Consider the following 111,137-nt stretch of genomic DNA (forward strand, 5'->3'; position numbering starts at 1 on the left):
TATTGTTCTTGAGATGCTGGCTACTTAATACTTGTTTACACTTTCCATATCTGGATAATTTGTGATACATTGTTAGTGTATGAATATTCTTTCATAGTTTATAGTTTTTCTATTTTATGTATATAAGATGACAAATATTTGAAACAGCATCAATTATGTCAGTTCTGTCGATGAATAAAATAGCAAGTGTAAATAGCAATGAGATAAAGCATAGTGACCCTTGGATAAAAACTATGGAAGATTTGCTGTGTTCTCAATAAAATAAGAAAGAGAGATATTTGCTGTGATCAATTTTGTAAGCAAAATTCTTGGAAAAAGGAACATAGGGCATAGAAATAATGGAGTTGAGTAGTATAGAGATGCTTCTCTTCTTGATAATGGTGTCAACTATTAACTCAAAGAGAGTTCTTTATTGTCAGGAAAGTCATAGAAAATGAACTAGCAAATATTTTTGTTTGTTTGTCCATTTAGCTGTAAGAATTGCTTCACATAAAACATTGAAATATGTGGCTAAAATTAATTTATGTTTGATGTAGGTAAATATTTCAATGAAGAGATTAATAAAAAAACTTTCTTGATATTCATGTTGTTAGCAGAACTTCGGCGCATTTGGGAGGAAGTGTTCTCTATCAAGGACATAGCAGCACGACAGATTGAAGCCATAAATCGGCTCCGACTGAAATACTGTGGCGAGGAATCGTAGGATCAAATGTTTATCAAATGGATGGCCCAAAGAAATGTAGTTGTTCTATGTATTAGTTTTTTCGCCTCTTTTTTTTTTTTTTTCGGGGATTTGGGGTGGGGGGGAGAGGCAGACCTTTTTCGGTCTTTTAAGCCAATCCAGAATCTTATGTGGAAGAGAGGATTTGAGTTTTGTATATTCCTTACTATGCTGTATTCTAGTTCATATGGTAGTTTAAGGTTAGAAAGGTTCCTTTATTTGAAGGGGTGAGCTTCTTAACTTTGTTCTCATTACTATTCACCATAAAATTTTGAAATCTTTTAATTTTCTACCTGAGCATTCAATTAGCAGTTTGAACTTTTTATCAAGTCTTTACAAGCTTTGACTGGATCTCTAATTTTTTTGAATCTCTTTTGCAAAAGAAAAAAAAGGAAGAGAGAGAAGTGTCTGATGGCTTCCTGGTTGCTCCATGTCCTTTCTCTACAAAGCTCCCTGTCTGTGGTGTTGGCAGCAAGCACATCAGTATTTCGATTGCTTTGTCCTGAATATGAGTGTTGCTTACACTATCCTTGTGTTTGTCTGTTTATTCTCCCTATGTTTCTGGTAAGTAACTATCAAACAAGATAAACAGAATGTGCCATTTTGTATGCTGTTGTTATTATAACCATCTGTAACCTTAATTACTAATTTATTATATCTAATGAAGCCGCAGTATTCTTGACTTTGCCGAACTTTGCTTATTAATCATTTTGTCATCAAGATGTCATGCCAGGTATGTACGTGTAAATAGATGATTTTACAGGGATACTTTCGTATGTGAAAGCCGCTCTTTTTGTTACATGATTGACTTGCTTTATCTAGAATCAATCGATCAGGAGGCCCTTTTTAAGCTTTTGTGGGAAGCCATTAAGTAAACGACAATATAATACCTATTATATTAGTAAGAAACTATGTCTTATGTTGTTGATCTTGTCATGGATTCCCCAAGATTTTTGTCTTTGCTTTCCTTGTTTGATACCCTTCACATGTAACTTTTGTCACCAAAGATCCATCCTTTGGATCATTCATATCTCTTAACTCGGTATATACAGACCATTCTCGTACACACTTTAAACTGATGATCTTTGAATCAAGTTTGGTTCCAAGATGTTGAGTTCTATAATCTCAATCAATGGCATCGATTATCTTACTGATCAGGAAAAATATCACCTTCTTCAGGAACCCGAATTTGTCACAGCAGAAGATGTGGGTGGATTTGATGATCTCTGGTCCAGCTATGGGTTCTACAATGAGGGTTGCTTCGAAAAGGGAGCTCCTTTGGTGCTTAATGATCAGCAGCTGTTCTCGGACTTTGCGTTCATGGACGACATGCATTTTGATTCAATTTCTTCAGCGATTTCTGTTGCAGCGGAAACAGACCAGCCTGCGTCGAACTCTGAACTTCTGCAGTTGGACGAGAAGAGCACACCGCCTCTTCCCTCAAAAACGTCAGAGCTTTTGAGCAAATACCAATTTAAATTCAATGCGAGGAGTGGAGAAAAGCCTAATGAGTCGATCGAGAGGGGAGGAAGCAAACTGTCGACCGAAGATTTCATGCGGATTGCTGCTTCTTTCTTCATTCAACTGTCAACACACAAGGATTGCAATCCTTTTATGCTTAATAATCAATTCGGCTTATCGTTTTCAGGGCTTAGTTCTGCGGAGATTATGAATGTAGAGCTCGCGATTCTTCTTTTTTCCGCCGCTGAGAAGGTAAGCCAACAGCGATTCGATCACGGTACCAATTTAATCAAGGAATGTTACAAACTGTGCTCAAAAACAGGAAATTCGGTTCAAAGAGTAGTTTACTATTTCGCAGATGCACTACAAGAGAGGATCCACGGGGGAAAGGGTACTGTTGTAAAAGCACAAGAAGTAATGAAAGCATTATTAAGTAATCACCCGGTTCATCTAGCTACCTTTAGAAGCCTCCCCCTTGAGCAGATCATGCAGTTCACTTCAGTTCAAACCATTTTGGACAATTTGGGTTCAGCAAAGAAAATCCATCTAATCGATCTCTCGATCAAGCACGGACTGCAATGGACAATCCTGATGCAAGCCTTGTCGAACTCGAGTTCGGTCGATTATGTCAAGATCAGTGCTGTTGGGACTTCAGAGGAGGAGATCACTTCGACCGGTAAGCGCTTAACAAGTTTTGCTGAGATCCTAAAGTTACCATTTGTGTTCAAACCGGTAATAGTTTCGGACATCAAGGAACTCAAGGAAGATATGTTTAAGATAGAAGAGACAGAAACAATTGCCTTATACTCTTCAATGGACATGAACACCATGATCATAAAGCCTGATAGGCTCGAGAACGTAATGAAGGTGATAAGGAACCTGAGACCGCAAATTGTGACGGTTGTGGACGTGGAGGCGAAGCATAATTCGCGATCGTTCATTAACCGGTTCACCGAAGCATTGTTTTACTTCAGCGCGTTCTTCGACTGCTTAGAGAATTGTATGAGAGGGGACGAGAGAGTGAGGATGATAGTAGAAGAGGACTTCTTCTCGCCGGGAATTAGTAGTATTGTTGCAGCTGAGGGGAGTGAGAGAGTGATTAGGCAAGTAGGGATTGATGTGTGGAGGTTGTTCTTTGCTAGGTATGGGCTTGTGGAGGCTGAGCTTAATCAGTGGTCAGTGTATCAGGCTAGCTTGTTGGTAAAGCACTTTGCCTGTGGGGAGTCATACAGCTTTGAGGTGAATGGGAAAGCACTTCTTGTTGGGTGGAAGGGGACTCCATTGCATTTTATTTCTGCTTGGAAGTTCCAATAAGCTACTCCAATTTTACAGCCAGGATTTTCTTTCCCTTTCCTTTTCTTTTCTTTTTTTCTTCATCTTTGCTGGAATATGAAATTAATGTCTTGAAATAGAATTCTTGTGATGTTCTTTTATATACCTGAACTCTGCAACTCAAGTTTACCAGTTTCTCGAGATTTATTTGCAGTAATTGGACAATGAATCCACAGATGTTATGTTTTATTACTGTTGTTGTTGTTATTACTATTATTATTATTATTATTATTATTATTATTAAATGTGATTTCATCTAATTATATTACAATGGTTGCTCCTTACTCTCTATTGTGGCAAAAAGCTTCATTTGATTATAAAAATCTAGAGTGAGTATGTACATAGTTTTCATTGCATGCTTCTGGGATGAAAATTTTGGTAGTCATGTGCTTTTCAGAAAAGAAAAAAAATAATTCAGAGATGTGCATTTGTCGCATTTAGAATCGAAATCAGAATGACATTTTCGACGGTTAAAAGCAAAAGTCTCCATCTTTGAAACTGTTTTTAGCTTTTTATTATAGAAAGTCATAGGTCCCATAGAATTTTTTTTCCCCAATATTTAAAAGATTATTTATGGACCTAAAATAAGTTATTTGAGTTAATGAGTTATTTACTCATATAATTTATTTGTATTTTTTTTTCAAAAAAAAAAAAGCGATCCACAAAGCACATTTACCAGAAACTTTAGATGGGCCCGAAAGGCCCATATAGTTTGGGCCGAATGTATTAAATCTTGCCGGCCCAGCCCAGCGCACCCTCCGAGTACTACTCTGAAGACATCATCTCAGCCGTTGATTTATCTGCAATTTGCATCTCTAGCCGTTCATCACCTCTATCTAATCACAACACACCAAAACGGGAGACGCGTTTGGTTCGGCTATAAGTTAAAACTACTTATTTCAGAGATAAGTACAAATTCAGGTATAAATAGAAATTATATCAATTTTACGTTTGGATGAAAATTAGGTTATTTCTGAGAATAAGATAAATAGTATTTAGATTATTAGATTAGAACATTAGGAATAAGTGTTATAATTTTAAATTAAAATTATTTTATTTAATTAATTAACATCAAAATATTAAAATAATTTAATAAATTAATAAATTTATTAGCTATGATATTGTGTAAGATAATGAAAATATAAAAATAATTTAACTTTTTAATTAGTTAGTTAATTATTTTAATTAGATAACTAGTAAAAAAAAATAATTAGGTTAATAAAAATATTAATGGTTGATCAATATAAATATTAGTTTATAAATAAATATATTAAATTATTAATAATTAATTAGCTAATTAATTATAAATAATAAAATAATTAATTACTTTATTATTTAAGTAATAAATAATAATTTAAATATACTGTCTAAACGCCTAATACAAAAAGCCCCTCACGTGCAACTCACGTGCCGAACTCTCTCGAACCGATTTCCGTAATTTCCTGCACCACAGAGGTTTTCTTTTAATTTTTTTTTTTTTAAATTACAGTTTCCTCTGCTTTGTGCTTGCGCCCCGGGACAAATCGCGAAGGAGTAAAAAAAAAAAAGGAAAAGCGCTTCGCTTCCGAGCATCAGGTCGATTTTTCCATTTCCCGATCCATATTATTATATTTTTTCTCCTAATATTTATTTTTTAAATCCAATTTCCTCTATTCTTTTTCCACTGCTTCTATTTTTTGCAATTTTTTTAATAATTTTTTGTTGTTGTTCTATTCGGGTGATTCGGTGTGGCTAACTCTCTTAAATCTCGTACTGCATCTCCACTATTTTTGTTGTATTTTTTTTGTTCAAAATTTTATTTGCCTTTTTGATAATGTTGTAGTTCTTAGGATCGTAGATCTGAACGTGTTTAATCGATTGGGATTGAATTAATTGCGTTCGATCGATTGGGATATACGTGAGGCAAGGTATAGTAATCTTATTACTCGGAATATTGTTTTTGTATTTATGGATTTTTTGTTAAATGTAGAAGCACTAGTTATATGCAGAGATGCTACCTTTTCCTCGCAAACACACACAAAAGAGAGAGAGAGAAGAGTATTGAGACCCTCTTAAATAGGTCATTTAGAAATAGGCCCTTGAACTATATTTTCTTTGATCAGAGCTGCTAAGTTTTTATGTTTTGATTTATTATTCGAGTTATCTGAGTTCATTGGAATCACTGTATCCATTGAATTTCACGGCACTAACTACTTTTCAGATAAAGGAATTATGGATTGCGTTACTAAATAATAACCAATAGCTTGTGAAGCCATTAATTTTAATAAAATTTGTAAATAATTCGAACCAAAACAAGTGAAAATTGAGGGGACGAGTTCAGGGTTATATCGTATTTGGACATGTCGATAAGAGCTATGTTGTTTGGGTATGGAAATGGAGTCTTTTGTAGTCTGAGAAGAACATATCAGAGTTAAATGCAATGTTCATTTGGTGATTTTCTTGTTGTTGTTCATAAAAGAGGATATTCTTCTAAAGATCACAAAGTGCATTTCCTAACTTGTTATTTTTAAATGTCGTTAATGGTAAAATTTTATGCCCTTGTCATAGTTAGATGTTTGTGAGCGTTAACTCACTTTATGTAAAGTAGAATCATTCATTTCATTTAATCAACTGACATAACCAATAAAAATTATTTTTGATTCATAGAGTATTTATATGAAAGAGTTTTTTGTAGGAAAAAAGTTTTTTTTTTCTTTCTTGGAACTTATGTATTACATGGAAGGGGTGAGGAATAAAATTGATGTTGAGTGTTGCTTCGGTTAATATATTCAGTGTATACTCACAGAGTTCTTTTAGATGCAGCTATATGTTTTTCTTCTTTGTTTCCTTTTCTTTTTTATCAGTGCCTTATTGGCAGGGTCTGCGATAGATCAGAACTAGTTGCCTTGCTATCATGTATTGGAGATGATGAGGTGGTAAACTACTAACTTCATCCCCTTAACTTGGTGATTTGCGACTTGGTAATCAGCTTATGTAGACGGGAAAATTTTGTTGCCGACATCAGACAATCAAATATTTTGTCTGACATGCATGAAGGCAGTTATTACCAGAAATGCGTCATGCATGTAAGGATTACAGAAACTAAATGTGATACATTTTATGGTGCTATCTCTTCTTTCCTGTGTGCTGGACAAAGGGCCTTTCGGAGGCATTGGAATCTTGGCCCGAGCGAAGGTCTGCAGACGCTTGTTAAAACTGTGGATCTCAGTCCCATATGGAAGTGTTTGTGGAGCACTTCAAAGTTCAAACTGTTTAATTCGGTGTGTTTGCGTATAGTTTATTTATACATCAGATTGGGTATATACAAAGCAATCAACATGCCAATGGGCCTTGAAGCAGTAGGTATCAATTTTAGGCTTGTGAAACAGCTGTAAGGCTAGCTAAGATAGCACTTGCTTAGAAAATCATGCGGCTTAATATGTATCCACTTTCAGAATGAGAATCCAGGGGCTAAACATCTTGGTTAAACAATTCCGTTTGTAGGTTAGATGAGAGATGAATTCATTCAGAATATGCATAACTGGATATCCGTTGCCTGAATATTTAAGATATTAGTACTTTGTGGTTAGATAATTCGATTTTACTTAATTTCTGCTGTATGAACCATTTATGTGTCAGCGGGGTTTGATGAATGGTTGCTCGTATTACCTACTATAACCTAAACCCAAGCGATCCCTCATAATTTATTGCATATAAACCTGTTGATCTGACCCTCTACCTCTGATAAATTATCTATCTTGTTCATTATTTTTCGTTGTGTTTTGCCATATTTTAGGTGGAAAAGAAGGATCTAATGGCCGCACACAAGATTGCTCATGCCACCCTGAAGGGGCCCAGCGTCGTGAAGGAGATCTGCATCGGACTAACGCTAGGGCTTTTCGCAGGCAGCCTGTGGAAGATGCATCACTGGAACGAACAGAGGAAGACGAGGGCTTTCTATGATATGCTGGAAAAGGGCGAGATCAGTGTCGTTGTTGCCGAAGAATAAAATAATTCTTTCTTCTATGTGACATTCTCCCTGTTTAGAATCCATGCAAGGGTCAGTTGGAATTTCATCAGTTTGTAATAAGCTTAGACATTTTCACGTGCACAAATTGCTCATTTTTCATTGATGATTCGCTCGTTGTATGTAGTTCTATCAATGCATAATTTTTGGAATGTGGGCTTGTTTTGGTTTTAAACTTGTGAAGAAGAGAATCGGGTGAATCATTCAATTGTTATAGAGTTTCTACTTAAATTCATTTACGAAGTTTTTCATGTTAAAAAAATTTTGTGCATGGTTTCTGCTATCAACATCCAAAACATGTTGGTTATCTATGGACCTCATAATCCGAAAAAAATTACGTTGTAGTCGTGCTAGATCAAAGCTCGTTTTTAAGCTCAAATTAATGGTGTTTCCTTACAAAAGATGGCATGATTATTTATTTGCAATAAGACTAAAAAGATCCTTTTGTAGCCAAAAGCTCAAAAGAGTTAATGTCTCTTTTATGGAAAAGGCCATCAATTAAAAATTTATTTCGTGATCAAATAAATGATAAAGATCACCTGTGATATCTTACTTTGTGGCCTTAGCCTAGATTCGAGCCAATCACTTGTTGGACCCATTCATGCATTTCTCATATTTTTGTGAGCCTACCCAAAGCTTCCTTTTTAATTTCCTAGTGAAACAGAGATGCCCATGCAAAACACCTCTTTTGCATTTAAGGAAAAAGGTGAAACAAAAGCCAATTCTCATAATCTTATATAATAACTATGTTAATTTTTTATTAGAGTTAACCCTTTTTCGACATTTGGAATTAAGACCTGGGACTAAAATGCATCTTTAACTTTCTAGTCATGCATGGATTCCTTGTCTCTTTTTTGGGTAACAAAGCTTTGTTTCACCACTACTTATTCTCTAATTAATAAGCAATTTTTATGCACACCACCATTAATGGAGGTGGAAAAGGCTAAGCAAATCACTATGTCATTTAACATCTAGTTCAAATAATTAAAATCTATTATGTCGTATAATTAATTAACTTCCTCATATGAAAATAAAATGGCGAATAAAGTCATATATTTGAAGGAAAAGAACTTCAGTAAAAAACTTTCCAAAGGCGTCTAAAACTGAATGAACTATTATACTTAAAAAAGATCTAAGCACCTAGTTTAAGAGCTAATTTTACACTTAATCCAAATTCTAATTAAAAAGTTATTTTTGTAAGTACGAAGGGCGCACTATAAATATTAGTAGGTACTCTAATTGAAATTAGCAAATATTTGAGAGCATCAAAAAGTTTCATTTTACGATAAGGTAGCCTATAGTTTTCGGAACTTGTAGACCTAATACCTTTTTATATCTTACTTATTCTCTTATGATAACATAAAAAAAATTAAACAATGCATAAACTTCACTTTCGTATCTTCATCAACTCCTAATTTATTAATTTTTTTTTTTGCAATCACACTAAGCTTGCTTTAATTTAATAATAATGCATGCACTTTAAAGTTCCCAGAAGAGAGAGAGAGAGAGAGAGAGAGAGAGAGAGAGAGAGAGAGAGAGAGAGAGAGAGGGGGGGGAGAGACCAAATGATAAGTGTTGTGATTCAATGAAAACCAAAAGATTGGTATTGAACAAAAATAAATAAATAAATAAATAATAAAATGAGACACGTCAAAAAGAGAATCCGAGATATGTGTGTCGCCTATAAACAGTATAGTCAAGAGGGGAGGCACACGCACGTGTGAACAGTACTTAACCACATTGGTCTCGACCCGGCGCACGAATCTCGAGGCAAGCTGTGATCTTCACTCTTTTTATAGCTTAACTAGTGGAGTTACCCGTGCATTGCGACGGGCTAATATTATAGAAGATAAAAAATTGACAAAATTAAAATTTTAAAATTTTTTAACTTAGATATATACAAATGTGGCAAAAGTTATAACAACAAATAAATTATATATAACAATAATAAAAGTTACAACAGTAAATAGATATATATATTTTTTTAACGATTTGTTTAGATAAAAATAAATCATATAAATATATTAATTAGAAAGTGGGCGGATGGGAAGACGAAACATTAAATAGAGATGAGATGGGAAGGCGAAGCATCAAAGAGTGTGGAGAGGGGGTGAAGGAGGAATTGCCATGTGGCAATTTCCATGAGAAATAATGTATAGGAATAGATTACTTAATTGATGTATTTATTTATTTTCTTGTGTTTTTATTTTTATTCTTGTTATATTTTAATTTACGATTAATTTCATACAAATCTCTATAAATATAGTAAAATATAAATATATTTCTATAAAATTTAATTTTTATATATTATTTTTATAAAAATCATGTTTCTATCGTTACAATCCGTTAGAAAATTTTAGTTATCTATGAGTTAAATACTGAATTCTTATTAGTTTATAAAATAACTTGATATATTTGTCTCTCTTATATTATACTCTTTGAGTTTCGGAGAGACATATTTATAATGACAAAATTAATATTTCATGTAAAATATAAGCAGTTCAATAACAGTAATAAATCAGAAGAATATATTTAAAAATATTCATAATTTTTATAAAGATAATATATAAAAGTTGAAGTTTATAGTAATATATTTGTAATTTACTGTGTGTTTACTGAGACATGTATGTATTTAACCCTTCAATTTATGTAAGATTAGTGCATGTTCTCTGGTTGTACGGAGGGGGCAAGAGTCCACTGGAGTTGTTAGAAGCATGTTGCAGCACAACTTGGAGAGACAAAAAAAATACAAATATAAGACACAAATAGGAGCCTAATAAACAATTTTGGCACTATCATGTGAATTAATTTAACTCAACCCGAATATATCGGCTTGACCGCATGGGACCCAACAAAGACACTAATTAAAAAAAATTCTTAATAAATTATCTATAGAATGATTGTTTTAGTTATTTTTTTCTAAATTAAAAAAAATGATAAAGCAGCTGGTGCAAGCGATCTTTTGATTAAAATATATGAGCATAAGGTTGGTCTAACTATATTTCTTTGAAAATTCAAGTACAATATATAGTTCAAATCAAAATTTACAAGCTACATGAGCTGTATATAAAAAATAATCATTTTTTTAATGAGCCTAAAAATTGTTTTTTGTTTCTACCTCTATGATTTCGATCTTTTATGGTAAAAAAGCTTCTTTTTATATGAATATGCATAATTAAAATATAAAAAATGCTGAGCCTACAATCAAAAAAAGTTGTAATATTTACAATCACTAATTTAATAGTTTTAAAAGTTTAACCAATCTTTTTTTTTATTTTTAGTCAAAAAATAATAATAAAACTAGTATAGTATAATAAAATTATAAAATTATAATGTAAATTGGATCGTAAATCTAACATTATTATTAAAATACATACGAGTAACCAAGTCATTTTATCGAAAAAGTTTTATGTAGTGTACAAAAAGTCGGTTGAGTACCTGCATTGATTATGAACCCAAAAACCAAGTACATGAAGCACTGCATTAATGCCTCTCTCTCTCTCTCTCTCTCTCTCTCATCTCGTCTCATATAATATATTATATATATATATTATATATATATAAGTGAGGCTTACATGCTATCGAAGCACGGAGCCTCCGTGCTTCCAAGCTCGTTTTCGATGTTGCGACTTTCGATCGTCGATCGGACTCGTTAACTTGATCTATAGTATTTGGAGTACCTAGAAAATAAATTTTATTATTTTCGATATCATTTGCTAGTGATCGAATGGGCTCAAATCAACCAATTTATATATATATATATAGAGTGAGGCTACTAATGCTATCGGAAGCACGGAGTTTTCCGTGTCCAACTCGTTTTCGGAGTGTTGCGACTTTCGAATCGTCGATCGGCTCCGTTAAACTTGATCTATAGTATTTGGAGTACCTAGAAAATAAATTTTATTATTTTTCGATATCATTTCCCTAGTGATCGAATGGGCTCCAAATCAACGATTGACTCTGTTAGACTTGATCTATATTATTGAAAGTATTTGAAAATCAAATTTTATAATTTTTCGTCATCATTTACCTATCAAACGAGTGCTCTAAAAATAAATGGTGGAAAATAAAAATCTCATAAAAAATATTGATAAAAAATTTAAATTTAAAATCAGAGGTACTAATCTTATTCTAAATAATAAAAAAAAATTTGATAAAAAGTTTATTAAATTTGGATTGTTTTACACCGTTAATTCACAAACGTATCACATCGGCCATTAAAATTGTCATTTTTGAGACCTTTTGATCACTAGTCAAATAATATCGAAAAATTATAAAATTTAGTTTTCAAATATTTTCAATAGTATAGATTAAGTTTAACGGAGCCGATTATTGATTTGAAAGTCGTATCATAAAAAACAACTTGATAGCACGGAGGCCTCGTGCTACCGATAGTATACCAGCCTTGTTCTATATATAGAGAGAGAGAGTGAGTAGGTCTACTATGATCTTATGAGTATAGTCATTCGTACTCATAAATTATTTTCGATGATGAAACTTTCAAATCAATTATCAATTCCGTTAAATATGATCTAAAATATTTAAAACCTTTAAAAAATAAATTTCGTAATTTTTCGAAATCATAATAAAAATCTATCAAACGAGCATAAAATGAACGATAAAAAACGAACAATGTTCTAAAAATGAATGATTAGATATTTCAATTTCAAATCGAAATTATTAATCTTTATCTAAGTAGTGAATAGGATTTTCTATAAAAAATTCAACTCATTCTAATTCTTTTGCACCGTTAAACTAGCAAATATTTTATACCGGCCGTTAAAAATTGTCAATTGTGTAACATTTTGATTGTAAGGTAAATGGTATCGAAAAATTATGAAATTTGATTTTTATAAGTTTTAAATGGTCTAAATAATGTTTAACGGTATGAATCGTCGATTCACAAGCTCTATCATTAAAAATGACTTATGAGTACGAGAGCAATCGTACTTATAAGAGTATAATAGCAGGACTCTTTCTCTCTATATTCTCTCTCTCTATATAGAGAGAAAGAGTCCGGCTACTATACTATCAATAATATTGAATTCTTGATACTATCAAATTTTCTGCCGGTAGATCTACCATTTAATCATTTTTATCTGCTAGATTATACTATTCAACTAACCACCCACTCAATTCTAGAAAATCACTATCATTCTAACCACACATCCTTTCATTCAACGGTCGAAAATTCGATAACCCAAAGCGTTTGGTACTATCAATAGTGTAGTAGCATAATTCATATATATATATATATANAAATATTTACCATCTTACATTATATATATATATATATATATATATATATATATATATATAAAATTAGGTTGGAATACTATCAATAACATCAAGTTATTGGTGCTATTAGTTTTTAACCCTTGAATTGAGAAATGTGCGGTTATGATGATGTGGGCCCATTAGATTGAGCGGGTAGTTAGTTGAATAGTATAATCTAATGGGTAAAAAAAAAAAATAGTGGATTAAATCTAATTAATAGTGAAAAATTTGATAGCATCAAACTCGTAGTGCTATCGATAGTATCTCAGCCGGACTCTCTCTCTCTCTCTCCGACGCCCCTCGGACAGACCCCCCCTCTCACTACTCCCAAGAAGCACCCGTCCTCCCCTCTCCTCTCTCTCTCTCTAATATATATATATATAATATATATATATATATATATAGCAGGGCTGCTGTGCTCTCAGGAGCACGGAGGCTCCGTGCTCCTGAGCCGTTTTCGATGCTGGAATTTCGAATCGACGATCGGCTCTGTTAGACTAATTGATCTAGCGCATTTGAAGTTTCTAGAAAATAATTTTTGCGATTTTTTGATATCATTTACCTAGTGATCGAAAGGATACAAAATTCATAATTTAATGTAATAATCCACTATCAAGTTTAACGGTGTAGAAGTATTCAAATCAGATAAAATTTTAATACAAAATTCTTTATACTATCTATAACAAGATCAATATTTCTGATCGAAAATTTTAGTGCTATATCACCACTTTTTATAGGATTTTTATTTTTAGTCGTTAAAAATTCTTGATTTTGAATCATATATATATATATATATATATATAGAGAGAGAGAGAGAGAGAGAGAGAGAGAGAGAGATAGAGTGAGGCTACTATGCTTCTGGAAGCACGGAGCCTTCCGTGCTTTCAGGTCGTTTTCGATGTTGTGACTTTCGAATCATCGATCGGCTCCGTTAAAATTAATCTAGAGTATTTGAAGTATCTAAAAAATAAATTTTGCAATTTTTCGATATTATTTACCTAGTGAACTATGGGGCTCAAAATCAACGGCTGAAAATAAAAATCTTACAAAACGTGATAATATGATATTAAAATTTTAGATCAAAGATATTGATTTTGTTTTATGTAGTATAAAGAATTTTCTATCAAAATTTCACGTGATTGGGATATTTCTACACCGTTAAACTTGCAAACGGCTCACCACGGCCATTAAAATTATTGATTTTGAGTACCTTCGATCACTAGGCAAATGATATCGAAAAATCATAAAATTTATTTTCTAAGTACTTCAAATACTTTAGATCAAGTTTAACGGAGCCGATCGACGATTTGAAAGTCACAACATTGAAAATGATCTGGAAGCACGGAAGGCACTATACTTCCACAAGCATAGTAGCTTTACTCTCTCTCTCTCTCTCTCTTTATATATATATATATATATATATATATATATATCTCGGATCTGACTTGGATCCTCACACTCAGCGGCACATAGCAACATGATATAAAACACTATCAAAAAAGGATAAATAATGTTTTGAGATATAAAAAGTTATAGAACTCTCAATTTAAACTTTGATAGATTCTACGTAGGTAACAGTATCCCCAACAACGGAGCTAAAGTACTAGTACTAGCTAATTAATCCTAAATGACCTTCCCCGACAATGAGAGGACTAGGTACGTACAGCTAGCATAGAACCACACGTCAACACCTAGCTAGCTAGCTAGAACAATATTGTTTTTTTTTTTGAAAAAAAAAATTATTGTAGGAATGGAGTATACTGATGGTGCTCTTCGGTGTAAACGTGTATGCATGATACATGATGCGCATACAGTGATCACTGATAAAAGTGGAGAATCGATCGGTTCTAGCACAAATAATAATAAATTTGTTAATTAAATTTAAAATTTAATTATTTCATATTTATATCTATGTTAAACAAAATGAATAATATATATATATATATTAACAAAGTAAAAAAAAAATATATTTTTTCTTTAAAATAAGAACAGAATAGAAGAGAGAGAGAGAGAGAGGGCATCTGTGTTCATGTACATGCATGTAACATGGTCTCGTGTGGTCACCATCGTTGCCGGATACACAGGAGAGAGAGAGAGAGAGAGACAGAGAGAGACAGAGAGATAGAAAGATAGATCCCATGCGTCACACCACTCACTACCACCTGAGAAAAAAGCCAAATGCTTTTCCTCACGAGGAAATGTACTCGAAATGTTCTTTAGAGCTAGAAAAATGCTATTTGTATTCTCGGTATTGAGTGCACATTTTACATATTTAAAATTAAAAAAATTAAAAGTGTAGTAAAAATATTCTAATCATAAAAAATTGAGATTATATATATATATATATATATATATATATATATATATATATAGCAGAATTACTATGCTCTCAGGAGCACGAAAGTCTCCGTGCTCCCGAGTCATTTTCGATGATGGAATTTTCGAATCGACGATCGGATCTGTTAAACTTGATCTAGCGTATTTGAAGTTTCTAGAAAATATTTTTTGCGATTTTTCGATATCATTTACCTAGTGATCGAAAGGATTCAAAATCAATAATTTTTAATGATTGATATCTACCGTTTTCAAGTTTAACGGTATAGAAATATTCAAATCAGGTAAAATTTTGATACAAAATTTTTTATACTATCTAAAACAAGATCAATATTTTTGATCGATATCTGAGTCCTTTTTGGAAACTCGTAAGCCTCCGTGCTCCTGAGCCGAAGGCTTCCATGCTCCTGAGCACAGTAAGTCCTGCTCTATATATGCTCTCAGGAGCACGGAGGCTTTCGTGCTCCGGAGACGTTTTGATGATGGAATTTTCGAATCGACGATCGGCTCCGCTATGCTTGATCTAGCGTATTTGAAGCTTCTAGAAAATGATTTTTATGATTTTTCGATATCATTTAACTAGCAATCGAAAGGATTTAAAATCAATAATTTTTAACGGCTGAAAATAAAAATCCTATAAAAAGTGGTGATATAGCACTAAAATTTTCGATTAAAAATATTGATCTTGTTGTAGATAGTATAACAAATTTTGTATCAAAATTTTATATGATTTGAATACTTCTACACCGTTAAACTTGAAAACGGCAGATATCAATACTTAAAAATTATTGATTTTGAATTTTTTCGATCACTAGGTAAATGATATCAAAAAATCGCAAAAATTATTTTCTAGAAACTTCAAATACCCTAGATCAAGTCTCAAGGAACCGATCATCGATTCGAAAGTTTCATCATCGAAAACGGCTCAGGAGCACGGNCCACACCCCCCCCTCTCTCTCTCTCTCTCTCTCTCTCTCTCTCTCTCTCTCTCTCTCTCTATATATATATATATATATATATATATATATATAGTGTAGATGTATAAATAGTATTGCGGTAAAAATAATATGCTATTTGTATACTCGGTCTACCATAGTAAAATTTAAAGGCCTATTTATCTTAGGATTATTATTTTTGTCTTTGTTCTATCAATTTGGTTTTAGATTTTATAAATTTTATGATGAAAAAAAATATAAAGATTTATATTTATATGTAAGTATGCAAGTCTGTTTTCAACGAGAAATCACATAGATGTGATATTTTAGATTGTATATATAAAAAAATAAAAAAATATTTATATTACATATTGTAACATACCACAAGTATTTTATAAGATAATTATATACCAACATTTTTAGGGACTTGCTGCTGTGTTTTTCTTTTTCTCCTAATATGTAAGAAGAATATATGCTGTCAACATATTTCTTTTCTTTTTCTGCACGAGGCATTTGTGAATTCTTGTATACTAAATTCTCAAAGCAGTGTGGTTAGCAAGTTCTCCGAAGAGAAATGCTTGTTTTAAATTCTATAAAATATTATTTTATAGATTATAGTATATTAATTAACTTATATACCACTTTTAAGAAATAGCACGAATAAATTAAAAAAACTTTTATGTTATGAGTTATAATATATCAATAACATGAAGAATAACATGAGTTGAGCTTCTGTACTTTTAAAAACACGCATAAGAGCATTTTCGGTAGGCATTATTAGCGGTGTGCTCCGTCAAATTTTTTATTAGTATTGTACAAATATTGAGATGATTCGATAAATTAAAATATCACAAACATGTTGAGCTCCCATACTTTTAACAGTATAGTAGCTACGAAATAGTTTTTTTTAAGAAAAAACTGCATACTACCAGCTTCATTCATTAGCAGTATGAATTATACTATACAGGTAAGATAATATATCTCAATGGAAATAAAAAAATAAAATAAAATTAGAATTAAAATTAAAATTAAAAATAATAGCAAAACAAAAAAAAAGTGATGGCGATAGAGCTACTTTGCCACGAAATAGTATTTTTTAAATAATATTTGATTGATTGGCGGCACTTCTAATTTATAATACCTTTAAAAAAATGATAGTTACATTCTCATTTTCTCCCTCTTTTTACTGCTAGAGAGCATTTGGATCGACAAATGTGTGGTTAGAACGTTTTATTGAAAATGAAAATACCAGTTTTGTCAATCTTTGCGTAGACATTTTAAAAAAAATAAAATCTTATAACCAATCATAAAATTGAATTCTCAAAATTATTTTTATAAATAATTTAAATTTAAAATTATTTTGTATAAAAAGGTTAAAACTTAGTTTATAACCGAATAACAATTTTTTTATATTATATCAATTAATAATAAAAAGACTAATTTGCATAACAAATTCATAAGTATTGAGCTTTTGTAAAACCGGGCCACCATTTTTAATTTTGCAGATTCGGTCCGAATTTTCAACAAATTAACCATAATACTCTTATCCCTATTTTTTTTCCTTTTCGATCCTTCTCCACCCGCTGTCTCCATTGCCGCCGCTGGCGACAAAGAAGAAATACTTCTCGGGGCCCAGAAGCACACCGGCGAGGAAAGAGGAGAAAAGTAGTTACACTCCGGCGAGAACTATGGTTGCGATAAAGAGTAAGAGAGAGGTCGTGACAAAAAAAATATATAAAGAGAAAGAAAATAAGAATAATAAAAAATAAAAAAAAATTTCTACAAAAAAAACCAAAAATTATAGAAAAATGAAGAAATTGCACTGTTAAAATAAAGTTATATTGTTTAAAAAAAAATTTGCACTCTTTGAAATAAAAATTATATTTTTTAGGATGAGAGTTACACTCTTTAGTCGAAAATTATACTAGTTGGGTGAAATTTACACTATTTCTTATCCTCATCTTCTTCTTCTTACTTCTTCCCCTCCGTTTTCTCGTCCTCCTCCTCCTTCTTCCTCCTCTACCTTCTTTGGCGTCGTCGCCGTCAAGCACCCATCGCATCGCCGCCCCCTTCTTTGCTGGCGCCCATGCCCGACAAGGTCGAGAGCGAGATAAGCATCCTCTTCTCCCTCTGCGGGCCCCATCTCGTCAACCTCCTCTGCTTCTGCCGCGAGCCTTGCGAGGCAGCGCCGCGCGGTGAGGTCTGCGTCGGTGTCGGCGGTGTCAATGGTGTTCTTCGGCGGGAAACTTCTGGGAGGGGTGGAGAATGTGCCGTCATGCCACCTCAACGGCTCTCTCGTCCCCCTCCTCAAATAAGCAGGGGCTCCCGCGTGTGCGTTGGCGGAAAAGGGGGGCGACTACGCGAGGGGCGCTTGACAATAACGGTGACAGAGAAGGTGGAGGAGGAAGAAGAAGGAGTAGGATGAGAAAGCGAAGGGGAAGGTGGAGGAGGAAGAAGAAGAGAATGAGAAATTGTGTAAATTCATCCAAATAGTATAATTTTTGTCTAAAAAGTGTAACTTATATTCCAAATAGTATAATTTTTATCTTAAAGAGTGCAACTTTTATCTCAAATATTACAATTTTTTTTTTCTTTATTTTAACAGTGCAATTTCATCATTCTCTTACTTCTTCTATAATTTTTGATTTTTTTGTAAGAAATTTATTTATTATTTATTATTTATTATTTTTTTATTTTTTTCTCTATAATTTTTTTCTTCACGACCTCTCCCTTGCCATTTATTGTAGTCACCGCCATCACCGGAGTGTAACTATTTTTCTCTCCCTCCCTCGCTGTCGTGCTTTTCAGCCTTGAAAAGCACTTTCTTTTTGTTGCCAGCGGCGACGGCAGGGACGACGGGTGGAAGACGGTTGGAGAGGAAAAAAAAAAAGGTCGCGGCATGATCTCGGCGGGGTCGGAGGTGAGGAGGGTGGAGGGTGCGGAGGCGAGTGCGAGAGCGTTAGGGGCAGAGATGAGGGGGTCCGTTTCCGCCTCCGACTCCGTAGGCTTCTTCGGCGAGAAAAAATAAGAACGCGAGAAAAAAAAGAAGAGAAGAAAAAATATAAATATATTTTCGTTAGTTTACTGAAAATTTGGACTGACTCTGTAAAAAAATAAAAAAAAGGCCTAAGTTTGCAAAAAGTTAAAAACTTATAGATTTTTTTATACAAATTGACGTAATAAAAATAATATTTTTTATTAAATTTAATTTATTACTCAATTATAATTACGCGAATCCAAACGTACACTTCAATGTGCCACAGCCATATCCCTACAAGTCATAGGTTTAGAGCTACACTACCCCTATACCATTCAAACGTTGACCGCTTTGCTGATCACTCCACAACCTCATAGATGCAGATGCATCGAGAGAGAGCAAGAGTACTTTTAGTAAAGTTAAAAACAGTTGGAGCAGATCAAAGAGAAATGAATAAAACGAAATAAAAAAAATCACTATTACTTTAGTAATATTAAAAAATAATAAAACTAGTATATATATATATATATATATATATATATATATATATATATATATATATATATATATATATTATTTTCAATGATAAAGATTTCGAATTTACGTTTCATATTATTAAATATTATCTAAAATATTTAAAATTTTAAGAAATCAAATTTAACAAATTTTCGACATCATTTATTTATGATCGAAAGGTTACAAAATTGATAATTTTTAACGGTAGATATAGAATACTTGCTAGTTTAACAATATAAAAGAATTAGAATAGATTAAAGTTTTGATAAAAAAATTTATTTACTATATAAATATAGATCAATAATTCTGATCTTAAATTGAAGGATCCGATTATCTATCTTTAGGACGCCGTTCGATTTTGATTGTTCATTTTATGTCCAATTGATAGACTTTATTATGATTTTGTAAAATTACAAAATTTATTTTTTAGAAGTTTCAAATATTTTAGGTCATATATAACGAGTTGGATCGACGATACAGAAGCTCTATTATAAAAAATAACTTATGAATACAAATGACTCTATATTCGTAAAAGTACGACAATCATACTCTTTATCTCTATATTAGTTTTTTGACCAATAATAAAATATAAAACACTTACTTTTTGTGTATACAGTTGCTTTAGAGAGAGAGAGAGAGAGAGAGAGAGAGAGAGAGAGAGAGAGAGAGAGAGAGAGAGAGAGAGAAGGGAGAAGTCACCCTTATCCCCACACATGAAGCATATATGGTTCGGTTAATGGACGGTTATAGGAGACCGTTTGTGGTCCTCGGTCTCTACAGTGCCTTCTCTTTCGTATGCTCCGCACGAACACACACCACCCCTTAAAAAACTCTACCACGTAAAAAAATAAAAATAAAAATAATAATTAATTTATATTTTCCTTTATATATTTACTAATTTTGCTTTACGCCTCGCCTGGAACTGAGCTCCCACCAGTACCATTACTCCAGCTTATGCCTTATAGTTAGGCTTTGAATAACCCAGATGAACCTGTTTCCGCTGTACCTCGCGAACAACTTATTCCCCACACTTCAGAATCTGCAAAATAAATTGCTGTTTTTGCTTTAAAAAATATTAATTTTACCGGTGAGATCGAATTACTCTTTGAAAATTTGTCTTTAACGTTGTTCTATTAATTTTTTTTAGTCAATATATTATCAACTGACTCAAATTAAATAAATTAGAAAATTAAATAATAAAATTAAAATTTTAAAAAAATTAGGTAGCCGATTAAAAATAATTTATAATTTAAATAAATTTTAAAAATTTAAATAGCAAAAGTGTTGTACGGCGTAAAACAGAGGATTGCTCACACTTCACAGCCGACCAGGGTGAGATGTTAAGAAGGTGCAGCAGAAGAGTAGAGAGTGGTGGCGGTCGTGGTGGAGGTGGTCAAGGCGTCTCATTTTTCATACTTGGCATTGCCTGTCGTACGCTGCTGCCCGGGGCCGACGCGAGATCGGGGCCGTCCATCAAACCCCGCTCCTCCTCCTCCTGCGCTCCCGCCCATACGCCGTCCGACACGTGGCGGAATGTCATGTCGCTGTTAATGATGATGGGACGGCTATAAATTCGGGCGGCCCCCTCTCCTCTTTTTGTTCTCTCTCTCTCTCTCTCTCTCTCTTTTCTACTCCGCACTCTTATCCCTCCCCTTAATTTTCGCTCTTGGGAACTCACCACTACTACCTCTCTCTCTCTCTCTCCATAAAAAAAAAACCCAGCCACCATTTTCTTATTATTATTATTATTATTATTATTATTATTATATTATATTTATTTATGTAAAACAATAATATATTACTATTACTATTATTGTTGTGTTATACTACTTTCCCAAAAGGAGGAAAAAGGAAGAGAGGTAATGGTTGGTTTGTATGTTTTATAATTATTAATCATTTGTATTATTATTCTATTTATATTTATTTCTTGTTTTGGTGGTCTGCAGCCGCAGTGGAAATGGCTGCTGCTTCAGCTTCTGCTGCTGCTGCTGCTAATTCGTCTGCTGCTCTTTGAACTCGGGCGCGATTTTATTCAGCTTTTCCCCATCTCGATCAACTCGATCCCCTCCCCTCTCCCCCCTCTTATTTCGGTGAACGAAAGAAAAAGGAAAAAAAACTCTATAATTAGCATCATCATCATCATCATCGGTGAACCACTCCGCTCTTCCTTTTTGCATCATGAATCGATACATAGATAGATAGATAGATGTACGAATACTAGTATTGATATTTTTTTTTTTTTATTTTCCTGTTTGATTTCTAGGGCTTTGGTGAATGGAGGATCTGTACAGCATACACCCGGGGATCTCGCGCGGCGCCGGCGAGCTCGACGGGGACCACCACCACCACCGCCGCCGCCGCCGCGGCGTCGCCGGCGATGCGTCGGAGATCTCCGGTGGAAGCGGCGGCGCGTCGGATCTGAACGACATGATCAAGGCTCAGATCGCCAGCCACCCCCGCTACCCTTCCTTGGTCTCCGCCTACATCGACTGCCGCAAGGTTTTACATCTCGCTACAAATTAATATCCACGATCCAAAGATTATTAATTTTTTCTTTTTCATTTTTGTTAATTTTGATTTGATTTGATTTGAGCGTGTAAGGTGGGGGCGCCGCTGGAGGTGGCGACGCTGCTGGAGGAGATCGGGCGGGAGCGTAGTTCCAGCGCGGCGAGCTGCGACGGCGGCGAGATCGGGGCCGATCCCGAGCTCGACGAGTTCATGGTACATGAACTTTCGATTCTACAATNATTTTTTTTTTTTTTTTTTTTTTTGTATCGTATATTGCTTTAACTATTCGCAATTTGTTTTTTTTTTTTCTCAATTTATACTTTATTTATCGGATGAGCTTGTTCAGGATTCGTATTGCCGAGTCCTCGTTCGGTACAAGGAGGAGCTCTCGAAGCCCTTCGACGAGGCCGCTTCTTTCCTCAGCAGCATCGAGATGCAGCTTAGCAACCTCTGCACCACCACCACCACCACCACCACCACCATCTCCTCCGCCGCTCCATCCGGTAACACCTTCAATCCCCACCTCTCTCTCTCTCTCTCTCTCTCTCTCTCTCTCTCTATGTATATATATATTTATAGATATATGTATATGTATATATATGTACATACATATTCTACACTTTAAATTGAGTCAAATCTGAGCCGTTCATAGATGTTACTATACAGAGGGGGAGAGAGAGGGGGTGGTGGTGTGTGATGGGGGTGGGGTTTTGAGGAGTCAAATCGTGTCCATGCAAATGGGGTGCAGGTGTGTCAGAGTTGAGAGGAGAGAGCGTGCGTAGGGTTTTGTCCAACGCTGTAGGTTTCCTTCCTCCTTTTTTTCTACCCGAGTTCCCCCTCTCTCGGGTTTTGTCCAACGCTGTAGGTTTCCTTCTTTTTTTCTACCCGAGTTCCCCCCTCTCTCTCTCTCTCTCTCTCTCTCTCTCTCTCTCTCTCGTTTATGGCAAATGCTATTATAGTAAATTATTATTCATTTTTATGGTGGAAAATAAAGGTGAAAGTATGCCGGACATGAGTAGGCCGATTTGTTCTGGTTGTACTGATTCACGTGCGAGTGAATTATTATTGATTATCGAAAATATGTTCTCTTCCTTCTTTTTTTTTTATTGTAGCTGTTTTTTATATTTTTGGCTCGTTGGGCTCTCAACTATAGTTATCGAATTGTGTACTTTGCTGAAACCTCTAGCGCCTGTGGTGTTTGATCGTCTCACTCCGTCTCTTTTTCATTATTTAGTACTATTATTTAGTGTAATTGGGTACTTAAATTGTTCTTTAATTAAAGATGTTTGTTATTACTCTTTGCTTTTACTTGGGGGGTTATTTAGTGCACATGTGATGATCGTCTCTATATTTTGTACAAATTAAAGCACTATTTATCGCGAGGGCTGTTTTGGTTAAAGGTATTATACTTCTGCTTAGGAATCCTGGTGGTTTGTCCTTCTGTGGAACTCCAAACTTATATTTATGTAGTTATTAGTAAGCTCAATTATATTGTGATGTTGCTCTAGTCTTAGTCATTGGCTTCATTTACTAGACTACTGGTTTGTCTCAAATCAAGCTTTAACTTTTGTTCGGTTGTTTTGTGCTATGCAGTTGGAAATTCTGTTAGTCTGATCAGCCTCGACTTTTCATATTTTGTGGCATTGGTTTTCTATAATCCTTCACTGTGATATGATTGCTGGAGCTAAAACTAACTATACTAATCCATCAACCAATTAAAAAACTTTAATAGGGTTTTCTAATAAATTAATGCTAGTATTTCATGAAGATTTTTCAGTTGATCCACTGTCTAGCTTATATTAGAATTTCAGAAGATCTCGTGTGGGTAAGGTTTCACGTTCTCCTGCAATCATTGATAGATAATCATTTGAAAGTCACCGATATCTGTTATCCTATTTTGTTCATCTGCTGAATCATCAATTATATATAGTCACATATTTATACTTTAATTTAAAATTACTACTTGTAAATGTTTTCTTTCCCTAAAATATTATTTGATCAGAGATCTTACGAGTTTCCAAAAAGGACTCAGATATCTTTGAATATTGAACATGAAATTTTACATGATATTTTATGAAATTTTGCATGATATTTTCTTTCAACCTGAAAATACAAAAATTATCATGAATCTGCTTGCAATTGAAGATGACAGTTTAGTATGGAAGTTGTGGATAAAAGACTTCTTTTGCTTAATTAGTTGGGAATGTATATCCTGTTATTCTGACTGTTCATAAATATCTTGTTTTTTTTTTTTCTTTTTCAAAGTGTACAACAAGGATAACTAGCTTGCTGAGATACTGGATAAGAATGCCAAAAATTAAGGATCTGTTATGAACTTCTACTTCTATGATTGCCGTCCAATATTAAGCTGCTGCTAGTACATTTTGATTAAGCGACCCAGGTACATTAGCTTTCCCTTGATGAGTTTACCTTTCTCTATCGTTATTAACCGACTTTATTGAAATTCTCATAGAATCCATGCACTGTGGGAAACGTTTGTGTCTCTTCTCCCTTCTAGTTTTGCTTTCTGTCATTGTCCTTTGAATATTCCTGCAAGAGGGCTCTAGATAAGAATTTGGTGGAGGCAGAAGATGAAATGTGGAAAATAGATTTCATGCTGTGTTTTTTGAACTAGTTGCATGCAAGCAACTATAAGCATCTAATTGACAAATAATTTGATTTTATGCTTATGAACAAATTTAAATCTTAGTTAGCATAACGCATGATTGTTCTATACCTTTAGTTATGCTCAAATATCATATAATCTCTATTTAACAAGGAATGCTAATATGCAGCCTTATCAAACAAAAAAAAAGGATTGATATTCTTTTCGAAGTTTGCAATTCCAATTCTTTTTACTCACTTTGAACTATCATGTTGATGATTTAGGAAAATGTAAAGCATTTCAATTGTGCGTCTAACTGATACTGTATAGGCTTTTTATTCTTTAGAGTTTTGACTTATATTAATTTTACTAACTAAATTTGGGGGGGCAATTTTCACCCCACCTTTACCGACCTAATCTGTGTCAGTTGATACCCAACCCAAAGACTCTTCGCGAGGGCAAGTGTAAAATGTTACTACTGAAAATTTTTTTTGAGACGTGGTAGATGTAAATGAGCCTACATTTTCGGGCTTGGTTGTGAGATTGCGAGAGCAATAGTAGATGAACAAGTATTAAAGAGAAATTCCCGTCGAATTTGAGTAACTGCAATTACAAGTGCGCATGAATGACTCTTGTTGGATGTGTGAGAGAAGGAAAGAAAGATTTTTTTTTTTTTAATTCTACAATTGTTATTTTGCTGAATGATTATGAGTAAATTTTCAACATATAAAATTTATAAATGATAACAAAGTGCTATAGTAATGGTGGCTACGGACTAATTAGATAAATTTGATAAGTCAGGTTCAAATTATGTGGTGGGACAAAGATGTGTTTGGTTATTGATGGACATTGAACGTAGTTGTCAGTTATTCACGACGTTAAATACAAATTTGAATGTTTGAAAGTAATGTGTTATTGTTTTGTTCGGAGGCTTCCTTCGATATATTGTTTGTAATCGTTGCAGCATAATGCTTTATGCTTCTACTTCAGTGATGATACGAATACTTTTAGCAAGAGCAAATGCTTTATGAACTTGTGAAGGGAATTAATATGTTTGTCATGAGTTGAATATTAGAGTTAAAAGCACATAATTAGTAAGAGCAAATGCTATATAAATTTGTAAAGGAAATAATAGATTAATTTGTCACGAGTCGATTATTACAGAGTTAAAAATCACATGATTGGTGCTTCCCTTTATTGATATGACAATGTCATCCAACTAAACGATTTTCTTAGCTATCTACAAAGTACAAGAACTAAAAGAAGTGCTGGAAACCTGATAATTAAGCTGAACTAACTAGCTGATGATATGTTTTCAGAACTGCATTTCTGATCTTTAACTTGTAGGGGGTCTTAAATTGTGCTGCGTTCGATCGTGAGTTTTATCAAAGTATTTGCAATTTCCACCGAAATCTGTGATATTGAAGATATATTTTACCTATTTACACAGCTTGTGATCTAGTAAGAGTTTGATATCATTATTAAATTTTGATGCATTATCCTATCTAGTATAATTCATTTACAGCATAATAATAGTTTAGGGATTTTATCTGTTATAATAGTCCTGAAAGACAGCCTATTTTATCTATTATAATTGCCCTGAAAGGCATGGCTTATGTGGTGATTTTGGATTTGGATCGTTACCTTTATGCCTGATTTCCAATGCAGGGTTGTCACTGCAAAGATTCTAACCACATCATCTAAATTATTATTACTCTTTGAGAGTTGCTACCGAAGACAGTGAAGCTATTCTACTATAGATAAAATCTTCTTGAAATCTTTTATATCAATCATCCTGTGACTACTAAGGTTGTCTAAAAATGGAAAAAAAAAGAAATAAAAGGGTTGCCCATTGTGGCTTTGCTTTAGAAGCATCTCTTACTCCATGTTTTGTATTCTGGTTTGTTATAATTCAGATGTTCTTTTCCCTAGGATGTTAATGTTGTTGGGAAGTACAATCGTTTGTGGTTTGGGCAATATATTGGATCAGTATTTGGCATGTCATGCAGATTAAGAGGCGAGTATAGATATCTGATCTTTGTCATGATGATTAATTCTATTGTTTACTAGGTTACTTCGGGAATTTGAAGAAAATTTCCTGGGAAATTTTTATAGACACCACAATTTCTTCCCATGGTTTTGCAAAATTTTCTGTTTGACACTACAACAAAAACGGTCTATAGCGACACTTTTAAATGTTGGTACAGATAAAAAAAAGTGCTGCTAGCTAAATTACCAACACTTTTAAAAAGTGTTGCTATATGTGGGGTCGCTAGGTATATAGTGACAGTTAAAGAGTGTCGCTATAACCTAAAAGAGTGCTGCTAATTTACTAACACTTATTTAAGCATTTAGCAACCGCCGAAACTCTATCTCGTTGGTTGTGGTGACGAAGGAGGACGACAGGGAAGGGTTTTTCGTCTAGAATTTCAGTAGATTGGGTGAAGAGAGAAGAGGAGATAGTAATCGATTTTTCTTTTTTTTTTTTTCTTTTCTGTTTGTAATCGGCCCAAATGGGCTGGGTGGGATGAGTTGAGTAGAGTAATCTTTTATTTTTGGTTGGATTGGACTTTATATTTAGGCATTAGTAGATGTTTTTTTAAATTTTAGCATAAATGGGACACTTACATAAAAGTGTCCCAAACATGTGTCCCTATAATCTAATTCTGTTGTAGTGTGAGTATATCATTGAAGGGCATTTTGCCTTGGTCATAGTATTTTCCTCTCCACTGGAACACGATGGACCATTACTAGAAACTAGTGACAGGACTATTTTCGAGTCATACTCCAAGTGTCTCACAGGTATATGAAAAGTAAGAAGACACTGCACGGAAAATAATCAAGGGAGGTGAACCTAGCAGAGAACTAATTTAAAAAAAAAAAAAAAGTATAAAGGAATCAAATTTAACTGTCAAAAGGAGGAAAAAAAACCTTCATTCTTAATATTATTATATGAATCCGCAGGTTAGGTTGCCAAGAACTGTCAATGTATCATCAACTTATTATTTGGATCCACACATTTTTTAGCTAAGATTCTCTTGTAAGAAATATCAAAGGAGGTCTCATTTTGTTTGCATGGTTTATTGTTTAGAACATATATTACTTGTCGTCGTGGGCTTGAACTAGCTTTCAATGTGTTGATCAAGGTGATGTACTTTTCCTCGTCACATTTAAGGGATGCAATTTGCTTCTCTTCCATCAATCATGTCTGTCCATTGTTACTCAAACTTGCTGGAATAACTTTTGAACTCTATTACTTTCCGTGAGTGTCAGCTTAATTTCACTGTCTCGATAGAGATGCTACACAAAACACCAAGTGAGCATCTTATCAGTTGATACGATTCAAACAGAGCAATATTTACGAAGGTTCTAGTGATATCAAAGGTCTGTACTGAACCTCATATGCCTTAGACAACCAGAACTTGCAATGTGCGCGTCATTACTATTTGGGTAATCTGAAGTGTGATAACATTAGTTCATTCATTGATTTTGCTAAGTGATCTCTATGCATCCTTTTGGATTACTTTTAGTAATTATACGAGAAGTGCGCATAAATAATAGACATACTAGTGTGACACCATGATACATCAGACTTGATATACTATCTGTTGATCGACTTTAGAAGCATGTTTGCATTTAACTAGAACAAATCTTGTTTATTTATCTTCAGACGAAGTGGTGGGTTCCTCTGAGGAAGAGCTATGCTCTGCAGATGCTGAACCATCGGACGGCTACCACGAGTATGGCTCGAGTTCACGCTTGGCTGACCACGAGCTGAAGGAAATGCTTCTGAAGAAATACAGTGGATACTTGAGCAGCCTTAGGAAGGAGTTCCTGAAAAAGAGGAAGAAAGGGAAGCTCCCAAAGGATGCGCGAACTACATTGCTCGACTGGTGGAACACACATTACCGCTGGCCTTACCCCACGGTAGCCTTATAAGTGTTTTCTTTTCTCGCTTCAGCATTCGTACCTCATGTTTTCCTTGGATCGTCGTTAGCTTTTCAAGGAGTACTATTTTTTCGGTAAAATTTGCGGTTTGTGTTTACTCTCAGGAAGAGGATAAGGTGAAGCTGGCGGAGAAGACGGGGCTCGACCCGAAGCAGATAAACAATTGGTTCATAAACCAGAGGAAGAGGCACTGGAAACCTTCGGAGGACATGCGCTTTGCTCTCATGGAAGGTGTCGCAGGAGGGTCCAGCGGGACAATGATCTACTTCGACACTGGCACCGTCGGCCCATGATAATTAGTTTTGAGTAAAGCCTCTTTTACTTTATCTAACATACATAATATAAAGCTGTTTTCATTAACTACTACCATTTTGATGGTCGAACGATATTTGTATATGGCCATATGACATGCTACTGTGTCAATTGATGACTGAATGAGGTTCAACAGTTAGATCTTATTATGTTAATTTGTTGTAAAAGATTCTTCTTCTTGTTTTGTCAATATGTACTTTTCATATTTATTGCCCTGCATAGTTTTAAATGGGCCTAATAACACATTATTATTATTATTATTATTATTTTGAAGCATGCATGCCTTGTAAGCTAAAAGTGCTACAACTATTCAGCTATCATTATAAAGGTGGGAATGTGTATAAATGTTGCTATAGCCGCATCTGAACGGTATATGCCGGAGTTTAATTTACATATAATATATATGTGATAATACAGTACTGTGCACTGGGAAAACATTATCTCAATCCTGCTGGGTCCAAGCGAGGTGTTGAATGATCGGAACCTCTCTTGATTGGTGGAACAGTACTGTTTACTACTTAACAATACATGTTGGATTAATTCACGCCTCACAATTATCAACTTCTGATGAACAACATGATCGATTAGGTCAAATTATGTGAGTGGTGGAAGTTAACAAGTGCAGCCCAAGCCTGGGCCCCCTCCGCCACATGCAGTGTTTTCGTTAAATAGCCGTTGGAAGGTCGAAGTCGCTCTTTTGTGTAGAAAAAGTTTCTAAGAGCAAAACTCAGAATTTTCACTAATCGTTTTGGTTCTGACTAATTCATCTGATTCATTCTGGAAAGGAAAGAATCAAACCAGCTTCATTAATTCGAATTAATCAGATCACTCAGAACAGCAGTTGATCCAAATTGTTTCCCCATTTAGCACTTGGATGGGCATTAATCTTATTTTCTTCCCGTGATGTATCTGGTGCACGTTAATTTTATTTTCTTCCCTTGATGTATACACTTGGATGGACATTTATTTTTTTTGAGAGAAAGATAGCATGCTACCTGTTTCATTCAATAATTAGATGAATTCAACTACATAGAGTGAGCCAGCCAGAGTCTTAGAAAGATAAAGAAACAAAAAAAAAAAGAAAACTAAAAGAAAGCAGAATAGAAGCGACAACAAGTGTCGAAAGAAAGGATATTACAAACACGGATATCCTCTATCTTTACAAAAGACGGCCCACTTCTTCGCCAGCACTCCAATATGATGAGCAGCTGAGATAGTGTTAGAGAGTAGGTTTCGAAAAATAACATTTTTTCTTTCACGCTGAATTGTCCATCACATAGTTGTTACAAGTATCTGAGCCTTCAAAGTGTCCGGCTGTAACCCTCTCCCCAGCAGCTTCTCCGAGATGGTATAAACGTCATCAAAAGAGGAAGGGACATGGAGCTCATCAAGGAGTCAATTATAGAGAAATAGATAGGCAATACAATAAAATGTTAAACTATTGTAACTTCTTTTTACCTATGTGCTAATCTGAAAAAATTGTGATGACTACAATTCCAAAGTCACCGACTTCCTATTTACCAAACCACCATGGCAAAAAAAATTTCACGTAAATTTTAATTTAATTTAAAAAATTTTCAAACTGAAAATCAATTAAGAGCAAATAAACAGGCCCTTTATAGACCCTGAATTTTCGTATGAATCTACTATATTCAGTAGGCCACCTAGAAAAACACGTGACAAACATATATACTTGGTACAAAATTACCATAAATATAAAATATTATGAAAACCACTCCAGTAGTAACTAGTAAGTCAAATTTAACCACCACCCTTTGGTTTAAAATTACAGCGCTTTAATATCTTTTTTTAACTTCTAAGATCTATGCAAAAAACAAAAACAACAATTATAAACCCTGCGTTTTTTAATTAAACCAGAGAAAAATTTAAGTTGCAAATTATTCCCCACGTAGAGCCCCTTCTGTGGGTGCACGTAACGAAGCCTTTTTGGTGACAGGAACGGCAACTACAAAACCACACTTTCTCTCTAAAAAGGCGCGGGCTGCAGAAGCCGTATAAGCCTTTGCCCTTTATGTTGACATCCATACGTTACAACTTCTAACAGTTAGAAAGGAAACTCGGGGAGAGAGGAACTGGATCCTTTTGTTTAGAAACGGTTAAATATATTTCCAATTCTAGAACCCTAATAAATTTTCTTCACCTTATTCTCTTTAGATTATTCTATTATGTTAAATTTAAGTTATGTCTAATTTTATTAAAAATATTTCTAATCTCCATGAATTTGTATTTCTAGTTATATTAGTATTTAGTCACTATTATAAATACGTCTTTTATTTTATTAATTTCGTGCGGCAGAAGAAGAGAAGAATGGATGATTCTTGAGACTAGAATTTTATAAAAAAAAACATATTTTGTACGTCACTTTGATTATAATAAAATAAAAAAATTTTCTGCGTCTTCGCCCGCGGATATAAGCCAATGGCCGAACCACATAAATATTTGTGTATTTAATTTTTCTTCTCTCTTTTTTATTATCTCTTAGTATTTTCGCGCTCGACAAAGTAGATCTTTTGTCTTTATTATAATAAATTGATATCAAAGAAACTTTGGTATCAGTGTAAGCTCCGGATTTCTAGCATATAATACTTACACTTATGTGGATGGTAGTTATGAGATGAAGATTTAACTTATTATATAATACGAAAACTTAACTTGACAAATATTAAAAGTGATCGAAGATTGAACCCATACAAAACAAAGAGATTTAGAATTGACTTCGATTTCATTTATTCATCGATCTAGTAGACAATGTGTTTGGAAATATATATTAACATGTTAAATTAATTAAAACAACATTATTTTTTAAAAGCTTAAATCATTATAAAATAATATTTTAAATATTTATATTCAATAGTGCCTTTTACGTACATCTGGGTTTGAAGAATTTTGTCAATAGGTTTAATATATAAATTTAATTATTTTAATAAAATTCAATAACACTAGAAATTTGATGGGCTCAAAATAAGGACCTTATGTTTTAATACCAGCACATTTTATTATTCTTTCTTAAGAAACAAAATATTTTATTGACCGTCTATATATATATATATATAAATGCTCAGTTTAAATCGACGTGAAGCTGCCATGTTAACTTAAACTGGGCAGGGCCTAGGGGGTGGGGTGAATTTTTTATTTTTATTTTTTATTTTTCACTTTTAACCAAAATTTATTTTTCTCTCAATGTTGTTATTTTTTTTTTCCCAATGCAATTCTTTTCTCTCTCTCTCTCTCCCTCTCTTTTACTCTCCATCAATTTTTCTCTCATTTTTTTCTGTATAATTTATTTTCAAGTATTAGTATTATAAGATCAAATTTTATATTTATTATATATATTTTAAACCATATAAAAATACTATATGTAGAAAATTATATAATTTAAAATTCTATAATGAGATTTGAGAAATGTAGTGTACAACATTTATTTTTACAATTGATCCACAGAATTTTTTTTTCTTTTTTCTTCTATTTCCTTTGTTACTACTGTTGCTCCTACTAGTTCTTCTTTTTTAGTTTTTTTAATGTTTATTCTATTTTTACTGCTGCTATAAATATGTAGTTTATTATTCTCATAGTTTTTGTATTTTTTTTTATTTTTTCATACATTTAATCTTATACTTTTACTGCAGCCTGCTTCTTCTTCAGTTTTTTCTATTTTCATTTTTTTAATTCTTTGGCTTCTTCTTTTATTTTTTATACTTTTATTATTTCTTCTTTCTTCAATTTTTTTTATTTATTTGGTATAATCGATTCGCCGCAACGGATGCCGTCACTAGTTGTAATTGATTCCTTTGTTTTTTTCTCTACATGGTGAGTTGGATTTTCGTAGCGTAGCAATACTCATTTTTTCCCTTCACATTTCTTTGTCATATGAAATTGTGGAATGATGTAGATATTAGTTTTGACAATTTGGGGAAGAGGAGTTAGGAAGATTAATTGAAATGTCTCTTCCCTTGTCTTTCTTTCTAAATTAAAAAAAAATAATAGTGAAAACATACAAAACCTTTACCAAAGAAAAGAATTTTTTTTTTTCATTTTTTTGGTTGAATTTTAAGAGAAGCATCAGCGAACAAGTTGGAAATTAAGAGACATAGAAAATCCCGAGTAGCTAGGTCCCTTCGAGAATAAACTTGAGCCAAAAACGAAAGTATAAGGAAACTTCTTTTTTAAAAAAAAAAAATAATAAATTTTATGGTCTGGTTAAATTCACACAGGGAGTATTAACTGAATTAAATAAATTAATTGTTAACATCAAAATATGAAACAGTACTAGTAGCATCATCCAAAGAATAAACAGCACGCTAATTAACTAAAAACTTACGCTTCATATCTCCCCGCGTGGTCACGCCTCAGACGAGAAATTCCACAAATGATGAAATTTTGTGCAACCATAAATTAATATACAATGCCCAATATTGTAACACATGTAAAATGGTAGAAAAACACGATCAAATTCCCGTGTTCATTAGTTCACCAAACATTTTCTTAGTTGAAAAATTAAGACACGTTTACACTTGTTGGCTCAACATACGACATTTTCAATAACACTTGCCGTAATTAGCACCAACTCATTCAGATGAAACCTTAGAAGTCTCAAACATACATTAATTATAACACATCTCATTACATAAAAGAAAAGAAACTTGCCTCTATGGGCTATTATTGTGGAAACAAATGCCACTTATTTTCTTCACACTCCTTGGATCCATCCTAACACCACGAATTTTAGCACAGCCCACCAAAATCTGTTAGAGAGATCTAGAGAGAGAGAGATTGCATTAGGCATGGATATATTTATAAAGCAAAAAAAAAAAAAAAATCAAGTAAAGATATATAGGAAGTATTAGTTCAGGCAAAATACACACTAACAAATTATAGATAATTGAAGTCTCAATTTCAATTGCTCATAAGTTGTATATTTAATTCGTACTATATATGATCTATAAGTCTCTTACCATTCTTTTGGTTTACACAACAGGGAATTGATAATTAAGATTGAGTTTTTAATTTTATTTTGTTAGTGCACCTTTCATCTGAATTAGATTAAGTGAGACCTAATTTGAAGGAAGAATATTACTCACCAAATCATGTATCTTAGGAAGGGAGCTCCTCAAGAGCCACCTCCTCTATAGTCAAATGATTCATCGCTTGCATGTCACAGCACTTGCACGGCCTCACCACCGCGCCGTGGCTGTGGCCGAGGGGTTGCAGGGCGACACCTCCGCCGGCGGTTGCAGGAGGTTTCCTCGCAATGATCACGGAGTTTATCACCTCATCGTCGGGGTGGTGCACCGCCAACACCTCGAACCCCTCGAGGTCCTCCATCTCGACCACCGGGTAGAGGAATCCCCGCGCGCCCTGCGCGCTCCGCACCACGAGCGCCGCCCCAGGTGCCATGCTCGCTGCCAGGTGTGCCACCACCCTCACCTTCTCCTCCCGTCCGATCCCCACTAGCGCTGCCAGGAACACCACCTCGTACCTGCTCAGTACAAAATCATTAAAACACCGTTCTTTTACAGCTTAAAATACAGATGCCCTAATTTCAATTATCTCTTATTTCAATTTGGTATATACAGTACTTCTGTACGAGCGTCATAAGCTTTTAGAGAAAAATGATCGATAGTATTTAATTTACGGTACTTTGCGATCTCCTCACGGGTCGCATTCATGACGTCGACGGTGCGGAACGCCATGCGCGGGCCGACGTCGGCGTCGGCCCTCACCAGCCGGCGCGCCTGCGCGTTGGCCGTGGCGGAGAGGTCGTAGTTGTAGAACCTGGCGGCCCGCATGTGGCGGGAAGCGAGGACGATCGAGCTCAGCGGCAGCGGGCCGGATCCGACGAACGCCACCCGCGCGGCCGCCGGAGCCCCAGGGACGTGCCGGGCCAACAAGCTGTACTCCAGATGGCTCAGCTTGAGATAATTGGAGTAGTAAGGAAACAGCTCGAAATGCTCGAGTGGGTTCTCATAATTAGAGGCTAAGAGATCTGAGTAGTGGCTTTCCAAAAGCCCCTCGGCCTCGCCGCAGAGGCGGATGAGGTTGGATCTCATCTCCTGCTCGCCATTGTTGCTGAGTTTGGAGACGTCGATGGGGCTCGCGGGGATGCAGGCGAGGACGAGCTCCGTGAACAGGGCGTTCACTTCTTCGGAGGGGCTTAGGTCGGGGAGCTTAGAGATGCTCTCGTAGATCTCTGTGATCTTCTTCACCAACATCTCCTCTTGGTTTCCCATGGCCAAACCCTAGGAGAGAGAGAGAGAGAGAGAGAGAGAGAGAGAGAGAGAGAGAGAGGGGAGTGTTAAAGCCACAAGCCTAGGCTTTGGATTGACATGGATGGTTGAGTACATATGTGTGTATATATATAACTGGACAAGGGGAAAGTGGGGAAAGTGGGGAATATTGCCCCCACTTCTTATATTAATTGGATGGCTTACTTAGAATAATATATTTATAAATCGTTTTCAACTAGAAATGTAAACGTCATATATCAATTATTAAGCTCTTAGCCAACTAAGTTATATACGATCCATAATATATTTATAAATTGTTAATAGATCAACATACTTATTATAAAAATTTTCTTTTATTAGTTCAAGCACACACTTTAAGATTGTACATGAATATGCTAACATATCACAACTTGTAAAAAGCCCTTTGTGAGGGATCAGAATAATTATCCAAAAAAGAAAAATTAAGAAAAAAAAACTAAATATTAGGTACTTGGGATTAAAAATATAATTTAAAATCGAATTAATGGTTGTGTAATAGATGCAACTGGTGCAAGCAATGGCTGGTTATTTTGAGTGGTGGCCCTCCAAATTCTAGGGCCCTTTGTGTCCTCTTCTTTTGATTTTGCTGTGAGGTTGTGGTTGCGTATACCGATCGATTGAGGAAGAAGAATCGTGGACCGTTCATCTTGAGAATTGCTTAATCCGGTCCGTGAATGTCGACGCATGGTTCCTACCATGTACATATTGGGTTCCGTTAAGTAATCTAGTGTAATATAATATTAGACATAATGCAAAGCCAAAAGGAATAATTCGAGTCTTGATTGCTTTCACACTTGTATACGTGAGTATAACATTAAAATAAAATATATTTATAGAACGTTACAATAGATTACGTGTCTATAAGCTATCATCGTAGGTGTCTATTTAATATGATATATATAGGGGTTTTTTTTTGAGAGAGAGAAAACTATGATATTTATGGTTAATTTTGTTTATGGTTGACACTTTGTGATGGCACATTTCATGCACGGACTTGTCTCCCCGTATATCTAGCAAGCTAGCTAGTTCCGAAACTACGAAAATATTTAATTTAGTTACCAAAATCTAAGAAATAAATAGAATGGCCATCAAAGTTTTATATATCATACTTAAGAAAAAAGAGAAAAATAAAGAAAAAGTCTTACAATTATGTTTTATCATATGGAATGACTTTGACAATGACTATATAATATATGGTCAGTTTACGATAATCTACCAATATGTAAAAAGATTTAAGGAGCAGTAAAAAAAATTATCTTTTGCTTTATAAACTGCTTTTCTTGTTAGCTAGCTAGCTAGCACAAGGAACAAGAGCATTTTGATGTCGACTTACCCGATGCTTAAAATGAGATCAATAAACCTACTACCTAGGAAATATAATTTGCTACTTCTAAGCTCTGTGAAGCCATATTTGTCGGTATTCGTTAATCTTATACTCAAACATATGATTCAACATATCTTCTTTGTTTATCGAAAGGATTTGTGATAATTGACTATTGTATATATATATAGCTTATACATCTTCTAAATTATTTCTCTAAAATTATTATAAATTATCTTATACCTAGAATGTATTATAAAAAAAAAATAAAAAGTACTTGCAAAGGTCTTGGGGGACCTAGAATGTATATATAGCTTATACAACTTAAAATTGAACTTTTAAATTGCATTTATGCAAATATGAAAGAAAATTGACAAATTGCAAAAATTATCGACAAACAACTCGTTTCGACATTCAAACAGGCCATAAAATTTCTACAACCTATCAATAGTTAACTTCACTACTCGAGCAATATATATTTTTGCCAATTCAAATGTTCCTTTAGTCGATGAAGGCATTGTATGTGGATAGAGAAGTACAAGCAAGAAAGAACTAAAAAAAGGAAAAAAAAAGTGGAAAAATGATGATAATGTAGTGGATAATTCGATCGCGAAACTCTTAACTTTTTCTTTATCGTAGAGTGATATATAGAACAAAAAAGGTTGCGATAAAAGAATGGAAAGAGACACATGACATTGGGAAGTTGAAACTATTAATTGGTCAATTTGATGATTTCATTATTGATAGGTCCCATCCTGCTTTTCTTCTACTATGTAGGCATATCTCTTGCGTCAAGCATCTATATATGCAGGCCCATAAAATTTGTGTTCACACCGTATAGAACCCCATATGTGCAACTGAAAATATATAAATCTAAAAAGCCAACAGTTGAATTTCATTAACAACATAATCTTTATATAGATTCACATCACTAGAAAATAAAATAAGGATTCTTAGCATACATACTTTTAATAAAAATTAAACAAATTAAATAAGTATCTCTCTAATTAAACTTCATATTTATTTGTGCGCATGCCGCTGCTAAGATATTTATTACTATGCAAATTAATCAAACAATTTAGCAAAGACACCGACTTGTTTGTAGGAGAAACTTTATCATTGACAAATTTGCATAGTAATTTGTTTATAGTAAATAAAACAAACAAATTAGTCGCATCGATAAGAATAGATACCTTGCATGTCACTGTCTCAATGTAAGAAGGCTCAGTAAGAGCTTAAACATTTATCTCATTAAACCGATTGTCCCTAGAGCAAGTGGCAAAGTGCTTGGTGGTTGATATCCGAGACCCAAGTTCGAATCCTAGTTGATTCACATTTCCAGCTAAGTTTATTTCTAAATGAAATAAACAAAGCGGGTAACGTGCTATCTATCTCTCTCAAAAAAAAAACATTTATCTCATTAAACACGAGGATCATAATTAATCAACTGCTAACAATGTTGGACCTTAATTACGCGTCCATTTCCAACCTCAAAACCAAGAGAGATCTCTCACTGGTAGGACTCAGAGATGATCGAATGGGTCGTACCATAAATAGCCAAACTTCCTTACGAGTATTTAGAATGTGCTATACCTATATATACAAGTCACAAACGGGAAGTTAATGTCTTCACACATGTTGCATGATCGACATGATTTTATTAGAGTGTATTTGTTCAAGGATGGGACAAATTTACTGTACAACTAAATATTAATTTAGATATATCCATATGTAGGTGTTAAATATATTCTTGGGCCAACTTTAGAAAGAATAAAACTTACCATACTGTTGCCATCATATGATAAGACATTAAGAGACTCTAATAAATGTTTCGCACACTACTTGCCGATTAGTCCATTAGTGAAAGTATTTTGTTAGTTTTTATATACATGTGTTGTTCTATTATTCTGTATATTAGGATGTCATGAGTATAACTCTTCCCAATCCATTGAACCACTTTTATGCTTCTATTATGTTGGAATGAAATTGAAAAATATGATAAAAGAATGGTTCACTTTTCTAGCCAGGAAAAATGAGATAAAAAGATACATTGGAACTGGCAAATGCAACAGAGAGGGGATTAAAAAAAAAAAAAGGTACCAAGACACCATGACAATATTTTTAACAGAATGCCTCATGACATTCTGTTTATAAAATAGTAGTATCAGAGAAAACATATTTTTGCATGTCTAACTTATATGTTTATAAAATAAAATATTGAATGGCCCAGGAGCAACCATATCGTGTCTAACAAACACAACAACTGAGAATGCCTTTTTCCAACTTATGAGCACAGTGTCATTAATTGGTGATTGAGGTTTAAATAAAGCTGCTTAATTTACAAATGCTTTTAATTAAGGGACTGCGCACACTAAGTAATATATATATATATATATATATATATATATAACTAGGCTGAAATACTATCAATAGCACCAAGCTATCGGTGCTATTAATTTTTTAGCTCTTGGATTGAGAAATGTGTGATTAGGATAATGTGGGCCCCCTAGGGTTGAGTGGATGGTTGGTTGAATAGTATAATTTAATAGATAAAAATAATTAAATGATTAAATTTAATGGTAGAAAACTTGATAGTACTAAGCTCGTGATGCTATCGATAGTATCCCAATCGGACTATATATATATATATATATATATATACACACACACTAATAAAATCTCATCAGAGACAGTTCACGTGGCTCAACACTAGCGGGGAACAAAAGTAAATTTTAAGTCTTAGTTATCTTTCCATACTCATCAGATAATTGTTGCACATAATCTTAAGTAAATTAAAACAAAAGTACACTAGACAAGATGCTTATGTATTCAAACATCTTAAGTTGGGTCTATATATAGTTACTTTGATTGCAAGTTACTCAACAATTTGAGACATTGGTGCTTTGTTGCCACTTATTGGATCTATTACTATAGGCTAATTAATGATGGCCTAAAATGACCTAACTTTTTGCTTTTCCTTATCCCTAGCATTAATGTATACTACTAGTGGAAGTAAATTAAACTTCTTGAGCTGAAAAACTCATACAGTTGGTTGAAGTAGTGCACCAGCCCTGGATATGAGTACCTAAATCCACTGTGTCTAAGTACATTGTCTAAAGAAGAATTATCTATGCAAAATGACTAAGTAATCAAATATTTTCATTTCCCATAATTCCTACACACAAACGTTACAGGATGAAAAAAAAAGAAAAGAAAACCATAGGGTTCAAAGTATGTAGTTATGGTAAGTAGAGGACCTTAAACAAAATTTCAGCTATCTCAGTGTTCATGGATATTTAAGGAAAAAGAACCACAATTCTTTCACAATGAATTATTAGTTACATTAACTAATCCATGCATTTATAGCCCTACCATGAGAAGATACATTTGACTTATTTAATGATTAATTTAGTACTAGAATGATTATGATATAGACATAATGATATCTGATTCTCTGTGGACGCTCCTTTTCGCATGTCCGTAGGCGCCACCACGATGAAAATTGAAAAAACAAAAACAGAAAAAGGCAATGTCGACATATGATGTCACCAAACAATGGTTTGAATACAGCATCTCATGAGAATAATAAGCATACTTTTTATATCAATATACAATCACACAAAGCCATATCATATCACTCTCTTTATAGTAGTGCTTGGTCTCTCCTTTCCACTTCTTTTTGAACGCTTTTCCTTTTTTAATAGTGGTTTTTAGCACACAAAGGCAAGCTCCTGCATAGATTCTTTGTTTGAGGCACAAAGAGGAGAGATGTTCCACACATGTGGATGTTCAACTGCGTGGGGAATTACATTTGCACTGTATGCAGTAGTATGTTTAATTATGGCCTTCCATATTGCCGCTTTATTCTCACAAAAAGAAGCAAAGTGCGACTACTCGAAGCAGTAATAATATAGGCAACTTTATCATTGACTTACTTTTCTGCTGATATTGTTTTTATTAAATCATGCACTTATCCTTCCTCTCATTTGTTGTCGCCCGAATCATAACAAGCAATTGGTTAGGCTTTGTTGCTGGTACATATCTTTTTAGAGCACTTATGGTTCACCTCATCTACTCATCCACTCAATGAAAGCGAAAGGAAAAAAAAAAACAAAGAAAAAAAGAAGCCAAAAAGCAAGCTCATGTAATCTCACAAGGAAAAAAGGACGATCCAAAATAGCCTCATGTAGCGTGCAAGAAACTTAAAAATGACTAATGATCGACATGCGTTGATTATTACTTCATGTTTAAGTTGCTTCTAATCGTGTCTATTCTAGTGCGGTTACGCCGTTGTTTTGTCATCGTATTGATCACTTGAAATCCTTCATTCAGTTGGCCATAGTACTATGAAAGATTCGAAAGTTTTTTATTAAAATTTAGAAGTTGACGAAGTGATTTCGAAGAGCCAAAAGCAAAAATTCTAAGAGGTATCTATCCTTAATTATTCTTCCTCGATCGATTACATTGAGCTTTCTCAACTTTGAGCTTAATTCCTCGATTTCGAAGAGCCATAAGCACACATTCTATAGGTATCTAATGTACTGCATTTACAAAGAGCAATATGCCGTAGGAGACAAGATATAACATGATCTAATTACCTTTGCCATGCTATATATTCTGCTGAATAAATCACAAAGCGTTCATAATAGAACCTTACATAAATACCCGTAAAGTGCTTAATTTGGAGAGAATATATTGTGCGAGAACCATCGGAGAATCAATCGTTTGGCCAGAAAGAAATTAATTAAGCGAAGCAGAGTTATATTGTAAAGATTAATTTCAAGCCGTTTCATATCAAATTCATTTTTTTGGCCAAATAATATGGTATCGGAGACGGTCCCTGAGGTCATTGGTGCATTAAGTTACCTCAAATCCTCTACCAAATCATAATCACTTTGCTTTGCTCCAACACATTAATATTACGACAAAGGGATAAACAAATTGTAAAATTTGAAGCAATTTTATGGGATTCTTATATAGGAGACTTTGCACCAACAATTAAAGGTTAATCAATAAATTAACTTTTGCTTCTCTAATAAAAAAGCTTCACTAGTCACTACTCAGTTCCATTTAATTATTTCAAACTTTAGAGGAGCACATACAAATTAATTACCACGAAAACTAATCCATATGTAGCATCTAATTATTAATTAAGCCCCTTAACAACCAACCACTTAATTTAAAGCCCACAACACCCCCATACAAAACCCCGTAAATATGCGTGTATTCCAACTAAACAAGGACGATTTAATCCACGGGTAATTTTGCGAGTAAGCCCCTGTAAGTGTTTGGAATCTGAGAGGAGGGGGTCAGTCCTCGTAGGTGCGGCACTCGTCGGTCTCGGGGTTGTCCTTGCAATAGTTCTCGAGGGGGTCGTTCTCCTTGAGCTTGTCGCGCGCGTGGCTCGCCGCGGCGCTGAGCTCCTCCACCTCGTCCCACGCCGCCGCGCACTCGCCCTCCGTGTTCTCCCCCGCGCACGCCTCCTCCGCCTTCTTTATGCTCTCCGACACCTTCGCCGCGATATCCGGCGGCGTCGACGGCGCGCTCCGGGCCACCAGCGCCAGCGCGGAGCGGCGCCCCGGCCACGGCGCCGCGCCGCGCGGGAATAGGACGAGCCTCGCTGGGGGGAGGTGGGTCGTCTCAGGGTTTCGGCGCTCCGACGCGGCGCGCGCGGTGGAGAGGCTCGCGTTGGCGAGGGTGGACGCCATGGACGGTGCCGCTCGCTAGGTGTTTGATGAAATGTCTACAAGAAGAGGGTTTCGGTCGCTGCAAAACGGGGATAAAGGGTGGGGCTTTTTGATTGGAGTGGAGTTGGATTAGGGACGCTCGTTTCTTATCGCCTCTTGGCCAATGGTGTGGCGCCACGTAAGATGGATAGCAGAGATTTTTTTTTTGATTTATGAAGGAAAAGTATGGACGATTTTTGAAGTAAGAAATGTGTGGGTAGGAATCAAACACAACTTAGCAGGTTAAGGGTTGAAATATTATCGCTTGGGGTGAAGGCCCAAGTGTACTAATCTCGAAAAATTAGTTCGAAATAATTGGGTAAATTTAAACTATTTTTTTTCTTATTTTCTATGGAAAAGAGAGAGAGAGAGATAGATGAGAACGTGATATTATTCTTATTCATTCCTCGCATCGTATGGTCCATTTAATTTATAAATTTCTAAACTGTTGATAGTATAGTATAGCTCAGATTAGATGTTTGAGCATGGAGACTAATCCTCCTGGGCCGAGCCTGGCCCATCAAGGCCCATTTTGGCCCATTAACAGCTCCTCTCAGCAGACTCAAAAAGTAGACTTGTGTGCTGGAAGAAAACAAACTTTGATATTTTTATGATGCAGATGCTAAAATTAAGTCACATCAAAATTTGAGTTTAAGCTTTCGATAGAAGACTTGCCAGTGGACCAGAATCCGCCAAATGTAAAAAGAATGAAAGACCAAACTGAAGATCTTTCAGAAACAATATCTAAATATTTAAAAAATCAGAAAAAAAAAAAAGAAAAAAAACTAATGGTTTTCTGAAACTGCTTTACTGCACAATAAAAGCAGGTTGTCTCACCAATATCTTTAAACATATCACACTTTGATCAACAAATTTGGATGCTAAACTGCCAATTGATAAGCATCAATTAGAGGCTGCCACTGACAGATCCTGCCTTCTTCTCATTAATACTTTTACAAGCAAATATTTTTGTGTGAGATATTCTTAAATAAAAAAGTCAAGCATTTCACAAACTAGTCCAGAAGCAAATATGGCAATCTAGTTTCAGCAAAAAGCATATAAAGAAAACAATTCATTTATAGAGGATCATAGAAGTGAAATATACTTCTTAGCTGATCTATAATATCAGCACAATTACAAGCTGTAACAGTCACGACACAACCAAAAATGCATACATTGCAGAATCCATATGTGTTCATTTTTACATTCAAATTCTCGTATATTCAAATTTCAATGAATGATTATTCAAAGTAAATTTTAGAAAATCATAGTTCCTTGATATTGAGTTATGTTAAAAAAGAAAAGAAAAGAAAAAAAAAAAAACCAAGTTTTACTGAATTTCAGCTCTTTCACTTTCAATAACATCAACAAATTCAAACAGTTAGCCTTTCAGCAGCAAACTTGGACACATTACAAAAGGATCAAATATTTCAGCATCATCACATATAATGAATTAATATTTACTTTTTTTTTTTAACTTCAGATTAGCAATATGTCCTTCGTCGTACCTTAACAATCAAAGGTCTCATTACAGGGTTAGTGCGTTATATATTTGGCCCAAAAGAGGCTCCACTCTTTCCAAGGACAAAGCAATATGATGGTCCAAAAATAGATAATCAGAAAAATGGACCCTCAAATTGATGATATCAACTCTAATTAAGATCACCTTTGAAGAAACTGTTGCGAGGATAAAATCAAATTTCCATGAGAACAGCTCCAGTTTTAAGGGCTTACGCGAGGAGAAATCGAACCTCTTTTGATCTTAATTAACACAATAGCACAGAAAACATGTGACATTCCCTGCAGACTTTGGCATACAGATCGAGAGCTTCCATGAACAGTAGTTTTAGGGCATTTCTTTTGCATTACAACCAGAATCATATAATACAAATTACTATAGCATTCCCAATTTCCCATGGCGTCAATTATATGATAAAAACACACACTACCGATTAAATAGATTGTGACTAAGAATTAGATCTCACTCTAATTGGTTTCCCCACACCTTATAATACAATATCAGCTCAATCTAAGGAAAGTACCAACGGCAATCTTATAACAAACAGAAGTTCAGATATCAACTTATTCTCACTGATAAAAGAGTTATTCAAGCCAGCAAGAAGCGATCACAACAAGTGTACAACTGGCTAATGAATGCAAGTTGATTTTATAACCAATCTGAAACAATCAGCATTCTGCTGCATTTAAATTAAAGCTTCTAATACATCTAAACAGATGAATTTAAAAAGAGCACAAACAATATCTTAGCTATATTAATCAAGAACATAAATATCTAATACAATATGCAATGGAAGATATTGTCACATAAGAACACAAACCTTCATCAGATAATACCTAAACATAACTCAACTCCAACCAAGACATAAGACAAAACTCTATTTAGCAAACACCATGAACTACTATAACCCCATAAACTACTTGGAACTCTCACATAGGGCTTACCCTTTTTTCAGAACTGGAGAAACTCAGCATTGGCCATGATGGGCTGCGCAGGGAAAAGCGGCTGCCACGGCTTCAAGAGCGGGTCCGGAATTTCAGGGATAGTCTCCATGGGCACTCCGACGACATCCTCAACGATCTGAAGCAGCGAGTTCATCGACTTGAGCCTCTCATTCAGTTCAGTGACTTGAGCCCTTAATACGATGTTGTCCTTATCCAAGTTAAGGTACTGCTGAGTCAAAATATTGAGCTGGGCCTCGATCTGTTTGTTGTCATTCCTGAGCTTGACTTCTTGGTTTATCAGCTCATCCAAGTGCTGCTGCTTCCGCAAGCGGGACCTGCGCGCGGATTCCCTGTTGGAGATCATCCGCTTGCGCTTCTTCTCGTCGGTGATTTGGGGACATCCTTCAGGGCTCGAAGAGCGGCAAGCGGCCGGTATGGACGACATTTCTCTTTCCGGCGAAAAGAAGGGTTCTTCGATTGGAAGGAGGTTTGTGGAGAGTAAAATTCGATAACTTTTTGGTTAAATTGGGGATTTTTACGAGAGTGTGGTTAAATTAGGATGTGAAAGGAACGGGTGATGAGAGAATTAGTTCATGAGAATACGTAGAACCAGTAGAGGAATGCGACCGAGAACGAGTGGAGGAAGCAGAACCAGGGGTGGCAGAGTGTGGCGATTTTCATAACAGCTAGAAGAGGTGGGCTTTGGAGAACATGAACACTCAACTTCAAAAGCAGATCACAAGAGGCAAATTTTACAGGGGATTTGTACGGAATCGAACAAGAAAACCTCAAAAGGTCGGATTTTGGGAACTGGGGTTTCCTCAGATCGGGTAATAAACCACAAAAGAACGAATTTTGGGAAATGGATTTCGATTAAAAACGACAAAATAACCCCCCACCCCCAAAAAATTCCAATTTTGGGAGTTGGATCTTGTCCAAATGGAGAGATATAGGTTGAGGAACGAAGAGATGGACCAAATTGAACAAAACCACCTCCAAAATCTACGGATTCAACAGCTAATAATAACTACTAAAACTAATAGAAAAAAGAAGGAAAAAAAAAATCTAAAAAAAGGAAATTTTAAGAGAGAAAAAGAGAGGAATACTTAGCTGGAAAGAAGAGACGCGGAATCACTTGCGGAGGAATCGAACGAAGGAAAGAAGGTTTGGAGAGGTCATCGAGGGGCCTATTTATAGATGGTGAGAGGGGCATTATGGGAATGAAAATGGGGAAATTTTCATTTGCTCTTTTTTGGTCTCCAATAATATTATTTAATGTGGGGGAATATACCAAGGATAAGCTTTGAATGAGATGAAGAAAAAAAAAAAATAAAAACAGAGAAACCGCATAGATGTTTCCAACCCTTCCACAGCTGTTTCTCTTTTGAAGGGATGTTCTTTCCACAGCTGGTTTAGGGCTTTAAATCACCTAAAAAAAAAAAATCCAATTAATAGAATTAAAATACCGACCGTGCCTAGAGCAAATGATAAAGGGCTTGGTGATTGATATCCGAGACCAAGTTCGAATTCTAGTTAATTTATATTTCTAATTAAGTTTATTTCTAAATAAAATAAACGAAGTGGATAGCGTGCTACTTATCTCTCAAAAAAAAAAAGAAAATGAAGTTTTTGTTATTTTAGGGATAAATAGCCTAAATTGCTGATTACTACTCAAAACAAAGAAAAGATAAATAGTTTGGACTTAATTTTGAACTCTAATGTAAATAGGTATATTTCTAATTCTTTAATATGGATGACAAAGATATCACTCCTTAATTATGGTAGTTTGTCATTTCATTTCGGTTGTTGCTACATTTTCTATATCGCATCATTTTAAAGCATCGATTTTTTTCTAAAAAAAAATAATTTTACTAAGCTCGTACGAAATTAGGTTAAGAAAAAAATCAGTAGCATGGGAAGGTAAATACTCTTTTTTCGACTTAATTCACCTTTGAATTATAATAGTCACCAAATAAATTAGAGTTAAATGTTTTCTAATTATCTCTTTTGTTTTGTTGCATTAGAAGATTATTTTCATGCGAACATGTCTAGCATGACTTAAAAAAAGAAAAAATCATAGGCGTGATATATTACATCATTCATGACGTAAGCACAAAATAAAGGGCAAAATGATACGAAAAATAAAAATTAAAAAGGATGGTAACTAGTACATGGTTTATTTCTAAATTGGTTGGCCATGTTTGGGGATTTGGTCGAATGGTCCCAATTTTCAACGGTGTGCCCCAAGTGAAAAGCTCTTATTGGTTAGGACACGTGTATCACATGGCCGCCACGACTGCGATTAAGACACGTGTACGGCTTATTTGGCCCCACGCTCAAGCGAAAAATCCGCGTGCGCTGTATTTCGTATGATCCTGTATTGATTTCGATATTCGCGAGGGATTATGGTTCTAAACACGTTTTATATTTCTTTTATTGTTCTTTTATTTTTGGTTTAAGCTCTTTGTTTTCTTCTAATGATGAATACGGTCGCACAGCGTGGTGGAATCGAAAGGACATGGGCCACTGACCCTGCAACAAAATGTCAATTCTAATCATGGTTAATATTTAAAATAAAATAAACATCGTTTACTAAATCTGTAAGTAATTATATATGTCCCAGAGTAACAATACCAGAATGGTGCAACAGGTTTTAAGTGAATAGATACCCCAAACTTAGAAGATGAAACACATGATCAAATATACAATAACAAAAAAGAAATTTTCCTGCAACGACGTAGAAGCTTAATGGAAATCAGTATATTATGACAAATCAGTGAAAGAAAGGACTATTATCAGCAGTTAAGATCACATAAGAATGGAATTCTAAGAGGTGTTACGAGACAATTGGGAAGTTGAAAAATTATAAAAATTCTGCATGAAATGACTAATCTCACTATTCAAAACTGTGATAGGTATATGTTTGATACAGCTCAACAACCGGACAAGCTTTTAAAATTTCCATCAAACTTAGAATACATTCAGAAAATACCATATTAAATTCTAATGTTGAAATATACGGCGGATTAAGACAAATACGTTACAAGGACAATGAAATGAGAAAATAACTCCTAATGTATAATGCATAAACATTACAGTCACCGTAATATCTCTGCTCGAGTCCGAATCACTCATCCTCAAAATGGGGGGATAAAGGCCAGGTTTGATCAATGATAAATGTTTCTCCGATCCCACAATGCAAGCGCCAATAAACGCTCAAAAACAAAAAATTTAACAATGATTCAAAAAAGCTTTTCTCAGTTCTTCTCAAAGATAAATTAAATTAGATGTGCTTTCTTTAAGAACCTAATAGTTCTGCAATAGTACGGCCATATCGATTCAACATAGTCCAAATACTTCTCAACTGCCCACTCTTTGAGCTCTTCAAATTTTTGCTTAAGAAGAGCTTTATAATCTAACTTCTTGATGCATTCTACAGGCTCCCAGAACCGTACAACGTACTTTTTGAACTCCCCCTTGGCTATGAAATTATAGACTGCGAGAGAGTAAGTTGGGAGGTTCTTTATGAGATGAATTGCCTGCATGAATAAGTAGAAGTAGAGAGAGCAGAGCCCTTGAATGATCTTTATATAGACAGCTGTTATCACTGGCCCGATTACCCATAATGGCCTCAGCTCGGAAGTAACTTCGGCTCCATACATCAGTTTCACCGTCAAGTACCAAGGGATGCTGCAAAACGACAGTGATCAGCTTTGTGTCAGATAGCAAACAAACATTAGAGGGGCTAAAATGCAAAGAAAACCTAAAAATAGCGTCACTTGCACTTCGCCCCTCGAAAACATGAAAACCTGCATTTAACCCTTAGAATGTTTAGACTAATAGCAATTAAACCCCTTCCAATCGCTTTTGGCAATATTAGAAAATTCTTAAAACATGGGGTTATAGATACAACTACAACTATACATCATATATGACTACTACCTACAGGAAGGAGACAGAGAGCTGACGGTCCAAACACCGGGGGTCACATACAGGTTTCCATTTTTCAGGAGAGGCTTGCAAATGGTATTATTTTTAGCATGATTTTTCACGTCTAGCTTACAACTAATATTTTAATCAGCTTTCTTAATAAACCACTCATATTGAAAACCAACAACATTTATTATGATCCGAATTTAGTCTATAAATAAATAAGAAATCGTTTGATTTGGAGTCCTTTACTGGTGCATTGATCATATTGAGGAGAAAAAAACAGATTAGATGCATGTAACTATCCAATAGAAGACCTTGCCATATACTAGTGAAATTTGAATACTATATATATGGATTTTTAATATATACGGATTTTTAATAACAAAGATTGCATGAACATGGATCTTTAAATAGGAAATCTGATTAATATGTTATGCAGCATTAGTGCCTTATGTGCCACCATTTCTGTTCTTGTCTTAGGAAGGATTGAAGAGCTCTTAACATCATGATTTCCCATTTCTAGGCATTAGTTAAGAGAACAAAACCAACAGATGATTTTGCAGGTACATATATGCATGGAAAGCCCTAAATAAAGTGCTAATAGAGGAGGTTTATAGTGACAGTTCTTTGTACTTACAATACTAATAATGGAATAGTTATAGCTGCATCAAGACCAGCAAAGTACACCAATGCAGCCTTCAGCATTCTCCCAGCTTGAGTACTCATCTTCACATGTTGCGTTTCAGAGGTTGTTGTACTTTGAACTGGTTTTTCATCGACGTTCCCATTTATAGTAATGCTCGAAGTCTGGGTGCGCAACATGATCAGCCATTTCTTAAATAACTTCTGTATGGCGATAGATCCCATCTTGGTGTCACCTTCCCCTTGTGTTGGATAAGAAAGTGGATGCTTTTGTGAATCATGAGATTTTGATATAAGATCTTCTCTCTCGTCAGGTGAGGAGGAGAGCTGAACTTGTGATTTGCTAAATTTCAAGCCACTTTTTTTGGTCTCATGTTCGTCGTTCTGGGCATTGCTCTTAAAAGATGAGACTTTGAACACTTTCCTCTTTAATGAGACAATAGGTTCGTCTCTGAGACAGCCAAAATGATTGCAAATGAGACATCCTCTTTAAGAGTATGGTAGATGTTTAATGTATGCATCTACTATATATCATTGATGCAATACAAGAAAACTACGAAGAAAGATATGTATACTGGCCTAAAAAAATTTGTGCTCTGAAGCAGAAAAAGACCAAAACATTTCATGCAATACAACAAATGCATTAAAAAAGAGATCTACCAAAGTAAACAGAACAATTCCTGTTCTGAAGCAGAAAGCTCTACTCCAAAACATAGTCCTTAAATATTTAAACAGATTATAAATAGTTAAATGTGATGTGTTTCATAGACGATACTGAAAAAGGAATAACATATGGCTATGCTCATTTCCTCAATCAGTTGCATTAGCAGATTGAATAGATGTATACAGTGAAATAAACAATAAATAGTTATAGACAACTGAAGCAAGAGAATTTTACTTTGTAAATGTAAAATTACTGGACTTGCATACTCGATTATCTCCTTGTGGTTTTTAAAATCATATATGTCAACTCCTTCCCTGAGCAAAGTCTCAAAAAGACAGTAAGATCTCACCCATATAATAGGTCTACTCATTTCATTAGACTGTAGGGAAAAAATACAACAATATTTTGGAGCATAACATAAATTGCATTTTCCAAAAAACCTTCAATAAATGTAAACAATGCTGCTTAACTTATTTCACCTGGAAACAAAACGATGCTTCAATGGCATAAACTCATCATCTTTTCCACAGACAAATTGAAAAGCTACAAACGATCGACGGATCACTCCATTGGCAGCTGCTTTATACCTTAAGGAATTGGATGGCTGTGAAACCTAACAAAGATCAATAATAAATATAACAGTTAACCGTAATGAATGGCAACAATTGAAAATGCGATGGAAGTTGTCAAATTTCCAAATATCCTATTCTGCTTTCAACTTACATGAATGACACAAAATTCCATTCTAAGCAAACAATGTATTAGGGAACTTTAATAAACTTGCATAGAGAATGACCTCAGAAGGGTCAAGACCACTCAAGTATATGGACACATATCCTGCTTAAAGAAATATGGACCATTAATAGCACATACCGGTGTCTGGTGTGCAATCAGCGCCATGGTTCCAAACTCATAGCTTCATTTCTCAACAGCAGTCCAATAATGCTGGTACAGAGTGTCACAATCAGAAGCACATCCATAACTTACAGAGAAATAAGTTAACGAGAACACATTTCCAAATTTTCTAACACATAAGACAACAAACATGTAATACAACAAGATATGTCGATGTTACAAATCAAAATCAGTCAAAGAGAGACAGAGAGGAAAAAAAATTCATAAAACGTACCAACTACGATAGCAGCAACAAATCAAAAGAAATAAGACATTTCGCAAAGATGAGTAAAATCTGTGTAACATAATAATAGGGGGGAAATATAAGATGCAGTAAGCAATTTGCAACTACATAATTTATAAGTGAAGAAACTTCAAGGCTATCACTACATCCAGTAGTTAAATTAAGTTATCGGAGCTATAAGTTAATCTTACATATTTCCTTCTTATTTGGTCAATTATTCCATCAATACAAGATTTTAAATTGCGAAAACAGCTGTCAAGAAAACAATCAAAAGATAAACATAATCTACAGCAATAATCTCTTGCCTCAACCATGAATTAAGGGATTAAATTGAATTCTTACAACTAGAGGAGCCTTTCAGAAAGGGGAGCTGCAGTACTTGCAGCAACAAACTCCTCTTTGCTACAGGAGGGAAATGGATTCTTCAGTTCGCTCATTTTTTGTTGCTGATCTATTTTTCCTTTCTCCCAGGTGTCAGCAATATCATTCTATCTTGGCAAAGTTTGATAATGGAAAATGTAGTTTTACAGTTCTATCAGGCAAACTGATGAAAGCATTGCCCACCAAAAATTAACTCAGCTTGTTCTCGATCACATATAGATAGTGTTGTCATATGAATCCTACTAAAACATTATGGCAATCAATCGTACGAAACGCTACCACCGCTAATCCTACTTTAGTGCATTGCACTAAAAATCTTTCCTTATCTCCTCCCACCACATCATCTTGAATCGCTCTCAAAGACTTTGCACAATGACATGCGAGGATTGTAGCACTTCCTAAATAAACATATAAGAGATGTTATCTGGCATCTTACTTAAGAACAAGTATCATCTGACGAACGTAACTAACTCTTCTATGAATTTACTCAATCTAAAAGCCTCAAATTGCTTTAGCAGCAAAAAGATAAATAAACCATCCAAACGTTTGATAGGGCATTCCTCTCTATCTCCTGCCTCACCTTCATAACCAACATGAAACCTTAAGACTAGTAAATTATCTATCTACAAGTGTCACCGATCCTCCGCAAAGAAACACAAATCCCAGAACTAGGCCAATCAAATGGAGCAAATTCTCTTCTCCCCCACAAAACCTAGTCGAATGCCCGATCCGTACCACAGATAACACATACATCCGAAGCCACAACCCGCAAATAACACATAGAGAGCCCTAAAATTACCAAAAAATAACTACAAAAACCTTCTCACAAGATTAAAAACCCTAATCCGATCGCCCAGAAGTTGAAACAACCATTCGAACCAGATTAAAAAGAGAATCCCCCCGAATTCAACACGCAGAGCAAAGATTACGAAGCATAAAGCTAAAATTAGAAGCCATTGGAGGGGCGATCTGTACCTCGTCGCCTTCGGAAGCTTCTCCGTCGCCGAAGCTTCTTTCAAGCGTCGAAGCGGAGAGAAGGGGAGGAAGAGAGGAACAAGGGTAGAGAGAGAGAGAGAGAGAGAGAGAGAGAGAGAGAGAGCGTACGAATCCTTATCTATAAGCAGAGTTAAAATGCATTTACACGCTTTTATTAGGGCCGGTGTATATAAAGGGCTGGATCGCGTCACCGCCATGAAATGTGGGCCTGGACCCAAAAGAGAGGTTACTGGATCCGCCCATACTATTTACATTGGCCTCGGTTGTTGCTCTTAACATAAGTATTGAAGCCCAGCCCAATAAGGCCCATTGTGAAGCACAAGGCCCGCGCATGGATGAGGATATACAAAGGCTCAGTGTAGTAATTGGAGACCCATATTAAGTTGAGATGAATAAACTCAAACTCTTAAGCCCGTTTGTGGTCGTCTAATGCTATTGGACAAAATGAAGGTAGGCCGAAACCGTGGAAGCATAGCAGGTATAATATTTTCTCGGTGTAGTTTTTGCTGCACGAAATATACTCTACCCACGACTTCAAATGAGCCTTTTCTCTTAGTCAGAAAATTCAATGGCACCAAAGAATTTCTTCCAAAAAGATGATACAGGACTATTGTCACACACACACACACACACACACACACACACACACACACACAAGAAAAAAAAAATCTGTATTTAATTAATAAGGTGGTTAAACATTCTATTTGAAATTGCTGAAATAGTGTATGTATTATATATAGGTGAGAAAACGTAATAGAAAAGTAATCCATTTTGTTTTTATAAAATATATTATATTGTGTACAATGAAATAATTTGATTATAATATTGATTTCTATAATTTTATGAAAAAAAAAACTTATATTATTATTATTTTTTTAACTTTCTTTAGTCAAATATTTAAGTATTGCACTCTATTATATGTTTCTATTATATGTTTCCAATGTCTCCTCAACTCCACGTGAAGCCTCAGGCCAAAAATCAAGGTGGAGGCATTTATTGTAGTCTCTTGCTTAAGCAAAGGCAGAGATTAAGCAAAAGGCAAAAGCCCTGGGAAATGATCACACCAGTTTAACGGTCCTGATCTTGACGCGCGACTAACCACTATCTTGCGCGTTGCGATGCTTCACCTACTCTCTCTCTCTCTCTCTCTCTCTCACCCGCCTCCTCCTGTTTTTCCCGCTCCGCCACCACCCTCTCCTCTCGCTCCCTCTCCCTCTTCCTCTTCCTCCTCCTCCCCGCGCCGCTATTCTCCCCCTTAAACCCTAACCCTAAAAACCTCTTCTCTCGTCCCTCCTTCTCCCCTCTTCCCTCTACCCTTCCCCCTCCATTAATGGCCTTCTCATGACCCTCCTCCTTAGACGATCTCGCCCCCTTCTCCACCTCCACCCCCTCCCCAGCTCCGCCTCCGCTGCCGCAGTAGCGTCTCCCCATGGCCCCTTCGCCTCCTTCCCGCTCGATCCGAGCCTTCCAGATCCAATCCCACGGCCGCGAGAAGCGGGATCTGGAGGAGGAGGAGGAGGAGGAGGAGGAGAAAGGGCGATGCGCGTCCATGGTGGTCGTCCTCTGCCCCTGCCTCGTCCTTCTCATCATCCTTCTTATAGTCGCCTCCATCGTCCTCGCCATCAAGCTCCGCCTCTTCTGCCACGGCCCCTTCCGCGCCTCCCTCGCTCACCTCCTCTACAAGGACAAATGCCGCTCCTAAACCCTAAATCCCTCCTCTCCACCTCCGCCTGCCCCTCAGAATCCGACACCGATTCCGCCGAGGAGCACGACGAATCGAAGCAACCGTGGCCGCCGGCTTCGGAATCCCACGCGAAGGAGGTGGAGAGGGTCTGCAAGGTGATCGACGAACTCTTCGCCTCGGATCGCAACATGGAGGCGGTGCTCGACGAGTGCGGCGTCGATCTCACTCACTCACTCGTGATCGATGTCATAGAACGGTTCAAGCACGCCCACAAGCCGACTTTCCGGTTCTTCCGGTGGGCCGGGACCAGGCCGGGGTTCTCGCACGATGCGAGCACGTACAACAAGATGCTGAGCGTTCTTGGGAAGACGCGGCAGTTCGAAACCATGGTTGCGTTCCTCGAGGAGATGGGAAAGGAGAAATTATTATCAATGGAAGCCTTCAGAATCTCAATCAAGGCATTTGCAGCTGCTCGAGAGATGAAGAAGTCCCTGGGAATCTTTCAACTAATGAAAAGATATAATTTTGAAGCAGGATTGGACACTTTCAATTGCTTGATCGAAGCTCTGGCGAAGGCCAAGCTCGGGAAAGAAGCTCAGGCTTTGTTTGAGAAGATGAAGGATCAGTACCCACCGGATCTCCGTACATATACTGTTCTCCTTCTGGGGTGGTGCAAGCTCAAAAACTTAGTTGAAGCCGGTAGGGTATGGAATCTAATGCTGGAGGATGGTTTTAAGCCTGATGTGGTCGCCCACAATACGATGATCGACGGGCTGATCGGTGGGCAGAGGAGATCCGAGGCCATTAAACTTTTTGAGCTAATGAAGGCGAAAGGCCCAATCCCTAATGTGTGGACCTATACTATTTTAATCCGCGACTTGTGCAAAGGTGAGAAGATGGATTTGGCTGTTAAGTGCTTTGAGGAAATGCTAGAAGCTGGGTGCTCGCCAGATGCTGCCACCTACACTTGCTTGATTGTAGGGTTTGGAAATGCTCGGCAGATGGATAAGGTTTCAGGATTACTGAGGGAGATGACCGAGAAGGGGTGCCCGCCTGATAGCCGGACTTATAATGCTCTGATCAAGCTTATGACCAATCGGAACATGCCGGATGATGCTGCGAGGATTTATAAGAAGATGATCAAGAATGGTTTTGAGCCCACGATCCACACTTACAATATGATGATGAAGTCTTACTTTCACGGAAAGAATTATGAGATGGGATGTGCTATTTGGGAAGAGATGGCTCAGAAAGGAATTTGTCCTGATGTTAATTCCTATACAGTGTATATCGGCGGGCATATAAGGCATGGAAGGCCTGAAGAAGCGTATAAGTATATTGAGGAGATGGTGACCAAAGGGATGAAAGCTCCTCCGCAAATTGACTATAACAAATTTGCAGCAGATTTCTCGAGAGCAGGGAAGCCGGATGTGTTGTATGAGTTGGCCCAGAAGATGAACTTTTCAGGGAAATTTCAGGTTTCGAATGTATTCCATGGTTGGGCTGAGAGGATGAAGAAGAGGGTTAAGAAAAGAGTTCCTAATCAGACTGGGAGCCGTCTTTTCTGAGTATGGTCCATAAGAAAAAGCGTAATACATTGGAGATGCCGGTCCCTCTCTTGATTTGAGTATTTGACTGATGAGTTTCAGAATTACTTGATCTTTGTTGTATTGTATAGCTTCTCATGTAGATTATACATTTCGATCAGATTCTCCTTCTAAATCTGTTTTTCATAATACCTCGGGTATTAATTAGTGACCTATGCAGTTTTATATTGTTTTACTTCTGCATTATGCACATATCAGTCAAACTGTTAGGAAATAGCAAAAGAAAAAAAATCAAATAATTCACCTTAGCATTTTTTATTTACATCTCGTTCTTTGATTTACTTTGCTGGAGAAAGGTGCAGTAGAAAGGAAAATATTTTAGGGGCATTTTGAGAACTTTATATCAAAAAATTAACGTGTATCCTGGATGAATTTTTGCGTTGCAGTAGGTCAAGTATGTAAAGCAGAAAACTTCAAGTTTCCATAGGATAAAAATCTTCCATTTTATACACTTGATAATTATTCAATTGCTGGCAATTTTGATCAAATTCTGTGGTCTTATGTTGCCTCACATGCATTTTCTGATTGCCTTTTTTGAATGCTGGACAATTTTATCTGTCGAATGTTTAACCTATTATCTTAACATATCAGGACTGAATGATAAGATGAAAAGTAGATTCAGAGTGGCCTGTATAGAATTTTTCATATTCAAAAGATTGATTTGACTCGCTTATGGTGTCCAAATGTTTTGTCTCAATGCAGTGAACCAGAGAAGAATATGCATTTCTCTATCGTGACAAAGAATTTAATGCTTCGTGACAACCTTCTTTGTTCGTGTGGATCAGGCCCATCATACTAATTAAGGATAAATTCTTGATTACGTTGCTGATATCTGAAGTATTTGTAATTCATACTGCTTGATATAATGCAATTTCAGAGCTGTGGTGCCCAGCTAATGTTTGCAGTGGGTCAAATCTCAACTGTTAGAGTTTGTTCGAAGGTTTTGAAGTATTCAATGCTAGGTTAGGTCCCTTGTGATTATCTACTTGATAATGAGGGGCCTTGACATTATGATAGTATTCTCTATGTTTCTACACTATAGAAGATCTCTGTCTCTGCAAACCTTGGTGTCAAACTGTCAATAGGAATGGCTCGGTTCCATTAAAGATTTAATTCTCTCTGATCCTAGGATCATATATGCAATTAAGATGAATTTTACACTGCTATACATGTTTTTATGGTGTATGCGTCATCATCCCCTTTGCAAATTTTATGCAAACTTGTTTTTCTCTTCCTTCCTCGCTCTTCTCTATATGTGCTTTGTGGTAGGTGTCACTTATTGTGACAATAGACTATCACCATGTGCCATGGCGATACCAAATCAAGTATGAGAATATGAGAATAGATTCTCAAGTAATGAGGTTAAGGTGTTGTAAACTGTTAATGAGGTTAAGGGGTTGTAAACTGTTATTGAGGTCATGATTGCATCCGTGCCTTTGATATTTACTGAAGTTGCCCTCAATCTAAGTGCCTTCGATGTTTACTGGAAGTTGAGAAGGATTGCCGAGTATTCTACACTAGGACATTATTCGTGTTGAGAGCAAGGTGCCTTTTTGTTTCATGGGAAACAGGTAGACTAAACAATTACTGGCACCTCTGAACTTATTTGAATGTCTCAAGTTGGCGAACTTTTATGCAGCAAAGGTGGAAAGTGAGTATAGATAATGATACTTGCTACTATATGTGGCAACAACCCACCAAGGATTGGCAGTATGGGTTTTTTTTTTTTTCTATGAACTATTGATTTAATGAATCCCTTCCCATTCATTACTTTAATTCTCTTTTATTCAGAAGAAGATCCATCTAAGTGCTACAGATCAAACTTTGAATAATGTATTCTTTAGATTGTTGTGACTTTTATTCAAGTTGGAGTTGTCTATAAAGAAGTGAAAGGGGAAGAGAACTTTCTGATTACTTGCATATCCCTTATTTTGTGATAACCTTACCTTTCAGCTTATTATTCTTCCTTTTACCCGCTCTTCTTGTAATTAGAGAATTATCATTACTTTTGCAATTTTCTGAAATTCATGCAGACTTGTTTGGTGTGTTAATGTTTTTTCTTCAATGAAATTTAGTTCTTAAGATATGTTGTTAGGGCATAAGTAATGCCCTAATGAAAGCTATATTATCTGAGAAAGTAATACTCAGTTGTTCATGTTGATCTCTCTTGTTTCTCATTGCTATGTTGAATGACTACTACTTTATTGCTTTTAACTTTTTTTTTTTAGGTGTCTGCCATAACTTTGTCAGTTTTCCCCGTTGGAAAGTATTTAGTGGACAAAAGTAAATAACTTTTACAGACATCAGCTTTAGATAGGTGTTGACTCATCATGGTTTATTATATCATTTTCGTTATGATTTGCAAATATACATCTTTCCGTTATGCCAAGTTGATCTATTTTCTGCTAATTGTGGAGTTTAAAATTAAGCTATAACTTTTATATCTGGTTCTCTCTGGTTTTTGGCAAAATTATGTTTACTTGCATTGACTGTTTGTAACTTCACATCAGCTTCTGTGAAATTAATTACTTGATCTTTTCAAAGTTCTTGGTATCTTCTTCATCTTTTACTCACGGAAGTTAGGCTACAGTGGATTATACCTAATTGATAACATTTCATCATACACTATCAAAGAAAATAGCTTACTATTTTGATTCAAAAAATGGCTACATTGTGTTTATATTACAAGAAAAATGAAACAAAATATCTCACATTGCTTATACTATATTTCTAATCCTCTCCAATAAAAACATTTGGGTTTATATATAGAAAGATGTCATGAATGTATTTGAATTGTATGCTGTTGCAGCTCCTCGTCATCTTCTGTCCAATGAGCCGATGAGTTATTTCTTCTCTGTTTCAAACAAAAACCAAATTGGGAAAAAAATTAGATGAATTGAGCTTCTATTAATGGTTCTCTCTTGAAGCATTTAGGGAATTGTTGGGAGCTAACCTGGAGCTGCTCCAGCTGATACTGCAACCGCCCCTGATGAACGACAGAGATCAACCGCATGATGAAATAGGATGGCAACAAGATTCCACTAGCCCTGAGTACGAGCACCTGCGTAGATGGTCTCATCAGCAAATGATGGATGTAGTCGAATCTAGAGTCAGTTCATTCAGTTCATTTGGCTCGGATAGAGCTTCTACGAAAGTGCTTCTCCCAGGTTAGCTTTTCATTATAAGAGTAGGAGTTTAATCTTTTATTAAGCTTTTACATTTAAGAGCTAGAAGCTCTCTCCGGCTTTTCACTCCAGCCAGAAGAGTTAAATTCCTTCTTTTACTGAATGTCTAGCTGATGCTTTTCTACTGAAGAAGTTGTTCTAAAAGCTAGATCAAACAAGCGTTGAACAATAGATGGCCGAGCACTTACGGTGACGATGTTGAATGCGTAGTGATCTGCTCCAACAGCTAGCACTGCAATGAGATGTCTCACCAGTAACAGGATTGTGAACTGCAGACATTTTGATAACAATCACAAACACGGGATCTAATCAGCACATGAGAAATATGGGATTGTTGTGTAATGTTTTTAGAAAAACAGTTCTCTTTGGTGTTCTTTTGATGTGTAACTAAGCTGCTTACCGCGACCGCAACCGATCGACAACAAGAAGCACTTCTCTCAGCTGCAGAAGCACACTCGGCATAATAAGAGGTGGCTACACCGTCCGCGACACCGTCGGATCCTGTGCCTTGAGGTTCATAGTTGAGCCTGGGAATCTCCAAGCTTCCTCTGTTGCAAAAAATGTTATTAATTAGCTCATGTTATTTTCTGTCATTTTCTTTTTGCAGCTTCAAACTAACTTTTTCTTTTCTTTTTTTTTTTTGAGAAATAGGTAGCACGCTACCCGCTTCGTTTTATTTCATTTAGAAATAAATTTAGCTGGAAATGTAAATCAACTAGGATTCGAACTTGGGTCTCCTAAGGATATAGTTTTGTTTAAGAAATTTAGACATGACAAGGGTGCATATGTAAATGAGAATTATACAGGTTTTTATATACTATATCTTACTTAACTTCAACTTCAATCTTCTAACATTACAAGCAAAGTTGATGACTTAGGATTACAAGTAACATCAAAACAATGCTCAAGATGGAAATGTAGTAGCTATCATGGGCTAAACTTTGGAGTAAAGCAAAGAGGAACCCAATGGTTATGGGTACCACAATATCTAATATTTAAATGATCTTTGAGCCACATTGTCCAACTTGATAGGGTGTTGGCCCCAGCATTGTGTCCCCATTCTTGGTATATGTAAAAGAGCGATCTTATCATTTCCTAGCTTAGGCCAACAAATTGAAATTGAATTTTTATTTTTTTAAAAAAACTCTCCATTAAAAACTATGAAATTGTTCGCCACAACAGCTGTAAACCGCCTAACTGGTCCATCTTCTATTTTATCTCTTGTTTCGATCTCGAAGGGTTTTTTTTATAACATGGAGATTGTAACGTGCTAAATATTCCTTTCCCTTTTTTGTTCTTTAACATAAGATGCCAAAAAAAAAAAACTACTATATCCCCAGTTAAGGGAGAGGGTTTTATTGACCTCGAATCTAGGAATTTTTAGGATCTCAATGTAGAATATCGATCAGTTGCTCTAAAATTAGATGCAAAAAAAGAAAAAGAAAAATTCAACTAGAATTATCTTAAACGAAAAAATTTATTACAATGTCCAAGGCTGATGTGGTGGACCAAGTCTAGGGAGTTTATCTCTGCAACTTTTGGAATACAATTCAAATTTGCAGAGCACTGACATCTGTATTGGGCCCCACTCCCGTTAGAGAGAGAGAGAGAGAGAGAGAGAGAGAGAGAGAGAGAGAATAATTAGAAGTAGAGAGAGAAAGAGAGATTAGATTATTTTACCTGATGGTCACAACCATATCAGCCACCTGTGTCTTCTTGGGAGGAACAGCATAATCTGGCTCAAAATTCTACAAAGAATAATAGTTCAAACAAAAAGATTATATTAAGAAACAAAACAAAAGGACTTTGAAAATTCAAATCTTTGAACTTAATCTAATAATTTTGAAACAGTCATTTGCAAAAAAAAAAAAAAAGAAAAGAAAAGATCTCAGAATTACATAGTACAGGTATCTGACAACTCAGAATCAGAATATTTAATTTAATTATTTAAGTCAGATTTCAATGCATGGAGAATAGAACAGTAATATTTAGGAAGAAGAAGGCTGGAATAAAATTATGAAACAAATTTTCTACTGAACAAAAGTGAATTTCACAAATCATTCATGTTTCAGAAAGAGAAAGATTCAAAGTAGTGTTTATGTTTCATACAGCTAAAAAGAATCATTTATGTGAGTTCCAATCCAAAAGACCAATGTCAAATTTCAAATTTTGTAGTTCGTTTTGTTTTTTCGGGTTTCTAACCTGGAGACAAATCTCACAGAGTGTGCTCCCCTTCTCATCACACCACCTCTGTATGCATCCTCTATGAGCAAACTGAAACAGAAGGGAATTAGTTAAAAACAAAAATTTATAAAAAAAAAAAAATGGAAATCCCCCAAAATTCAAACTTTCTTTTGAGACAGTTCCCAAAATTCAATTTTGACACCAAAAAAAGCCAAAGTTAGATATGTTTTTGAAAAGAGTTATATATATATATACCTTTAGAGTTCCAGAGCATGCGCATGGGGTCTCCATGGTTGTGGAGCTCTCTTCCTCCTCTTCATGGCATATTCTACATTGACATATGTATGATGATGATGATGATGATGATAAATCCAACCCATCATCATTCACAAGCAATCTTAACTCTTCTCTATCTCCAAATCCCATCTCTCTCTCTCTCTCTCTCTCTCTCTCTCTCTCTTTTGGTGCTTAATTTATATAAGCAAAGCATCACACAAGTATATATGGTCATAGGATGCTAAGGTTAAAATTAGGAAATTCCTGATTTGCCCCTGCTGGAACAGCTCATGGAGAAACGGTCTCTCTCTCTCTCTCTCTCTCTCTCTCTCTATATATATATATATATTAGTGAAGAGTCCCGCGCTTTGCAGCGGGTAGAAACTATAGTAGTAATTAATAATAATAAAATATTAAATATTTTTTTGTGTATCACACTTGGTACATCTACCAACGATGGAGAGAGAGAGAGAGTAAAATAGCTCATTCTAAATAAAAATTAAATGGGAGAGATGAAGAGACGTATGTTGAGAAAGAGAGAATAAAATAGGGGAGATGAGGAGACGAATGTTGAGAGAGAGAGAGTAAAATGGCTCATTCTAAATAAAAATTGAATGGGGGAGATGAAAAGACGTATATTGAGAGAGAGTAAAATGGCTCATTCTAAATAAAAAGTAAATGAGGAGATGAAGAGACGTATGTTGAGAGAGAGAATAAAATGAATCATTCTAAATTAAAAAAATTTCAAAATTAGGAGATTATGATACATCAGCTTAAAACATTGGGGATTCATAAAGAGTAATAGATATATATATAATCCTAGGAATGGCCAATAATGTTGGACGGCAGGGAGAGGAAGAATCGCAGAATCCATCTTTGACTGCCAACTTTTGGAAGTGGCCAATTCAACAATTGTCAACAGTTGGTGATGATAATAATAAGTTGTCATGTTTTGAATATTTCCACCAGTTAATAGAGGAAGCTCAAATCAGAACATAATCAAAACATGGGGCTTGTCTAAAGATGTTTTTGTTTTCCATGGATTTTTGTCATAAATAATGGCATGCTTAGAATTGGTAAGATAAATTCTAAGCTATTTCCTGCTAAATTGATCTTTTAAATAACATGATAACAGAGCATAAATATAAGATATTGATTAGGGACACGAGATCACAATCAAATTCGATTTATACGGTCTACGATTTGCATATTGCAACAGTTTTTTACAAAATAGTCCGTATAGAGGAGCCAAATCCAGTTTTAGTGGCTAGACTTGAACACCAGGCAAAAGGCAAAATACCACAAAATACGGTCACTTAATATTGTTTGGTTTCTAGTCACTATTTATGATGCAAATTAATAGTACGAAGAATTACTAATCTAAGTTGTGATAAATAGCGTGGAATACAGTGATTTTATGTATAACGAATTCATCGGTTCAGCATTAAGATGCCTAGTTATTTCAATACCTGTAATGACCCACAATTAGAATGTTTGGTTGATATTCGTTGTATCTTTTTGGCTGGACCAATCCAAGAAAACAACCATTGAAACGACAATAATGAGGAAAGTAACCAAACTATAAAGACATAGTAAAATTATTACGGTAGTACTGCTTATGTGGGCTCCCATTTATACAAATTATTGCAATAATTTCTTATTAAATTTTTTTAATTGTTTTTATTGAGCTAATAAGTTATTCTCTGTTTACGGGACCACATACACTTATAAGATTCCTCACTTGACTTGTTGGGTGTTCTTCTTCTTCCTTTTCCCTTCGGATTATCCCAAACTTCCTACAAAGATTTTTAAATGCTTCTTTCGCGCATCAATTGTTAGGAAGGAAAAAAGAAAAAAAAAAAAAAAAAAAGAAAAGAAAAAAGGGGATACCATAATATGTCTTGTAAAATATGTTGGTTTTTTTTTTTTATTTCCTTTACATTACAACATAAAAAATAACTAGTGTAGAGACCCACGCGATGCAGCGGGTAGATAATAAAAATAAAATTCAAAAATTTTAATAAAATTTATATTTACAGCTTATTGATATATAGGAAGCTTACCATGTTAAACACAGTGAATTTGCATGACTAAATTCAACTGTTAAAAAAATAAAATTATAGCTAGAACCCAATCATTAATAGAATATTAATATGATGTAATTAAATGTTGCACGTTGCATGTAATTAGAGGAATCGAAGGTGAAGGGTCGGACGTTGAGAAGAAGAGAAAGTGGTTTGATTTAAAGTTGGGCTATGAAAATGAAGGATAACATGTCACATGACAAAAAAATTTTTTATGATGCATGTGCAAAAGAGTTACAAAATAGAAGGGGTGGAAGATTAATGGAGAAGGGAAGTGGATTAAAGTTATAAAGTCCACTCATTGATAGAATATTAATATGGTGCATGTAATTAAATGTTGCACTTTACATGTAATTAGACGAGTGAGGAGGTGAAAAGTTGAAAGTTGAGAAGAGGAGAATGTGGTTTGATTTAAAGTTAGGCTATGAGAATGAAGAGTAATATGTCACGTGGCAAAAAAAACTTTTATGGTACATACAAAACAGTTATAAAAGACAGGAGGTGGGAGATTAATGGAGAAGGGGAGTGCATTAAAGTTATAAAGCCAACTCTTTGATAAAATATTAATATGATGCATATAATTATGTACCTTGCATGTAATTAGAGGAGTGGGGAGATGAAGGGTTGGGCGTTGAGAAGAAGAGAAGTAATTTGATTTAAAGTTGGGTCATGAAAATGAAAGGTAATATACAACGTGGCAAAAAATATTGTGACTTTATTTAGATTTATAAATTTATAGATTTATAGATAGGTTGTTGATGAAAGAGAATGGATCTACTCAATGGGAACTTGTTCTAAATATTCAAAACTTGAAATTATTGAGACAAATTTATTAGGGGGAGGGAGCAATTACTACAACAAGTAAATAACCTGTAACCCCTACAAATCACGAGGTCTAATTTTATATTCCCTAGATGCGGAAATCATATGGCGACCACCCAATGAATTGTGAGCTTTAAGATAGAAAAATCAACATCTTTTCCACAACATTTTATTTTATGTTTATTTACATGATTTGATTTAAATTAGATTATATATATGTGACATCCAGCTATAATAATTAAGAACGACAAATTAAACCAGCTATGAAATAAAGCAAGCAATATTGTGGCGTAGTGTGGTGCGACCCAACCACTCGAGCTCGGATTGGACCAATTTCTTTTTTATTTTTTTTAAAAGGTGTAAAGGGCACTCCAATAAATTGAGCCAAGTAATGGACCACTGTACCTTTTAGAGCTAATTAATATGGTGTACTTTGGCGCGGTGAATCAATGTTCCCTTTCTAATTTTTCAAACTTATGCCTAAGCTAGTAAATTTTCGCTGAAAGTAGAAGTGATCTTCATCTTCTAACCCCATGGCTTCGTTTGGTTCGGATATAAGTAAGAACTAGCTATTACAAAGATAGGTATAAGTATGAAGATAAAAAAAATAGTATTTGGATAAAAATTGAGTTATTTATGGGGATAAAAAAAATAATATTTGAATAGATAATATGGAATAAGAAAAATAGTGGGTACGTAATTATATATAGAAAATGGAGATGTTGGTGGGAATAGTTATACCAACTTATTTCAGATACTCGAGAACTATTATTTTCGAGTAAAAAATTTCTGTTTGGGTATAAAAGAGGATAAGGGATTATCCCTCCCCTTATTCCTAATCCAAACAGAACTCGGAAGTAAGTAAAACTTTAGCTTTTGATTATAAGTTCTAACTACGAAGTTAAGATATAGTTTATTCTAACAGTGGATGTGTTTGATTCGAAATCGAAATTGGTATCGAAATCGGAATGATAATAAACTAATTAGCCAAAAATGTGAATAATTAAGCTTCAAACTTGGGATCTCGATGACCAACTATTAAGCCCTTTATCACTTGCGCTAGAGACCTCGAATATCAACCACCAAGCAATATAAAATAATAATAATAACTGGCATTTAATTAACATTGCCAAATAGGTATAACCAAGCCATTTTAATTCAATGTTTCTCATAGTATTATTCCTATCTACAAGTTGTATTTTGTATCCTAGGAATCTGCCTAACCTACTCTAAAGTAGACAGAATAGGAAAAATTGCACGTTCGCGAATATTTTTCGAACCAATTTACAGATTACTCTAAAACGGTCGGGTGCTCAGATCGCAGTGTTTGCTGCAATCGGAATTACTCGATCGGATGTTCATCGATGTCGCATCGCATTTGGTTGTATTAAGCTTTTCATTCTATTTTTAGGTTTATGTAGTACATGAATGTGATTTAAGTAACCTATGGGGAAGGGCACCTTAATTAGGAAGCTCAACAATCTCAATTGTTTGGTGCAGTGTAGAGATGTCAATGGGTCGGATTCGGGATGGATTTTCAAAAACCCTCATCCGAATCCGACTCCAAACCCGAGACCCGAGACCCGAAACCGAATCCGACGGATTTTAGAAATTCATATCCAAACCCGAACCCAACCAAAAATCCGAAATCCGAATCCGAAAATTTGAACCCGAAACAATTATTTCTTTTTTCAATATTTCAAAACATATTATATTAAATCTAAATTTTTAAAATACAAATTCAAATATAATATCAAATATATATATATATATATATATAATACAAAATAAATTCGGATTCAGATTGGATTCGGGTTCGAGACGAGTACAGTCAAAATATATATCCGAATCTATATCCATTTAGCATCCAATACATCCGTTTTATTTGGATAAAATTTGGAATATCCATATTCATTGATGTGACTAGTGCAGTGGCTCACTGCAGTGTTTGGTTGTCTTGTGTACCAACCTGACCTAAACCCAATAATTTGTCCCTTAAAAATTACTTTAAAAACACGGAAAAAAGGACATGAATAATGTTTCAATTATGATGAGGAGGTACAATTTTAGAATACCATTAATGCTCATCGCCAATTTGTTTCTGTTTTCAAGTAGAAAGTTGACTTGTTGCGGAACAGATTAGGTTTTGGATCAGGTTGGCTTGTAATAAAAAAAAAAAAAAAAAAAAGGTGTTCAAATTAGGAGAGAAAAAATTCCAGGTCAGGTAGAGAGAAGATAATGACAGGCACATTGTGCTTTAAATAAATAATTTTAAGCATGGGTCCAAATTTATGTTATTTAACCAACTCGATAAGAGAATTAAGGGGCCATTTCCATACAAGATTTTTACAAATTTATTATCTTAACAATTAATGATATTATAATGAACAAATTAATAATACTATTCTTAAGGACTGTTAATATGTTGATTTACTAACGGTCGCACATAGATTAATTTATGCAATATAGGCAAGCACATCGGCACTTATATTTTACAGTAAAAAGTAAAATAATTGAAAATACTTTTAATGAGAGCATACATATATAGAAGAGTTCTTACATGTAAGATATAGGAATGGTGGAGAGTGATAAAGAGGAGAGCTAATGTTAAAGATTGGGATTTAAGTTGAGGTTCAACATGTGTCAAAAGAGCTCATCAATTTTCCCTTTGATGCATAAACTTTGGCCCCACCATCTAATCCATTTGTTGTATATTTAGCCTTTTGAGGTCACCTATGCTTATCCATAGGGTTGGCCTTATCATCGCCAGTGATACCAAGGACAGATCGATATTCACAAACTTCTTTTTTTTTTTTTTTTTTTAAAAAAACATGCTTTAAACTCTTTTTTGTGAGTTTTTTTCTTTTCTTTTTTTTTTTTTGGTGTTATGCAAGGGGATTTCTCTAATTAGACCAACAAGTGTACGAAGGGCAAGTAAAAATATTCAACTTATGGACCAATTGTCTTTAGCGCAAAAAGATTAATGGTTAGTTTTCGAGATCTTAAATTTGAAACTTTGTTTTTTTATATTTCCTGCTAAGTTCATTTAATTTTAAAAAATAAACAAAGTGAATAACTTGCTATATTTCTCTCTCAAAAAAAAAAAAAAAAAAAATCAACTCATGGCCAACATGCACATTTGATTTCTAAAGCTAATCTTACATGTGATTATTTCGTGGTAAGAAAAAAAGACGAAAAAACACAACTTGAGATAAAAGCAAGTGTTTAGTAAGGTAAATGTTCAAAAAACTAACAACACTTTTTGCAAGTTAGCTCCACAACTACTCCCGCATATCATTGTATCTTTTTTTTTTTTTTTTTGAGAGAGATTCATATCATTGTATTACCTCTGCAAATGTATTACATTTTCTTTGGTCTCTCTTCTAGCTTCTTTACCCTACCGGTCTTGTGCATTCTAACGAAACACAATATATTCTTTTATATTAGAATTATATCTCTTATGTTAATAGTATCTAGTACGATTGGTAAAAAATTTAATAGTTGACATTCGAGATTCTAAATTCAAAGACTGATGTTTTTATATTTTTAGTTATGTTTATTTTTACAACATAAATAAAACAAGTATCATTCAAAGATAACTTATGTCAAGATATGACACCGAGGGAGGGATCGAACATTACAACGAGCCAAGTTTTTCAAATGTGATTGAATGAGAGTTTGAAAGAGAGCCCGAATGATGCATGTGTTTGGTGTGGTGGCGCAGTCACTTACAATGGGGTACATGGCTTCGCAACTATAATATAATGTCTATGTACTATATATATGAACATGTATATTATTTTTATTGAATGAAACAGATAGTGTGTTATCTTTCTCTCTCAAAAAAAAAAAAATGTACATGCAAGAGTCCAAATAATTACTCATTATTTCTCTTTTGATGGGTCAAAGAAGTACTTGCAATGACCATTAAAGAAACCTTATACAAACATTTCCACAGAGAAAACTGACAAGGATAAAAAAAGTTACCAATTAAACATCCCCCCTCAAAGTTGCAACAGGTCAAAAGAATCATCATATCCCTAAGGAGCCATTAAAATCTCTCATAAATTTCTCTCACCCGAGATGGACTTTGAACAGGAAAGGTCAAATCAACATTCTCCTTCTCCTCCTCAAGAGGCTTCTATCATTAATTGTTTACGGAAGTGCATTCCAAATGGCAAAAGAATATGATTGAATGATGTCAGATGTAGCACTCATCTTAAAGAAATCAAATGCGACGTTGGAAGGGAGAGTAAAATAAAGGAAAAATCAAGAAAGATTGGAGTCAGCAATAGGGAAAGATAAAAAAAAAAAAAAAAAAAATAGTGGTCAATTTGGATACAAATTCAGGATCAGCACAACACATTTGCATCCAAATCCTACAAGTTGGGACAACTGAGTAGGACTGATCTTGACCTGTTGTAGAGTAAAATACGCAATTATAAAAAATAATATAGAATTAATAAGCCGAGTTTTGAGAGATTCGTAGGAACGTTGTTATAATTAATCTATCTTTTTTTCTTTTCTCCTCGAGGTCCAGACTGTCTTAAACTGTAGTCGTATTCATCTACTAATTGAATAAAGCAGTAGTATGCTTTTTTTTTTTCAAAAAAAATATAGAATTAATAAGGTAAACGTTTCATTCCAAAAAAAAAAAAAAAAAAAAAGTGCATTAGAGAGTGTGGTGTTATAAACTGAGTTGAATTTACTAATATCCGTACGATTTACTAAAGATGGTCGCTGTTTACTCACTTGATTTAATGAGATTCAGTAAATCTTATTCTTATTGAGTAAATATTGCTCTATTAGTGGCAACATCAATCGTAGGGCATCATCTCTTTTCACCTTTCTAATACGAGGGTGATACTCGGTGCATTGAGATATTTGATTCGCGTATGTCTAAAGCTTAAATTTCTATATTGCAATCACAAAGAATAAAATTAGTCACCGTTCAAAGTAGAAGCTTTATTTTTTCTTTTTACTTTGCTATCATCCGGGTTGTTGTTAACTTACTTCTCCAAAATATTTCTCTAGAATAAATTTAAATTTTACATGTTCACACATCATAGTCCATAAGAAAATGCAAAAAGTCCCTTAAAATAAGGTTTCCTCAAGGACCTCACCCAACCTAATCCCAGCTGGGCTCTAGCTTGGAACCCAAGCCTTCACATGAAGCCCAAAAGAGTTGGGCCAATGAGGCTCATGGTCTTAAATACTTTTTAATCTGATTTTGTGTGTTTGTGTGTGGGTGTGGCTTCAGTACACTATGATAGATAGGTACAATTTCAGGAATTCTGAGGGTAACAACTTGTAGGAAAGTACTATGATCAGCTTAAAAAAAACAATGGAAAATATAAATGCATTTTTTTAATGGTAGAACAGGAAAAAAAAATAAAAAAAATTTGCACATGCAGTACATGAAGCGCCAATTAATGTTAATGTTGATTAATAATAATCAACCCTAAATAATTGTTCAAATGGAGAATATGAAATAGAAAAGTTGAAATTAGACAAAACTCATTCAAAAAGCCTAAATATCCTTTTTATTTGTTTAATTCTTTTTTTTTTCTTTTAGCATGAAAATTAATAAAATAATAAATAAATAACATTTCACCGAGGGATGTAAAACGGGCCGGGTGGGCCATCGACATGGCCTAGCACCCGTATCGGCCCAGCTCGGCCCGAGCTTGAAGGCCGCATTGGGCCTCTCCTCTTGGGCTCGACGGCCTGGCCCGACCAGGTATGATATATATATGTTTTAAAAAATCTAAATATTTATTATATTATAATTATTTTTATGAATCTTAAATTTTAAACAGAAATAATTATTTGTTTATATTTTAAATTATATATATTTTTTAAAAAATAATAAAATAAAATTTTTTAGGAGCCAGTCTGGAGCACGGCACGGTCCGAACCTTCCAGACTGAAGGACCATGCTGGGCCAGTGACTTGATAGCTCCGGTTCGACACGACCCTACCCGAATTTGAAACCTGGTCAGACCGAACCGGCCCTAGCCAGAATCGGCACGTAAAATGTGGGCCGGCGCGCCCAAATTACACCCCAAATTCCACCATAGCTTTACCTCTTGTCGAACTATTTGATTGAATAGTAAGCCTCCACCAAGCCGCGGTTTCCTCGTTCTCATCCAAAACCACCCCACGATCTACGCAAAGCCACGATCCTGCCCCTTTACTCTCCTTCGTAATTTGCACAAAATTAGCCGAGGGCAAAATAGGAAAACCGCTCACTAAAAATTACAAAACCACGGCACTCCACTGTGACCGGTTCAACTAAACCCCCAAATCCCAAAACTAGGCGCCGACACCCCGTTTTCTCATCCCGTTATATATCTCTACTACCATCCCCACCACGACGACGACGAGGTTCCCTTTTTCCCGTTTCCCGCTTCCCGTTCCCTACGATTCCCGGTTCTCAGGCGAAGCTTCCCCCCCGGCGTTCATGGCGATCGCGTCGCGTCGCATCGTGGTGGCGGTGGACGAGAGCGAGGAGAGCATGTACGCCCTCTCCTGGTGCCTCAAGAACATCGTCGCCGCGTCGGCGACGGATGCGGCGGAGCACGGCGGCGATGCGCGCAAGGACACGATCGTCCTCCTCCACGCCCGGCGACCCCGCACGATCTACCCTCCCATGGACGGGACGGGTGAGCTAGCTAGGGTTTCTCACACTACTCCCTTCCCCACCCCCCTTCGTCCTCTTCGAGTGGCATTTTGGTAATTAGGTTGGAAATCGCAGGGTACTTGTTCTCGGCGGACATCGTGGAGGGCATGGAGCGGTACGGGGCGCAGCTGTCGAAGTCGGTGATGGAGAAGGCGAAGCAGCTGTGCGCGGAGTTCCCCGATGTGAGCGCGATGATGATACAGGGACGGGGGGTTTTGGTGTGGTGGGCATTTCTTGCGGCCGTTGATCTCACGATGGACGGTTGTGATGTGTGCAGGTGGTGGTGGAGACGAGGGTGGAGAGCGGGGATCCGAGGGACGTGATCTGCGAGGCGGTGGAGTCGATCAAACCCGATATTTTGGTGATGGGGAGCCACGGCTACGGTCCCATCAAAAGGTGCGTTACACCGCAATTTTCTCCTGTATCATCATCATCATCATCATCTTCTTCTTCTTCACCTGTTTAACATCTCAGTAAACTTGCACAGAGCCCCCTCAGCTCTAGATTATCTCTGCGACGGTCTCTAATTAATAAAACTTATAAAAACAGCTTAAAGTGTTTTTATCACTCACTAAATCCTCATACCTTTATTTCTGAAATGCTTTATGTTATTAATTTTGCAGGGCCTTTTTAGGAAGCGTGAGCAGTCACTGTGCGCAACATGTTAAATGCCCCGTTCTCATAGTAAAAATGCCTAAGCACTAGAAGATGAAAACGTGTGTTTTGGTGTTTATCCAGTTTTAAGGAGACGTAATATTTGGTGCATATAACTTATATATCAATCAAGAGCTGATGATGAACGTTGTATATTTTCACAAATAAGAGGCTTGTTTGTCATGTTTATTTAAGTGAATTGTTGTCAATTTTGGTTTTTTTAAATGCCTACGAAAGCTAAACTTTTGTATTGTGGGATAAGGATTCACTGCGACAACATGCCATCTTCATATGGTGTTTACTAATCTGTGTTATTATGTTCGGCCTTGGAAAATTTACTTTTTTTTTTTTCGTGTTTGCGTTTGTCTCGTTGAGGCTCAACACATGCCTAATGAAATGTGAGGGTAGACCATTTGAGTTAAATAGGTCGGGTTGGGTTGGGTCGTGTCGGTCCATTTTATTGGCTGGGTTGGGTTGAACCGCCTTGATCTGTTAGTAGGTTGGATCAAGTTGAATTAGGCTTATGTTGGTTGTCCCTGCTCTGGTTGGGTCGGAGTTTATCTTGGATATTAATCATAGTTTCATCACGACTCTCATAAATTTTAACTGGAAGCTGTTCCAAGTTTAGAGGGTGTTTGGATATCTGTAGCTCGAGTCCGACGGAGATCATGAGTAGCGTTAACTTGACTTTGCTACCATCCAGCACGAAGTCGAGAACTGTATGAGAATTCAGGACTCCCTCTCACGCTCCGTCACAAAGTGATTTTGTCAACTTCAAGCATTCTAACAAATACACCACTCCGGACTTTCTTGAACTGTTATGCACATCCACGCGCCCAGTAAATGTGAACTAATAAGTTACCCAAACAACAGACCGTATCTAGAGCAAGTGGTAAAAGGTTTGGTGGTTGGTATTCAAGATCCGAGTTTTAATTCTAGTTGATTCATATTTTTAACTAAGTTTATTTCTAAATGAAATAAACGAAACAGATAGCGTGCTACCTATCTCTCAAAAAAAAAAAAAAAAACCCAAACAGGGTTTTGTTGGACTAAGACCTAACTAAACCACAAGAGCCCAACCCAATTGAACAGTATAAAAAAAAAGGATAAACTTCAAATACCACCCGGTGGTTTTGTATTTTGTCGCTTTAGTACTCTGTGATTTAAAATATATCAATTTAGTACATTGAGGTTTTTTTTTTTTTTTTGGTCAGCTCCTCCGTTAATATTTCGTTAAATTATATGCAAAAAACTTTAGATACCCACGTAAGTTTATTGAATATTTACTTTAATGTCTTTTAGTTTTAACTTTATCACTGATTTAACGAAAAAAATTAGTAAAAAATAATAAAAAAAATAAAATTATATGGTATTAAATTGATATATTTTAAATTATTATGTACTAAAATAAGAAACTGTAAAACCATCTCGGTGGTGGTCTTTAAAGTTTTCAAAAAAAAAATTCACAAGAGTAATCTCACGGCACGTGAAGTACACGTGGCGCGTCGGCTGGTGGTTCACACGTGCCGATGCTACGCGAACGAAAACCGACTCAAAGAATAGTTCGGGAGGGTAGTTTAGTAATTTGAATAAGCCCCCTATAAAAGCCTCGTCTCCGTCGATCGAAGAAGAAACCCTAACCCTAGATACTGCTTCGTCACTGCCGTTCCCCGCGCGCTCGGTGCAGACTTTGGTAAGCCGCTTCCCATCTTCTTCTTCTTCGGTTTTTTATTCGATTCAATTCACGATTCTATTTCAGTTTACTCTCTCCAATCCATCCTCCCTCTTCTTTTTCTTATTTTTCTGTAATTTTTCTCCTTTTTTTTTTTGGTTGGGTGATTAGATTAGAAATGGCGAAGTCGAAGAACCACACAGCGCACAACCAGTCGTATAAGGCCCACAAGAACGGGATCAAGAAGCCCAAGAGGCATCGCCAAACCTCTACCAAAGGGGTAACCCCCCTTTCTCTCTCTTTTTCCATTTTTATTATTGTTATTTGTTTTTGGTAGAAATGTACTGAGATCCCCTTAACTACAGGCCGATTTGAAATAGACCCTCAACTTTTATCTTTTTTCGTTATCGGAACTCATCAAATTTTGATTTTTTGTTTTTTTTGGGGCTTTAAGTTATTGTAGTTAGTTGAATTGGCGATTTTGATACTTTTAATGGCTCTTTTAGTTATTTGTTGTTAAATCTCATTGCAATATATGCGGCTTCATTTGCTAATAGTGGTTAAAAGCATTGAATTTAATGGAAATGCCTGTAAACTTAACAAAATACTTGATGCAACTAAATTGGTAACACCCGAAAAAGAAAATCTGAAGTTCAAGGTGCGGATAACAGAAATAATATTTAGGGATCTATTTCAAATTAGCTATAGTCTTACATTTTTATCTCAAATGTGTCTGTTCTGTGTTTATGCTATTCGTCATTTGTTATAGTTTGTATAGTTCTCCCTCGAGTGATGCTAATGCTTTCCATTTTCTAATGCTCTAATTTGGAAATCATATTTATGGTTGCAGATGGATCCGAAGTTCTTAAGGAACCAGAGGTACGCGAGGAAGCACAACAAGACGAGCGGAGAGGCAGGCTCTGCGGCTGAGGAGTAGAGCATGTGATATTGGAGCAAGAATTATAAGATTAAGTTTTCTTAGTATTTTTTTTTCTTTTCAACTAAATGTAGGATTTTGCTCTTATCTGCAGTGCCACAATGATCTCTGATAATTTACCTATGCTATGATTTGTCTTTCTGGAAACATGAATTTAGTTTCTTTTAGTTGTCATGGTTTTTCGATCTTTTTGTTGTGCTGCATTTTTCCTACGAAGGAAGTTTTACTTGCTTGACAAAGTGTGTTTCGAAACTGGACATGAATGCATTGTAGGTAATTTTTGCAATATTAATCCTCTGTGCTAATATTTGGTATACACAATCTTGTAACTGTGTATTGTATTGGCGTAATCTGTTAATTAGCAATTTGTTCCTGTAACTTTTGTATAGCTTGTGTAGGATGTTTAATACCTTACAAGCTTTTGTTTTCTGTACATTATGAATCACGATACATTGGGTCGGTTTTGTAGGACTAGTTTTAAAAGATTTTTGAAATTGCTGTGCTTTCTGATTTTGAATTGTAATTCATTGTAGCTTTTTCCCGCCAAGGCTGCAGTTGCACTACTTTTCTCATTCGCCTCAGGATTTGATTTTTTTTTTTTTTATTTTAACTTGGTCATTTAAAAATTTACAAAAGGGATACACCCATTGAGGTTTAAAATCTGAATTCAATAGTGTCTGAGGTTTTGGTTCTTTGTCACACCATGTACTTTGTTTACATCACCCTGCAAAATAGTATTTTACTTTGCCTTTTAGTTTGTGGAAATTTAATCTCTCTTTTCAGCAGCTTACAACTATATGATATTAAACCAGCAATAAAACTTTGGTTTTTTGTTTTTGAGATGTTGTTCTGTGCATTTCTCTTTACTTTGAGAATAGTTGATGTTTCTTTTTTTTTTTTATAATTTTGTGCATTATGAGGTATGGTTTACAGTTTACGGTACTTTGTCTTTTATGTTCATCATATTTTCCGTGGATTTGTCAATCATTTGGCTTGTCGGCACCGGTGCGACGGGTTGGCTATCGGTCCCAATGCCGGGTGTTTGCCAGAGTATGGTCGGAGGAGTAAGCTCCTCCATGAAATAATGCAATTTAGAGATGTTTGATTCTAAGGCCCTGAGAAGCAATTGGGTCGGGCTGCGGCAGGCTGAGGTGCGCTGAATGGTCCAAAACATGTTTGAATTGAGCCAGAGAAGTGAACAAGCAGACTCCAAAACATGTTTGAATTGAGCCAGAGAAGTGAACAAGCAGACTCCGGTGAGGAGGTTGTCAGCGCCGCCACAAACATGGTCAGCTTGATGGTGGTGAGCCGTTGCATGTTCGAGGTCAAGGGAGAGTAAGTCGAGCGAGTTCAAACAAATAGTGGCAAAGCTCATGACAGACCGCGGCGATGGTGAACATGGGGTACCACGTTCCGAAAGTAGCCTGGATGGACGTGCAGGGCACCGAACGCCGCACGAAGGAGGTTCCACGCAATGCTCAGTCGGATTGTGGCTTGGATGCCGTCTTGGCTCAATGCGAAGGCTCCGGCAGCAAGGACTGCAGAGAGCGGCTCATCGACAGCAACGTCAAAGCTCTACTGCTGGTTATTTAGTTGGTGCTCTTGTGCTATGTTTGCCGCCTATAATTTATAAAGCGGATTAGATATTTTTCATTCAATTAGTATTTTCAATCTAAATTTTGCCCGGCGCCAAATGTTGTCTATAATTATAATTATTATTGTTTTTTTTTTTTTTGGTTGGCTAGGTGTTGTGGATTGGAAATAAATTTGGCTCACTACGGATGCATCTCTACTCTGTTAACTCTTGTGTAGAAAAACAAGCAATAATTTGGAGTTTAAAAAAAGAAAAAGAAAATAAGGGATGCAATTTTTAACTCATTCAGTGAGACGTGATACAATACGATTGGATGGTCACTTTTTACAGTAAGATGCGAGACTGCCAGAAAACGAAGACCGTCAGATTCGACATGAACGGACGTGATTCGTTCAGCGCCGAAACATCAACCCTGCTCACGCATCCATCAAAGCACGCGCACCGGTAACTGGCGTAACTTCCCTGCCGAGCTGGTTACCATCTAAACGAAACCGCACTGAGTCTCTTACCAAGAATCCGGTACGCTTACCGGCCGATCCGGTCACGCGCAGTCCCGCTTCCCAGCTCTCTCTATATATAGCCCCGGAAATGGCAACGTACCCACTCCACGCTCGTCTCCCTTTTCATACAAACTCTCTCTCTCTCTCTCTCTCTCTCTCTCTCTCTCTCTCTCTCTCCACCGTCTCCGCTCTCTCTTTCTCTCTCTTCATCTGCTTTGGATCTCGTTAGGGTTTCGAGAGCGCCCCCGATCGCCCGATCGGATCTCGTCGCAAGGGTTTCGGTGGTGGCTCCGGCGATCCGTAGGCGACGGAGAAGCTAATTCTCATCGGCGGCGGCGGCGGCGGCGGCGGCGGAGGCCATGTTTCTTGTGGATTGGTTCTACGGCGTACTCGCGTCGCTAGGGCTGTGGCAAAAAGACGCGAAGATCTTGTTCTTAGGGCTCGACAACGCGGGGAAGACGACGCTGCTCCATATGCTCAAGGATGAGGTATCTTGAGATCGTTCTCTATTGCCCTAATTTGATCTGGGTTCTGATGAGATGTCGATCCTCGTTAGGGTTTATAGGGCTTCTTTTGAGATCATTTGATGATTATGTGTCTCTTTTTCTTTATCAGAGACTGGTTCAGCATCAGCCGACGCAGCATCCGACATCGGAGGAGCTGAGCATTGGGAAGATCAAGTTTAAGGCCTTCGATCTGGGAGGGCATCAGATCGCGCGCCGCGTGTGGAAGGACTACTACGCCAAGGTGAGATTTCTGTCTTATTATCTTTAATAATGAGTCTCTTGCATATATTGTTTTCCATTTCTGTTCTCTGTGCCCTGATTTACCATAAAATTTGTTCGTTCTTTATCTAATTCCTATATTCTGCTCTGTTGCTTGCGGATCTGTGCTGGAGGTGCCTTCTTGGTTATCTTTATGAATTCTATTTCTGAATTTTGCGTGCAATTATTTACTTCTTGGTACTACTTACTGATTCTCACCTTAGGATTGGTAGTTAATTTCTTGCATCTTTGATGATGTAATTTTGTGTGGGTACAAAAAGCGATATAGGACAATCAATGGTTGTCTCAAGTGCGGCACTCACATTGATCTATATTATTAGAACTTTAGCATGTGAGAATTGGTTTGACAAAGAAATGAGCTTAAGGGAGTATTTTTTTGTTTCTATGTTATTAGTTTGCTTTAACAGCAATAAATTGCTTTGTAATTATACATCTGTTAAAATGCAAACTGAGAATTCTAATCAGGCTTCTCTCTTATTCCACTATCAGTCAATTCCTAACTTTCTTACTCTAGGTATACCATTCAAATGTTCTATCTGTGAATAGAACAAACATCTAATATATCGTCATGCAATAGATGCTTGCATTCTTGAAATGATTTCAATAGCCTCAGCCCTTTGGTGCATCAAGAATTTCTTCTTTGTTAAAGGATAGAATGCAGCTCACTACATGTTATATGGGATCCACCTCTGATTGAGAATCATCATAGACTAGACATTCAAATGTCTTTCAGATAAGAGGTAGCTCTAATTATTTATAGCATGTTCTGATTGATTACTGAACAACTTGGTTTTGTGCTTAACTGAAAGTAATCTATGGCTGTTAATCAAAATAATTCTCAAAAATAAATACTTAGGAAAGAGAGAAATTATCAGGTACTGATGTAGGGTGAGCCTTCACAGTAGTTTCCTTTTTTTTAAGTAGACTCCCTTACTGTCTTTATCGATTAATTCTTCAATTTTTAGTCCTTTTGATCTGATTTTGTTTGTTTGAATGGATTGGGAAGTCTCTTAGCAGAAAATGGCTAATAACTGATATCTATTGGAGCCATTAGCAGGTAGCTGTATCCATAATTTTATCACCTGAACATAGGGTAAAATTATTAGCTATTAATGGAATCGTCAATTCTGCTAATATAAAAATGGGGAAGACTTGACACATTGTAATTAAAATAGAATAAAATAAAGTTCTAGGGAGTGGTCGTGGATTGGTTTCTATTTTTACAAAGTCCTAGGGTTGAGGTGGTCACAATACATTTTCACCAAAATAAAATGTTGGCAGAATAGCAGAGTAGAGTAGAGTTGGAAAACATGGTCTAAAGGTGTTGAGCACCAATATTCTCACAGTAAGTAGATTTGGAATTTGGTGATGTGATAACCCGCCTGGGCTGGTTTTCGTGGTTCAACCAGTCTCAACCACTACCGATTGAAATTGGCCTTTAGTGAAACAGGCTGAAGAATGTATGTTTTCGCACTCGTTTCAGTCTAATCAAAGATGAAACTGATGTAAAATAAGACAATTTCCGAGGTTTCCACAGAAATTTGATTACATGTTGTTTGTCATATTTGCTTTAACTGTTTGGTCGGTTAGATGACTTAAATGTGATGGCAGATTTGATGCTTTCAAGGGAATTTCAAAAGAGATATGCGCTGCTTGCCTGTTACTATATCCTTAAGAGTTTGTCCTTTATAGTACCTTTGCTTCTTACCCATTATTAATCAAGTTTAGAGGTGAAACATTTGATACTTTGTTTAGCTTTTGAACTCCTGCATGAGCCCTAAGAAAATCTCAAGCACTCCAATAGTCATATATGTTGAATAGATTTCTGAATTTTCCAGTTCGGCCTTTGCTGGAACTTACATTTAGCCAGTTTATCTCGCGTTTGAGACTTTGCTGTGCAAAAACTTGGTTACATTCTACTCTCTTTTTTTTTTTTAATGATCATTCAATGCAAGTAATTGTTACGTTTCTGTACTTATGCATGGTCTTGGAAATCTGTTAGAAAATTTGAAGCTTTTGATGAGGATTTACTTATAGTTAATAGACTTAAATTCTTAAGTTAACCTTCTATTACTATTTATTACATCCCATGAATATAAAGAACTAATATAATTTGTTGATTCAATTGAAAATACAATATGGTACAGAATTTCTTCAATGTACTTTTTTTAAATCTACAGTAATCCCTTCATTCCTTTTCTTGACAGGCCTACCACTTATATTTTTTGGAGGTCTACATAGGGATGCTTCAGTAGTGAGTCAACTTATCTAGCTAGATATTCACAATATTTTGTGCAGTACTAAAACCAGTACATGCTATAGGAGAATTATTTGCTTGTGAGGTATGCAAACGCGTAGCACCTATCACTATATTATAAGATCATTTAACATTATGTTATCTATACTTCTGCTCGTTTGGGAGTGGTGGAGTGGAACTTTCAAATAAATGGGTTCGGGAATTAGGAAACACAACCCATAGTTTAAGTCTAAATTCGCCAAATTAGTAATTTACCTTGTCTTTCATAGCTATCTCCAGCCACCCATTTTGAATGAGTATGTTTCTTTATAGATATCTCATCACTCGTATTCATATGGATCTGCCTCTCCATATCATATCACAGTTTGGCAATTTAGCATTTGGGCCAGAGAAGAAATAATGTTGGTTGACCATGTAAGATGATGGAGATGAAAATTTAGCTTTTGTAATGTAGAGACTTATACTAGTGAAATATTTTAGATTAGAATTTTGCAATTTGTATTCTCCAGGAAAAAAGAAAAACTAAAAGCATATGCCTCACAGTAAGGCTAACGGTGCCACCTTAATTAGAAGATAAGACATATTCCTGCATAGTGTAAATTAAATGCAGTAGTACACATCTGTTATTGTCAAGCAATCTTGAATATTTCTGCTGTATAACCTCTGTAGAGGCAATTCATTTACATGTTGAATATCTCAGAAGTTCTGTCGCAAACCAAATAATTTATGAAATTCATAGTTTGATCACTCAAATTAGTAAATTACTAGTACAAAGAGGGAAAATGTTTCAATAACTGTGAGCGAATTAGTCCAGATCAAAGTACACTAATCTTAGACCATGGGTTGACAAATGTTGGTTGTTTTCTTAGCCTGAAAATGTTGTTGTTGTAGGTGGACGCCGTTGTGTACCTGGTGGATGCATACGACAAAGAGAGATTTGCGGAGTCGAAGAAGGAACTAGATGCACTCCTGGCGGACGAGTCGCTGGCGAGTGTTCCGTTCCTGATTCTGGGCAACAAGATCGACATCCCGTACGCTGCATCTGAGGAGGAACTGCGGTACCACCTCGGCCTCAGCAACTTCACCACGGGCAAGGGCAGCATCAACCTCTCCGGATCCAACGTCCGCCCCCTTGAGGTCTTCATGTGCAGCATCGTCCGCAAGATGGGCTACGGTGAAGGCTTCAAGTGGCTCTCCCAATACATCAAGTAGAGACAGAGATATGCGCGCGTAACTCATATCATCTAAGACCCTCCGTTTTTTTAGCATTTTCTTCTTATCTTACTGTCTTGAAAAACCAGCTGCTACGAGAGGGGTATTTAAGGGATAGTTCGGAAATGCACAAAGCCCAAACGCAGGTCCAAATATGACGGAAGTAATGGAAGAGGTGAGGATTATACTTCTTTCATAATTTCTTGATCTTTAAAAACATTAAAATTGGTGCATTTGGATGATACATTTCCAAACTAAGCCTTAGTTGCTCCCGAAAACACTGGTGAAATGGATGTAACGCTAATACCTGCTTCAAAATTGACTATGATGACGATATTTATCTGCGGGAAAATAGCAGGCGGCCGGTACGATGGTTAAACATTGAGGAAGTGTACTGTGTAATAATCATACCATATCATCTAATCTTCAACGAATCATATCTTTTGAGAGAAAAGTACAATAAAAATATTTTTTCTAAAAATTATAATGGGATGGGTAAATTCTAGAAGAACATTTTGATTGATTAGGGATATCATGTTAGTACTATAAGTGTTGGGTTTTGAAATTTTTTTTGCGAAAGTGGAGAAGCTTCAACGCCCATAAACATACTATCTCACTTTACTGATTGGTATACTCCATGAGGCATCGTATCCTTCTGTCATCAATTCCAGGCAAAAATATTATTGCATTGAGCAATTGGCGTGCGTTTCATGTTCTAAACGGTAATAAAAGCTTATGAACAAAAGCGCAAAAGAGCTTGGAGTACCTTTTGCCCTCTGAAAGGACAATCAACACAGAACTTGAAAATAATTCTCTTACTATACTGATGAATCCGGTCTAGCAAATAAATACGACGGAAACTTATGATCACAAGCTCTCCTCATCAACCGCAACAAGCTCTCCTCATCAATGGTATTCAAACTCTTTCAGCCTCTTCTCGCTCACATGATAACTATCAACATAAAAATATGGATGACAAGAAGAATGTGCTATCATGTTCGCAATAAAAAAAAAAAAAAATGAAGATTTGTGTCTAATATTGAAGTGTTTACATATTGAGCAAGAATTGTATCTGCAAAATTTGTAAGAAAAGCACATTTGGTCGGTGTGGAATTGTTCCGTATGCCAAACTTGCACTGTGAATAGCAGCATTTTGTGAATCCGAGCGCCTGCATTGCAGCTGAGCAGTCTTTAAAAATGGTCTTGATTTACCCGATCAATTTAAATTCCCCGTGTGTTCTCCCTCCTGAACCTCAGAGTAGCACTCTTCTATTTCCAGCCAGTAACACCAAACAACTTCGAGAAACCACAATCAATACCGTCCAAAAAAAGAATCCACACCGATCACGTGAAGAGCGTCACGACATCCCTTCTGTATCCCCTAACTATCAACATCCTTGGTACGTTCTCAACAAGAAGGTCCATGTACTCCATATAAAAGTATGCTGGGTGGTTAAGCGGCGGGGGTGGTAGACTCACTAGCACCACCGCAGCCATCCGCGAGTACCTGAGTATTGTCGAGTTCAACTTCAAGGTGGTATAAAGGAATTTTTCGACCTGCTGTTCGTTCACGACCACCGGCTTCCCGTCTGCCATCAATGGCCTCCCTTCTCTCCGTGCCGTCTCCTTCATATCCGCCAGGTACGCAGAGATCCTCTGCTGTGCGCTCGTAAATGCCTCCAATGAGTCATCCTGCTGGGCCCCACTCTCCATGTGTGCCTCCCATGACTTCATCGTCACGACAATCACCTCTGCCTGCATTCTCAGATCATACAGAAACTTCCTCACATCGGCCTTAAGCTCCTCAGCTTCTGTATCCTCTTCGGCTATGCAGAACACCTGAATCTTGCAACTCTCAAAACTCTCCTTTGTGAGCAAAAGCTGGGACAGAAGAAGCATCAACCCGCCATCCTTAACTATCCAATAGAGGTCGATCGTCCCGTATTGTCTCTGGTACTCACCAGGCCATTCATCTAGGCCCTTAACAATAACAACAGCCTTATTGGCTATGATGCAGTCATTGATAATACTCACAAAAGTGGAGGGTATCTGTGTCAAATTCTCCCTCCGCCAAATTTCAGGATACCGCATAACAACAATGTTGGGCTTTAAGTTTCCAAGGCCCATCGTCTGGACGATGCCACGAAATCCATCCGACATGGAAGGGGCGACGATGATCTCAGCGACACCTTCACAGCGCTTGTAGTCGATGTAGGTGCTGAGTTGGCGGCATGCGCTCTTGGCGTCCTCAGCAAGCTCATGGTAGTCGCCGTCGAGGATGGATACAAAGATGGACATGCCGCGACCCTTCTTCTTCATGCAGTTGGCAAAGTCCGCAAGCTTGGGATGGCAAGGGACATTCTCTGGAAGCTTCCCCCACGGGCGGCAGAATATTAGAGGGATCGGGTACCAGTTCTTGGGGTGTACTTGGTTTGCTGCAGGAAATACAAGTATTAATCAGTTTAAAAATAAATTATGACTCGAGATTGGTGTTCCAATAGTACTGAGATCGTCAGACCAACTACAGAATCTCGTCACAGTACGCACTAGTAGAAATTACTTGGATTAGTCTTACAAACAGCAGAGCATTACAGAACCAATGCGTCTAAATAGAATGACATAACAATCGTGCAGATTTGACACAACTAATAAATATTATACATTCTTCAACTTCGCAATATTGCATTATTAAATTAAAAAGCTCTTTCTATATATGTCTCTCAGATAGCTAATCTATTGCAATTTAATCTTTGTCAGTAGTAAAAGACGCAACAATATCATGACTACGTTGAAATGCGGTTTAATGTCTAACAAATTCCAACCTTTAGCTGTTACTGTATGTTCTCAACCATAGAAAATACACTTAAGGGCTGATAGTAAAATGTACCTCCTAATGATCGTAGGCTTCGCAAGGCCAGCTGGAAGTACGCGCTTTTGAACCCATCTCCCCAATCTCCAGCTTTTCCTTTTATGCTGACATAATAGTATATAAGGCTTGCCAGGGCCAGAGATACCACAGTGAAAGACCAGGAAATTAAAAACATGATGACTGCACCAATCAGAATAATCAATCAGTAAATAACATTAGAAGACAGTCTAGTAGCGATACTCTTTTTAGCGATACGCTTTTTGTAAGTACTAAGACTATTAAATGTTTGTATTGGAAATGAATTGGACACAAAGGAGAAACTGAGAGGACCTCAATTTAAAAGGTGATCATAACCCCAACTCAATATGCAGCAATACAATGTGTAAGACTGAAAAAGAGGGCAAAATGCACGAATACCCCCATAAACAAAGTGATAGACATGTGTAATAGAAAATTGTTGGAAGCAAGGTAATAAAACCTTACAATTTGAGGTATGTACAAATATAAATAATTAGGGCAGCCACATGAAAATCATGACATTCCAAAAGGTTGCCAGGAATTTAGATTATTTGCATAAACTCTCTGCAAATTTTCTAACTTTTGTAACAATAACACTATGAATACCCATAGTTCAAAGGCAGCCATGAATTGTGGACAAAATATAAGGAAAAAGAAATTGAATGAGACTTGGGCAGCATACCAATACAAAGCAGCGCGCCAATAAGAGAGAGGCTCCAGTGATGGAACTTCCATCGGGGCCGCCAGCTAGGTGCATCTAGCAGGTCCAGTAGAAAACAAGATAGATTCACACCAGCATAACACAACAGGAAAAACATAGTAACGGTGGGTGTGATCAAATCCAAATTGCCTATCACGACGCACCCAATACATATAAATGCTGTAAAAAATGTCGCCAGGTGGGGCTCGCCCCCTTCTGCGACCTTAAAATATTTAAGAACAGGTAAAATGTCGTCATTAGCTATGGCCGCAAGCAGCCTTGGAGCCCCTGTTAAGCTTTGTAATGCTGCACCTAAGGTGGATAGGATGATCCCCACATAGATGATTGCTGGAACCGGCCAAGCCACCGAAGCGGTAAGAAGCCTGTGAAAAATTTGGATAGAATGAGTTTTAGTTGCAGAAGAAGCTTTGAAAGTAAATAAACCAGTATGTAAAATTATGCTGCAAGAAAATTTGGATGCTACATCATCACAAATCTGTAAGAAGTGGATGTCCTGTTTGAAATGTGTAAATAACTGGTAATTTAAGTTATCTAGAAGTTCAATAAAAATCATAGCATTTGAATTGAAGATTTAACAAAAGCTAAAATCATTGCAAAAGAAACTATATTGTATCATCATTAAGCCTACTTGTGATAAACATAGAGAAAGATAAAGTAAGCTTTATATGTCTGATGTTTCTATTTCTGAATCCAATTCTTTGGCCTACTAAGATCGAATTTCAGATGAATAAAGGAGCAAATTAATCACAAAAATATAGCAAAATAAGGCTAGCCCTAATTATCTGCCTATCTTACTTAAAAAAAAAAAAAACAAGAGAATCCTAGATACTTCTAAACAATTTAACTGCAAGAGCGTTTCATAATAATAAAAGCTAACTAAATCTTTTCCACACTACCACATTTTAGAGACATGACAGAGCTAAGTGTCCTAAACTCCTCAGTTGAAGGTTGAACTCTTAATTACTGTAGCAGTGAGGTCATCAGCCAACTAGCTTGTATCACAGCAAGTAACATCCCAACAATTTCAATATTGCAATTTGATGAGAAAAAGCAATCTCGGAAACTATAAACTTGGAAACTAAGATAAACACTTCTGGAGAACTCAACAAATAAGAATCTGAAGATGCAGTTCTTAACAGTAGACACACACACCTGTCTGTCAAAAGTTCTTCTCTGGTAGCAAGTGCTCCAAATAGTAGCACAGATATCAGATATAGAAAGGAGGTTGTTAGTGTCGCAGACAATGTTCCAATGGGTATTGAACGTTGCGTATCTTTAAGTGATGCAGATCGATTTGAGCCAGCCATGATTCCAGTTACAGCTGGAAAAAATAGACCAACCAAGGCGCTGCAAAAATGAATGCCAAACTATGAGAAGTTGTGAAAAGTCGTACTTAGACAAGTCGCACACATCATTACGTGGCAGAGGATTTTAGGTACAAAGAACGACATATTATTCAGCAAATTTTCTCAGTTAAAAACTAATCTAATGAAGTAGAGAAGAAAGGATAGGGATTCACGGCAAGAAATATAGAAGTACGTGATAGGTTGAATCATAGATAGAAAAAAGTACACCCACATTAAAGTAAACAACTTACTTAAAATCCCAATAAATAGGGCCATTTGGGTCAGGTACTCCAGCATTGGTTGTTCGTTGATAATCAGAAGCCCAATTATCTTTGAATGTCGTTATACTTAAGCCAGTGATGCCACCTAAGTGGGAAAACCAAATAATTTAGCTAATAGAATCATCAAAGAATATTTACTTGAGTGTTCAAAAGAAAAAAGAAAAGAAACTCACTTGAAGCATTCTTCCTCGGAGCAACAAAGATCCCGATAAATATGCAGAAGAGCGAAAAGAGGACAGGTATTAAGAAAGCAGGAGCAACTTTATTAATAATTTTCACACCTCCAAAGACAATAAAGCACAACAGTATGGTCACAATCACCCCATAGAGTTGGAGATCATGCAAGCTCGGAGTGGATATTGTTGCAGTGCCAGCTGTTGCTGTACCATTTACCAATGTGTTGTTCACTACTGTTACACTCTCTGCATTTTAAAACAAACAGAAATTAGATTCTTCATGCCAAAATGGAATCAATTCAGAGTGACTGAACAAAGCAACAAATAACATATAAAGGAAGATCAATGAAGCATTAAATCTAGCACAACAAAAAAGAAACATAAGTAATCAGCCACATTATGTAACTAAAGTGCAACCTGTTGGTATAGCAAAAAAGATTAACCTTTAAAAAATCCAGCAGAAGGCACAGCATCTAAGAAGGTTTCAACAGCTCCCAAGACATACCTGAAATTACGAGGCTAATATAAATTTAAGAGAGACGTAACTATTGCCTTCAGAGAAACATAATGGTAATAGAGATAATAGGCCAGGAGAATATGACCAAAATCCAATGCAAAATCATCATTATTATTATTATTTTTTGCTAAAAACCAGTTTGAATTTCAGTATAAGTTATAGATCCAAATAATTTACTGCTTTAAATACGTGACTGAATTTCATATTATGTCCTCTTCACTCAAACCTATATAGTTGTTATATTCATTCAGCACAATTTCAAGCAGTAGTGTGTCCTCTGCACAGTAACAACATGCAACAGTAACTTATAGTAACAGACAGCTTCCCCCTGATAACTCCCAAGTACTGCTGGTTTATTAGAAAATGACTTTTCTGCTCATCAAATTTATACATAAAGCAACAAGTTCAAGAAAATTCATGTTTCTAACTAAGCAGTGGACATCAAAGCATTCGCCCAGAAAAAGTAAATAGAGTTATTTTGGCCTAAGATTTGGGAAAAGGAAATAGTAACACACTTTTCAAGAAGTTATATGGTGCAATGCAGACTTACAAAGCTCCAGCAACTGCATTCCCAAGAAAGAAGCACAATCCAATACTAACTCCAACTTCTGGACCAAGGGCTCGACCAATGAGGTAGTATGGCCCACCACCCTGTTGTTGATAGTAAGGTTATATAAACCAGTAAATACTGAATATCAAATGTTTTCTGCTACATGAATATCAGACTTTAATCATCAAACAATATTGAAAATTGGTCCAGATCATAAATTTTGTGCATCACAGATTCCAGAATTACAAATTTAGATCTCCAAGAACAAAACAATCGGTTCAATAGAGTTTAAAATGAAACACTCAATTAAAAAAAAAAATGGATAACATGTCACCAACTATTGATATCAATCTACATTACAATGAAATCGAGGTACCTTCATTGCCCCATTAGTTGCGATAGCACTTAAAGATATTCCAGTTAAAAATGTACAAGCACCACAAAAGGAAACAAGCACAAGTGACTCCCCAATGCCAGCCATACCCACAATCCTACAAAAAGTTCCAATCAATTCCACGGAATGCGAAGGGTTATATATATTATATATATAATGACAAGGCATTCTTGACTACAGTACTCCAATACTACAACAGAAATCTGCAGCATGTGTGCAAAAATAGCAAAAGGTGGCTTCAAGAGAATAAGGATGCAGATGAGCAGCGCAGGCTAAATTCAGTCGGAAGGTCTACTAATAGAAAATATGGGCTTAGCAACATATTCAAGCCTTGGGTCTATATTCTAAACTATGGTGGCCAGGATAAGTTCAATGAGATAGAGTTTAGCCTAAACTGAAGAGGCCAGCCTGCAACAACTTAGAGTGCTGATGTGGCCAAAAGAAATTTCATCAACTGAGCACAAAGGACTATGTAGAAACACATTTTGAAACACTTCAATTTGATCTTCTAATGAATTAAAAACATAAATAGCCCAAAAATGGTGCTGGGAAAACAAAAGTGTGCCAGCAGCTTCCTGGACCGTGCTATAGGTAACTGCCCTTCTACCACAGCAAGACAATCAATCGAAGGACAAAAAAAATGTAAGATGATTTAAAAAAATGTGAAATCTGGTTACTAGCATGTTTGAGGAAGTTGAAATGTCAATAGATTAAAAAAAGCTAAAACCTGATAAAATCATCATAATATGAGCATCAACGATTATTTTGAATACATTAAAAATGGTTATTCTAGATAAGCAAAAAATTGAAACAGTGGACAATGTAGGAATTTTTAACACTTTATCAGCTCCAGTTCAAATTCAAGGTATGCCCAACATATCGTGTTTCATGCTAAAGTATAAGAAAAATAATTCAGACATACTTTTGTCAGCTATTCTATCAACAGCTTATTTCGCATTAAACTGGTAGCAAATAAAATAAGTTTCAAACATAATGAATTGCTGACATGGGAGACTAGAAAAGGAATGTATTTAACAATGTATGGAAACTACTTAAAAACAAAATAGCGCCAACTAAAATGAATACTGTCTGATGTAAAATAATGTTATTATTTACTACTGAGAAAGATGCTATAGTAACTCATAATTCCATATGATCAAAAGATGAATGTCTACACAGAAAAAGTAAAATAAGATATAAAAATAAGATGAGCTATACCAAGGAAAACGGAAAACAATATATAATTTCCTACATGTTTATACAAAAAACAATATAGAAACACAAGATGTACTATACCAAGAAAAACGGATATAATATATAATTCCCAAGATGTTCTGCAAACATGGCACAAAGACACCCATCATAGTACCAAGTTTTGGCCCAGATTGCTGCAAGACACATAAAAATCAATTTGATCAATAAAATATTCTCAGCTACTGATAACAATGTGAGATAGCAAGGGAAAATGACATAAATAATATAGACATTAACCCACAAAAGGAAAAGAAAAGAAAAACCATTAATTGAGTGTTCAATTGTTGTAGGCATAGAATGTCACACTATCGCACAGTAGTGTGCTGGCAGTGGCTTACTAACAACTAACTATATCTTCAATTGTTGCATAGGGAAAATTATACAGCACTACTGCTGATGAGCCATATAAAGATAGGTCAAATTGAAGAGACTGATTTCAGTGTAAAAGGAGAACTTTAACATTGAGTTATAATTATAGTTGGGTCAATAGTCTACAAGCTTGAAAAGGTGAAAGCTTAAACCCCTTCTAACTGATAAGTATCATCATAAGCAAAATGTCCATTCTCTCTTTTTCTTCCAGCTCTTAGTAATTAGGATGAGCATCAAAATGTTAAGATATTTGAAACAAATTTTAGCATAGTAGCTTAATGCCATAAACAATTTACCCAAGAAATGCAAAAACTTAATACCAAAGAAATTTAGTGTCCTGTTTATGTAAATATGTTAATTATACCACTATCAAGGAGTAAAGTTGAGATCTTGAAACTCCATTAGTAGGTATATATGTCAAGGAATATATCACACACCTGGATATATCTAATGAAGATATTGACAAGAATACAACAAAAGTACATACAACTTGGTTTTACATTGTTACATTTTGATAAGCTAGGAAAATTAACTATCGTCCGATTTCACAGTAATCTAATATTTTACATTAGTACAAAATGAAGATTAGCCAACATCCATATTTATGTTGGTCTAATTTTAGAGTAAACCTTAAGAAAGCAAGAATCTTATAATGTATGGAATTACAAATTCATTTGGTTGCACAAAAGTAAACTAGTGGCAATTCTTACAGCATGACTAAGCAAGACAGGAGTACCTTAGGGTGTCCAATGGTAATCGCTACATCCTCACCATCTCTAGGACTCGAAGGTGCCGGAATTTGTTCACCTGTCATACTGCAGAGAATTTATTAAATACCAGTACATTTTCATAAGGAACGTATGCTTGCATGTTTCGTCAATCCAATAATATTAGCACCATGATTATGTTATCAAAAGCCACAAAATAATAAGAAAATCCTAAAGAAAAGTATTAAAAGAAAGATTCCAATACCTCTTGAGTCCCAAAATGTTAACAAGAGAGTCAAAACCAAATAGCTCAAGCTTTGATTCCTTGTGAGATCCGTTGGGTGCCTCATGACTTTCAGAAGATCCCTCTTGCATCCTTGGATCAATGTTGGCCTGAGGACCGACCTTAAGATTTCTGTAAGAAATGAATTTGAACAGATTATTTTTGTTGGGTTGGTAATAGAAGCACTGCATGAAATACAAGGGAACATGGAGATCAACATAAGAGTTACTTGCTTTGCAGCATTGGCACTTTGTACAACAGGAAAGTGTTCTTGGTTCTTTTAAGGTAAATTTAATAGATGCATCCAACCAATAACGAATATGTAATAAAAAAAAAAAGGCGCACCCATTGACAAAGATTCCATGTAGCATATAGCAGCATTATGCTACCATCGCTAACGGCTTCCTAAATTTCACTTGTCTTGATTAATCTCAATTAATTCTAGTGGAGCCAAATGCTTAGTTTGGTCCAGAAAAGAGTTCAAATCAAGTCTAGTTTGATTTTTGCATGGCTATTTCTAACTTAAAGGAATTTTTGGAATTAAGATAAGTTTCATTCATATTTTTAAAATTCTAACAAAGAAGGTGGGCAGTATAAATGAACTATTTAACTACAATACAATGATAGCAAAGTACACCCATAGCACACAAACTTAAATTGCTGAAGTTACTTCGAGTAAAATATTGAATTTGAGACAAAAGAGAATTTCACAAGAAACAAGTTTGCAGAAATAAAAGTTCAAACTCAAGAGCCCACAATTATATGCATCTCTAATAGACCATCTGATAACTCTTCCTATGGGTAGATCGCAAACCCTACAAGAAGTATATGCAAATACACATAACTAAGATCTTCGAAGAAGAGGACTTACTTCAGTGGGATCTCCGGGACAGATCCACGCTCCATTGAAGACATCTGGATAACAGCTCGATCATGCGATCCGACTGGTCTGTATTGCCGCCCACCCTGTGACGGCATCTCCTCATCTGTACTCTCGATTTCCCCGTTCTCCATGATCGACTGTCCGTGTAACCAACTAGACGCTGCATAGAAAACAAGAACATATTCAGAACCAAATCGCAAGTTCTCCCAATCGTCTCGGTTGCTCTAATGAAGCATTTCTTTCTACATCCTACGGGCAAGCTTATGAAACCACTCCACCCCCTCCCTTTATAACGCTCATTTCCGTTCCCATTTCGCTCGATTTAAATGAGAAAAGAAAAAACTAAATCTTTTGTTCTACTCATTCGAATCGCATCGGTTGATCCCAATCCCAATATAAGCCGAGAAATGCACATACAAATCAAGATCCGGATGTAGAGAGAGAGAGAGAGAGAGAGAGAGAGAGAGAGAGAGATCAAGATCGAGCGAGTACAAATAATTCGACGTGAAACCCTAACATCAAAAGATCTGTAACCTAGAAATCTGGAAAAGGATCGGAATCGAGAGGGTTCGAGATCGAGCCCTTACCCACCTCATCAGACGATGCGGGGGATTGGAGAGAGATGAGACCCCGGTGGCGCTCGTACGGATCTTCTCGGCGGCGCCCGAGGCGGCCCCGGAGGGGAGGATTCGGCGGCGGTGGAGGAGGGGAAGAGAAGGGGAGGGGGGGGAGAGAGAGAGAGAGGGAGAGAGACAGAGGAAGGAGACGGGGACGAGGCAAGAGGACGAGGAACGGTAAACGAAATCAAATGGGAAGCTAAAACTTACAAATGTATGAGCAGAAAAATACCGGATGCGTGCCACGTGTCACAATCTATAACTCCAGCCGTCCATATATGAAAAATTGGTAAAAATAAAATAGAATTACTTCAGTGGAAAGCTTCCTAATTCCTATACAACTGTTGGCCGAACTAGAGGGATGCTGACGTGGCGCTCATCCGACGCATCTCCATGTCACCCCTCGTTTGCATTTAGTTTTGGATATATGAAATGAATAATTATGTGGAAATGTTTAAGAAATTAATGAAAATTCATATTCCAATGGAGATTTACTGAAATCAGGCAAAATGTCTTTCAGTGTGAATGTAAGCAATTCTTTTTTATTTTTTATTTTTTAAGTCCGGTGTGCTAGACTTCCAACATTTGCAGCACCAAAAAAAGAGTAGATTTAATATCTTTATGCAAGGGTCTATATGCAGTATTTGTAACTATATATAGACCCAAACTCAATATTTAATTTGATACATTTAAATCAAATTGCTGTAGTGAGAACTGCATGAGGAGACTTAACTACTGCAATTGAAACTACAGAAGGATACCCAACTGCAATGGTTGGAATTATACCAAAATTAACCATAATTCCAACTGTAGCAATTAAAAAGAGTGATTTTAAACAGAAGTAAGCTTACGTTCTTAATTATTTTTTTAAACATAATTTTTTTTACCTAAATCGGAGATAATCTCGCTATCACTATATAAAGTGATAAAATTTTAAAAATATACTTCTTGAGCAACTAAATAAATTATTTATACTTACAGTATTTTTTTATTACATCCAATCAAATAAGATACACATAGCTCTACCTGCTTTATTTTTAACCGCATAAATTTCTAATTATATTATATTTCTATTTATACTGAATCGAACTGACTCCTAAAAGGATTGCATTAGTAAAAGCATTTTTAAGCTAGATCTTGATGGCTACGTACATTCTCTTAACAAATATGAGTACATAAAATTTTAAAACTATTTTGATATGGAGATAGGAGACGACGCGGCATGCAATATATTAGCCTGCCACACGAGCAGCATTTTGCAAGGGAATTTCTATCCAATGCGGAATTACGAACGTGAGTGCTCAATCAAACAAACATTTCGGAGTTCATGGCAAGTATACATAATATAACATGTATTACAAATCAATCTAAGTAGAAGGGAAAATATAATAGTTTTACCGTCTATTTTTTAGTCATTAATTAGGGAGATCTATTTATTTTGACTTAATCTACTTCGGCTATTATGCATTAGCTAGAAGTTAGAACATTTCTCCTGCATGTGGACCGAGTTTATTGGCTACACGTTTAGGTGATAGGCACAACGTACAGGTTGTGTTTCGAGTGACATGTAAGAATCATTGACTAATCTCAATTGCATTAAGCATTCAGGGTGTCGCCCGTACTCTTATGAGTGATGAACCAACACAGCCCGATCGAAATCAATTAAAAATCCTAATTAAACGGACGTGCTGTTTTGTCGGATTCAGATTTAGTTCCAACGACATTACCTAAAGAAGGAAGAACATGTTGTACTTATGTTTGCAATAGCGCGCTCAATAGATAAGTTAGGATGAAAATAACTCGGCTGTCTTTTAGGCTTGACCTTTAAAATGGGTATAAACTCTACTTTATATAAATCCAAAAATCTATTTTTATCACTTTGCATACCCCTATTTTTTTAACACTAAAACTTTAAAAAATTATTTGTAAATCTTAGATGGATGGTAAATAAAGTTATTTACATTCCACTTCGGAATGCGGTGTCCAATTTGACGACTCTACTTCGAGGGCAAAACGAAGGTGTTGAGACCCCATCCGACGCACTTACACTGTTGCGCACATGACACACCACTTAACCTCATTTTTTTTCTGCTTTTCGCGTGAAAGAAGCGGGGATCATTCTACGTGACCACGCTTTGGCCTCGCGTGGCTCAAAACACACGGAAATTCGGTATCAGGTCAACCTCTCCGCGGCCTCACCACTCGCTACGCTCTTCGTCGCCACGTGTCGTCGTCACGTCCCTCCTCTCACTTTCCTTATCCCCTTCCTCCTCGATCCCCTATATATACCCCCTCCCAAATCCCCAAATCCCCACGAAACCCAACACTCCCACAACTACATACATGCACACACACGCACACACACAGAGAGGCAACTACAGCACAACACAAGAGCTCTTTATGGGGAATTACGTCACTTCGTGCTCCGCCCCCAACGGCGCCGCGGCCACGGCGGCGCTCGTGTGCGCCGACGGGGTGCTACGCCGCGTCGGAGCCCACTCGGCGGTGGCGGAGCTCATGATCGAGGCCCCCGGACACGTGGTGGCACGTGCCGACGAGGTGGTCCGGACGCGGCGCGCGGGGGCGATGCGCGCCGAGGAGCAGCTCAGGCCCCGGGAGGTTTACCTGCTGCTGCCGGTGGAGAGGGCCGGGTCCAGGCTCACCGACCGGCAGGTGGAGGTTCTGGTCGAGGCGATTGAGGGTGCGAAGAGGAAAGGAAAGAAGGGCAAGAGCGGCGGGGACGGGAGACGGGTGTTCCCGGAAGTAGCCGGTAAGGAGGAGGAGGCGACCGAAGAAAACTCGGAACGGGAGGGGGAATTCGAAGGGAGGATCGCCGGTTTTGCCGGTCTACGGGTCGGTGCGTCCCGACATTGGAGGCCCGTGCTCGACACCATTCACGAGTCCAATTAGACTTTTTAGATAGAATTCATTAATTTCTTTTCTTTTTTTTTTCGAAAGAGGAAATTTATTAATTCTTTCATTTTTTTATGTGATTAAATAATACAACTTGGTATAGAAATACGTGAGATATATTGTATGTTCATACACAATTAATTGTCCAATTTTGTTGACTAAATCAAGCACGACTGAGCCATATTGAATGAACCTATGTGTGACTGTAATTCAAGCTTAGTCCGAGGTCAAATTATGCGTAATCAGACTATTCCAGAAATGAATGAATCCATCTTAAACTCAGTAAAACTCACCACACGTGACGCAAAATTTCTACCCAATGAGAAGGCCAATTATATTGTAAGACCTTTAAGTATCTTTCACTTACAATTTCTAGAACCATAGGGGGCGGAAAAATACGACTCTATCTAGTTGGCCGACCTAATCTTATCCGATTCAGATCAAATTCGAATATAAAAATTCAAATAATCCGAGTCACTGACATGGTTTGATAGTAATAATGTAAATAATAAAATTATATGTGAATTTATTTTTAATTCTTTTAATTTTTTTTAAAAAAATCAATTCTGACACAAGATAAGATAGGTATCACCCCGAAAAGGAATCGATTTTAATTTCATATATTTGTATTTTTCTTATTTTAGCTTAAAATTGGATTCAAGCCTGAACACTATTTTACTTTGGAACCAAATTCACACGTAACGTATTATCCAAAACTCGAATTCGAATCCGATTCAGAATCATGAATATTTATTACTTTCTTTTAGAAAAACATTCATTAACCCTAGTGACTGTCACGTTCTAGTTTTGATCCGGACCATTCTTCTATAGGAGAAAGTTTACTATATGGCAGATGCATCACATCATCTGTATTGAGCCAATCGTATTTTTTTTAGAGAGAAAAATATAATAAAAATATTTTTTTTAAATAATGATGGTCGAATAGATAATTTTTAAATAAATAATTTGATTGATTGGAGACTACATTACTTATGTGACTGACATATTTTAAATTTTTTCCTTCTATAACACCAACTGCCACTATTCCAATGCCAATTCTGCACTAGTCACATCATTCTCCTGTTTGCTATAACCTGCAACGGTATAATTTTGTAACCTAAGGCCCCGTTTGGATCGCGGGATAAGCGGGGATAACGAAAGTTATCCCCGCTATTCCGCCAAACGGGGTGAAATTTGACCGGAATTTTTTATCCCGGTCAAACCTTGCTATTCTCGGTTATTCCGGAATAGCAAGGGATTTGCTATTCCACCATTTTGGTGGAATAGTGCTATTCCAATGCTTAATTTCAAACTTAATTAAACTTATAAATTGAATTAAACTAAATTATATAAATATAATATGTTATATATTATAATACATTATTTTTATTATAAAATTATTAATTGTACTATATTAATACATATTATTTATATTTAAATATTATAATAAAATTTATAATAAATTATATTTAAATATTATAATAAATTCTTTTTATTAAATTTAAATTTAAGTAGAATTTTTAAAAAATTTATAAATTTATTATAATAAATTATTTTTATTAATTGTTCCCACCACTATTCTTATTTTAAAATTTTAAAAATTAAAAATTTAAATTTTTAAAATTTATAATTTATAATCTCAAAATTAAAGTTTAAAATTTAAATTATAAATTTTAAATTTTAAATTTTAAATTTGATATTTTAAATTTTTGAAATTTAAAATTTGATATTTGATATTTTTTAAAATTTAAATATGATCTTAAATTTAAAGTTTGAAATTTAAAATTTAAAATTTTGAATTTAAAATTTGAGATTTTAAATTTCAAAGTTAAAATTTTAAATTTAGAAATATAAATTTAAAAATTTAAAAATTCAAATTCAAATATAATAAGTGGATAATATCATTATTTTTTATTTACAAAACCCATTATCTTTCTTATTCCATCTTACCTAACCAAACGCTATTTTTTTTATTCCAGGAATAACCCAATTTTCATCCAAACGCAAAATTGATCTAATCCTCGCTTATACCTCAATTTATACCTATCCCTAGAATAGTCACTTTTTCCTTATCCTCGAACCAAACGATACCTAAAAGATAAATATTCTTTCGCTCAGTTCCTTCATAGCCTGATAAATTTCAAAATGTGACGGTCACATATTCTATATGGCGTGATCCAACCAATTACTATTATCTCCCAAATCATGATGATTTATAAAAATTATTTGTTTTTATATATTTTTCTTTCAAATAAAGGTATTTGATTAATTCAATATTACTGACATGGTGTGACTACTACACAGAATATTTTTTTTCATATCCTCCACAGTCATCGCCAGTACAACCTCTATAGCTCTCCCGACAACGTTGGATGCCACCTCATGCCCCACATCAAATGCCATCAATTAAGCATGTTAAGACTCAAGCCCGAGCTCAATCCAAGCCACGCCCCAGGAGTGGTAAACCGAGGCAAAATTGAGACCCCACTGACCCGGGGCTCACACAAAGAATGTGACCTTGGCCAGTGTTAGGCTCGGACCTAAGTTTCAAACCACTCTGTTAAGACCAGCTCGATGCGGGCCCAATTTGGCAACACCAACGACACCAACGGGAAAAGGGTGGCACGTCATCCTCAAAGACCAACTCATCAAACCCTCCTAAACCGAAGAATAATCATTCCCTGCACCAGTTGCGCCAGGTCAACCTATACACAGCCTCTTTCAACGTACAAATTTTATTAAATACTTACAATCCTAACAGTTCAAAGTAATGAACGGTTGAAAAAGGCGTGGCATATACGGTGGTGTGGTGGACCAGGCGCAGGTCTTGGTTCCTCAAGAAGAAATAGTATTGCGGCCTCCACCATCTGAAACACGGCCCCCGCTACTCGCGGGTCAGCGAAGCATCACCGACTCCATCCCTGGCCCCCCACTACCATACCGGACTCAAACTATGATCCCACCAAAGCACCAACCATGCTGCTTCACCAATCTCTGTCCGCCACGTAAACCTACCGGTCGGGCCCGCGCGAATTTTGTGCACGTGTCAAGAAACGAGCGGGCGGTGTGAGACGTCCGTGGTCGAACGCGGCGTCGCGTCTCATTTACCGAGTCCACCGCGCGCGCGCGCACAACTAGAAGGAGCAGTTTAGCGAACCCCTTCCCGCGTCCACGCTGTAATTTAAAATGCGGACCAAGCAAATTAACTCGAACCGGTCCAAACCGCACGACACACCAAACATCGATTCCTCCAATCAACAATTGCTACGTATTACTTATCTCTCCTCGTTTGCGTAGGTTGGAGCAATCGCTGTTTGCTATATATAACTTAAACAGCATATAGACAAATCGCCACCTAAACCCCTTGCACTCGTTCAACTCACACCCTTCAACCCTCTAACATAAAACCCCACCGGTGGCTGCAGGCGCAAGCCCATCCCTCCCTCTCTATCTAGATTGCGCAACCTTGGCCTCCTGTTCTCTCCCATGGGAAACTTAATCTCCTGCCGAGCATCAATCACCACTGGCGGAAAGCTCGTGCTCTCTGACGGCACTATACAAGAATTCGACCCGCCGATCTCCGTTGCAGAGCTCATGCTCGAACACCCGCAACAGTTCGTGATCGACGTGAACTCACTGACCACCGCATGCGGGACCAAAGTCACCCCATTGCCGGCCGACTGCATGCTCGACCCTGGCAAGGTCTATGCCATCGTCCCAATGACACGGGGGAAGGTGTCATCCGACGATGCACGTCGCGTCCTGTCGACGGCCCGATCGATGCTTCAATCGCAATCTATGCCCTTGCTCACGAGGAACTCATTATTTCCCGGAAATTGTGCGACAGGAGATGAAGAGGTAATCGAGAAAGAAAAGGCGACCAAGGCGGATTGGTCGACGGAGGTATTCGAGCAGCCCGAGTATCTGAGCAGGGAATTTTCAATCAAGGGGTGGAAACCAAGTCTAAGGACTATAGAGGAGAAGGTATTGGCTAGGAAGGTGCCTCATTGGCTGTGTTGAAGGAAACAGGGAGTAGTTGACCGTTGAACTTTATTATTTTTAAATTGAGGGCATCTTAGGCCACGTGGCACTGGTACACAGGTCATGTTTGCATGTATGAAAAAGTTACTAATTAGTACTTACTCGCGTTCGTGATTCAACTGATGGGAACCAGAAGGATGTTTAATTTATCATATATAGTATAAACAGTTAGCTAAAGTTTCCATTGTTTGCTTTTATATTCGAGCAGGAGTAGGAATGAATAAAAAGCAAATTACACCATTAGCCACTAATCTACTGCTTGAGTTTCATTTTAATTTCTAAATTATAATTTATTATATTGAGCAACTCAAATTCGAAAATGTCTCGTTATCAGCTTATGCGCCACACAAGGATACTAAAATTTGACGTGATATACCAAATCATTGTTCCTATTTTCGTTAGTCATGCACACAAAAAAAAAATACGACCGTGTAATCTCAATTCAAGATTATCTCAATTTTCAGCAAAAATGTCATGCAGGACCTACTTGAGCAAGGTTTTCCTGCAGAAATCACATAACTAACAAATTTAGAAACATCGACTGTTCCTAGAGCAAGTGGCAAAAGGTTTAGTGATTGATATCCGGGGTCACAAGTTGGAATCCTAATTAATTCACATTTCTAGCTAAGTTTATTTCTAAATAAAATAAATGAAGCGGGTAATATGCTACCTATCTCTCAAAAATAAATAAATAAATAAATAAATTTAGAAACAACAACGAGTTGCGACACAAGTTTTAGCCTGTCCAGGGGATTGCAGTTGATAGCAAGGCAAAATTTATAACATTTTAAAAGTCAACCAGTGAAGCAACATATCAAAAGATAGAGATCAAAATAAAAACTCAAGCTATGACCGACAGTCCCAAGAGCTAGTGGCAAAGGGCTTGGTGATTGGTACCCGAGACCCAAGTTCGAATCCTAGTTGATTCACATTTCCAGCTGAGTTTATTATTTATTTCTAAATAAAATAAACGAAGCGGGTAGCATGCTACCTTTCTTTTAAAAAAAAAAAAAAAAACTCAAGCTATGGTTTTAGAACTAACTGTGTAGTTTACCCAAAATATGGTGTACTTCCTAATATTTTGCTGTTAAACTCATGCGGCAAAGGCTATATATTATCCTTCTTTCCAGTGGTCTCAAAATAAAGCTCCGCTTTTTGGTGCAGTTGTAACATGAACTGCACTACCTTTAGTTAAATATTCAACCACGCAGATAGTTTACTAGAAGATAATGAAAATCTTAAGATAGGATAAAGCATTTTTTTTTATTTTTATAAGTATGGTCACTTCGTTTTTTTTTTTTTAAGAAATGAACAAATATGAAGCAACTAGATTTCGAATCTAGAATCTCGAGTACCAACCACCCAGTGCTTGTCATTTGCACTAGAGACGGTCAGTATAAAACACTTAAACAGCTTCTTTAAACACCAGAGCTTTTGCTATAATAGCAGCTAAAATGAGCTTTTCAGACTAAAGAATATATTCTAACAGATTCTACCTTCCTTTTCCTCATTTGACGAAGAAAGAAAATATCTCTTTTCTCATGTAAAATTTTGAAATAAACAAATAAACCAGAACTTCAATATCAACCTGATAAACACGAGATTTAGGGCTAAATCATCGTGTACCTAGCATAACAATTAGCATAGGAACTAATTGTGTGGTAAAGAGAATGGGACTTTTAGCACCAAAACACAGAGGAAACTCTGTAGATTCCTACCAAACTAATAATTTGATCCAACTTTCCACTAAATCAATAGGCTTCTTATTTGTGCGCTCAAATGAGATTAATATCTAGGAAATTAAATCGATAACTATTAGTATGTAATATTATTAAATGAAATTGCTCGTACAAAGCATAGAGGAAGCTCTTTTTGAGATCAGATCAGGGATTCGACTAATTTGGAAACCCTAGGCTTCTATTCATGCAATTAAATGAGAAAATCCTCTATGAAATCACATCCAAACTATAGTGGCAAAGATTAAATTTACACATGTAAAAACATAGAGGAATGAGATTGAATCAGGGATACGATCGATTCGAAACCCTAGGCTTTTGTTCATGCAATTAAATGCTAGAAACCCGTACGAAATCACATCGAAAACTAATGCTACCAAAGATCAGACGAAATTGCTCACGAAAAACATAGACGAAACTCTAGAGATCGGATTAGGGATTTGATCGATTCGAAACCCTAGAGTTCAGAATCGGATCCCTCTTTGACCTATAATCGAAAGCAAAATCAGCGAGAAACTAGAATCGGAAGAGAAGATCGCGATCAAATCACGAGAACGAAGACGATTTTGGCGTACCTGGAGATCGAAGAAGGAAGAGATCGTAAGCTCGAGAAGAGTATTTGCGAGGGCTTACTCCGATTTAAATCTCTTTTAGCTTCGTCCCACTCGATGGTTTTAAATGTTTTCCCGCTTTGTTTTCGAGACTCAAATGTTGGATCGGAGTACCACATCCCACCGGGAATAAATTATTCCCTGGGCGTGGTTCACCACCTTAGCTGTGGACCGCTCATTCTACCAAACAGATTTTCGAATTGGTAAACAAATATATAGGACTTGCCTGAATTATAATGCGTTTCATAATAGATATCTAAATTTTAAAATTTATAATTTAAATACATGACTGTATAATTATTTTTATAGTATTTAGAATTTTTTTATTTAAAATTTTTAAGAACCCTTATTAATCAGTAATATGTATTTTATTAGATATAAAGTATTCCATCAAAAAACAAAAAGAACAGATAAATTCTAATTCGGACATATTAATTTAAACAAATCATAAAATTAGATGGTAAATTATAATTTCTAAAATTTAAATATTTATTTCAAAATATAGTATTAGTTGGCTAAGCTTTTTTTTATTATTTTTGCCTTCTAAAATTTAAAATATTTAAATATTTTCTTCAGAATATAGTATTAGTTAGCTTTTTTTTTTGGCCTTATAAATAAACTTTGAAAAGAATGAAAATTAACATATAGATGTTGATTGCAAGAGATTAGCATATAATTCATGGTTATGGTATTTTAATCCTTTTCAAACCTCCTAGTTTGTGTAAATGAGTTAATAATATATGCAAATTTATATATAAAAATTGAATTAAATAAAAATTTATGGCTGATGTTGTGAACGCGGTCCACGCGTACTTACTCATAACACCAGTAACTTTACATCCGAACTTCTTCTGGAAGGTACCTGTGAACAATAGAAACCGTGCGAAAAATAGAATACAAATCCAATTTTATATCTATCTTATAAATGCCAAAATAACATGTCGGTGTCACCTCACTTTGGCTATTTAGTGGGACCCACTTCTTTGTCACGCATCAAAATTTGTGCTTTATAGTACAAATTTTAATGAATGAAACAGGTAACTTTCTATCTAATTCTTAAAAAAAAATTTATGCTTTATCTTAACTCTTTATCTAAGTTGAATGCATTTTTTCTACACATCACTACCTTTTTATTTGTGAACGCATTTAAGCTCCTAAGTTGTCTAATTAATTGAAGTTTAACTCGATCAAAAATGTCCAGTCTCCTATTACTAGAAATTAACCATCGCCATATATATGCTAATTTTTTGGGAAAAATATTTCATGCGTCACATTTTATCTTCACTTTATTTCATTATTCTTCCTCTAATTATTTTGATTTACAAAGAATTGTAATTATTGGAGTACAAAAATTAGAATGCGAGGACAAATAGAAGTTTGATAAACAAATTATAAAACTCGCCCTTCCACTCAAAATAGTTAGAAATACAAGATTTTATATGTTATATAAATATTTGAGAAAAAAATAGCACGTTTTCTGCTTCGTTCAATCAGGATGTGAACTAAGCTACATGAGTGAGGCAACTTAGACCTCGAGAGTGACGGAAAAATAAAAATAAAAATTAAATTAAATTAAATTAAATTAAAAATAAAGATAAAAAAATTAAAAATTAAAAATACATTAAAGTCTCTCCACCTTCTCCCATAGACTAGTCATTTGTTTAATTTTAAAAATCCCAACGAAGGGATCAGGTTGTGTCCTTTTGAAGACCGCTCCATTCCTGATCTCCCAAAGAGCCCACCAACATGCTATTAATCCATTTAGGTCGGTGTGCTTAGGTTGTGTCCCATATGTTATATATTTTGAAAATACAGTATATATACAGTATACATAAACATTTCAAAAGCTTCAATTTACATCAATACTTTTAAAATAACCTGGTGTGCATGCATATTAATCGTGCAATTAAAAAAGGATAATATCAACACATACACTCGTTTCAGCGAGAGGAAGCTCCGAAACTAATTCTAAAAATACCTACCAAATATTTATTTTCAAACACATAGATATAAATAAAGGCTATTTCTTCTAAAAATATCAATGTAAATACAAGAAATTTATACATATAATTTAAGAATACATAAACTAACTGCTACTCACAAGCCACATATTCTGTTTAAATATTAAAATAATAACATTCAATTAAATACTTCAATATAATATATAAAAGAGTTAATTTTGTACCATTAGAAAAATTTAGTTAATCATAAGTTAAATACTTAATTTTTATTAGCTTTTGACATTTTTATTCTTTTTATATTACACTATTATAACTTTTGAAGGAACACATTTGTAATAACAAAATTAAAAATATAAATAATTTTCTAACGGTACTCTAAAAATAACAAATCAGATAAATATATTTGAAAATATCAGAACTTTTGTAAGATAATATATGAAAGGTGAATTTTGTTGGGATGTATTTACTATACACTATATTTATAATGACCTGCATATAATTAACCCTATATAAAATTATAAAAATAATTATTTTTAAAGCAGTATTTTTATGTAAAATTATCATATTACCCAAAATATGATTAGTGTGGAGTATAATGATGTACCAGTTATCCGCAAGCTGAACCCGGTCCATAGACCCGCACGTGTCACTCACGACACCACTCCATCGCTATATATATCCTGCGCCGAGCTTCATCGCTGATCCCATCATCAAACTCTTATTATTATTTGAAAAAAAAAAAAAAAAAAATCTCCGCTCCTAACTCTTTGGGGGAAATGGCGAGTGGTGGTGGGGCGGAGCGCGACATCGACGAGCTCCCCAAGAACGCGGCCAATTACACGGCGCTCACCCCGCTCTGGTTCCTGGACCGGGCCGCGCTGGTTCACCCGAACCGCCCCTCCGTAATCCACGGCCCGGTCCGGTTCACCTGGGCCGACACCTACCGCCGATGCCGCCGCCTCGCCTCCGCCCTCGCCACCCGTTCGATCGGACCCGGATCCACCGTACGATCGCTTTGCATTTTTTTTTTTTTCTATCTTATTTTTGTTTGAGTGAGTAGAGTGTGCTGTAGTAGTAGGCTCCGATCGATTAATTCAACTTTGGTAATAAGATACATCATTAGATTAATTTTCTATTTTTTGGGCTTTAGTTATTTTTTAAAATTTTTTTTTCTTTGGCTTATGTTAACTTTAATAGTCGTTTTAACTAATGAAGGCAGTGGATTTAATATTCGTTCCGTACCACGTTTGTTTACAATATTTTTTTATTTAAGAAAAAATTGTTTTGATTTAACTTATATATATAATATATTAAAAGAGCTAAAATAGTATACGTTAGAGGAGAGGATTAATCACAATAAATCACAATTTTATGGCTTGTACTCTTAGTTAGAGGAAATTTTTCTTTATGATGAATGTTTAGATTACAGTGTTATCAGAGAAAGGAAAGTTAATAACAGGGGATTAATTCTTATAAAATATTCATCATGCAGTATTTAATTTAAAAGTATTTGTAAAGCTAAACAGAGCTGCAGATTCTAGGAGTTGCTAAGTTGATTATATTATTGTCTCTCTGATTTGTTAGTATATTTTTTTTGAAATTTATTAATACGGATATTAATCTGATCCTGGGAGGGAACCTTGAGGCAAAAATGATCTACAAAAGAGACAGCTCCATTTTCCAAATTTCAGTTAAGTCCTAAATCTGGGTAGTGTGCTTTAAATGTTGTGGTTTACGTGGTCTCTGTTGTGTCACCATTTGGTGTGGTAGGCATATTCCTATTTTTGTTTCATTACCTAATATATGTTGTGTCTGGACACTCTCTTTTTTCCCTTACATTTTTATGACATAAATCTCTTCCTTTGGAAGAAAATGAGTAGTACATCTTATGATCTTTCGAGTTAGGTCCATGCATAGTAATCATTTTGAGTTATAGTTCCTTGTTAGATTGGCCTACTCGTATTTGACGAAGTGGGTCAATATTTGGAGATACGAACCTAATGCTGAAACAAGAGTTGATGGATAATATAGTAAATAATGGTGTTATGTTCCTAATATCGAGGAAGCACTTCATTCTGATAATTACCGAACTCGTGGTAACCTTATTATCTGCGGTTTGCTATGTTGGAGTTGTGGGCGCACTGACTTGTGTGTAATTTGCAGATGCTTTGCTTTTCTTTACTGATTTCTGGCGACTTCTAGGGAATTCGATGAATCTTTCTCTAAATTTTAAAAAATGATTGGTAACTCTAAAGATTTTACCAGCTGTGCTTATTCGTCAGCATAAAAAGAAGTGATGGAAATCACGCGATTTTTTTTTTTTTTTGAGAAATTGGGGTCCCTGATTTATAGGTAATTAGCTTTTAGGACAATTTTGTGGGATTTTATTTTGAGAACACGCGTAGAGTTGCCTCTTTTTCTACTTTGTGTTCACTGATCAATTTTAAACTGAGTTGCAGATTTCATATATAGTTAGCAAAGCAATGTAATAGATCCTTAAGTTAATTCCATATGTAGTTTCACCTTCTCATTAAGTGATTATTATTTGGGTTTTCCATAAAACAATTTCTGTAGTGATTACATTTTCATCACACACAGGATATAGCTCTCAATTAGACTGCCAGTCTATTTAAAGCAGAATTTATCAAATATGGACTAATTCGTATTCGATCTCATCAGGTAGCTGTGATCGCTCCTAATGTACCAGCTATGTACGAAGCGCATTTCGGAGTCCCTATGGCTGGAGCAGCAGTAAATTGCGTGAACGTTCGTCTAAATGCTTCCACAATCGCGTTCCTCCTAGACCACTCTTCAGCTGAGGTTGTGATGGTGGACCAAGAATTCTTTTCTTTAGCAGAGGAATCCTTGCAAATAATATCGAACAAAAAGAAGAACTCCTTCAAACCCCCACTTTTAATCGTGGTAGGCGATCAAACCTGCGATCCAAAATCTCTTCACTATGCGCTGAGTAAAGGAGCCATCGAATATGAGAAGTTCTTAGAAAGTGGAGACCCTGACTATAATTGGAAGCCGCCAAAGGATGAGTGGCAGAGTATAGCTCTGGGTTACACTTCGGGTACTACTTCGAGCCCGAAGGGTGTGGTGTTGCACCATAGAGGTGCTTATCTTATGGCTCTTAGCGGCCCTCTAATATGGGGAATGACTGAAGGGCCCATTTACTTGTGGACTCTGCCTATGTTTCATTGTAACGGTTGGTGCTTCACCTGGGCTCTCGCTGCTCTTTGTGGAACAAGCATATGTCTCCGTCAGGTACGTTCGTTATCTATTTAACAATTTAGGTAAATTGCAGCTGGAGTCCTCTACTTTTTTAGCCTAGTTTGAGATTTAGTCTCGCACCTAATTTTTTGATTGTTATAGTCATGTCGCTGCCCTTCGCATTTCATTGAATACTTGACCGGTCAATCAAATTCCTCTTGGAAGCAATTTAACAGAGCATCCTCTTTCGTTTACACACAGTTTACCAGGATATTTCTAGATTTTTATTAGGTTGCCATTATGCAGCGGTTAATGGTTATATTCCATGATATACCAAAATTTTGTGTATGACTGCATGATCAGTTTACCTATCTTCCGTACCACTTAACGCATGTAAGCACTGAACTTATATTGGTAAATTGAAATGAGCTAGTCAAGTTAAATCCTCTGTTCATGGTTGTTGCAGGTCACGGCCAAGGCCATCTACTCTGCCATAGCCAACCAGGGAGTCACTCACTTCTGCGCTGCCCCCGTGGTCCTCAACTCCATCGTCAATGCCCCTCCGAGCGATGCCGTCCGCCCTCTCCCACGCACCGTCCACGTCATGACGGCGGGGGCTGCCCCACCCCCTGCTCTCCTCGCCGCCATGTCCAACCTTGGCTTCTGCATCACCCACACCTACGGCCTAACCGAGACCTACGGCCCTTCAACCGTCTGTGCGTGGAAGCCCGAGTGGGACAACATGCCAGTTGAAGAACGAGCCCGCCTCCACGCCCGCCAAGGTATTGTGGAACAAACTGTTTTTCTTTAAAAGTATATTCAAACACTTCCCATCATATCTTACAGTTAAGGCTCTATAATAGTATGCCAGAAATGAGTTAAAATGGATGAATGGGGGTTTCTTATGGGATTCAAATTAGGATCACCTACTCCAGTACTTTCTCTTTTAATAAAAGCTTAAGTTGCTACAGAATGGTACTTTTAATGATTACTGTTCAACAGGTGTTCGTTACGTTGGCTTGGAAGGTTTGGAGATCGTTGACCCGAAAACAATGACCCCCGTCCCTGCAGATGGCACCACGCTTGGCGAGATTGTCATGAGGGGCAATTTGGTCATGAAAGGCTATTTGAAGAACCCTGAGGCCAATGAAGAAGCCTTTGCAAATGGATGGTACCCAGAAACAGCTGTTCTCTCTTAAAACTTTTAAAATGTCAAATAATGGTGTTTCGAAATAGGATTGCTTTGCATATTCAACATTGAAGTCATGTGAGGTTGCACATCCGCGAAGCTGGCATTTGTGTGCATGCTCAAATAAAGAATAATTTCAGCATCCATAAATGGCAGTTATGCATGGTCAAATCACCAAGTTCGGGTATTTGTAGGAAAAGATAAAAAATCTTAAAACATTATACTTTACTCACATTGGGCTCATGACCATTTAAAAGTTCTAAGAGGCGGAGTACTGAATTTAATGCCTGAAGGTTGATTTTCTTAACTATATGAAGAAAGGGTATTTTGAGATTTGAACTCAAGATCTACTTTGATACCCATATGAAGAAGCAAGCAACTGCCTTTTACTGCAAATTGAAGTTCCTTGATAACAACATTTTAACTTAATTGTATTCAACAGGTACCACTCGGGAGACCTCGGCGTGAAGCACAAGGACAATTACATAGAGGTCAAGGACCGGTCGAAGGATATCATCATCTCAGGCGGGGAGAACATCAGTAGCGTGGAGGTGGAGAACGTGTTGTACTGGCACCCTGCGGTGCTCGAGGCGTCGGTGGTGGCCCGGGCCGACGAACGGTGGGGGGAGTCTCCTTGTGCGTTTGTGGCTTTAAAAGACGGTGTGGATCGGTCCAATGAGAAGGCATTGGCAGAGGAGATTATGAAGTTTTGTCGGGAGAAGATGCCGGCATACTGGGTTCCGAAATCGCTAGTCTTCGGGCAGCTGCCAAAGACGGCAACGGGGAAGATAAAGAAGAATGAGTTGAGGGCTAGAGCTAAAGAAATGGGCCCAGTTAGGAAGAGTAGAATGTGAGTTATCTGCTGTAGTTATCTCTGTTCTTTTTCTTCTTTTTTTTTTTTCTCTCCTCATATAGTTGTCTTAAGGGTTCATTTTATTGTTGTTGTTGTTGTTGTTGCTGAACATAAAGAAGGGACTTGTATTGGTTTATGTGGGCCTAAGATTGAGACATATTTCGTGAGATAAATTAATGTCTAATATGCTAGATGAGTTTTCAATAGAACAATGTAAGATAATTCTGGGATTTGTATGATAATGTGATTATTTTTCAATGTTTTGTGGTGCAGTTTAGCCTTAGAATCTGATCTGAATGGGACACAAAATTTGCAACTAGTAGCAAAATAAGAGTGTTATAGCAATTCTACAACCCCCTGATTAGCTTTGTGGTGGGTCTTCATAGCAGATATCTTAGAACCTATTTGGCCTTGTTGGAGCATTTATAAAAATACCATTTTCTGAAAAGTTGTTTAGAACATACTAATAAGTTTACCGCACCTATTGTTTTTGGTTACAACAAAATACAAATTTCCAATTTCGAACCTCTGCTTTCACAGTTTGTAAAGCTTAGAGAGGAGTGAAGTGATTTTTGGTCTTAAATTCTCACTTTCGCTTTTTAACTTATCGTAACTCCACCAACCGTCTCTAGCGCAAGTGGCAAAGAGTTTGGTGATTGGTATCCGTGGTCCCAAGTTCAAATCCTAGTTGATTCATATTTTCAGCTAAGTTTACTTCTAAATAAAATAAATGAAATGAGTAGCATGCTACGTATCTCTCAAAAAAAAAACTTATCGTAACTCCACTTTCAATTGAAACTCAAATTCTTTGAAATAACGTAAATAGCTTTGGACCATTCGAGGCCAAAGTCAATCACGGATTAAAAAAAAGAGAATGATCATCTCACACCTTTGGTTTTTATATCATTCGCTTTCTATCAAACAAACAGCAAATTTGAAGGTACCCCAATTCCACCACTATACAAACAAACAGTAAAAAAAGAAAAAATAATAATTTTTACTTCATCCGACAGCCTACTTTAGTTTGAACTTTACATTCGGCCAAGAGCAAGGCATCTTTTATGTTGTTTGCCTGGAAGAGTAGAGCAGGCATTGAGTCAAAGAAAAGTAAGAGAGCTCCTCTTCTCTCTAAGAAAGGTTGGCATAAGGAACCAATAATTCTACCCGTAAAGCCAAAGTTCCTATCCACTTGATAATAAAATCTCTATATATTCCTAATGCCCACCAGATCAGATTACTAAATCATAATTTCTTAATTCAAAAACAAAATTATCTTATTTAAAATTCTTAAATATTAAAATTAGAGATGGAACGAACGGCAGATCAATTTGCGAGCATAAAATCGAGTCCAACACGGAGGTAGGCATTTTTACCGACCTTCTCCCACAAAAAATGAATGAGCCTCGCCAAAAGCGACGACCCCAGAATCCTAGAAATGGAAAAGAATCACTCCGTATCCGTCGCATCACCGCAAGCAAGCTAACTCCAAGCAAAAGCCAAATTCGGCACGAAATTGGGTTGATGAGGCGAGAGAGAGAGATGGCACTGACCCACTTTGAAAATCTGGTAAGGTGCAATATCTTGTTGCAAATTATTATTATTATTATTATATATATATATATATATACTCCCCTTCTAATAAGAGAGAAGCTATTCAAAGAAGCTTCTATTAAGAGGACGAATCTTTTAAGGAATGGATGTGCATGCATTATTTCTCTGAAGAATGACTCACCATGCTTTCCCGTGATTGAGTGTTTGACCATGTCTTTACATTTTCCATTCTACAAAAATTTATGTACAATGTGAAAGTAATAACATTAATAGAATACTATTTATACATCGAATTCGTTTATTTGAATCTGACCAAATGTAATAAATCTGTGATTTCACCGGTCTCCACTATCAAAATTTTGATGAAAACAAGTGTGTAATTCTATTTAAACAATATATACTTGTGCATAAGATCGAGTCATCAAACAGTCGGAAAAATTCCTCTTTTAAGAGAAAATATAATATTTTTAAAAAATAATAATCATGACGAGATGGATAAATTTTGTAGACAAATTAAATTGGTTAGAGACATAGATGATTTGGTGCTGCTGAATATTTTAAAAGATATTTTTCCGAGCACACAGAAATTGTTAAAAAAAAAAAAAGAATCAAAATAATTAGGCACTAGAAAAAGGCTTTCTTTCTTTTATTTTGGGGATAATATCCATATCCAAGTAGATTAGATGGGACTTATTGTGATCCATTCACACACAACCTTTCGTAGCCATTATCTAATAAGGTCATTTTCCTTGCGACATGGATTGCCCAAGATCGTACCTTTAACCACACAATTCCTAACCATCCAAAGAGGAATAGTAAATATAATTAAAATGATCTTACACGCAAGAAGAGGATAGAGAAGAACTTTGAACTTTGAATACGCAATGGTACACCTCCCCCCCCCCACACCAAAAAAGAAAAAAAAAAAAAAGGGAAAAGGAAAAGCTTCAAGCAAGGGGAATTGGGGGATAAGGGGATCGACCAAAGAAGCAGAATACAAGGCAAATAAATAAATAAATAAATAAATAAATAAACCAATAAAGACAAAAAAAAAAAGAATGCGGATGTTGGAGAGATGTAGGAGAGAGGTGGAGAACTTATTCTCTAGACCTGGCCCACTAGATTCGCCGTGGACCGCTCAGTGATCTACCATTTACCTTTTGAATTATTTTTAAATAGTTTTAACAAATTAAGGTGGTATAAAATTCGTTAGTGATCCATAAAATTCAAAACCAGAATATTTCTCCAAATATATATTTTTTTTGATAAAAATAAATTTTAATTAAAATTAAAGAGGAGACAAAATAGAAAATTAATCAACTGTGCAAGCTACGGCTGAGGTGGTAAAAAATAATATTCCCCCCCACGTACGGAGGTAAAGAGTGTCGGCTACCGAATTATAAAAACTTTCGCACGTGCGAGCTGAATGTGGGGGCGCTTTTCACATGAGCCAACCAGAACCAAAA

General features: G+C 36.1%; 17 protein-coding genes and 1 long non-coding RNA gene across 30 annotated transcripts in view; 12 read left to right on the plus strand and 6 right to left on the minus strand.

Annotated features, from left to right (window-relative positions):
- The window catches only part of LOC109708980 (RNA polymerase II-associated protein 3), a 4,898-nt gene extending 3,959 nt beyond the window's left edge, over positions 1–939 (plus strand). For 5 of the 7 annotated variants that reach the window (XR_002215871.1, XM_020230984.1, XM_020230986.1 and 2 more), the window contains one exon: positions 594–939. Coding sequence is in view for 5 of the 7 variants with exons in the window: in XM_020230984.1 (XP_020086573.1) it covers positions 594–703 (110 nt within the window). In the remaining 2 variants the exon portion in view is untranslated. The remainder of the gene's footprint in view (positions 1–593) is intronic. The other 2 variants (XR_002215870.1, XM_020230985.1) reach the window with 1 other exon arrangement.
- Positions 706–3,706, plus strand: LOC109708979 (DELLA protein RGL1-like). Of its 4 annotated transcripts, none has more exons than XM_020230983.1 (3): positions 706–948; positions 1,105–1,285; positions 1,901–3,706. In XM_020230983.1, exons 1-3 carry the CDS (start codon positions 710–712, stop codon positions 3,494–3,496), a joined length of 2,016 nt encoding a protein of 671 aa, XP_020086572.1. In that variant the 5' UTR covers positions 706–709; the 3' UTR covers positions 3,497–3,706. The 4 variants fall into 4 exon arrangements, with proteins under 4 accessions (XP_020086572.1, XP_020086569.1, XP_020086571.1 ...); XM_020230982.1 differs by lacking the exon at positions 706–948 and adding an exon at positions 1,389–1,454 and having other exon boundaries at positions 1,157–1,285; XM_020230980.1 differs by having other exon boundaries at positions 948–1,285.
- Positions 4,940–7,732, plus strand: LOC109709629 (cytochrome c oxidase subunit 5C). 2 transcript variants are annotated; one of them, XM_020231937.1, is made up of 3 exons: positions 4,961–5,089; positions 5,337–5,421; positions 7,290–7,732. In XM_020231937.1, exon 3 carries the CDS (start codon positions 7,308–7,310, stop codon positions 7,500–7,502), a length of 195 nt encoding a protein of 64 aa, XP_020087526.1. In that variant the 5' UTR covers positions 4,961–5,089; positions 5,337–5,421; positions 7,290–7,307; the 3' UTR covers positions 7,503–7,732. The 2 variants fall into 2 exon arrangements, with proteins under 2 accessions (XP_020087525.1, XP_020087526.1); XM_020231936.1 differs by lacking the exon at positions 5,337–5,421 and having other exon boundaries at positions 4,940–5,089.
- On the plus strand, positions 21,329–29,141 carry LOC109708405 (homeobox protein knotted-1-like 1). Its single transcript, XM_020230128.1, has 7 exons — positions 21,329–21,418; positions 21,506–21,707; positions 21,823–22,058; positions 22,161–22,280; positions 22,414–22,570; positions 28,343–28,599; positions 28,725–29,141. The coding sequence occupies exons 3-7, from the start codon at positions 21,834–21,836 to the stop codon at positions 28,911–28,913; spliced, it is 948 nt and encodes a 315-aa protein (XP_020085717.1). The 5' UTR covers positions 21,329–21,418; positions 21,506–21,707; positions 21,823–21,833; the 3' UTR covers positions 28,914–29,141.
- Positions 33,383–35,291, minus strand: LOC109708558 (nicotianamine synthase 3-like). Its single transcript, XM_020230354.1, has 3 exons — positions 34,591–35,291; positions 34,032–34,429; positions 33,383–33,708 (listed from the first exon to the last, which is right to left on the minus strand). The coding sequence occupies exons 1-2, from the start codon at positions 35,178–35,180 to the stop codon at positions 34,045–34,047; spliced, it is 975 nt and encodes a 324-aa protein (XP_020085943.1). The 5' UTR covers positions 35,181–35,291; the 3' UTR covers positions 33,383–33,708; positions 34,032–34,044.
- On the minus strand, positions 41,571–42,328 carry LOC109708865 (calvin cycle protein CP12-1, chloroplastic-like). Its single transcript, XM_020230752.1, has one exon. The coding sequence runs from the start codon at positions 42,243–42,245 to the stop codon at positions 41,847–41,849; it is 399 nt and encodes a 132-aa protein (XP_020086341.1). The 5' UTR covers positions 42,246–42,328; the 3' UTR covers positions 41,571–41,846.
- Positions 44,443–45,894, minus strand: LOC109708863 (bZIP transcription factor 53-like). Its single transcript, XM_020230751.1, has one exon. The coding sequence runs from the start codon at positions 45,169–45,171 to the stop codon at positions 44,734–44,736; it is 438 nt and encodes a 145-aa protein (XP_020086340.1). The 5' UTR covers positions 45,172–45,894; the 3' UTR covers positions 44,443–44,733.
- LOC109709407 lies at positions 47,602–52,604 on the minus strand. Its single transcript, XM_020231631.1, has 5 exons — positions 52,460–52,604; positions 50,839–50,910; positions 50,445–50,578; positions 49,297–49,752; positions 47,602–48,416 (listed from the first exon to the last, which is right to left on the minus strand). The coding sequence occupies exons 2-5, from the start codon at positions 50,863–50,865 to the stop codon at positions 48,005–48,007; spliced, it is 1,029 nt and encodes a 342-aa protein (XP_020087220.1). The 5' UTR covers positions 50,866–50,910; positions 52,460–52,604; the 3' UTR covers positions 47,602–48,004.
- LOC109708936 (pentatricopeptide repeat-containing protein At3g62470, mitochondrial-like) lies at positions 53,630–56,010 on the plus strand. Its single transcript, XM_020230889.1, has one exon. It carries the CDS (start codon positions 53,822–53,824, stop codon positions 55,730–55,732), a length of 1,911 nt encoding a protein of 636 aa, XP_020086478.1. The 5' UTR covers positions 53,630–53,821; the 3' UTR covers positions 55,733–56,010.
- On the minus strand, positions 58,393–61,659 carry LOC109708937. The gene is made up of 7 exons (XM_020230890.1): positions 61,396–61,659; positions 61,159–61,230; positions 60,637–60,704; positions 59,357–59,504; positions 59,145–59,225; positions 58,725–58,832; positions 58,393–58,625 (listed from the first exon to the last, which is right to left on the minus strand). Exons 1-7 carry the CDS (start codon positions 61,564–61,566, stop codon positions 58,548–58,550), a joined length of 726 nt encoding a protein of 241 aa, XP_020086479.1. The 5' UTR covers positions 61,567–61,659; the 3' UTR covers positions 58,393–58,547.
- On the plus strand, positions 58,808–59,771 carry LOC109708938. The gene is made up of 2 exons (XR_002215844.1): positions 58,808–58,938; positions 59,067–59,771. It is a non-coding gene; the product is annotated as an uncharacterized LOC109708938 (long non-coding RNA).
- LOC109709329 (universal stress protein A-like protein) lies at positions 70,607–71,992 on the plus strand. Its single transcript, XM_020231510.1, has 4 exons — positions 70,607–70,987; positions 71,080–71,186; positions 71,282–71,400; positions 71,628–71,992. Exons 1-4 carry the CDS (start codon positions 70,786–70,788, stop codon positions 71,707–71,709), a joined length of 510 nt encoding a protein of 169 aa, XP_020087099.1. The 5' UTR covers positions 70,607–70,785; the 3' UTR covers positions 71,710–71,992.
- On the plus strand, positions 73,241–74,559 carry LOC109709330 (60S ribosomal protein L29-1-like). Its single transcript, XM_020231511.1, has 3 exons — positions 73,241–73,351; positions 73,502–73,610; positions 74,181–74,559. Exons 2-3 carry the CDS (start codon positions 73,509–73,511, stop codon positions 74,265–74,267), a joined length of 189 nt encoding a protein of 62 aa, XP_020087100.1. The 5' UTR covers positions 73,241–73,351; positions 73,502–73,508; the 3' UTR covers positions 74,268–74,559.
- On the plus strand, positions 76,465–81,096 carry LOC109709328 (GTP-binding protein SAR1A-like). The gene is made up of 3 exons (XM_020231509.1): positions 76,465–76,849; positions 76,977–77,108; positions 80,295–81,096. Exons 1-3 carry the CDS (start codon positions 76,721–76,723, stop codon positions 80,613–80,615), a joined length of 582 nt encoding a protein of 193 aa, XP_020087098.1. The 5' UTR covers positions 76,465–76,720; the 3' UTR covers positions 80,616–81,096.
- LOC109709327 (cation-chloride cotransporter 1) lies at positions 81,416–91,744 on the minus strand. 3 transcript variants are annotated; one of them, XM_020231506.1, is made up of 14 exons: positions 91,575–91,744; positions 90,972–91,143; positions 90,083–90,232; positions 89,847–89,925; positions 88,784–88,875; positions 87,470–87,584; positions 87,094–87,194; positions 86,470–86,531; positions 86,024–86,272; positions 85,821–85,935; positions 85,376–85,570; positions 84,185–84,585; positions 83,503–83,664; positions 81,416–83,050 (listed from the first exon to the last, which is right to left on the minus strand). In XM_020231506.1, exons 2-14 carry the CDS (start codon positions 91,112–91,114, stop codon positions 81,960–81,962), a joined length of 2,955 nt encoding a protein of 984 aa, XP_020087095.1. In that variant the 5' UTR covers positions 91,115–91,143; positions 91,575–91,744; the 3' UTR covers positions 81,416–81,959. The 3 variants fall into 3 exon arrangements, with proteins under 3 accessions (XP_020087095.1, XP_020087096.1, XP_020087097.1); XM_020231507.1 differs by having other exon boundaries at positions 91,571–91,744; XM_020231508.1 differs by lacking the exons at positions 87,470–87,584; positions 90,972–91,143; positions 91,575–91,744 and having other exon boundaries at positions 90,083–90,143.
- LOC109708562 lies at positions 93,908–94,705 on the plus strand. Its single transcript, XM_020230359.1, has one exon. The coding sequence runs from the start codon at positions 93,944–93,946 to the stop codon at positions 94,508–94,510; it is 567 nt and encodes a 188-aa protein (XP_020085948.1). The 5' UTR covers positions 93,908–93,943; the 3' UTR covers positions 94,511–94,705.
- LOC109709615 lies at positions 97,968–98,787 on the plus strand. The gene has a single exon (XM_020231922.1). The coding sequence runs from the start codon at positions 98,000–98,002 to the stop codon at positions 98,531–98,533; it is 534 nt and encodes a 177-aa protein (XP_020087511.1). The 5' UTR covers positions 97,968–97,999; the 3' UTR covers positions 98,534–98,787.
- On the plus strand, positions 103,568–108,342 carry LOC109709364 (acetate/butyrate--CoA ligase AAE7, peroxisomal-like). The gene is made up of 5 exons (XM_020231575.1): positions 103,568–103,866; positions 105,542–106,132; positions 106,545–106,860; positions 107,081–107,249; positions 107,710–108,342. Exons 1-5 carry the CDS (start codon positions 103,639–103,641, stop codon positions 108,119–108,121), a joined length of 1,716 nt encoding a protein of 571 aa, XP_020087164.1. The 5' UTR covers positions 103,568–103,638; the 3' UTR covers positions 108,122–108,342.

The sequence above is a fragment of the Ananas comosus genome, linkage group 4 (genome assembly GCF_001540865.1).
Source record: "Ananas comosus cultivar F153 linkage group 4, ASM154086v1, whole genome shotgun sequence".
Classification (NCBI taxonomy): Eukaryota; Viridiplantae; Streptophyta; class Magnoliopsida; order Poales; family Bromeliaceae; genus Ananas; species Ananas comosus.

Excerpts from the sequence above, each read along its gene's own strand:
- LOC109708979 (XM_020230983.1), top strand. The coding sequence starts at position 710 with ATGTTTATCAAATGGATGGCCCAAAGAAATGTAGTTGTTCTATGTATT. Across the intron at positions 949-1,104 it reads AGGTTCCTTTATTTGAAGGG|AAAAAAAAGGAAGAGAGAGA; the intron begins GTGAGCTTCTTA and ends CTTTTGCAAAAG. Across the intron at positions 1,286-1,900 it reads TTATTCTCCCTATGTTTCTG|GAACCCGAATTTGTCACAGC; the intron begins GTAAGTAACTAT and ends CACCTTCTTCAG.
- LOC109709629 (XM_020231936.1), top strand. The coding sequence starts at position 7,308 with ATGGCCGCACACAAGATTGCTCATGCCACCCTGAAGGGGCCCAGCGTC.
- LOC109708405 (XM_020230128.1), top strand. The coding sequence starts at position 21,834 with ATGGAGGATCTGTACAGCATACACCCGGGGATCTCGCGCGGCGCCGGC. Across the intron at positions 22,059-22,160 it reads CCTACATCGACTGCCGCAAG|GTGGGGGCGCCGCTGGAGGT; the intron begins GTTTTACATCTC and ends TGAGCGTGTAAG. Across the intron at positions 22,281-22,413 it reads CCGAGCTCGACGAGTTCATG|GATTCGTATTGCCGAGTCCT; the intron begins GTACATGAACTT and ends GAGCTTGTTCAG.
- LOC109708558 (XM_020230354.1), bottom strand. The coding sequence starts at position 35,180 with ATGGGAAACCAAGAGGAGATGTTGGTGAAGAAGATCACAGAGATCTAC. Across the intron at positions 34,430-34,590 it reads ACCCGTGAGGAGATCGCAAA|GTACGAGGTGGTGTTCCTGG; the intron begins GTACCGTAAATT and ends TGTACTGAGCAG.
- LOC109708865 (XM_020230752.1), bottom strand. The coding sequence starts at position 42,245 with ATGGCGTCCACCCTCGCCAACGCGAGCCTCTCCACCGCGCGCGCCGCG.
- LOC109708863 (XM_020230751.1), bottom strand. The coding sequence starts at position 45,171 with ATGTCGTCCATACCGGCCGCTTGCCGCTCTTCGAGCCCTGAAGGATGT.
- LOC109709407 (XM_020231631.1), bottom strand. The coding sequence starts at position 50,865 with ATGGCGCTGATTGCACACCAGACACCG. Across the intron at positions 49,753-50,444 it reads AAGCATCGTTTTGTTTCCAG|AGACGAACCTATTGTCTCAT; the intron begins GTGAAATAAGTT and ends TGGCTGTCTCAG. Across the intron at positions 48,417-49,296 it reads ACTATTCCATTATTAGTATT|CATCCCTTGGTACTTGACGG; the intron begins GTAAGTACAAAG and ends GTCGTTTTGCAG.
- LOC109708936 (XM_020230889.1), top strand. The coding sequence starts at position 53,822 with ATGACCCTCCTCCTTAGACGATCTCGCCCCCTTCTCCACCTCCACCCC.
- LOC109708937 (XM_020230890.1), bottom strand. The coding sequence starts at position 61,566 with ATGGGATTTGGAGATAGAGAAGAGTTAAGATTGCTTGTGAATGATGAT. Across the intron at positions 61,231-61,395 it reads CATGCTCTGGAACTCTAAAG|TTTGCTCATAGAGGATGCAT; the intron begins GTATATATATAT and ends CTTCTGTTTCAG. Across the intron at positions 60,705-61,158 it reads TCTGTGAGATTTGTCTCCAG|AATTTTGAGCCAGATTATGC; the intron begins GTTAGAAACCCG and ends TATTCTTTGTAG.
- LOC109709329 (XM_020231510.1), top strand. The coding sequence starts at position 70,786 with ATGGCGATCGCGTCGCGTCGCATCGTGGTGGCGGTGGACGAGAGCGAG. Across the intron at positions 70,988-71,079 it reads CCCTCCCATGGACGGGACGG|GGTACTTGTTCTCGGCGGAC; the intron begins GTGAGCTAGCTA and ends TGGAAATCGCAG. Across the intron at positions 71,187-71,281 it reads TGTGCGCGGAGTTCCCCGAT|GTGGTGGTGGAGACGAGGGT; the intron begins GTGAGCGCGATG and ends TGATGTGTGCAG.
- LOC109709330 (XM_020231511.1), top strand. The coding sequence starts at position 73,509 with ATGGCGAAGTCGAAGAACCACACAGCGCACAACCAGTCGTATAAGGCC. Across the intron at positions 73,611-74,180 it reads GCCAAACCTCTACCAAAGGG|ATGGATCCGAAGTTCTTAAG; the intron begins GTAACCCCCCTT and ends TTATGGTTGCAG.
- LOC109709328 (XM_020231509.1), top strand. The coding sequence starts at position 76,721 with ATGTTTCTTGTGGATTGGTTCTACGGCGTACTCGCGTCGCTAGGGCTG. Across the intron at positions 76,850-76,976 it reads TCCATATGCTCAAGGATGAG|AGACTGGTTCAGCATCAGCC; the intron begins GTATCTTGAGAT and ends TTTCTTTATCAG. Across the intron at positions 77,109-80,294 it reads GGAAGGACTACTACGCCAAG|GTGGACGCCGTTGTGTACCT; the intron begins GTGAGATTTCTG and ends TTGTTGTTGTAG.
- LOC109709327 (XM_020231506.1), bottom strand. The coding sequence starts at position 91,114 with ATGGAGAACGGGGAAATCGAGAGTACAGATGAGGAGATGCCGTCACAG. Across the intron at positions 85,936-86,023 it reads TCCGAGGAAGAATGCTTCAA|GTGGCATCACTGGCTTAAGT; the intron begins GTGAGTTTCTTT and ends TTTCCCACTTAG. Across the intron at positions 83,051-83,502 it reads AAGCCTACGATCATTAGGAG|CAAACCAAGTACACCCCAAG; the intron begins GTACATTTTACT and ends TATTTCCTGCAG.
- LOC109708562 (XM_020230359.1), top strand. The coding sequence starts at position 93,944 with ATGCACACACACGCACACACACAGAGAGGCAACTACAGCACAACACAA.
- LOC109709615 (XM_020231922.1), top strand. The coding sequence starts at position 98,000 with ATGGGAAACTTAATCTCCTGCCGAGCATCAATCACCACTGGCGGAAAG.
- LOC109709364 (XM_020231575.1), top strand. The coding sequence starts at position 103,639 with ATGGCGAGTGGTGGTGGGGCGGAGCGCGACATCGACGAGCTCCCCAAG. Across the intron at positions 103,867-105,541 it reads CGATCGGACCCGGATCCACC|GTAGCTGTGATCGCTCCTAA; the intron begins GTACGATCGCTT and ends CGATCTCATCAG. Across the intron at positions 106,861-107,080 it reads CCGCCTCCACGCCCGCCAAG|GTGTTCGTTACGTTGGCTTG; the intron begins GTATTGTGGAAC and ends ACTGTTCAACAG.